Source organism: Serinus canaria, chromosome 17 (assembly GCF_022539315.1).
Source record: "Serinus canaria isolate serCan28SL12 chromosome 17, serCan2020, whole genome shotgun sequence".
NCBI lineage: Eukaryota > Metazoa > Chordata > Aves > Passeriformes > Fringillidae > Serinus > Serinus canaria.
In genome coordinates this window covers 5,027,589-5,133,975 of record NC_066330.1, presented here as the reverse complement: position 1 = coordinate 5,133,975, position 106,387 = coordinate 5,027,589, and the positions used below count along the sequence as shown (strand labels likewise).

Below are 106,387 nucleotides of genomic sequence, written 5' to 3'. Positions count from 1 at the left end.
AGCCCCAGCTCTGGAGGCAGCACCATTCCCTTCCTGCCATCATGAAGGGTTTTGGAAATAGGGAAGGATGGAGGAGGTGGCTGGGGCTTAATGGAAAGAGTCTTCAGGAGCCCCAGTGCAGCTCAGTGAAATAAAGGATAAAAGTGCCTTTTGTTGGGGAAGCAGAGACAGCAAATACTGCAGGCACCATGGAAGACACGTGGCATGGATGGGATGCAGGTGCCCATTGCCTGCTTGAAAACACAGGTGACAACTGGAGCGATGCAACGGCTGCTGGCAGCTTTGGTGAGGGGAAAACTGGTGGGTTTGGGTCATTCAGGTGCCTGTGTATGGGGACAGTCACCCCCATGCACCTCCCAAATACCCTTCCTGCCTGTGAGCAGCAAGGTGCCACCACCCTGAGCTGGTGTCCCCTCCCTGGTGACAAAGAGCCTCATTTCTTTAAAATATGAGAAACAAACTGCAAATAGCAGTGCTTTTTGTGCACAGAGATGCTCTTACTGTGTCCCCTGCTCTGCAGTTGACTAAACACACGCTCCTGGTGTCAGCACTGAGCCCCCAGCTCAAGTCACTGCTGTCCCCGGCACACTCAGGTCCTTTCACAGGGACTCAGGGGACCTGGAGGCCCAAAAACTGTCCCAGGCTGATGTTTGCCCACCCAAAGGTGGGGAGTTTATTTCTGCATATGTCTCATGGCAAGGGGATTTATCCCTGAGGCCACATCCTGGTTGTGCCATGGATTTCTGGATGGCCATGCAGCTCTGTTCTGGGGACAGCAAGACCTTGTTTGGGCCATTAGGACATTTTGGGAGAGGTAGGTGCTGGGAATGGGCCCTGCTCCCCCTGTGCCCATGCAGCATTGCCCCTCTGGCCACTGCCCTCTGACAGTTTTGGGTGGCTTCAAGCAGATTTTGTCCCTGCAGGTTTTGTGAAACTCGGATTCTGGGGAAGATGAGGGAAGGTCTCAGGTCATATTAGACAGCAGAGAATCCACACCAGCCTCCATTCCCCACTGACACAACTGTAGCCTTGTCACTGTCCCCTCAGCAATCCTCTTCCGAAGGCCTTGGGCACCCCCAGGTCCGGTTAACCCTGTCCTGCTGGGGTGGGATGATACCCCGAAAGGGGACGGTGCGCGCTGCGCTGTGGAGGGGACACGGCTGTGCCGAGCCCTCAGCGCCCCGTGCTGGCACGGCGAGCTGGGGACACCGGAGCGATGGGGTCAGTGCCCTCACTGGGCACGGGGTGAGCACCGGGACGGGAAGGGACGTGAGAGGGGCCCGTGCTGGGGGTGTCAGTCGGTACCGGGGAGTGTCGGTGCTGGGTTCTGTCGGTACCGGGTGTTCGGTGCCGGGCTCTGTCGGTACCGGGGTGTCAGTCGGTGCCGGATATTCGGTCCCGGGTGTTCGGTGCCGGGCTCTGTCGGTAGCGGATACTCGGTGCCGGGTGTCGGTGCCGGGCCACAAGCGGGTCCCGCTCCCCCTCAGGACGCTCCGAAGTTCCCGCGGCGCAACGACGGGACAACAGCGCCCCCTGGCGGCCAGGACGGGACACGGCGGGAGGCGACGGGACGGGACCGGGACAAGGACAACGGCGGGACGGGACCGGGGCAGGAGCAGGAGCCGGGACGGGGACACGCGGGCAGCCCGGCCAGGACACCCTCGCTGCTACTTGTTCTGGCGACCCCGGGTCCCGTCACCCCGGTGCCAGCCGGCCGGGCTCCCCTGGTAGCCTGCCCCTCAAAAACTGCACGGTACCCGCGGACTCCCCTGGGGCTGCCTGGCCCGCCCCAGTCCTACCCCGCCTGTTCCAGTCCGTCCCAGTCCATCCCAGTCCGTCCCACCGCTGACCAACCCCGGCCCCTCGGCCCGCAGCGCCCCCACGCGGGCAGCAGCGGGAGAGCAGGGCAGGGCCTGTCCGTGACGTCACCGTGACGTCACCGCCACGCCGCCGCCTGGTTGGCCCCCGCGGCCGCCGGTCCCGTGGGGGGGCAGCGTGCGGCCGCCGCCGGAGGTAACGGGGGGGCCCGGGGGTCGCGGCCGCGGTCGGAGGGAGCGGTGGGAGCGGCGGCACCGGGCACCGCCGGCACTGCCCGGCACGCCTGGCCACGGGCCGCGGCCGCCGGGGGGGCCGGGAGGGGCCGGCGGAGCTGTCCGGGCCGGAGCCGGGGTAGGGCTGCAGCCGGCGGTCCGCGGGGTCCGCATCGCCTCGGGACTGGAGCGCGGGGGGGCCCGGCCCCGGTGGGCGGGAGGCGAAAGGGCCGGGCCGGGCCTTGCACTGGGGACCGCCCCTTCGCACCGCATGGGGCTGCTGTAACCCCCCGGGCCCGGGAGGGGACCCCCACGGCGGCACAACCACAACCCCTCTGCCTGGGGATCCCCCGGCCGCGCACCCCCGGCCCGTTCCGCTCCCCGGCCTGCCAGCGGCCCCGGGGCTCGGGCCCCGCGCTGAGGTGACCCCTCCACGCCGTGTGACCTTCCCCCCACGGCTGCGGCGTCCATGGGGCGAGTCCTGGCCTTCACCTGCCCGCACTTCCGCCGGCCCCGGCCGCGTTTCGGGTGCTCCTGGGGCGGCAGGAAGGGTTCGGGTTTAGGTTTGGCTTAGGGGTGCTGGGTGCTCTCTGCCTCTGCTGGTAGCCTGTGACACCCTGAAAAATGAGTCACCAGGGACTCACCAAGCCAAACCCAGGCCAAGGAATAGCGTCAGTGCCCGGAGGGTGAGCCTGAGTCCTGGCCCGTGAGATCAGACAGGAGAATTGCTCGAACTGGAGCACAGACAGGAGCACTGTAGGAGCCCTCCATGTACTGGCTACACTTGAAGCCTCTGAGCTAAGGGACAGCAGCAGCTCCTGTCCCCCAGCCTCCTTGGGAGTGTGTCTGTGGGGCTGGGGTGTCTCTTATTTGTGGTTTCCTGGAGCTATGGTCACACTTACAGGACTAGAGGGGTGATTTGGCACTTAAATCCCATATTCTCTGCTCCTAGATCACAGCATAGACCAGCTCCTGGCACTACTGAGCCAAACTGGATTTCCACCAGTGACTTGTAAGTTGAGATGCCATGTCCCCCTTTCCTGTCCCTAGGCTGTTCGAGCCACCAAACCTGTCTAAGCTGCCATAGAAAAGGTTTTGTGTCTAATGGGGTATTTGCCAGCAAATTCAAGCCATGAACTCTATATATTTATTTTGTAAAGGTGTTTGAAGTCCTTGAATTTACCCTTTGGCCACCTTAAATCTAGTTTCTAATCCCCAGCGCAGTTAATCAAATCCATAGTGGTTTGAATTATGAGATGCCTGGGGGGGATTTATAGCTTGTATTGCTGATTATACCTTGACTTTATTATATTGCAAATATCTAACTTATAGTCACAGCTCAGATTTACAATCCTCAGGTAGGTGCTCAGGATAACTTTTAGCAACTCGAGGTGTAATTGGAGGTGACTGATGAGGTTGTTGCCACACATAAACATGGAATCTGTAAAATGTTAAGACAGGGAAAGGAAAGGCAGAATAGGTGAAAAGGGAGGGTCAGCCTTAAAATATAATTGTATAATTGCATGTATTGCTGAGCAAAGCTCTGCCATGCCTGTTCTGGCTGAGGCATCTGCCCAAGGAGAGGTTTTGGGCTCGTTGATCTCCAGAAAATACCAGGATTTAGATCTTTGTTCCTTCTTGCTCTCAGCTGAAGGTTTTTGTAGTTTGCAGTAGCCCTGGGGAGGGGGAAGGGGTGATAAAAGGTGTGGCAGAGCTGACTCATTCCTTGCTGGCTTGGGCTTCTCCCATCCCAGGGGAGCAGTGAGTCCCGTGTGGGCAAGTGCCCTCGGCCAGCATGACCAGCGAGGTGGTGGAGAACGAGTTTGAGTTTTACTCCAAGGCAGAGAAGTACTGGAAGGATGTGCCCGCCACGGTGGATGGCATGCTGGGGGGCTACGGCCACATCTCCAGCATCGACATCAACAGCTCCAGGAAGTTCCTGCAGAGGTTTCTGCGGGTAGGTGGCACAGTTTGTCGTGCTCCTAAAACCCCACCCTTCTCCCAGTGTGGAGCTGGGCTCTTCCCTCTGAATTTCTCCATGGGATCCTGTGTGGTTGTCCCGTTTCTCCTTGGTGGGTGCCTTGCAGTGGGACTCACCCCTCACGGTGGTCATTGCAGGATGGCCCCAACAGGACGGGCACAACCCGTGCTCTGGACTGCGGGGCTGGCATTGGCCGGATCACCAAGCGGCTGCTGCTGCCCCTCTTCAAGACAGTGGACATGGTGGATGTGACAGAGGACTTCCTCACCAAGGCCAAGAGCTACCTGGGCGAGGAGGGCAGGCGGGTGCGCAACTACTTCTGCTGTGGCCTCCAGGACTTCAGCCCTGAGCCAAACTCCTATGATGTCATCTGGATCCAGTGGGTCATTGGTGAGGGCCACTGCTTGTGGGGTCTTTCCAGCCTGTCCTGTTCCCTTGAGGAGCAGGTGTCCTATGCACTGGGGAGAGCAGCTTGAGGTCTGCATGGAGGATGAGCATCACAGCATGGGTGGGGTCCTGGGGTGGGCAGCTCATGGAGCCCTCATGGAGGGACCTTGTACCTTTTCCCCCAAGCCCTCAGAGGCCAGAGCAGAGGTGTGGGTTGGATGGAGTTGAGTAGTGAGACACAAAGTTGGACATCCCCAAGCTAAAGCTTTCCCTGCAGACTTCAGATGTCTGAAGTATTTGGTTCCAGAGGGATCCCAAATGCAATTTCTGTTTCCTCCCCTTGGTCACCCTCTGCCCTCTAACCCCAGCTCTGCCCCTCCAGGACATCTCACTGACAACCACCTCTCCGACTTCCTGAAGCGCTGCCGTGCCGGCCTGCGGCCCAACGGCATCGTGGTCATCAAGGACAACATGGCCCAGGAGGGTGTGATCATGGACGATGTGGACAGCAGCGTCTGCCGGGACCTGGACGTGGTCCATAAGATCATCCGCAGAGCTGGGCTGCACCTCCTGGCTGAGGAGCGCCAGGAGAACTTTCCTGATGAGATCTACCACGTCTACACCTTTGCCATGAGATGAGGGCAGCGGGAGAAGGTCTCTCCCGTGTCGTGACTCCCCTTCCAGGGGCCGGTGACAAGGACGGGACTTTGTCTTCCAAGTTGCTGCTGTTTGTGAAAAGAGGTGTTTGCCAAATACATTTTCCTGCTGTTGCACTTCTGCACATGAGGTCTGTTGGGTGCATGTTGGCTCCGTGCCACCTGCAGGGGCTCTGGACAGGAGCAAGAGGGTCTCCCATGCATGAGGTGATCTGTGGGCAGCTGCAGGTTGCTGACTGCAGTGCACAAGGCTCCTGCTCATGAACAGGAGCTTGGGGCACCTTTGGCATGGACTGGACTCCACTCCTTGCTTGGGTGTTTGACCCCTTGCTGCTGCTCAGCAATGAGATGGGTAAGGCAAAGGGGAGAAGCCTCAGCTGTTTCCCTCTGGTGGTGTGGGGAGGCAACACCAGGTTCTGGGGCTTTGAGGGGGCCTCACCTTTAAACCCCTGAGCAGGTCTTCTACATGGGCAGCAAAAAGGGAGATGTGTATGACCCTGAGTCCCCACATCCTCTTGCAGACAAAGCCTTGCCACCCTGGGAGTGCACTGGTGTGGTCTGAGCTGCTCCCAGACCCATCCAGCCTGTCACCTCCAGCTCCATCACTGTGACACTGTGCTCCCCCAGCACCCCACACCATCACCTGGCTTTGAACACTCCCATCTCCTCTTTGGCCACATTCCCTTCATTTACCCAAGTCTGGCCACTGACCCAAGGTGGCCAACACTGGCACAGCAGCATGCCAGGGGTGAACCCAAGTGCAGAGTTAGCTGCAGCTTGACCCTCCAGCCATTCCCCTCATTCCTGTCCTTCCCCCCACCTCTCCTAAGGAAAAACAAGCCCCTGTTGTTACTATAGAAGGCCTCGTTTAATAGTTCAGTTCCCATTCCAGACAGCAGGGCAGAATTTGATCACATTACTGGTTTTTTTTAAGCACCAGTTCATCAGGATACACAGTTCCAGTTCCAAATCCCAGTGAATCCCAGATCCACCTGATACAAACTCTTTAACCAGAACAGATTTTTCCTCTTCATCTACTGCATCTATCCCCCATGAAAAATACTACAAACCAACAAAACTGTGGGGCTCAGCTCTGTGGCCAGCCTTTGGCATGTCACGAGGAAGCAGGTGCCTAGAAAGGGGAGCCAGGCAGCCGTGGCAAGGCTGGAACATGAGCCCTCCAGGTGCTGCAATTCCTTCTGGGAAGGAGGCACTGGAGAATAAGATCCTGGGAGTGGTCACCAAGGGAAAGACCCAAGGAATGGGGAGGGAGGCACAAGGCACTCAGCTGCTGACTGCCCATTCCTCATCCTTGCACAGGGAACACACCATGATGTTAGGAAACATCCCTTTGTGTTTTGGAGCCCAGTAACTCTGAGATGTCCTTGGTGGATGTTCCTCTGTGCCAGGATGGGGTGCAGAAGCTCAGTCAGCCTCATTTCACTCCCATCCCCAGTGTCAGAAGTTCACACTGAGCAAGGAAGGCATCCACACCCACAGGATGATGCCAGATCTACTTCCACCACCAGGACCACAGGCAGGAAAGCCAGAACACCTTTTCCTTCTCCCAGCACCTTGAGGCATCTCTCAACTCCATTGGACACTTAAGGCACTGCATCACCCACCCATGGCAGGGCTGGGAGAGAGACAGGCTGCCTGTCCAGTCACAGCCCCCAAGTAATCTCCCTCCAAACCAGCCCCAGTATCCAGCTCCCCCACACCCAGGAGCTCTGCCTGCCTTCCCATGACGTGCCCCAGAGCAACGAGACCTTCACAAACACAGGTGTGATGTTGTGCCCAAGAAAACACCCCCAGAATGCCACAGAGAGGGACTCCATGGGCAGCACCTCTTGCTGCAAACTGTCTCAGAGCAGAGATATGGTGGCTGTAGGCACAGCAGGGCTGTGGAGGGAGCAGACAGAGGCACTGCCAGGCTCACAGGTCCTCGTGGCCAGCAGCAGCATGGTCAATGAGGAGGTACCTCTTCAGCCGGTCTGGGAGAGGCAGAGACTTGATTTTGTCACCCACTGGCCACGGTTTGAGGCGCTGCCGGATGAACACCCTGCAGAGGTTTTTCAGTGTCTGTGGCGAGCGCTCCAGCTGCTTCAGAGAGCAGAACAGAGTCTGGACCTTCTCCCCATGGAACCTACAGCTGCTGGTGTTGACCTCAAAATTGCTGGGCAGCTGGATGGCTTGTGAACTGGCCATCATGAGCTCCAGCAGAGTCTGACCCTTCTGGATGAGGGCTTCATCATCAAAGCGACTGAGGTGCCAGCAGAGGTGCTCAAAGGCGATGTGGAAGCCGGACCAGCACGAGGGACCATGGAGGGAGCAGTTGTAGGCAGCACCTGACTCCAGCAACAAGCGCAGCAGTGGGAAGTAGTCATTGAAGCTTTTTAAGCAGAAGTGTGTGAGGGACTCTGAGGCTGGGCACTCGCTGGGGTTGGCACCGTGGGCCAGCAGCAGCTGCGTGACACGGAAGCAGAAACTCTCGATGGCCTCGGCCTCCTCCTCAGTATAGCTGTACGCCATCTCTTCCAGCAGGTAGATGACATAGGTGAAGACAGTGTCGCCATCTTTGGTGGCAGCCCTGACATCTGCGCCTGGAGAAAGGGACAGAGAACGTAACTGACACTGCAGAGCATGAGGCCTGGTCAGCACCAGCTCCAGCATCCCTGGACTTTACTCTGACTCCATAAAGGAGTCAGGAGGGCAGTGCCTGGTGCTGCACAAAGAATCAGCCAGCCCAGAAAGGGGAGAAGGTTTTCTTTACCTCCTTCCAGCAGGAGACGGATGCTGTCAGTGTTGTGGATCTGGCCACTGTCACTGCTGGCCAGGACATGCAGCAGTGCTGTCTTCCCTGCAATGGAGCAATCAGTCAGTCACAGGACAACAGGGTGGCACCCCAAAAGGCAGGAAGGAAAACAATCCACCCCACCCACCAGACAGCCAAACGCAGGGAGTGACAACCTTTCTTCTGGCTGAGGCTTCCACTGTCCCCATGATGGTGCCCAGCTGTGGGGACAGTCACAGGCCACACATGCAGGGCTAGTGGTGGTCCCAGTGGGTATATGTGCCACGGCACAGTGAGTTTTAGAGCAAGTGGGCAGCACAGGATGACAGAGGCACAGCCCCACCCCACCTCCCCTGCACTGCACAGAGCTAGGTTCAGCCCTTTTCACACAGCCAACACACCAGGAGAAAATACCGAGTGCAGGGAGGTTCTGCCAGCTTCCTCCCAACTCCCAAACCCGATTGAGAGCGGGGAGCAGGTGCAGCAGCAAATGGCCCCAGCCGTGTGCCCTGCCCCAGCCCACCCTCAGCTGGGGGAGCTGGGTGGGGTGCACAGACCGTTCTTGTCAGCAGCGTTGACGTTGGCCCCCAGCTGCAGTAGCCGCCGCAGGCATGGCAACCGCTCAGGCTCCTCGCTGGCCAGGTCCAGGGGACTGCTCTCATGGATCTGCACAACAGGCAAAAACAGTTAAAAAACACTGGCAGGTACTGAAGACTGTGAGTGCCTGCAGGGAGTTGGTGCTGGGGTTTTATCTTGGCCACAGTAAGAGTCTCTCCAGCCTCCTCCCACATTGCTCCAAGGCAGGGGCTCAGCCAAAGGCAACCTGACCTTCTGCCACAGCAGCAGAGCACGGACAGCGGGCACAGGGATGTGCCAAGGGGAAGCAGCACAGGGTGAGGCCCGGGAGGAGGGAAGCAAGAGGGCTGTCCCTCACACCAGAGCAGCTCAGGCCTGGGGGCTCAGCCTGGCCATGGCAGGAGTGAAGCCATACCCGGTCTCTGCGGTTGATGTCGGCGCCGTGCTGCACCAGGAGCTCCAGCACGTCCGGCTGGTTGCGCAGCACTGCCATGTGCAGGGGCGTGTAGTAGGTGACTGGGTCTGAGGATAAAAACAGTCAGAGAGAACAAAACGGCCCCAGCACCTGCCAAGAGTGGAAGGGGACAGCTGGGGAGGGCCCTGGGAGCACAGCTGCTCCAATGGCTCCATCCTGCCAAAAGCCCCTGAGTCCCTGGTGTCCCTCTGTCCATCCTTGTGGCTGGGTCTCCACAAGGCACATCCACACTACTCCAGCAAGGAGCAGGAATATCTGAGCTGGTAGCATCCCCTCTTTCTGCCCCAGCTATCCCCCCCCTCCCAGGGCAGTTTCTCATCTGCTGGTTCCTCCCAGCCCAGCCCCTTTCCCACCAGCCTCACCTTCAAAGCTGAGGTCAGCACCAAATTCCAAGAGGATTTCTGCAGCTGGGACGAGCCCCAGCTCAGTGACCTTCAGCAGGGCATAGCTCACACCTTCCTGATAAAATGGGGAGTGGGTCTCTCTCTCCAGGACTCTTCTCACAGCTGAGAGCTGGCTCCTGTCATTGTCCAGGCAGGCAGGGCTTGAGACACACGAAAACCCAGCAGTTACTCAGTGAGCATAGCTCAGGTCTGCAAGGGTCAAAGTGGCACCAGGGAAGAAGGAAAATCCCTGGTCTTCTCTCTGGTCCTGTACCCAGAGTGTCTTTGACCTGCTGGCTGTGGGGTTTCACAGCACCTTCAGAGCCTCAGCTGAGCCCCAGTTCAGGCTTTGTTGCCAGGGGTCAGGCAGAAAGGGCCTTTCCTGGGGAGCCCCCATAGCTCCAGTGTTTTCCTCCACGTTCCCAAAGAACCACAGCAAAAGGAGGATCTGTAGGCTGAGCTGTTCCCCAGGACTGGGGGCTGTCCAAGCCAACGTCGTCCAACCTGCACCACCTCCCTGAGCTCCAGCCAACCCCCAAAAACACCCCGGGGTGTTCAGCCCCCTGTTGTTACCTCTCCAGGGAGCTCTGCCCTTCCGTGTCGGGCGTGGCCAGCAGCCCCAGGAGCTCATCCACCAGGGGCTGGCACTCCAGGACGATCCTGCGGAAGCCATGCAGGAAAGGCATCGTGCTCTGCCCGTGCACCCCCTCCCGGAGGCCTCCAGCACGGCACCGCTGTCCTCTCGCACGCCGGCCCCTCTCCGAGGGGCTTCTCCCTCTTTTCAAAACAAACAAGGCTTTCAGCAGGTCTGAACGCAGAAGAAAACACAGCCTCCCCTTCCTTATATAAAGGCAGCCCAGCCCAGCCCAGCCCAGCGCAGGGATCTCCTCCCACACACGGATCTGGCATCTCCAAGTTATCTCCCGCACGCAGAGCTGACGCTGCAGTTATCTGGGCACGGCCAGGGTGGGCACCAAGCCCCTGTGCCAGGAGCCCCGCAGGCTGCGGGTGCTCCCAGCGCTCCCAGTGCCCCGGGGCTCTGCCATCAGCAAAGCCCTGCCTGGCTTCTATGGGACAGGGGGCTGGAGCCACCGCAGGGACACCGAGCCCACAGATCGCTCTAAATCTCCCTGCAGCCCCGGGGAGGAAAGAGGAGCCCCCAGACCCCAGCAGGAGGAATAACGCGACCCTGCCTAAAGACCGCTCCACAAAAGATCTCTAAAACATACATCTTCCTTTCCTTATCGGTCTTTACGCAAGATAAATAGTCCAGTTAAAATAAGCTAATAATAATAATAAAAAAACCTAATTTGTTTTCCTGTTCGTTTTACAATGCTTTAAAGTCGGAATATTTTTGTTATTATCAGCACGTAGGTGTAAATAAATAAATAAATAAATAAGGGTATGCACCACTCCTGGCACGTTGAGTGGGCTGCATCCATATATTTTTAGATGCATTAAACACACCCATCACACCTTTCTCTGAGGGGATAGATCAGGCTGTAGCGGGGGAAAAAAAATCCCCAAACGAGTCCATAAACCTCGGTTCATTTTCACAAATAAACGCTCACAAATTCCAGTGCAAACCCCGCCGGCGGCCCCGAACAGCACGGGCAGGGAAGGGAGGCCCCGGCACCGCCCGCCCCTCACGGCTCAGCCCCGGCCCTGCCGCCCCTCACCTGCTCGGGAACTGCAACCGGAACCGGAACGGGAAGCGGAACCCGCCGGGGCGGGGCCTCCCCGGAGGGTGGGGTCTCGGTATGAGGGTGTGGTCAAAGGGGCGTGGCCTAAATCTGAGGGCGTGGTCTCACAGGAAGGTGCGGTCTCATTAAGCGGACTAGCGTATGGGCGTGGCTTCAGTGGGGCGTGGCCCCTATGGGGCGTGGCCTTGGCGGGCGCGGCCAGCAGGGGGCAGCACGCGGCCGCGCGCCGGAGGGGGGGTACACACACACCCCCCTCACCCCCGGGGGTGTCCCCTCTCTCACGGGTGTCACACCCCCAGTGTCCCCTGCCCGGTGTCCTGCCCCTTCCCAGGTGTCCCTCCCTGCCCCGAATGTCCCCCTCCCACCATGTGTCCCCCCCATGTGTCCCCCATCCCCGGCTGTCCCCCCGCCCGGGTGTCCCCCTTTTCCCTGGATGTCCCCCCTCCCTCTGGAGGACCCACCCAGGCCGGGCTGGCTGTGCTGGCAGCTGGCACCCAGTGGCTGCCGCCTCCCCGGGGCTCGGGGTGACTCTGGTGCCGCTGCCCGCAGCGCCCGGACCCTCCCCTGCTGAAAGAGCTACCAGGGGAAACATTAGCCCGGGATTTATTGGTACTATTATCATAATCATCATTATTTTTATTATTATTCTGGCGGAATCCGCCAGCGCGGGGAGCTCTGGAGAGCGGCAATAACTGAAGCCGCCTTGGGTTTCCTATTTACGTATTTATTTTATTCCGGTGGAGCGCTTCCAGATTCCAGCAGGCAGCCGTGGCCCCGGGGCAGAGGGGGCGAGGAGGCTGCGCCGGCTGGGCATTTTTCTGACATTCTGTCACGGTCCCTCCAGTTTCCCACCCTTCCCTTCCCCACACAAAGTGGGGTGCCAGGGTGGGGGACCCCGGTGCTTGCAGCCCCCGGACCCCGAGCCCACCTTCAGGGCAAGGCAGGGCTCTGCAGGGTGGCTGGTGGCCCTGGTGCCACCGGGACTTGGTGCTGTGCGGTGGCACCTCGATGGCCAGCTGGCCTGCACCCCCTCTGCAGCCCCCCTGGGTGGGTTTGGGGGTGTCATCCCCGTGTTTGCCTGAGCAGGGGTGGAAATAATCCCATCCAGCCCTGGGCAGGGAGCAGAGGGGGCAAGCAGCAAGGAAGAGTGAGGGACAGGGGGGATTTGTCCCTCTGCATAGAGGGTTCAGCTGGGTTCAAACCAGAGCAGCCACTCAGCAGTGGGGCTGCAGGGACCCCCCTTTGGGTGGGCTGGGCAGCTGAGACCTCATTCCAGTCCCAGATAAAGCCAGACCCTGGGCCCTCTGTGTTCCCACTGAAGCCCAAACCCTCCAATGTCCAAGAAAACCCTGGAGCCTCCACAATTCCAGTGGCTGCTCCAGACACAAACTCCATCCCTGTCTGTGTGGCACTGGTGGGGACCCTGCCGGTCCAGCCCTCCACAGTCACCGTTTTGGGGAGAAATCACTGCTCCTTTCCTGGGTCACCCCAGTGCCACCTCTGACCCCAGCCATGCTGTCGCTGAGGATGAGAGGGGACACTGGGCTGCCCCAAAGTGCCGTGCCAGCCCAAATGTGCCTTTTCAGAAGCCCAACAGAGGCTTTGCTGGTGACCCTGCTCACCCCCAGCTTGAAAGGAGGCTTTGGGGACGCAGTGTGGGACAAAACCTGGCTCCAAAGCAGCCCTGGGAGGTGACAAACCAGGAGAGCCACGGGCTGAGCCCTTCCCTTGCCACCAGCACAGTGGAAGTCCTCCCCTGCCACGAGCACAGAGCAGGACACAGAGCCCAGGGAGGGGGTCCCCAGCCCCACATTTCCTGGGAGCAGAGGTTTTGCAAGCAGGGCCATTGCTGGAGGGGTGTTTGAGAGCCTGGCTGGGAGAACAGCACCGGGCTCTGCCCCTTCCTCCCCGTGGCCTTGGCGGGGCGGGCTCGGAAGAATGCGAGTTGGCCATCCATCAGGGAGACACAGCAACAGCCAGCCGAAGAAAGAGGGGCATTTTAGGAGGAAAGCCAGGGAAATTTGATCATTAAGAAATCCTCCTGGCTGTCTGGGGGAATTTAATTAAATTGCTGGAAAGGGCTGTAAGCACATCTGGATCCAATATGTGCCGCTTTGATTTTTTTCTTTCTTTCTTTCTCTTTTTTTTTTTTTTTTTTTTTTTTTTAGTTCACTCTTTTCCCATCTCGTTGTTGAAGGAGGGGGGGAATAAAAGGGAAATAGCAGAGCCACGGAGTATTGGTTCATCTGGGACTGACTGGGATTCCTGGCAGGGAAAGAAAGAGAGGGAGAGAAAGAAAGAGCAGAAGAGAGGCAAAAAGAGAGGGAATGAGAAAGCTGGGAGAAAAATCTTCACCAAGGGGCTGGCTGGGGTGTTTTATAATGCCACCAACCACAGAGACAGGGAGCTGGGAGGCAGTGGGGGGAGTTGTGAGGGCTGCAGGGGAGAGGAGGAGGAGAGGAGCCAGCACAGGGCATGCTGTACTTTTGGGGTCTGGCAGAGATGGAGGGAGAAAGAAGAGCTGCTCAGTAAATCCAGAAATACCATTCCTGCTGGGAAGGGAAGGGCTGGGCTCAGGGGACTCCTCCAGCAACTGCCCCTGGCTGTCACCCTGTGGGTGGCACTGCCCTGGCCCCTGGGGTTGGAGGGGGTGCTCTGCTCCCCAGCCTGGGCAGGACATGGGCCTGGGCACCCCCACACCCCCAGAGCCAGTTTCTGGTCCTGGCCAGGCACTGCCAGGCCCCCACCATCCCCCACACTCCACTCTGAGCATTCTCCAGTGCAGCAGGGAGAGGTGCAGCTCCACAGCCAGAAAATCCTTCAGCTGTGGATGAGCCAGCCCAGCTTCTCTGCACCAGAACATCCCCAGGGCAAGGGTTTGGGGACGTTAGGAGGGAATACCTGGGTACCACAAGGAGCAGCACCATCCCATCCCAGGCAGTGCTCCAAGGAGGCTGCACTGCCCCAGCCCATGGTTTGGGGTGAGGAGGGGCTGGGGCTGGCAGAGCACATCCAGCTCCCTGCCATGCTGAGCACCATGGAAGCACAAGGTGTTGGCACAGCGTGAGAGAAATATCAGGAAACCCCTAGGAAAACACAAAGTGAGATTACCAAAAACTATAATATTTTAAATCTTTTTCTTTTGAGAGGAAGATGGACTGGCAAACAGAAAAACCTTTATCCCAAGGGCTGCAAACCCCTGAGGAGCCCAGCACAGCCCTGCCAGTTCACTGCCTCTGGCTCATCAGCCCAGCAGTTCTGGCCCAGCAAAGCTGGACTCAGAGCTCACACCCAGCTCAGCAAAACCCAGGTGCTGATGTCAGGTAAAGCAAACCCGCTCAGCTTTGTCCCTGCACCACCCACATTTTGCCCAAAGCCAAGAGTCACCTTGCCAGCTTCGAAGTCCATTTTAAAACACAATTTTTACCAAAATAAATAAATGAGAAGAGCTTGCACAAGCGGGTTAGGAAACACCAGGAGTGTGTGTTTCAAACAACCAGGTCTTGCTTGGGATGCCTCGTGTGGCTGGTGGTGTTAAAAAAACGATGCTGAGGGGAAAAAAAAAAAGGGCAAATCCTACAGCTAAAAAGGAAATTGCATTAATACGGATTGTTTTATTTAAAAAAAGCAAACCCTGACCTCTACTTCAAAAAAGTCATTAGACATTCTCCTTCTGAAAGGCCGACAGGGGATATTACTGAAAGGCCAGTTAATTTCTCAATGACTTACTGTTCTTGCTCTGCTCATGGAAATGTGTAAAGAGTTGGAGGGTAATTTAAGGCACCCTGCAGAAAGGTGTGTAAATCTTTGCATGTCTAAAGAAACTTTACCAGACCGTTAGGACTGGGGAAAAAAAGAAAATGCTTGCCCTCCTTTTTTTTTTTCTTTTTTTCTTCTTTTTTTTTTTTTTTTAACTTTCCTTTGGAACTCTGATCCCCTTTGATCATAAAAAAGGTCATATTTCAACCAAAAAAATATCAGCAATCACAGGGCCCGAGGAAGTGCGAACCCAAGGGGGTTTCACCGACGATTATTCCCTCCATTTAATTATTTAATGCCACGGACTGAGGGAAAGCTGTCTCCCCTGGAAAAGCCAGACAGTTCAAGAATAAGGTCTGGCCCTAAATAAGAGGAGGAAGAAGGTTATAAACGGGGATGGGGCTGCTCCTTCCCCCCCTCCTGCCATCACCCCTCCATGGGCCAAGAGCAGCCACCCCCAAAATAATCACAGCAAGATGTTCTCAGCCCTGGAGCCCAGAGTGGGGACTGGGGCACCCCAAAGATGGGGGTCCCCACTGCCCTGGGGAAAACCAGTGCCCACTGCTGAAGGGTCACTGCCAGGACTGATCCTGGAGCAGTTTTTCCTGGACAGGGGGTCATCCCCATCCTGGGGAGGGTCTGTCCCTGCAGTCATGGTGGAAAAAAGCAGGATCGAGTGAAGGAAGGGTGGCACGAGGCTGTGCTGGGTCCTCCAGAGCCTGATGGTGCCAGGGGTGATGCAGCCATCCCCTCCCTGACAGCACGGAGCAGCCAGGAGGGCTGCTGGCAATTCATTTGTGTTCTAAAACACGCACGGAGTGCAAGAGTGCAGTGGGCACAGGGGGACAGGGGACGTGTCCAGCTGGGTGCTGGCAGGGCCAAAACTCCCATCTTTGGGAGCATCTCGCGGGGAAGCGGGAGCAGAGGCAGTGTGACAGTGTGACAGCAGCCCGAGATTTACACAGCCGAGGGGACAGAACCCGACACCGGAGCTGGCTCCCAGAGCGCCCCTAGGGCCACAAATTGGTCCGACAGAACCAACAAACGGAACCCCCCACAAAAAAAAAAAAGGGGGGGGGGGAAGGGAGGTTGGGCTGGCTTGTTTGCACACTGGAGGAGCCCCCCGCAGAGCTGGAGAGAGCCAAAATCTGCCTTCAGCTGCACCCCTTCCAAGCTGGAGAGCTCTGGGAAGCCGCTTCCCCGTCAGGAAGATCAGATTTGGCAGCGCTGGCTGCCTTAAAAATCTGCACGCCTCCGACTGGAGGGGAAGGGAGCGCAAGAAAAGCTTTCGACAAATGTTAAAAGAACTCAGCCAGGGGTTTGCCTCCCTCGGCCGTGCTGGAGCAGGGATGTTTATGAGCTCAGAGCCGGCCGATCTCGCTTGGAGGTTTCGCGTGGAACCCAGCGCAGCCCTGTCCAAATGTCCCCGCAGCGGCGGGGCAGGAGAGAGGCTGGAATCAAGGGGAAAAATTGTTTAACCTCTTCGATTTCTGCTCATCGCCCCGAGCCCAGCGCTCTCCGCACACCAGCAACCAGCCCCGGGCTCTGCCCCTCTCCCTGCCTCCCTCCCACTGCCTCCTCCCTGCATATCTGTGTGCATGTATATACATACACATATAAATATATATAATTTTAAAGAGGAAAAACTCCTTTTTCCCGGTGGCTGGTTTTCATTAGGGAGGTTTCTTTCTAACCCCAAGGGAAGCAGCCTATGCGTTTTTAACTGCGGTGCAGGACGTAATTATCTCATTAAGGCGAGAGAGCCAGGCTTTTCCCAGGAGAGGTGACCTTGCTGCGGGGTTGATGGGGACCGGAGGAGGGGGGTGGGTGGAGGTGAAGGGGGGCCGTGTCCCCCGCTAACCTGCGGGTCACCTCTCCCTCCAGCCCCTCTCCCAGCCCACCCCATCCCTCCCCACGGAGCGCAGCCACTTACACTTGTTGATAGAAGCACTTAAAGCAGGGCTGGGGTGGGTGATGCGGATGGGATAAGGGGGGGAGAAAAGGAGGGGGGAAAGCGGCTCTGCCCCCCTCTCTGCCCCCCTTTCCGCGGCTTGGCTGCCGGCGGGGCTCGGTCCCTGGCAGGGGAGCAGGTCGCAGGGCCGGGGGGGGGCGAGGGGCCGCCCCGCTCGGCTCAGAGCAGGGGCGTTTGTTTGAACAGCTCCAGAGCAAAAAGCAGGGGAAGAAAGTTTGGGCTGGGAGCGTGGTTTTTTCCCCAGACGTCAGCACAAGGCGGAACAGGGGCTGGGGTGGGAGCCGGACTCAGGGCAGCCGTGATATTTTTTCCCCCCTTTATTTAAAAAAAATTATAATTATTTTAATTTTTTCTCTTTTTTTTTTTTTTTTTTTTTTGGTGGGGGGGTGGGTGGGGAAGGGGAAGGGGGCCGGGGAGCGGCCCGGCACCTCGGGCTGGGCTGCGGGCTGGGGGTGGGAGCCATGGACTCGGCGCCAGCCTTTGCCATGGACAAGCCGTTCGCCCCCGGCGCCGTGCGCGGCCCGGAGCCGCCCGAAAACGCTCAAAGCCGGAAAAACTTCAGCGTGAGCCACCTCCTCGACCTGGAGGAGGTGGCGGCCGGTATGAACGGGACTCCCGCGGCCGGTCCCCCGCCCGCCGGTGGCGGCAAGGCCATCCCGGAGCCGTCGGGAGGCAGCAGCGGCAGCGAGGCAGCGCCCCAGGACGGTGAGTCCCGCCGGGCCGGGATGGGCTCCCCACGATGGGGCAGCTTTGGGGATGGGGTGTCCCCGCCGTGTTCCCCTGCCGAGGGGAGGGTACCCCGGACAAAGGGGGTCGGTGTCCCCCCGCGGCGGGGTGGGGAGAGCTGGGGGATCGGGAGGAGGTGAGCGGCGAGGTGCCGACCCCCCGACGGCTGGGCCAGAGGGACCCCGCACCGTGAGAAAGGGACCCCGCACCCGGGACAGAGGGCACAGGGACCCCGCACCCGGGACAGGGGTCACAGGGACCCCGCACCCGGGACAGAGAGCAGAGGGACCCCGCAGGGGCATAGGGACCCCGCCCCCTGGCCAGCACCGGAGGTGTCGGGTCAGGGACCCTCCCGGGAAATCGGTCCGTGTCGGGGCTGCGCGGCCTGTGGGGTCCCCATGTCCCCCGGGGCTCCCGGTCTCGGTTTCCGGGCGCGGGGAGCGAGGCCGGCCCGGCGGGGCCGCGGGGACCGGGACACAGCGGGGACGGGTCCAGTTCCGGCGGCCGCAGCTGCGCGACTCCGGCATCAGCGGGGACAGAGCCGGGGCTGGGACAGGAGAGCGGGACCGAGCCGGGACGCGGCTTCATGGCGCTCGGTCCTGGCCGGAGGCGCGCTTTTAACGGGACGATCCCGCTCGCATCCCTCCCTCCGCTCCGCTCCGCCGCTCCCGGGCATCCCCGCTCCGGTCCTGGGCCGGGGGTGAGGAGGGTTCGCCCCATTCCTGTGGCAAAGCCGCAGTGCCGGGGCAGCCGACGGCCCCCGGAGCCCCCGGGAGCCGGGTGTCCCCTCGGGACACAGAAGTGACAGAGGGGAGTCAGAGCCCTGCCATGCCCAGTGCCCGGGCCCGGTGTCCTCCCCGAGGGGTGGCATTCCCCAAAACTGTCCTGGCTGGACTGTGCTACCCCACGTTTATTTCCTACAGCCCTGGGGTGCTGACAGCCCTGCCGAGGTGCTCAGCCCACCCGGGAATCCGTACTGCTGAAGGGGCTCAGTGCCTTCAATCCCCCCCGGTGCTCTCTCTGTCCCCTCCCGTGGCTCCTACACTGCGTGCAGGTCTGAAGCATCTTTCTCCAGCCCGCAGCTCATTCCCTGCACAACCTCCTCCCTTCATGGAGCAGCCCCACTGAGCCCCCAGCCTGCCTCTGCTCACGCTGCTGTGGGCTGGGCGCTGCTTTTTGGGGTGTATCTGGTGTTTTCAGCATTATTTTCCACCCTCCCTCCCTTTCCCTTGGGTTTTGTTTGTACTTTCAGCAGTGCTATGGGGCTGTGGGGAAGGATTCTCCTGCCTGTGGGTCTGTGGAGGGACAGTATTCCTTGTGGGATCAGCCCAGCTTTGGGAAACCCAGCCCAGTCTCACAGGGCTGTTTGCAAAGCAGCAGAGAAACAATTGCCCTGCTGGGCTCCTAATGCACCCAGAGAACCCAGTGTGGACCCAGCGTGATACAAAATCAGAGTGAGGCTGCACGATCACCACAAGCCTGTTCTTCACCCTAAAAGCCCCCACCTCTCAGGCAGGGGCCCTGGGGTTTGCTCTGCAGATCCCAGCAGTGCTGGCCCATGTGAGATATTTCCCATTAGTACCTGTTCTGGCAAGCTTGCATGGATGGAGACACCATCAGCCTCTGGGATGCTCTGACATGCTGACCAGCAGTTGAAGCATTTCTGATGTTGAAAAATACCTGTGAATTGAGAGCAGTGGGCAAGAAAAGAACAAGGAAACAGAGACAAGACCCTGTGTGCACGCAAAGCTGGACCTTTGAGACCCTTACCTGCTGCCACTGCCTTAACTGGGATGCCATTTCCTAAATTGAGATGGGGAGATCTGAAATACCAGACAAATGTCCTGCCTTTGTGAGCATCAGCCTTTTGCTCCAGATCAGCGATGACAGCAAAGGAACTTCTACTGGTAACCTTATCTCTTACTAGTATCCTGAAATAAAACAGCCTCTTGGAGCTGGCTCTCATCTTCCTCTTCACCATCGTGGGGTTTTCCTGCCAGAGGCAGGTTTGGAGCCCCACAGTTGGTGGCAGAGGGTTTGTTGTGACACAAGTGGCCACGGTACCCCTGCATCTCTCTGCAGGATGTGGCCCTGAGCTCCAGCCAGGAGCCCTCGGGGTCTCTGTGCTGCTGGGTTGGAGGAAGAGCAGTCCTGAACCCGCTGTGAAGCTGTGGGACCCCTGCACCAGACAGGGCTCACCAGGATCTGCGTTGGCAGAGTTGGCACAAGGACACTTTAGGCAGCCCCAGGCTGTGCCCAGCAGGCTGTGACCTCAACAGAACCCCCTCCCCTTGCCCAGGGAAGCTGCAGCGAGAGGTTTCTATTACTGAGGTTGGCACAGCCAGAGAGGCTCAGAGCAGAAGTTTATTCTCTGCAGAAGGGGATTCAGCCCCTCCTGACCTCACTCCCTCCCTGCTGGGGAGGGTGGCTGGAGGCAGCCCTGTGTCCAGGGCCCTTGGCACACCTCCCCTCCAGGAGCCCCTTGCAGGGCTGGCACATCCCTTCCCACTGGCACTTTGGAGGCTTTTGGGGACCAAAGCCATGCCCAGCTCCCTCTCCAGCCAGGGGTTGCTCAGCTCCTGCCTTGGCCACAGCCCCAAACTGCCCTGAGTGTGCCCAGAGCATCCTCCTGGGACGACGAATACAAATATCTGTGTAACACATTGCCCTCATGACACCCAAAAATCAGAAATCCCACAGGCCAGACAAGAGCAAGGAAAAGTCAACAGGGTGGTGAGAGCTCATTCACACCCTCATCTTCATCTTCATTCTCCCCTGGAGTGGTGCAACAGCCTCCCATGGAAAACCTTCGGCACAACTTCTGAGGTCTTGAAAGCTTGTTCACCTCCTTTCATTAGACTAACAAATAATGTGTAACGCGAAACATCTGTTAACAACAGCCCTTAATGTTCTCAAGATGATAAAGCAGGAGGGTAATTTTAGCCAGCAAGCCTTGACTGATGGCTTTTCAAACAATGAACTTACTTTTGGTGCCGCCTGGGGATGGGAGAGGGAGTCGTGCACTGGCTCCGGCACTGCTTTGGGGCTGAAAACTCAGAAAGAGTCACTTTTGTCACACAGCTGAGCTGTGGCCCCTCCAAGGGGGTTTTTTGGCATGGGGCAGCCATGCATTGACCATTTATTCGTCTACAGCCACTGGGACCTGGCAGTGGGATGGGGAGGTGGGGTGGCCCCTGGACATCCCATTTTCAGAACAGTGCCTGGAGCCCCTTCCTCATCCCCTGGGACCCTCTGACCTGTTCTGGGGCTGTGAGGGTGCTGAGCAAAGCAGTGATGCAGGAGAGGAGAGAAGAAGCAGCACCTAAAGGGGCAGAGGGCATTAAGATGTTGTTACAACTAATTGGCTTTAATTATGTAAACCAGAGCAGCTGAAAGGGGAGAGGTGAGGCAGGAAGGGACAGGGACCTGGTATCAGAGGGGAAAAGGGACTTAGTGCTGGATTTAGTGGTGGCTGATTGCCCCAGGTAGCCCCAAACACCCCCCAGTGCTTGGGTACCTTCCTTGAGGCAGAGCCATCCCAGCTGATGTCCCTGTGGTGTCCCAGTCCAGCAGGGACTGTGCTGGCCCTGGCTCACAGGACAAGGTTTGGCTGTGCTGCCTTCCCAAACACCACTTGTCCCCATCAGCCATGGGCACAGCTCGGGGACACCTTGGCCTCTGTGGCTGTGCTGGCAACAGGCAGCTCTGTAACACCAGGGCCAGGATGTGCCTTTGGGGACATCTGTGCACAGAGATGGCTCAGCCACACCTAAACCCAGTGTCATTACCTCCTGGCTGATCCCCTGTGCCTGGCTCAGTGAGACTGGGCCATGGGCACAGGGACACAGCTGAGACCCCCCTGCCCTGTAACCCCAGACCCACCAGACCTCTCTCTCCAGCACCCATCTGCTTCCCACAGCCCCAGAACTGCTGGCAGCCTCCAGGTGCTGTGCTGGGAGGCTTTCCCTGGTTTCTGGGTGCCAGACCAGGGACAGGCAGTGTGCAGGGACCCCGACACAGCCCCTGTGGAGGGGAGGAGGCTTTGGGAATTGTCTATGGATGTGGCTCAGCTCTCCGAGGAGAGGTCCCTGCTGCTCAGGGTGGCACCACCGTGCTGGCCATGGCACGTGGGATGGGGTTGGGATACACTGGAGGGGGCAGCAGGGCTGGGGTGCAGCATTTACAGCACCCATCACCCCTCACTGCTCCCCAAAACAGCCCCAGCTGGGGGGGCCTGGCTGCCCTCCCAGACTGGCAGATCTCCTGCAGGGCCCTTGCTGGGGACAGTCCCTGTTGGCAGAGCTGGGCACGGTGGCATCTGAGCAGAGGGGGAGGTGAATCCTCTCTGTCCTTGTAAGGCCAGCCCAGATGGGTGGGTGGCACCAGGACAGGAGCCCTCCTTGCTCTCAGTGACCAGACATCACCCTCCCTGTCCCCAGCACCTGCCTGGGGCACCCCCCCCTGCCTGGTGCTGGGGACAGGGAGGGTGATGTCTGTCACCCCCCCCGCCCCTCGCCTGGGGGGCTCTGAGGGCTGCAGACCTCAGGACAGGGGGCTTTTCCCCAAGTGCTCTTGGGGCTGCTGGAGCAGGATGGCCCCAGGGGAGGGCACAGTGCTTGTCCAGTGTGTGGTGCTGGCAGGTCCCCAGGGCAGCCTCCAGCAGCAATTAGTCAGTAAGCACCAATTAATCTGTGCAGGAGCCCCCCACCCTGGCCACCTCCCAGGCCTCCACATTTGTTTTTGCTCACTGTGAGGATGGATGGATGGATGGATGGATGGATGGATGGATGGATGGATGGATGGATGGATGGATGGATGGATGGATGGATGGATGGATGGATGGATGGATGGATGGATGGATGGATGGATGGATGGATGGATGGATGGATGGATGGATGGATGGATGGATGGGGAGTCTGACAGGTCCCAGCTCATGCAGGGGTTTCCAGCCACTCTCAGGGAGCCCAGCATATCCCAGTCAGGAAAAAGGGGCTGTGGAGAGGGACCCATGCTGTACACCCCAGGCTGATGCAGGGGACAGGGGACAGCCCCACCTGCAGTGTTCTGCAGTCAGGCTTCCCCTCCCTAACTGTGACACCCTCACTGTGGTTCTTGTCCTGCCCACGGTCCCCTGCCCTGGACAAGAGGAAAGTGATTCCTCAAGTCTCATCTACCCAGAAGCTGCTGTGGGGTGGCAGTGCTGCTTTCCCATGGCACAGGCAGGATAAGGGGCTGAGTGGGGTCAGCACCCTGCAGAAGCAGCCAGAGCAGCACAAACCACTGCCAGGCACAGGCAGGGCTGGGGTCACAGCTGGAAGAGACCCCAGGTCTTATGGAGCTCCTGGCCTGGGGTCCACCCTGGTACCACCTCTCTGTGCTTCACACTGAAGGGTGACACACCCTCACTGTCCCACTCCTCCCCCAGTGACATCCACTCCCCCTCTTGCTCCTCCCGCGGTGACATTGAGTCACCATCCTGCTCTTCCCTGTGCCCTGGGCTGCTGTCAGGCTCCTACTGACACCAGGGCTCTGATTTGGGGAAAATTTGCCCCGAGATGAGCTGAGCACCCCCACCTGTGCTCCAGGCTCCCCCCGCCCCAGCTCGGGGGGCTCTGGGCTGGAGAGAGGCCCCAGGAAGTTGCCCTGCCCACGCTGAGTCCTCCCCAGGGCACAGGCAAACACATACCAGCACGTTCCTGCAGCCTTGCAGGGCTCTGCAGGGTCCCCACACGTGCTCACTGCTGTGCTGGGAGAGCTGCTGCCAGAGGATAAAGGGAAAAACCCAAACTCAGGACTTGGGGAGATGGGAACCCTCTGGCTGGGGGAGCCCAAGAGCTGGAGCAGCCTTGGCTGGGCCAGGAAAATCACTTTTCTCCCTGACTTCTCATTGCTGGGATTTTTCTCTGCTCAGCACCCCCAGTGAGCTGGGTTTTGGCAGGCATTGCTGTGGGGGATGCTCCTTCTGAAACACTTTCCAGCAGGGAGAATCATGGTATGACAGTGTCCAGGGGGGCACTGGAGGGGTCCTGCGTGTTGTGGGGACACAAGGCTTTGCCCCACTCCCCTGGCAGACCTGGCAGCACCCACTGATGTGCTTTAGTCCCCAGCAGTAGCTAAGACACCCCCTGACACATCCATGCCCAGCCCAGGAGGGTGCTGGGGTGCAGGGACACCTTGCCTGTCCTCCCTGGGCTGTTGTGTCTCACTCGACCAGGAACAGCTCAGTGCAAGACGATTTCCCCTCTCTTTTGGGCTGTTATTTCAGGGAATGGGGCTGATTCACAGGAAAAATATGAAATTTCAACTCTGTGCAGCCAAGATGGGTGAATTTCAACGAATCAGCATTTTAAGAGAGCCTGGGCGTGTGTCTGTAGCTGGGAGGCTGATGAAATGATTTGGGGCTTTGAGGCTGTGTGCTAGAAACCCTCCTCCCTCCCAGGGAGTGGGGCTGATCACCCCTTCACCCAAGGCTGATTTCCTCCAGCCAGGGGGAATTCTCTCCCCAGAGCTGTCAAATCATTGAGCTGAAGGAATGAGTTTGAAGCAGGAGGTGCTTTAGGATTGGTGTCCCCACACTGACACCTCATTCCCTCCCTGCAGCATGAGCAGAAGCTGGAGGGAGTTATCATTCCAGGATGGAATCCCTGAGCCAGGGAACTGGGTCAGAGCATCCTTTAAAATGCTGGGGCAGTGGGTTATGGCTGGGCTGAGCAAGGATTTAGACCAGGCTTAATGCAGATCAGGTTGTTCCTGGCTGGAAAAAGCAGCTGGGAACAGAGTGGAAGTGTGGTGGGCAGAGGCAGCCACCCCCTGCCCGGCCTTGGTGATGCGCAGAAGGGTCAGGGAGGATGGGAACAGCAAAGTTTTGGGGAGAAAGGCCTGATTTGAGGTTTTCCAATGTCTGTTGACCAGGACTGCCCCAAAACTACCAAACTACTTGTTTTTCACTGCACAACCCTAAATTTCCGAGAATTAACACAAAAATTCCTCCCCTCGCCCTCGAGGCATTCCCGATATTTGCCTTTGCCCGAGGGACACATGACCGCGGGCGATGTTTTCCAGCCTTCCCACGGCTGACAAACGCGCTCTCCGTGCTCAGCATCCCTCAGCAGAGCCTCGCTGCCCCGGCAGAGCCAGCCCCGGCCCCGGGACCTGCTGGGGCAGCCCCGCACCCCCGGGCAGCCCCGTCCGGCAGCCCCCGGTCCTCACGCGAGGAAATACAGGCTAAATGCGATGCTGATGTGGCAGGAATTGGGGGGAATTGCTCCAGCTTGTGAGGGAGTGAAGCCATCTCGGGGACATTGGGGGTCCCCTCTGCCCCCTCGTCCCCAGCAACCGCAGGGTGCGCGGTGCGGGTGCGAGCGGCAGCTCGGAGGGTGTTAATTGAGCAGGAGGGATAATGAGGCTGCGGTGCTGCTCTTTCCTGCGGGTCTGGGGGGAAAACAGCCCCTGGGAGGCTGGGCAGGGCTGGGGGGACAGTTCAGGTCCCGGGGGATGCCGGGCGGGCTGGGAGCCTTCAGAGAGCGGCAGCGCCAGCCGCCGGCCCCCTCCCCTTCCCTCCTCATCCCCCTTTGAGTGCATATAATAAAGCAGCTTTTCAGCTGCGGCTGCAGTGATAGATCAGGAAGAATTGTATGAGTCTATTAAAGTCTGTGTGTCTCTGAATGGAGACTGTGGCTAAGCCAGGCGCCAGGCTCGCGCATTGAACCAGATGTGGAGAGGCGCCATCCTTTCCAGCCACTGAATCCGAGAGGCTGCAGGCTTCACACGCAAGGAAACTGGAGTGCACATGGCAGGGGAGCCGGGGGAGCGGCGGGGAGCACATGGCAGCGGGCCCTGGGGAGGGGGCACAGCCCACAGCTCCCCGCAGGCTCCGCAGCCCGGCCGGGGCAGCGCTGGCACCGGAACCGGGGGGTTCGGACGCCTGAGCCAGCCCGGGCTGGGCAGGGCATCCAGGGGGAGCTGTGAGAGCCTGGGGCTGCTCAGGGCATTGCAGTGTGTGTTTGGAGGGGCTGCTCTGCACCCCAAAATGGGCAGGGGGTCGGCATTGTGCCAGGTCATGCAGGGCTTGGCTGGGGTGGGATGGAGATTGTGCTGCCCCCCAAACTGTGCAGGGCAATGCCAGGTGTGTGTGCTGGGGTTACACAGCACCCCAAACTGTGCAGGGCAATGCCAGGTGTGTGTGCTGGGGTTACACAGCACCCCAAACTGTTCAGGCTGTTGCAGAGGGAGGTATGTGGCCCTGAGCCATTCAGGGGAATCACACTGTACTCCGGTGGTCCTGCAGGTGTTGTCACGTGGGGGGAGTTGTGTTGCACCCTAGGATGCACACGGGACACTGCCAGGGCTGTCAGGGGTGACTTGGGGGTGGCAGTAGCTGTGATGGGGCAGGGGAGCACTTAGGGGACCCCAGGCACAGCACTGGGGTGCAAAGGGCCTTGTCCTGCAGCAGCACAGCTGAGGGGGGCACAGGATGGTCATGGGCAGCTGACCTGTCCCCAAAGCCACTGTGCTCCATAGAAAAGACTAAAATGGAAGGACAGAGGGAGGGCAGGAAAGACAGACAGATGCCATCCTGCTGGGAACAGCTGTGGCTGGCAGCTCATGGGGCTGGTGAACCCATGGATCCCTTGTCCCCAGCAAAGGTGTGAAGCAGAGTCTGTGCAGGGGACACAGGTGACATGGGGATGGTGACAATACAGGGCTGGGCTGGGCTTGGGCTGGGGCAGCTGCCACGCTCCTTCCTCACCAGTTTCACTTTCTCATCTGGGCTGGCCACATGGCTGTAATTTGGGGGTTGTAAATACCTCAGGGGAATTTTTAAATTTAAAAAAAAAAAACTGTTTTCATTTAAATTAAAAGACACTCAAGCATTTCTATTAGTATTAGAGGTTTATAAAACTTAAAACAAATGTTGAAACTAAACTACCAGGCAACGTCCACTTCTGGAAGCCCTCTGCTTGTTTGACAGGACCCAGTTACCCCTTGGGCAGTGAGTTTTAATTCTGTATGAGAGTGTCAGGGTGCCCAGTGTGGCAGGAGGGTCTCCTTGGGGACCGGGAGGGGATGAAGGCTTGGAGGGATGAGGGTGAGGTCTCAGTTCTGCTGACCTTTGTAGGAGCAGGAGCCTGATGTTCCTGTGTCCATCCTGTCACCCCCATGGGTGATCCTGTCCCCACTGTCCCCACTGTCCCCACTGCCCCTGCCATCCCTGCTGTGAAGGTTCTGCTGTAACCTGGAAACAGTTAACCAGGCTGGGTTAAAAAAAAAAAAAAATAAGATACGAGCCACTTATTAAAATGAATGTTTTACAATAAATTTGGCGAGAGGCCACCGACCTCAAATGCAAACCAGACCGGAGGACAGCGGTGCTGCTGCTGGCAGAGGCTCTGGGACGCCTGTGTGTGCAGGGACCCCTGGAGCAGGGCTGGGATGGGCTTCCAGGGCTGGGATGGGCTGCCAGGTCTGGGATGGGCTCCCAGGGGTGCTCACACCCGTCCCACACCCCGGACAGACACTCTGGGGTCCACAGCTGGTGGCTGTGGAATGGGCTCTCAGCAGGTGCTGCTGCTCACTGATCCAATGGGTGCTCAGGGATTTGCTGGGTGTGAAAAACACCCTTTTGGCCTCAAAAAAGAAAAGGGACTTGGGGCAGTGGCAGTGGGCAGCAGGAAGGGACAGCATGGGAATTCTCATCATTCCCCCTCATCCTTGCCTGCCTTCTTCCCCCCCTTGGCAGTGACCCTGATGCAATGGGGTCTCTGCTTTAACCTTGTGGGGCTGGTGTTGGGTTTCAGTGCCAGATGCCACTGGGGCTGGCTTGCTTGGGCTTTTGCCTATTAAATTTCAAAAAAACACCTTTTTGGGGGGGCTGGGGAGGAGAGGAAGGCTGGGATCACCATGCCAGGGGTCCCTGGCTGGGAGCCAGCCCTCCACACAACGTTTCTGCTATGCAGCCCCGGCTGATTTAGTTTTATTTTTCAAACACTGAGCAAAAGTCCCCTGGAGCTCTCAACACCATGATGGCCTGAGGCACTCCCCCTCCCCTTCCAGCCCCCAGGAAAACTCACTTTGCAGTTAAATCCAGGATTTTGGTAGTTCTTTGTGAGGTGGGTGCTATCCTGGGCCAATGCTTGCACAAGTCTCATTAGTGTTAATTAATTACACATCTGTGCCCTGTTGGGAAACCAGGTAACCTGTTACATCACATGTGGGCAATATTGGCACCTCTGTGGCTGTGTCCTGGAGGCAACAAATGGTGCCCGGAAGGTCTGCAGGATGGGAAGGGAAGCAGCATCTGCTGTGCTCAGCCCTGATGGAGGGCAGCAGGGTCCAGCCTCTGTCCCACCATCCATCCCACTCTCCAGTGCCTGTGGGGAGCCACCGTGGCTGTTCCCTCTGCCCAGACCCCTCGCTGTGGAGCCTGGGGCTGACCCAAATCCCAGTATTTTGGCCACAGGGTCAGGGCTGGCTGTTTCCTTGAGCCACAGATTCACACATCTGTGAGCCACCACCGCTGTTCTAACGAGCTGGCAAAGAGGGGAGGCTGCATCCCCGAGGGGCAGCGTCCCCAGGAGCACCCCAGGGTGCTGCAGTGGTGTGAGGTGCAAGAGAGCCCAAGCACTGCTCTCATCCCAGCCCAGGAAGGGCTCCTGGCAGGGAGATGAAAGCAAGTGAATGTCTCCTTGCCGGGAAGGCTCCTGGCTGGTGCTGCCTGGGGGAGAGCCAGCGCCTTTTGTTGGTCCCTGGGCCTCCACCGTGGGGTTGGCAAATTCACAGGAGAACAAAATGAGAATTCCTGCTCCCCCGTTGGTCGGTGCTGCTCGGAACTTGGCTTGGATCAGTCAAACCCACCACGCTGTCTTTTCCTGAGGCACTTGGCTTTGCTGGGAGGGCTTTGGCTCCTGCTACCCCCAGCCCTGCAGCCACAAACATCCTCCTGAGGAACCCTTTGGTCTGACACAGCCTCTCAGAGCATCCCTGCATGAAGCCAGGAGCACCCATCCCAACATCTGTCCTGCCTCCCCCTCTCCCTCTCTGGCATTTGCTGGTACCCCCAGACCGGCACCACTGTGAATGAGGTTTTGGAGGCTCTGTGTGATCCCAGCCCCAGTTAAGAAAAGGGGGACCCCAGAGGAGCTGTGAACCCCTCTGAGTTGCACGTTCCCCTGCCAGGAGCAGGGAAGATGCCAGACCCTGCCAGATCCTGACCTCTCAAAGCCACTGTACCCAGCAAATCCGTGCAGACCGTGGGCTTTCCAGGAGCCTTTCCTCCACACCATGCCATTCCTCGAGGGGCAATTTGGGTACTCGTTGTGGAGCAGCAGCCCAGCTTTGCCCCAGCTCAGCTCCTCCGCAGCTCCCTCCCCTTGGAGCACTGACACAATGGAGGCAGTGGTGGCTCTGGAGCCGGGACAGCCCATTGTGTCGGGCTCCTGTGAACCCACGGGATGCTCCTGGCAGCTCCCGAAAGCCCTGAGCCAGGCTGGGTCACCCCACGCTGGCACAGCCCTGGGAGGGAACATTTCTCTTGCAGAGCGCCGAGCCCAGGGGATGCGCGGGCGCTCCGGTCCGGGCTGGCTGCCCTGGGCCGGTGCCACCGCCGGGGCACAGCCAGGCAGTCTGAGCCCTGCGGCCCCACAATGGCCCCACGACGGCCCCACAATGGCCCCACAATGGCCCCACAATGGCCCCACTCCAGCTCCCGGGGTGCAGGAGCCGGGCGGCTGGGGAAGCACAGCCAGAGGCTCGGCCGGTGCCGCGCTGGGCGCCGGCGCTGTCGCAGCTCCCGGGGCTGTCTCTGGAGCTGTCAGGGGGTGCTGGGGGTGCCAGGCTCTGCGGTCTGCATTGGGGCTGGGGCCAGGAGTGAGCCTGGCAGCAGGATGTGTCCCTGCCACCTTCCCCAAAGGTCTGTCACAGGCAGTTCCCATTCCAGGTACAAGGTGGGTGATGGCACCGACTCTCCCAGATCCCTGGGAGAGTGGACAGGAATTTCTTGTGCTGCTCAGCCTACTTCTCTTACTCCCACCAGGGCTTTGTGGCCAAAGATGTTCCCCAGCCCCTTCCTGAGGCTTGACAGCATCCCACCAACCCTGCCTCCTCCTTCAGGGAATGTGGCTGCAATTAATTCATTAAATGCTTCCGCTGACGCAGGAGCTGGCTGTGCCAAAACGCCGTTCCTGGGGCCTGGCCTCAGCTGGGTGAGCCCCTGCTGGGCTGTGCAGGAGCCTCTGGCATGGTGGGAAGTGCTGGGAATGTTCAGGGGCTCCTGAGCACTCAGGCTTTGCCTGCAGCCCTGTAGATTTCAGCAGCTTTCAACTTCCAGGGCACCCTCTCTAAATCACAGCACAAGACTTGGCTGGTTGGTTCCTCACCTGACGTCTCTAGCATCTGCTTCCCTTCTTCATTCTTTTCATAATCTTCCTCCTTCCCCACGGTGACTTCCTGATCTTCCCCCTCTTGTGCACCTGGATTTTGCAGCACTGCTGCCCTGGCTCCAGAGCCAACTGGAGAGCCAGCTCCGAATCCACTCACAGCTCTCAGCAGTGAATTTGGTGGCTCACTCTGGCCTGGATCCATCCCTAAGGGAAGCAGTGTCTCATGACACTCATGGGGATCTTCCTGTTCATAATCTTTCTTTTCCCAGTACCCATCTAAGCATCATGTTCCCAATGCATTTGCTGCACTAATAATGAGCTGAAAAAAGGATTCAGTGCCACCACTGGGTGACCAGCATGGGCAGGGACATCCCCACTGGGATGCAGGGATGCTGCTGGCTCAGCCAGGACCATCCTGGATTGTTCTGGCTTTTAGCTGGACTTGCTGTGATGGGTGCTCAGACACCACACACCATTCAGGGGTGCAAGGGGAAAACCTTCTGGGTTCTGGGGGTGCAGGCTGTCTATAGAGCATCCCTGGGGCTGCAGCACTGCTGGGCAGGATCTTCCCAAAAATTGTGTGTCTGTGTGGCTGGGGGCAGCAAGCTGTGGTGCTGGGTGGTTTCTGGCTGGTGCAGAGGCAGCTCTATAACCATAAAACAGGCTGCTGCTGCCTGTCAGTGAGCACAGGCTAAGGCCCCCCCGGGACAGCCTTGGCCTCTTTCTTGGTGCAGGCTTTTGCTGCTCCTTTTTAACAGAGACACTTTTCCCCCAGCAAAACTGGCAGCCTGTAAAAACGTGTCAGCGTTTCAGTTTTTTCACAATTAATGAGGTGAAACATCCTCGGAAACATTTCGCTGTAATGTTTCTCCAGTAGCTGGGACTTGCCCCTCTCTTAAATTTTTCATGTACGCCACTTGAGCCGAGAAAGTTTCCTTCGGACTCAGCACATTTGGACCCCCCCAGCTTCAACCTCCCCCCAGAGCCTTCAGCATTCCCGGGCTCTTTGCGAGGCTGGGCTGGGCTGGAGTGGGACAGGGAGGGGCAGTGGGTGAGGATGAGGAGGTGGGAGCCTTCTCCCAGCAGTGGGAGCCTGGGGAGGGGCTGACAGCCCTTGTTCCCCCGGGATACCCTGTCCCCCATATCCCTGGCTGTTCCCAGGATGGGTTTGGACCTCACAGCATCACGCCAAGTAAAGCTGGGGCTGGCATCCTGAGGGCAGGGCTTGGTGGCCCCAAAATCATCTCCCCTGGTACTGGGGTGAAGCAGTGCAGAAAATGGGAGTTTCACCGATGTGATTTTGCCCCCAGGCTGGTGCTGTGCTGCTCCTGTGCACCCAGGCTGGGCTCGTGGGTGGGTGCAGGAAAGGCACCGTACCTGGGTGACCCAGCACATGTGGAGGGGCAGGTTCCTGGCTGCTTCTCAGCCCCACAGGCTCTCCAGGGTGATTTGGGGAGATTAAAGACCTGTTGTGGTGTAGGCATCTCCCACCATCCCTACTGCAACAAACCCTGTGCTTCCTGTGCCCATGAGCAGGGACAAGTGCCCAGCTTCCCTTTGGCCTCTGGAGCATCCCTCCTGCTATATCACCTCCCTGCAAAGTCCTGGTAAAACCCCCCTGGGCTCCCAGGCTGCTCCCAACTGCATCCCAAGGTAGGGGAGTGTTGGAAGTGGCTGCTGGAAAGAGGGGCCCCCTGCACTTGGCAGCCCGTGCACCCCCAAATCCCACCTTGGCTTCAGGTGTCTCAGCTGAAGGCTGTGGAACAGGACGGAGCTGGAGAGGGCACACACCATGGAGGGGCAATTCCCAAACCCCAGAGCTCTGCTCCAGCTCTCTGCAGTCCGAGGGGAAACGCTCCCTCCCCATGGCATGATTTAGAGGAGAAGTTAAACAATTGCACATGAAGCTCTGGCAGACGTCATGGCCGGAGCTCTCCTCGCTCCCCCGAGTGCGTGAAGGGATGGAGGGAGTGCACATGTTTACCGAGAGAGACCATGGGAGAAACGAAAGACATTGTTTTTCCAAAGGATTTCTTGGCTGTAAAAGACCTCCACCACCCTGCGGCTTCCCTGATGAAGGCCCAGCGTTAATTTGTTAAATCCACATCAAGTGCCCAGAGAACCCGTTGTTTATTTTTGCTAATTCAGCCGGCCGAGATCAAATTGGGGTTTTATTTGTTAAGGATAAACCTTAATTAATAAAAGCTATTTATTTGGCTAGAGCCGGCCGCAGCCTGAGGGTCAGATATGCCACGATCATTATTTCAAGTAAAACAAACCCAAAATGTCTCTCAACAGTTTGAAAAACGTAGAAACTTAGAGGGCTGAATTTATTTGTCTTAGGAAGAATTTACAGCTAATTCCCTCCAGGCTATTTCAACCCTTAAATTATACCCAAGAAGAAAAAAGGAGGAAAAAAATGTCATTCCAGGCGTAGTAGGGAAGTAAATGGTACAGCAGATTTGATCATTTTGGGGGGGGGGAGTGTGAAAAATTTAAAGCTTAAAGGGTCTTTGGCAAACTGCTCGCAAATAAATGGAACGTGTGAAATAATTTAATGACAGAAAACGTTTCAGGGCCGTGGGGGCTGCGGTGCAGTGGAAAATAAAACACGTTGGAGGAGATGTAGCCTGGGCTTACTTGCATGAGAAGGTTGAACTTGCTGCCTTCTGACCTGAAAAATGGGGGTGTTTGCACCCCAAAGCCAAGTGGTAGGGTTGGAGTCAGGAAAACTTGTCCCAGGATGTGGTGGTACTGGCAGGGAGTGGGGTTTGCAGCATCCCCTGGGGAAGAGACAGGCTGGCAGCTGGCTGAAGTGACCATCTGGGGTAGCAGGGGTGGTGCTGGGCAAACACCACTCTCTGGAGGAGTATTTTGCAAATAAAACCCCCAAGCTGGGTGTCCAAAGGGGAGACTGAGCATGGCTGGCAGTACAGCCGATCATCCCTGAAAGACATCCCAGGGGAGGATCCCTGCCTGTGTTTCCAGGGTCAGGCAGGTGAGCTGCTGGGATTGTGGGAGCTGGTTGATCTGGATCACAGCTGCTCTGGGGCCATTTACTGTGCACTAATGGAGCTCTTGGTCAAACCCAAAGCCTTGGTGGAAATCCAGTGAAAATTACCTCTTTGCAGTGCTCAACAGCAGCTGTGGGAGGTTGGGGGCCCTGCCAGTGTAAGGGCAAGCCCAGCACCAAGGCTGAGACTGCTCAGTCCTTCCTGTGGAAAACTAATGGAAGCACAGAGGGAAAAGGCAAGAGTGGGAGAACGGGCTTGGTTGGTGCCCAGCTGAACCAGCAGAGCTCTGACCTGGGGGTGGTGCTGCCTTTGCTCCCAGGTTTTCCCTGTGGCACAGTCCAGGCTTGCCAGCATTGGTGTTCCCACAGGGAGAAGGGTTTTGGGGTGGCTCCCAGCACCCCAAAACCCTGGCATGGCATCTGTAGGACACAGAGCTGTCCCCAGGCTCTCTGCAGCTCTCAGGCAGCACTGCCTGGGGCAGGACAGCCCAAAGAGGAGGCTGGAGGTTACCCAGGCCACATCCAGCACCCCAAAACTCATCCACATCATGGGTGAAAAGTCTCCTGTCTCTCCTGGGGCAATTTGAGGCTTTTTTGTGATGCACATTGGGCCCATCCTGCTCTGTGCAAAGCCCCTGTGCCTCCCTCTCCCCATCCTCCCCCGCATGTCATCTTTCGTTACTCAGTAACGTTATCCCCCCTGTTTTCCCCCTTTCCCTGCATTTCTTTTCCTTTCAGCGGAAATTGTAATCAGTGGAAGATAAATACAGGGAAGGTGGCTGGGGGGAAGGCTCAGGAGCCCCTCTGACCTCAGGACTGGCCAACCAAACTGGTCCCTTCAGCCCAAATGAACCCCCAAATTATACCTGACAAAGGCAAGGGTTTGGCTGTCTCCATAGCCTCCCCAAGCACTGCTTTGGGATGGAACAATGATGGTGGGAAGCTGTTTTAACTTTGTGCAATTACAAACTCTTATTCCTAGGAGCCCATCGGGCTGGGGAACTGGTTTCCAATTCCTCCATCAAGGTGTCAGCAGGTCTGGTTAAATCCAAGTCCCACTGAATGCAGTGAGAGGACAGGGTGTCTTCAGGGGATCCAACTCATCCCCCTTCCCATTCCTTCTCTGATGCCACAGAGAACTGAGCCATGCTCATTTTTGGGAAGCTGATTTGGGGTTATTAAAGCATCTCTGACAGAGGAGATCCAGCCTAACTGTACACTGTAAACCTGTTGGACACTCACCACCACAATTAGAGTGCCATTTGTCTGGTCCCACAAGCCTGCAATGCCTGAGCTAATGAGAAAAGATGTTGAGGCATTACCAAGACTCATCCCTAGGCAGAGAAGAGGATCCAGGCAGGCACTCCATGTGTGGAGCTGCCATGGAGAGATGGGCTGGAAAAGGTGTGGAAGGTCCCTCCATTAAAGGCAGAGATAGGGGCTGAACCAAATGCCCCAAAACCAGCATGGCCCAGGGTTTGCAGTTCTCCAAAACCCAGGAACAGCTGGTGCTCGGACACATCCTGATCCACCTCCAGCCCTAAACCTTGATCCCAGCATGACTGCCAGCCCCATATGGGAAGCACTCAGCACCACTTGTCTCCTGCAGCTGTTTAGCTCTTCTTTCTGTGGGTTTGGGGAGATAAAGGCCAGCCAGAAATATGGCCAGATCCTACAGAACTGGATTGAGAGTTCATTTTAAAAAACTTTCCTCCTCCTCCTTTCTTTCAGCCAAATTAAAGTGGGCAAGGGAGATCAACACTATGGAAAAGTCCTATAGCCAGGTTTAAATTGAGGGTGAAGCCAAAGGGGGGTTATAAATTTTATTAATACATTTCCCAGGGTTCTGTTGAAATAATTGCCAGTTTGGTGAGGGGCAGTGGGTGCCCTTGTGACCAGACCTTTTGAACCAAGCCCTGATCTACCATTTCCCCAGAAGCCCTGTGGCATGGTCATAAACCCACAAGGAAACCTCTCACCCTGTTACATCCTGTAGCTCTTTCCCAGCCTGATGGTTCCCATTTCAGTCCCAAGCTCCCAGAAAACTCAGGGACAACCATGGCTGGACTTTATGTATTTTAATCCAGCAGCTCGTTAGCTCGCTGGAGGAAAACAGGACCAAAAAAGGAGTTTAACTAAAAGGGGCAACTGGAAAGCAGAAGACTGGCAGAACATTTGAAGCTGCAGGAGGAAGTGCTGGAGGGAATTCTGAGAATTTTATTTGTGAGCCTTTAGACACAATTGGTGGTGAAGGGCAGCCCATGGTTCCCTGGCTGAGGAAAGGGTCTCAAACCCACACATCTTTCAGGCACTGTCCATTGTGTCTTCACCCAACCAAGAAGATAATTTCCAAAATACAAGATCACAGATTGTTGATGGTCAACCAGGGCCAAGTTGCACCTACAGCACAATTAAAGACCCAGAGAAATGCCAGTGGCTGCAGAGAGGCCCTGGGAGAATGGTGTAGTTGGGAACACAGGGGTCCGAGGGACTTGATGAAAAACTTGCTGTTGGACATTTCATGGCTTGAATTATTCAGAGTTAAGGTGCAAGAAGGTTTTTCTGGCCTTAAAGATCTTGGAAGTTTCCTCATGCTCAACAGCTTGATGGTGTCTTGAAACAGCAGAGTTAATATCCCTTCCAGTAGATTTTGTTTGTTGCTCAAGCATTATCTGAAAATGCTGGACTTACTAAATAGGTATCACAATCAATATTGTTAGCAAGTATTTAATTTGTGTGCATACTCAGGGAGTGGTGAGTTCTGCCACCCTGGCCTCTGCAGTGATACAGAGCAGAAAGCCCCAACATACCCCTGCCATGAATCAGAATGTCATAAAATTATTAACATTTCAAATAATTCCAGAATGCTTTCCCACCAGTAGGTACAGATTGGATCCAGATGCTTTATGAACAGAAAGAACCATTAACCAGCACCTCCACAAGGGAGAACGACCGCGAGTCGTGCTCCCCACGAAGCCTTTGCAGGAGCTGACTGGGTGTCTCGGAAAAAGGCTTCACAAAATTGCCCAAACCTTATGATATTAGTGACAAAGAGGAGATTAATCTCAGCCTGGCTGACAGCCCAAGATCAATACTGAGAAACCAGACTACACCCTCAGCTTCATGTTTCCATGAGCCAGCAAAGCCAGAAATAAACACTGCGGAGGCTGAGCCCTGCGAGACGCGGTGCCGCTCGCTCTGAGCTCCGAGGAGCGGGGTTGGAGGAGCAGATGCTTGGCTGCTGTCCTGTGTCACCTTGGGGACATGCCACAGCTGAGGCCTCAGGGGGTGCTGGAGGTGGGAGCTGAGACCCCAATCTCTGGGGTGTTTTGGTGCTGGATTTTCATCACCATTTGTGAAAGCTTGACTTGAAATCTTAGCAAGAGCTGAGCTCCAGTTTGGATCAAGTGCAGCCCCAGAATACACTGAGACAGATATTCAAAATCAGGCCAGCATGGTTTAGCCAGACTGAAACCATCACAGGCCTTGGTAAATTTTGGGGTTAACCCTAAGCTCCAGCAGGTCCCAAAATAGGTTTTGATACTCATGGATATCACAGGGTTGCACATATCCCCACAGAGTCCCAGGTGCCTGGAGGGAGCATGGCTGGCACAGAGCAGGACACTGCAGACCCCCAGGAGGGCTTGGGCTTGGCTGGGTCATGGGATCACACACGGGTCTGGCTCTCATGTGGCTTCTGTGCCTTCCCCACAGGAGAGAGCCTGAGCCCAAGCTGCGGGGCAGCCAAGAGGAAGAAGAAGCAGAGGAGGAACCGCACCACCTTCAACAGCAGCCAGCTGCAGGCTCTGGAGAGGGTCTTTGAGAGGACGCACTACCCCGACGCCTTCGTGCGGGAGGAGCTGGCCAGAAGGGTCAACCTCAGCGAGGCCAGAGTCCAGGTGAGCACAGGTTTGTGTGGGAGACAACACCTCTGCCTTGCCCCAGGCAGGAGCAGGGACTGTCCCCTCCCTTGTTTCATCCTGCACATCACCATGACCCATAGGACAGGTGGTTGGGACATCCCTGTTCACACTGGGTCCCCTCTGACCACCTTTCCCCCCCACCTTTCCACCTTTCCACCTTTCCACCTTTCTCCCCCACCTTCCCCCATCACAGGTGTGGTTTCAGAACCGGAGGGCCAAGTTCCGGCGTAACGAGAGGGCGATGCTGGCCAACAGATCAGCATCACTGCTCAAATCCTACAGCCAGGAAGCAGCCATTGAGCAGCCCATGGCACCACGACCCACTGCACTGACCCCTGAGTATCTCTCGTGGACCAGCACCTCCCCGTACAGGTAGGTGGAGGCTCTGGAGGAGCTGGGGAGGAGGTGGCCAGGGGTAGGGCTGCGTAGAGGCTGCTCCACTGCCCCAGGAATGCAGCCCTGTGCCACTGCTGGGGATTTGGGGAGTTTTATGTGGCCGAAAGGAGCTCATCTGACTTGGCATTGGAATAATTTAAACTCTGTCTGAGCATCCACTGCCCAACACTGAGCAGGCTTCCCTGACTCCTTGTATTTTGGGGCTAGACCAGGCACCCTGGTCCTCGCAAGGGATTTGCTTGGCCTGTGGCTGACCCTTCCCACATCTCGGCACAGGAGGTGGCACGGGTCCCTTCTGGTTCCCAGCTGTTCGTGTTCAGCCATCACATCCAAAAGCACAAAGCAGGGCCTCCTGGTGCATAGTTTGAGGGGTTCCCACATCCATCCAAGCCCATAAAAATGCTGAAGCCTTGGCTGTTCTTGTGAGAGATCTCCAACAGGGAGCAGCCAGCCTGGCCTGGGAAGCCAGCAGGACCACAGAGGGCATGGGGTCTTCTCCATGGGCCATTCCTCATTCCTCCCTGCTCCCTCCCCAGCACTGTGCCCTCCTACAGCTCCAGCGGGACCGCAACGCCCACCCAAGGGGTGAACATGGCCAACAGCATCGCCAGCCTGCGCCTCAAGGCCAAAGAGTTCAGCCTCCATCAGAACCAGGTGCCGACCGTGAACTGAGCAGGGCAAAGCCCATCCCGTGGCCTCCTCCAGGATACAGCGTGGAGCTCCTGTGCCAGGTCCAGGACAAATCCGCCGCCTGCCCAGCATACATGCCACTCATCCAATGTCTCAGCATCTTCTCTCCTCTTCCCTTGCCTTCTGAAGGTAGAGTCAGTCCCAGGCCGAAGTGGCACATAATTATAGCCACATATGGAGCGAACTTGGTTAGAAACTTGCTTTTCCACACACCCTTATAATAACGGCTATATATACACACATACCCCCCACACGCTCTTTGAGGACAAACAGACTTGCCAAGGGAACAAGAATTTGCTTCCAAACATGGAAGGATCTTGGACTATTGGATTTGACCAATTTGGGTATCTTGCCCAGAGAGCCAAAGAGTTCTTGGGTCTTCTCCTCCCGCAGGGACACTGTGGGAGGATCACTGGCCCCCCTTTCCGCCAGGCTGTGACTTGCGGCGCTCAACTGTGTGTGCCAAAGCTGATCCATGTGTTCATTTCTTTGTGTGACCCCAGCCACAGTGTGGGGTTTGGGACTTCCCAAAGTTTGGAACTTTGGGAAGCTGATGGCTCACCCATGCCATGGCCAGTCTCAGCCAGCCCTCTGCACTGTGCTTCCTGCATTTAGGAGCTGCCCATGCTGATGGCACCAGGCTTTGTCCCTTCCCAGAGGGGCAAGCAGAGCTGCAGCACCTCAACAGACCCTCCTGGAGCCTGAGAGCTCTCCCGTGAGCTGGGGATGCATCGCCAATCCCCAAGCAGGCACCACTGCCCTGTCTCGGTGGATCTGCCAGCGATTCTGCAGAGCCCCAGGTCATTGAACAGTCCCAGGGAATGAGAAAATTGGAAAAAGCTGTTGGGTTTCAGCTGAGTAGGCGGCTCCCAGCGCTTCGTGCCAACGAAGGCTTCGCCTTCCGGAGGCACAGCCTCCCCGTCGGCAGCTCCGCAGATGTGCTCGGGGCTCTGGGGCCTGCAGCTCCATGGGGGGAGGCTTTTTTGGTTTTGCAGAAAGGAAATGGTTTCCCCCTCATTCCACCCTGCTGTGCAGCCTAATGAGGTTCCAAGGTGGGACGTGCAGGGGATGGACATGGGGTGGGCAGCCTGGCCCTAAGCCATGGGGCTGAGCTGTGGAGAGACGCAGCCTCCACCTTCCCCTGCCAGTTCCACAGCTGGGGTGGTGGAGGTGTGGTGTCCTTGTGGAAAAGCCCACTGGAAACCAGATCACTCTTTCCACCCACTGGAAAGAGCCACCAGCCAAGCATGGGGACACCACCAGCTCAGAGGGGTGGCCTGGGCAGAGAAGACACAGCCCTACTTCCCTAGAAGGGGTTGGTTTGGGGGCTGCAGCAACAGATCTGAGGACAAGTAGAGCAGTTGCTGAGGTGCCTCCTCCAGGTAAACATCCTCTGGTTGGTGACACCGAGGCTGAAAGTGCCACAGCTACAAAGTGCCCACCTGAGTCCCTAGAGCTCCCAGGAGCATCCTCTCCCACTCCCACTGGGGCTATCACTGCAGCTGCATGTGGGACCCAGGGCCATCAGCTGCACCCCAGGCAATGCCAGCACGGGGGGACTCACCCAGCACCCAGAGCTGGAGACCTGATAGGAGAACCATCTCCTCTGCCTGGGGGTGAACCAGCCCCTCCATCCTGTCTCCAGCCCCTGCCTTCTCTGCTCTACAGTTGGGAACAGCTATGTTCTCCTCCTCAAGCTTGGCAGGCAGGGAGAGGGCACAGCCTGACTGACCCTGCCCACCTCCTCCAGAGTCACCCTAAATACCCACCCTCTGCCCCCATCCGTATTTCCAGGGCTGGTATCCCTCCTATCTGTCATGCCAGCTCCCCACACTGCACAGAGACCTGCCAAGCCAGGGGGAAGAGGGATCCACTGTGGATCAAATCATCCATGCTGAGAAACACCACTGGGGCAGGAGGAGGGGGCCAGGGGGGTCCTATTCCCATGGAAAGCACAGGGCTCTTTTTTCAGTTATACAAGATGAAACCACAGGGATATAAATGTCGCTGCCTCTTTGAGAACATTAATGAAAATAAACCCATTTAATAGTTTGCAGATGCTGTTTCTGTAAACCTAAAAAAAGCAGGGAATAAATATTTCTTCACTAAATATCTATATGTATATATATATTTGAAAACATTTGCTCCTAATCTTAGGGCCCCTCCTTTGCTGTGCTTTTGGCAGCTTATCACAGCTTGTCAGTCAATGCTGAACTCACCAAGAAGAGATACAAATTGCACCCATGGAGGGGTAGCAGGACCGAGGGATTATTGTAATCTAAGCTCTCTCTCGCTCTTTCTATTTGTACATTTCAATGACTTGTAACAAGATCCATGGTGGATTTGGTTTTTTTCTTCTGCATGTCAGTGTTTTGGAAATTTTTGTAAGGTTTTTGTAAAAACAACTCTTGTGAAATAATGGAGGAATAAATATTTTACTGAGTAGAGACGTGTCAGTGCATGTGATAGGGACCTGAGTCTCCCATCACCAGCCTCTGTGGTTTCCCCACCTGGCCTGGACAAGCAGCCTGGGCAGAAATTGAATTAAGAGGCAGTAAGGAGGGTCAAATTCTGCACAGAAATTGAGCTGAAAGAAACCAAAAGGTAGAAATAAACCATCAGATTGTAGGGCACTTTCCAGGGAGCAAAGGCCCACAGGCACAGAGCAGGCACCGAGCACCCAAAACAAGAGGAATCAATGGTCAGGCAAAGGTGATACCAAATAGTTGAGGCAGCCAAAGTTAAACAGGGCTCCAGAAGCCCACAGCGCTGAGCTATCAAGCAGCAGATTTAATACAAGGTGGAGAAGTGTAAAGATACACCCAGGGGAAACTGCCCAGCACATGCTCAGACTGAAAGGCAGCGAGTCAAGTGGCAGGAATTTCTAGGAAAGGATCAGAGAGCAAGGCAGAAAGTGTCCTCTGCACAAATAAAGCCTGAAATCCATTGCCCCCAGATATTGTGGAGATCAATGCTATGGTGCATTCAGAGGGGGTGAGAAAGTTAATGGTGGGTGGGTGTGTGTTGGTGCAACGTGGCAGGGACTCAACAGCCTGTGAAGAAATCCGCTGCCCTGCCGAATGCCAGGAGCTGGGAGGAGAAGGGACACCTGGATTCCCCGTGTTTATTTTACTTGCCTTCACCTGCTGAATTGCAGCAGCCTCCTGTCAGGCCAGCTCACATGGAGACACTTACAGGATGTCTCTGTCACCTCCTTTTCCCAGCAGGCCATCCTCAATCCGCCCCCCCAGCCAGGGGACCACAACCCTGTCTCATGCACCCAGAGAGGCTCAGCTCCATGAGAACCACAGGATCAGGTCCCTCCCTGCAGCAACCTTTGTCCCTCCCATCACCAGTGGCTGTTGGGACACATGGATCCAAGGCTGAGGAAGGAAGGATCCCTAAACAATGCATTCCAACTTTCCCTAGAGGGGAACAAAGCTCATCCCACATCATCCCTGCAGCACCCAGCAGGAGCAAGTCCCCATACTGGACAGGCCCACCATGGTCCCATATTTGACCATCCCTGCCAAATGCTCTGCTGCTGCTTTGTAACCACTTATTTATTCATTCATTAAGTGGCTTGTAGATCATTAAAGCCAATTGTCCAACCTCCTGCACAAAGAATATCACCCAAGCAGCATCCTCATGTCCTCAGCACGTGGCCAGTGCAGAGCACCCCTTTGGAAAGCATCCAGCCCTGAGTCAAGAGACCCTTGGAAGTGATGAACTTACAGATCCCAGGGCAGATTCCTCCAGTGACTCATCACTGTTGACTGCTGGAAATATGTCACTTATTTCCTGCCTGAACTGTCCCAACTTCAGTTCATCTGCCACTAGAGCAGAAGGTCTCAACCCATGGTCAGTCAGCTCCCAGGAGCTGATGGGCATCTGAGGGGCCTCAGACCAGAAGACAGACAAGTGTGGAGAGCTGCAGCTCAGCTGGTAGGGTCTGCACTCCACAGGGGAGGGAGATACTGGGGGAAGGCTGTCAGTGAAGAGGAGCTCAAAGGTGTTGTGCAACCTCTCCCCTCCTAGGACAGGGGTGATTTTTCCTCCCTGGAAGGGCACATCCATCACCAGTACTAAATTCAGCAGGAGAGCTGCTCTCCATCCATGCACTACAACTTTGGGAGTGGGGGAAGGTTGCAAAGACATTTGCAAATGGTTTCCTTCCTCAAAGCAGCTGGTTTTCAGCCAGGTGAATTCAAAAGGGTGGGTCTCAGGTGATGGGAGGATCTCTCTGGACTGCCTTTCCTTGTTTCAGACCCCACAGCCTGACACTTGTGCATGACTTGCTGACTGATGAAAAGTTGAAGTTTGCCCCTAGAATATTTTAATGAGAACAATTTTGTGTTGTCATCAGCATTGACTGCAACAGCAGCAAGACAAAACAGAGCTCACATTTTCCAGCTCACGGGGACACCCGCCTGGTTATCCCCATCCAGAATGAATTACAGACATCTCGTGGTTACAGTATCCTCCTTTCCCTTCATCCTTGTGCTGCTGAGCCTTTCTCCCTCTGGTGGCAACGGGAAGGCCTGAAGACCCTCTGAGTCCTGCTGGCACCATCCACAAACTGCAGGAACACATGTTCCTATGACAGCAACGTGTCACCTCCCAGCAGCAGAGCCCCTCCTGACCTTTAGAGTAGTGCTTCTGTCCTGGGGGCTGTGATGCTCCCCCCAAACTCTACATTCCATATGGAAGGAGCATCTCCTCCCTGCAGCAGATATTTTGCTCGCTACTTCTTCTTCCCATCCCCACAGGGAAGCAACCTAAGGCAGCAGAGAAGCTGGAGGGTAGCTGTGCACAGAGGTGTAATGCTTTATAATTACCTGGGAAGGAGGGAGGAAGCAAAGGTTCCTTTGATAGCTGGTGTCACAAAGCCCAAGAACATTTATCACGTGTAAGGAAGAGCTATTGCATGAAGATGCACAACGTTGTATCCATACACTACAACTTCAGAAGCAGGGGAAGTTTGCAGGGACATTTACAAACTGTTTCCTCCCTCAAACCACTGTTTTCAACCAGGTGACTCCCAAAGAGCAAGTCTGCGGTGATGGGAGGATCCCCCTGGACACAGGCATCGCATCTGCTTGCTTTGGAGAGGCTGATGGGCACTGGAGCAGATACCAGCCTCCTCCCCCTCAACCCGCTCCCCAGGGAACGGCACCTTCCCTCCCTCCCAAACACCTCCATGCGCACCCCCAGCTCTCTGCCCAGCAGACGGGAGGGCGGAGGATCCGCGGGTGTGGTGCCCGGGCAGGGTCCCCGTGTCCCCCCGCACTGTCCCGCAGCCACACGAGGGTGCTGCAGCCCAGCGCAACGCACCCCGCCGCATCCCGGGCCGAGCCCCGCAGCGCTGCTCCGCACCCGACCGCATCCCGAGCCCGGCAGCGCTTCTCCGCACCCGGCCGCATCCCGAACCCCGCAGCGCTGCTCCGCTCCCGGCCGCATCCCGAGCCCCGCAGCGCTGCTCCGCACCCGGCCGCATCCCGAGCCCCGCAGCGCTGCTCCGCTCCCGGCCGCATCCCGAACCCCGCAGCGCTGCTCCGCACCCCGCCGAATCCCGAGCCCCGCAGCGCTGCTCCGCACCCGGCCGCATCCCGAACCCCGCAGCGCTGCTCCGCACCCCGCCGCATTCCGAATCCCGCAGCGCCGCTTCGCTCCGCACCCCGCCGCATCTCAAGCCCCGCATCGTTGCTCCGCACCCCGCCGCATCCCGAGCCCCATGTCTCAAGCAGGGGATGTCACACAGCTCAGCCCCACAGTTCTATTAGAAAAAACCCTGGTGGAAAAAGTTTTCCCGGTGCCAACTTCATCCTCGTGTGCCAGAGAACAGCGCTTCCCTGCTGCTCTCTTCTCCATGAGACTCCTGGATGCTCATGCCCGTAGAGCTGGCTCCTCTCATTCTCTCTACAAGTCACGGGAATCTCAGATCCTCAAGAGGGATAAGGGGATTTGTGTATTAAAATCCCACCTGCTAGAGGGAATGGGCATGTTGGGAGGGCAGCAAAGGAAGAGTGATCTGTGTTAAAGGTAAGCTGTCCAAGAAAGAATCTCGGTCCAGATCCCACCAGGGTACGGCGTGGGTGACGAGAGATCCGGGGAGTGGCGCAGGCAGGTAAGGAAGAGGTGTGTCCTGTGCTCAGAGGTGGGACGGATCCTCGGGCTTGAAGCACCTGAAAGAGTGTGGGAGGGAAAGCGCTTGTGCCGGGTCTCCACTTGCTTTTCTCCCAGCTCCAGACACCGTGAGGGAAGACACGTACTGTGTTGTGAATCACATTCACACATTTAACCACGGAAGGGGCGGAATGCACCTTAAAGATCACCTGAATTCACCTTAAAGATCACCTGCTCCCAACCCCCCTGCCGTAGGCAGGGACAGCTTGAATTAGACCAAAGTTGCTCAAGGTCTCATCCAACCTGGCTTTGGATTCTGCCAGGGCTGGGGCATCCACAGCCTCCATGGGTGGCCTGTACCAGTGTCCCACCACCTTCACAGTAAAAAAATTCTTTCTAATGTCTAACTGAACCTTCTCCTCTTTCAATTTGTACCCATTTAAGCACCAGATTGTTGTTCTGCAGTCCCAGGTGCGTTTCACAGCGCTCCTGATTCCTGTTTGAGCCAGGTGTGAAAAATAAGTTGTTGGACATATAAAGCACACACCAATCCCCAGAGACTGGTGGGTGCAACCACTGTCCTTGCTCACCTGGAGCAGCAGGAGACACTGGGCACACTTTTTGCCTACATTGATGCCAGAACAGGAATTTGGGAGCTTTGGGCTTTAGATATTAATGGGGAAAAGGCAGGAATGCCTCCCAATTAATACCTAAAGCCCAAATGCTTTAGATATTAATTGGGAGCTGCTCCCATGCAGCAACCACGGGCATTGTCCAGGGGAGAGCTGGTGGCTCTGATCACCTGGAGAGCCCTGATGGGACTGGTGCTGCCCAAGCAACCAAGCCCAGCTTGGTTTTGCTTTCCCCAAAAACTTCCACAACACTTCAAAATAAGTGCAAGGCTTGGGCCTCTCTTAAATTTGCTTTGCAGGCTTTTTATGTTTGTTTTTTTGAGCCAGGAGAGTTCACATTCCCAAGCTTTTCCCTGCAGCCAGTAAGCAGAGTTTATTTTTTTTTAATAAAAAAGGAGAAAGCAGAGCTTTGCATGTAACCTCAGCTTCCCTGAGCAGGGCATCAGCCTTAGGCACTGGACAGCAGCCGAGAAGAGGCTGAAGCAGCTGGCAGATCTGAGGTTGGAAGAGGGCTCTGGAACCTCTCTTCTTCCTTCCTATGCCAAAATCTCCATCCCAGCCACATCTCCAACATCAGCAACATGTACTGGAGAGAGTCCATTTCATAAAACCACTGCATTTCTCATTTGAAAACAAACAGGGTAAGAAAACAACCAAGTGGAGCCATTTTATGAAACTAACACAGACACTGACAGGGCAGCACCTCCCAACCATCAACAACTTAAGAAAATATGGGAATACCAGGAAAATGAAGCATTTGTTTCCCAGCAGCCTAGTGCAAAAAAACGGGGGCTACTTATCTTGGAAAACACAAGCAGCTCCTTTATGAGTCCTAAGAACAGAAAGAAGAGCAACTACCTCTTACCTGAGTTTCTCCAGTCCTTCAGGACTTTTGGGTGAACACCAAGCTTGCTACTCATGAAAGGAAAAGTGAGCAGAGCTGCTTATAATGCCCAGCTCAGCTGGATCTAAAGGATCAGCACAAATAATGCACACTTGGAAAAGAGGTGCCTCTGCAGGGCAGGTGAATGCAGAGGAAAGGGATGTCTCTTTAGAAGTCCCAGGACACTCCAGGCTCTACAGTGGGGTTTAACATCCTGTTGAGGATCCATCCTGCTGGGGCTGAACCCAGCTGCTGCACAGCTGCATCTGCTGCTCCCCAAGGAAGGATGTATCAGAGCACAACGATTTGTTTTTATTGGGAATATTTGCTTCCTGCCACCAGGATGCATGTGCAGCAGCAGTGAAACATACAGGAGTGCAAGACTTTGTGCACCATGTGAGGCAGAAAAGTTTTGTTAAGAGGGGTCTATGTTTCCCAGACATCTGTGGGAAGGAGAAGTGGCCAAGAGTGAAGTGCTGAACCTGCAATCTTGCCCACCTTCCTCGCAGTGGGAGAGCAAAGAATTCCACTCCAACCTTCACCACACAGCTCAGCCTAAGGCTACAACTGCTCTGGGATGGAGTTACTGGTACAGAAACTTCTACCTGAGCTGAGCAAAGGCTGAGCATCAGTCTGAGCAGGTGTGTCCTGCTCAGTGCTCAGTGGGGGCTCAGCAAGAGATCTCTGAGGAGAGCAGAGTCAAAGGGGCAGCCCTAGTGCACAGGACAGGTGGAAGGGGAATTTATTTTCTACTCATTCTGGCTTGCCCCTGTGATGTTTTGCAAATTCTGTGTTGCCCTCAGAGGAGGGAGGAGGCACTGAAGAGCAGAGGTTTCCTCCTGCCTTCTCCTCCAGAGGGATGCTCCATTGCTGCTGCTGCTGGGAGCAGCCCCTGGCACCTGGGGACAGCTGTGTGGCAGAGGAGCTCCTGGGCCCTTGTCACCATGCAGTACCCTGGTCCCAACACGACACTTTTGGGTGACCCTGCAGAGTAGCAATGCTCCCTTCAAAGCCCCTCTGCTCATTTCCAGAGCTTTCTGCAAACACCAGCTGCTCCAGGCCGTGAATGGCCTGGAAGCAGTGAACAGCGGGAAACAGCTGAAAGAAAACTCCCTTAAGGCAATCAGGGCGCATTTCCCAAATAGCAATGAGGCAACAGAAAGGCTACAAACAGGGGGAAGAAACTCAGTCTGATGCCCTGGGGGCATTTTCAGATATTAGTGGCATGTGGACTAGACTGCCCTTTGGGAGAAAACTCTGTCTTCAAACCCCCTGTTTTGTGCCAGCATTTCAGAAATTCCAGAAGTCCCACAACTTTGTGTCCAGCAAATGTGTTCAGGCTGTGTGTCCAGAGTGAAGGATTCCTGCTGGCTTCTCCAGGCACATCACTCTGCATCTTGCTGTGGTGAGGCTGAGATGAAAAAGCCTCAGCTGCTGCTGGCTGGGAGCTGCCAGGAGCTCCAGGTCCTGCCTGCAGTGGGGCTCCTGGCAGGGAGCTGTGTGCTGTGGTGTGGGACGAGGTGGCACAGGGAGCACTGAACGCTCCAATGGCTTCACAACATCACCCCTGAGATTTGGAGTTCCCTGACAGCCTGTCTGGAAGGCACCTGCCTCCTGTCCTCCTTGGTGGAGAGGGAACCTAAGGGATTAAATCCTAAGGGATTCACATTCCCAGAGATGCACATGGCTGGGCAGGAGAAGGGTGGCTGCTTTATAACCTCTGCAACCAACCACATCTGCTGACTAAGAGACTTTGTGTGACTCTCATGATTTTCCCTGCCTGATTCATGGGATATTCATGACCAGAAGAAAAAGGTCACAGTCAGAGTTCCAAACACAGAAAACCTTTCCTTCAATGACCCCTTCCTCAGGGGTAGTCCATGTGCTTCCACCTCTCATCCTCAGCAGGAGAGAGAGAAACCTGCCTCCACATGCCCATCCTGCATGTCCCTGCTCTCTGGATTCCGATGGCAGTGGAATTTCATCAAGGCTGCACTGAACATCCTCAGGGTGAAGGTGACCTCCCTGCTGACATCTCTCTCTCTCTCTCACACACACACACACACACACACACACACACACACACACTCTCTCTCTCTCTCTCTCTCACTCTCTCCCAGTCTCAGGGGGCCCAGCAGAGTCAGGATGAGGGGGTTTGGGTGGTGGGTCTCTCTGGCTGTTACCAGTACGGGGTGGTGGCCAGCAGGATCTGCAGGGCCATGGAGAAGCAGGGCAGCTGGGCCAGGCTGTAGGCCACGGAGCGGGTGGGTGCCCTGAGCTGCAGCAGGTAGGCAATGGTGTGCACGATCCGCCCCACGCAGAAGATGAGGAAGTGGATCCTGGCCACTGTGGGACTGGGATCCAGCAGGGAGTAGATGGCTCCGAGGAAGAGGAAGGGAAAGATGTTCTCCATGTCATTGCGGTGGGCCCTGAAAAGCGAGATAAGGTTATTCCTTCCCACCACAATTCCCTGTTTTCTCTCATTCCTTCTCCCCATCCCTAGGTGCTGCTGGGCCTCCTCCCCATTGGATGGGGCAGACACAGCCCCCAAAAGTGTCAGTTCTCCCCTACACACAGAGGCAGGAGAATTTCACACCCTGTGTCTCTCCCTTGGGACACTGAGCTCCTGAAACTTTTTCTCCGTGACTGGGATGCCTTTGGCACAGCAGATGACAGCTCCAGGGTTGGAGCTTTCAAATAAACAGAGCAAAACACAGACCCTGTGAAGCTGCAAAAAGCTCAAAACTGGTGTGGTGCCAGCACGGCATGGTCCCAGATATGGCCATGCTACACAACAAAACGCAGCTCCAGACCACAGCTTCTCCACTGGAGAAACTCACAGGGTGAGAGGGGCTGTGGTTTCCCCTCTCTCCATAAATGCATCCAAAGGGAACTGGGGAGGAGTGGCCCAAGGGACTGGAGGGGATGCTGTGTCCATGTGACACATCAGCACTGATGGAGCCAAGCCCTGTGCACCAGCTGAACATGCACCTGCCTGGGTGTCACAGCATCACTGCCACCACCCCCAGCACTAATGAAACAGGATCTGGTCAGGCCATGAGGCACCATCCTCTGAACAAGGACTTGGGGGTTCAGCAGGGCTGGAAGGACAAATGGAAGAAGAAAGAGAAGAAATGAGAGAGCTGTGAGGCAGCCAGGGCCTCTTTCAGAGGCATGGGGTAATGTCCTGCCCTGCTCTGTCCCTGCCCTGCACAGACCCCTGGCTCTGCTCCCCTCCAGGTACAGTCTGAGATGAGAAGCTGACATTGCCCTTGCTCTGGGGAAACACCTTGGATTGAATGTGTCTTCTCCAGGGCTGCAAACACATCAGCAAGGATGGGCTCTGAGAGCTTCAGCTGCCCAAGTCAGATCCCAGGCTGCCCCAGGTTTTTGCTGCAGCTGCAGTTATTTATTTTTATGGAAGTTTGTTTATCCTGAATAATCAAAAGAAGATTATGATTATTATTTCTGCTATTATTTTATTTTTGCTAGGAAGGAAACGGCTCATTTTCCATCCTCCTCCTCCCTCTGGCAGCCCAGCATTTAGGTGGCACTGGAGGTTTTCTAAAGCAAATGCTGGAGGCAGGGGGACATGAACAGTGAGGTCCCCATGCAGAGCCCAGGGCTCAAGGACAGCAGGGCACAACTCCAGTCCCTTTCCTGCACATCATCAGCAATCCAGCCCAGCACTCGGGGCACCTCCTTTGACAAGGGGGACAGCAAATCAAGCCCAGGGCTGAATAACCCGATGTTTTACCTCTGAGAAACTGGGATTCTCAAAGAAGAGCGGTAACATTCATTGTTTGCCCAATCAGAGAGACAAAAGTTATTGTAATCCTGTTCAGCCTTTTCCCAAATCCCCAAAAAGGGGCAGCTGCCTACAGCACTGGGACCAGTCACTCTGTTGCCTGTCCAGGTTGTGCAGGGATCTGGGGTCCTGTCAGAGCAGGACACAAAGAACCTTTGAGTGTCGGCATGGGATGAAACATTGGGAATCTGTGGGACTTTGAGTACCTAGAAAAGAGCTAGTCAGAGTTGGATGTTGAATGCAAACCCAGATCCTACTCTTGCCCTTGCTCCAGTGCACACCATGCTAAAGATTAAACAGCTCTTGTGAGCAGGGTCCCAAAGCAGAGCTCGAGGCAATCTGACCATCTAGAATATTGCTTGATTAGGAGCCCTTTAACTTCCCAGTTCTTGTTTGCCAGCAGCTGGTGCAGAGGGAGAGGTGGCACCAGGAATTGTGGCACCAGAGAGAATGGTGGCACCAGAGGGAAAGTTGGCCCCGCTCACCTGCGGCATCGCTCCACATCAGGGTCCTCGCGGCAGAACTGCAGCCCCCCATTGCGCAGGGCATCCTCTGGGTTTGCAAATGCCTGGAAGAGACAGTCAGAGACAGTCCCCAACTGCTTACAGCCTTCAGGAACCTCACAGGTAGAAGCTTTGCCCCTAATCTTGAAGTCCTGTTGGGATTTTACCTGCCCAAATTTGATCCCGCTCTTCAAAAAAACAAGGGTCACTGCACTTCCATGCTTACTGTTGTGCACCTCCCCAGGAGTTTTCCTTGTCCTCCAAAAAACCCAGTGCTGCCTGTGAGCAGGTCCCAAATGAGGGTTTCAAGGGAGCTCCTACCTCACTCCTGTCCTCTTCTTCCCATGAAACCCATTTAGAGGAGAGTTTCCAGCCAGCAAGATCACTGCTGGCGGAGAGCTTGCAGACACAATGCAGCCTCCAAAAGATAACTAGGACTGACAGGTTAGAGAATATTTCCTAGCTGTTTTTTTGGCAGTGGCACTGTGTGGCTTTCCCACAGGGAAATGGGATCCTACACTAATAAACTTAAAAATGAAAATTATTTGTGTGAGCTCCCCACCTATGCTCAGAAGCTGTTCCTCAGGGACCTGGCTACATCTGACAGCTTCTTTTTGCAGCCTGGAAAGGGCCCTGATGCTTGCTTTAATTATGTTACAAGCCCAAACTGTCCCAGGGCTGGAGCATCATTTAGAATCACAAGGGGAGAAGACAATTCATCAGTTACAATGATGCCACAGGGCAGGGTGTTTGTCTTCTATCTGAGAAATTTCTAGAAATTTCTATCTAGAAATGCCACCCTCCCTCTCCACTGCCGTAGTCAAGACTCCTCAAATACTTTAAAACAGATTTTACAGAAAGCTGGGTTTTATCAGGAGTTGGGGTGCAGGAAGTAAAAGTCCAGTTGACCCCAACTCCTGACAGCAGCTGGTTCTCCCTGTATTTTCCTCCCTGACCAAGAATTGTCTCCTCCAGCTATTGTTTTATTGCTCTTGCTGCTCTCCTGGAGCATTACCATAGCCAGTCAGCCTCCAAAAACTCAAAATCTTTCTGATACATGGCAAGAAAAAAGACCATTGCAATGATTTCTTCTTAAACTTTGTTTTTTCCTTCTCCTTTTTTTTCCCAGACCCTGCAAATTAACTGTAAACAGACTCTTTCTAGAAGCATCTCACCTGCTTGGCATTTTAGATCTGATTATTATTTAGATTAGGTTTCCAAAATCATAAACATCAAGCTACAGATGGTAGAAACAAACAGAAAGGGTCAAAGAGATGTTTGCAGCAGCTATGAAACAAGTTTTGCTTTCAACTGAAGTCAAAGAAAACTCAGCTTGCTTCAGGAAAATTTTACTGAACTTATAGGAATAAAAGAAGAAAGCAAAATCACAGAAACCCAAGCAAAGAGCCAGAAAGGGAGGGGAAGGAAACGAAACTGGATCTTACCTTCTTTCTGAGTCTCACTTGCCCCGTAATGATGGCAACCGCATACATTTTTAAAATGAGAATTGTGCTATAGAACGTGAATGACAGGAACACTTCATTTTCCATCATTTTGGGAGAACACGTTACTCCCCAAAGCCAGGGGAGATCTCGGGCTGCGAGAGAGCCCCGCAGGAGAGAGGCGGGAACAGCTGCGTTTAAACACAACACAAATCCTCATTTTCCAGCGAAAGCCCCCAGCCCCTGTGCCCCCCGCCAGGCTGCAGGGACAGAGAGCAAACCCCAGGCAGCACATGGAGCAGGATTCCTCGGCTGCTCGCACCCTGCCACGAGCAGCTCCCTGCGGATGAGCTGCCGGAGCCAGGAGACAGCGCCCGGAGACAGCCAGGAGGGGGCCGGGCACAGAGCTGCGAGCTCTGCGAACCAGCCCCAGCTCGACCTTTCCGAACCAGCGCAGCTCCCCCGCCCCAGCTCCCCGCGGTGCCCCGAGGGACCGAGCCGCCAGAGCATCCCCGGCCCGGCCGGGCGCTGCTCACCCCGGAGCGAAGCTCTGCAGCCGTGGAAGGAGGAGTTAGGAACCAGGTCAGCGCCTGCCCCAGCCGCCTGCAGCCCTGCACTGGAGCCCACTCCTCCGGGCCGCGCTTCCCGTCCCGCCCAGCGCTGGCTGAGTGCTCACTCCCATGGCAGAGGCAGCCAAGTCTTTCCCACAGATCCACCTGAGAGGGATGGACGGCGGACAGAGGTGTCCCTTGGCCCAGCAGCGCCCACCAGCCAGGAGCCTGGGCTGCCCAGCACCCCGGCTGGGAGGAGAGCCCCGGGAATGACCAGCCTGGAACCCAGCCAGGCACACCCTGGTCTGCAAAGCCCTGAAACTGCACGAAGTGAAGAGCTGCCTGCCCAACCCAAAGGCAGTTCGTTCTGAGAGGATGAACCAAGGCAGCCAGATGGAGTTTTGTCCTTGGTTTTGAAAGTGCCATGTGTATTTGGAGCTGGCTTTTCCTCAGCCATCAACCATTGTGGAATAAAGAGTGGGACTGGAGCCTCTGCAGGCAGCTGGGCTGCTGTTTAATGCAAACTTAACTCCTTCTCCCCCAGTGCTTGCAGCAGCAAACCTCAGGGAGCCAGAGGTGTGGGGGCTGACAGCTCTCCAAGTTTATTAGAGTGGAAGGGCTGGATTTGGTATTAATTTCCTTACAACAGGAAAAAAAAACCAAACAAACCAGGAAAACAGAAAATTCTCTGCATTTGCCTCTGAATGTTCCTCATGGCCATTCTTCCCTGGTGCTGCAAACCCAAAGACACTCCACTGCTCCATGCAATGCTCTGGCTCAGCCTCACGACATCTGAGTGTGTACATGGAAGCACAAAGCAGGGAAGAAAAGGCAAAGCTGGATGTACAATGAGACCTGCAGTGCAAGCATAAAAACTGGATGTAGCTCCTGTGATTTGTGTTGCCATGGCTTTGGGGGGGATGTGGAGTGGAGGCCATGTGGTCTAGTTTTTCTACCCGATACCCAGAAAAGTTTTGACAAACCAAAACCTCCTACCAATAAATATTCTGTACAAGAAACCCACAAATAAGAGAAGATTTGATCACTATTGGCAGCACTTTGCACTATAGTGGTTAATAAAATGTAAAAGCTGGCCAGTTTAATATCTAGCTGACAGACAAGAATTTTACTTGAAATTCCAGGAACAGTTTGACAGATTTGTCCTCTCCCACCCCACAAGTAAGTCTTGTGTCCTTAGATATGCTGAGTGTTAACCTGGGAAATTAGGATTGTGATTGCCATTGTATTGTCAGGGCTCTATAAAGCCATTCTGCAGTTCAGGCATTTGTCATGGGCAATCCAAAAGAACCATATATGTGACATTCAATAAATTGTGCTATTCCTGAAGCCAGCTGGCTCTTCTGAATGTGTCCAGACCTATAGTTCACAGACTATTGGTGCACCTGGCTCAGGACCTTAGAGTTATGTTTTTTCAGCAGTGCAGGAAGCCTTTGAAAACCCCAAGCACCTGGTTTTAAGGGGGAGGTACTTGCAGTTGGTCACCACCACCCTGGCATTGGGGAGGCTGCAGGACAAGTCCTGGCACAGCCCAGTGGAGCTCTGCTGCCTCTGTCAGGCTGCTTCCCTGGGGTGGGACTGGGGACACCAGGACATGCAGCAGCCATGTGGATTCAGGCTCTGTGCTAAGAGCTGGGGTGTTCACCAGTGAACTACATCCAAACCCACCCACGCACCCCTGGAGCTCAGAAGGGTACTGTAAACATCATAATGCCAAGTGTAAGTAGGCAGTGGCAAAGCCACATCCCAAACATTGCTCCCTCCCATCCCTCTTCTCCACAGCTGATAGGGATCAACCCACAGCAGAGAAGACCTCAAGACCTCAGTGCCCAAGGATTTGGGTTATGCAGGGCCAGACCAGCCCCACAGCATGGATGAGACATTCTCCAGCAGCCCGTTCTCCCAGGAGCCTGGGAGAGGGCAGACAGCCAGACCCTTCACCAACACATCACACCCTCCATCCAGCAGCTCCAGTTTTTACCAGCTGATTATCCAGTCCACGGGGTCTTCAGCAGTGGGACCTTTTTCCTTCATGCACCTCCTTCCCCTCCCAAGGCAGCCAACACCTCGCTGAGCAGCAGGAATATGCACCTGCAGACAAGCCAGGACTCCTCCTGCCAGCCAGCCAGACTTCTCCTCCTTGGCATGGTTCAAACACTGGCAGGGAGCCCTGGACAATTTGCATCAGCAACTGGCACAAATTTACATTGAACAGAGAGATCAGGAAGCACACCTTGTTTAGGGATAAGCCCTTAGGGCAAACTCAGGTGTGGATGTGTTAATTTTACAAAAGTTTTTTTTCTGTGTGTTTATGGATTTCAAACCCCTTTCAGTGTAACGCAGAGTGGAACTCCAGAGGGGAGGGCTATGGATGGGGATGAAGAGCAGAAGATGACTGCAGAGGCAGGTGTAATGCTCCTGGGATCCCAGCTCCTTTTCAGTTTACCAGGTTCAGGGCTCTCATGCTGGCTAGAACACATCCACACTTGCACCTTCCTGGCTTTTGAGACCCAAGGCAAGGCAGCTGCCGGAAGCGTGTTCAACCATCCCATTAATCCATGCGGAAGCAGGCTGTTAATATTAATGGCTTGATCCTCCTCCACAGATCACATCCTGCCAGGACAGAGCCCTTGGCTCAAGAAGGCCAGGTCCTAACAGCAGTATGTCTTTAAACAACAAGTCATGCCTTAAAACCTTGAGTGTGAGAGGTCTCAACCCAGGACAAGATCTACCTAAACCCAACACTGCTAGCCAAAAACACTTCACTTTTTAGAAATTTTTAATAAAAATCCATGTGAGGTTTTGAAAGATTGGGTTGTCAGGTTAGACTGACCCCAGGAGCTGTAGGAAAAAAATGCAACATTTTGCTAGAGGAGAAACTGAACTGTAGGAAGCAGAAGGGATGAAAAATTAATGGGAAATGCTCGAGAAAAGTACTTAAAAATAGAAGCCTGTAAAAGTGCTTCTGCTTTGGCAAGATTATGGAATAAAAATACCCTCAATTCCCACACAGGTTATTTGACCACTAGAGTATTGTGACTACATTTTTCCACTCTTGCTCCTCTGGGGAATTTCCCGGTGGCACAGCCTGGGCTCCACCCTGATCCCAGAGAGCAGTCCTGGGCTCCACCCTGATCCCAGAGGGCAGCCGGTACTTTGAGCAATTACAGCCCCAAAATTTTCTCTAACGAGCAATTACATCCCACAGCTAGGGCTAAGCAAAGAGCCTGAGGGGACTGCTCCAGGCTGGAGAAGATGGGCAGGTGGGTGGCACTTCTCCAGCATGCTTCCACATGCTGGTGGAGAAGGTGCAGAGCCCAGCTGGGATTTTGTTTGCCCTGGGCACACAGCTCAGCCCAGGAGCTGAGCTACATTCCCAGTTTGCTCCAATCCTACCCTGGACACTGGCACCAGCCCTCCTGCCCTGCCATTTCTTCCTGCTGCTCCCAGCACAAAGCCTTGGAGCCTGCACACTCCAGTGATCACCTGCACCCATCCTGGGAAACCCAGCTGCCAAGGGAGGCTGTGCTGTGCTGGCTCATCAAACACAACGACTTTTCAAGTAAAGGCATGAGTGCTTTAGCTGTTTATTAGCGAGAAGGGTGCTCCACCTGCCTTCCCTCCTCAGTCTGCACGAAAGCTCCCACCACCATGACGCACCTTCCGTGGATCTGTGAAATCCTCTTGCTTCACCTGCAGCTCCCTATCCCCAGACTCCTGGGCTCCTCATGCTTGTTTCAGCAAGCAGGACACAGAAGATACTGCAAAGTCAGTAAGCAGTGGAACCACCAGCACCTCTGGCCCCCAGCATTAGCATCTGTTGTGGTTTGACTCTGGCCAAACTCCAGGCACCCATGAAAGTCACTCGCTCGCCCTCCCCTGCCACAGCTGGGCAGAGGAGAGAGAAAATTAACAAAGGGTTCATGAGTTGAAATAAAGACTGGGGGAAAAACTCCAAAGGCAAAATAGGTTCAGCTTAGAGGTACAAAGTGAATTTATTCCTAACAAAATCAGAGGAGGATAATAAGAAGTGAAATGAGCCCTTAAAAAGACCTTTTCTTCTGCCAACCACTCCCTTCTTTCCACTGACAGTGCAGGGAGACAGGGCATGGGAGTTCTGGTCATTTCATCACTGAGATTTTCTTCTGCTGCTCAAGGAAAGAAGTTGTTCCCCTGTGAGACTGTGGGGTCTCTCCCACGGAAGTCAGTTCTCCGTGAACTTCTCCAGTGTGGGTCCAATCTCATGAGCAGCAGTCCTTCCCAAACTGCTGCAATGTGAGTCCCTCCCTGGGCACACAGTTCTCCCAAAACTGCTGCAGTGTAAGTCACTTTTCCACAGGGTGCAGTCCTCCAAGGACAGGCTGCCCCAACCTGGAAGCAGGGCCCCCTCTCTCCATTGGATCTCCCACTGGGTCACAGCCTCCTCCAGGCACCCACCCGCTGCGGCATGGGCACCTCTGCCATGGGCTGTGGGTGGATCTCTGCATTCTCTGTGGATCCCCAGGGGCTGCAGGGGCACAGCTGCTTCACCACGGTGATCACCATGGCCTGCAGAGGAATCTCGGCTCTGGCACCTGGAGCACCTCCTCCCCCTCCTTCTCCACCGACCTTGGTGTCTCCATGTTGTTTCCCTCACATGTTCTCACCTCCTCCTCTTCTCTGGTTAGGAAAAACTGTGTTTTTCAAAACTTCGCTTTGCTTTGATTTTCTTCTCAAAGATGTTATCACAGAGGTGTTACCATCTGTCGTGGTTTGAGAGGAAATGAAGTTTTTTGTGATGGCGTGGTCAAGCCAATCGGTGTTCAGATTTTAATATTGGCACCTGGTTTGTCCACTGAGGGCATGGATACGCTTCTGAGAACACAGGGGGTTAAAAGCTGTGAACGCCCATGTGAACTTCCTTTTGAATTCCGGTTTGGGGTTTGGAAGAGAACAGACCTTCCCTGCCCAACTCCGAGCTGGGCGGGGGGGAGGGGAGCCATGTGGCTGGAGAGAGAGGTAGGCCAGGCCTGGGCCCAAGGGTGGAGGAGAACATTGCAAGGGCTTCGGGCAGCCATCCCCCATTCCCTCCCTAGAGAGAGGGAGAGAGCCAGAGCCCGTGCCTGTGATAGCGCGGCCGGCGTGAAGGAGAAGGGGGGTGCCCAGCAGGGCAGCCAGTGTGGGAGTTCATGAAGCAAACCGGCAGAGCCTGGGACTTTTAACCCTTCTGGGGAGGATGGAAACCTTGCAAATGCTGATTCCCCCTGAAGTTGATAGGCCTCAGGCATGAGGAATGTAAGATCACTCTCCCAAATTGTCCTTCACACTCAGAAGAGCAGATGCCTGCAGCAGGAGAAAGCCATCAAGAGAGGCCCAGGGGAGGGGCAGGCCTGTGGTGGCTCTGAGTCTCAGGCAGAGCAGAGGAATCTGCTGTTCCTCAGCCAGTCCCAGGACCAAGTCAGAGGCAGTAGCATGTCCTCCTGCCTTTTCTTCCAGCTCCATCCACCATCCTTTCCTGCCTGCTCATGGGCTGCTGCCCTGCTCCCAGCCGCTCCTGCCCCAAACTGTCACTCCCAGCCTGGCTGCAGAGGAGTCACTGTCCCCTCTGCTGCTGTGACACTAGAGATGCTAGAAGAGAGGCCATCAGGCTGTGGGTGTGTGCAAGCAGATAATTTTCTCATGTTCTGAGCCTCACATGGATTCATGCCTGGGCTTTCTCTTAGGAAAGAATTCCTTGGCTATGGTGCTCTGTGCCTTCGCGGATGAAACCCTGCTGGGAGAGGGGCTGAGGGAAGTTATTTCTCCTCTCTCCTGCTCTCTCCCTCTGTCCCAGCTGGTTTAGGTGCTGGCTTCAGGCAGAGCTGCCCCTGCCACTGCAGAGACCAGGTAAAAGTGGGAAATGGGGTCAGGGCTTGGGGTGTGGGGAAGCTGTGTCTCCCTCCCACTCAGCCACACCTCAGCATCTCGTGATGTGTTTTGCTTCCCAAGAACCAGATCCCGTCAGCTGTAAACAACAAGCAGAGAACACTTGTGTTACTGCCCAAAAAGAGGGAGTTTCCCTGCCAGACTGGGAGAGTAGAGGAACAAATTACTGCCAAAAATGTCAGAATTTGGGAACATTTTGTAGACTTGGAGCATTTGCAAAACTACAACGTAGATGCAGATTCTCTGGTGGGGTGCTCTGAAACAAGAGCAAAGGTAAAGGAAGCTGCATGGCCCAGCCTCCCCATGCTGTGTTATAGACAGATGGGAATCAGGGCATGGGAATCTCAGCATTAAGAGCCCTGGCTCACTAACAGGGCTGGGAGAGGAAGCAACTGTGGTCCCTGATTCCAGCCTTATTTCCAGACCTGACATTCAACAGCAATGAGCAGCTTCAAAGTGGAAAGTAGAAAACAAACCTTTTATTTCCTGGGCTGTTAACCCTGCCTTGTAACCCAGGAAGAACAGGTTGCTGAGCTTGTTAATTTTAAAGTCTTTTAAGCCCTGTTTTCACCAGATAGGCATTTTCAAGTTCTCACAGGACAAGAGGGAATGGAAAGGTCAGCATATCATTGCCTGTCCCTGACCCAAGCTGAGTGGCTACACCATCCTGGTGAAACCAGCTCCAAGGAGAGCCTTCGTTCATGGCTTTGCCATAGAGCTTCACCCACCACAAAGCTTTTCAAAACACAGAGCTTATTTTCAAACCCCTGAGTTCTCTGTGCTCCTTTCATCACCCCCAAATTAAACAGCAGCATTTCCTCCCACCCTCCTGTGTAGGTCATGTTGTCTAGATCTCTTTAGTACACATGTCAATCTTGTAAGTGGCACTTTGCAATGTTCTGGGGGACAACTGAGCTCCCGAGAGCAGATCAGGACCTCCTTCCCACAAGACCTGACTCAGGCAGAAGTCAGAGCTGCTCAGTAATTTGAGGTTTTATGAGTCAAGTCATTGTGTCATTGGTCCAGACACATCCTAAAACTTTCCCTTTTTCCTGCAGTGAGTCATGAACAACATATCTTTTGGGCTTCCTTTTAGGCCAAGAGGTGGTATTTCACCTGGTAAAACCAGGTGGTCTGGTTTCAATTCTGATGTTGTTAATAAACATCCTCCCTACAATCAGCCTGGAAAGCAGGGAGCAATTTAGCTGTGTTATTGCAGCCCCCTTGCTGGAAGGTTTTTATTGTGCTGTTGTCTCAGCTGGCCTCTTGCTCACAGCAGTGGCAGCACTGACACAACATGGGTGTCAGGCTGGGTGACCCTGACTTTATCCAGAGCAGAATTTGGGTTGAATGATGCAAAGTAGTAGAAAAACCTCCCCACTCTACTCTGCAGGCAGGGATGCTTAGACTAACCATCCTAAATTTTCTTTGCCTGAATGATCCATTGGCAGGACTCTGAGAGCCTACCCAGGTCCCATGTGCTGATTGCTCTCTTGATTTACAGCCCACATCCTCATGTCTACGATGTTCCCAGAAATCTGTCCCACCCTGTGTTTATGCAACCCTGGAGCCCTCCATGGGGGAATATGTGCTTTTTGCAATGTTTTACAAAACATCAGAATGCTTCTCTCTAGCACAGCACACTTCTGTTAATAGCACCACTGACTCAGGCAAGAAGGAACAAGAAGTTCCCCCATCAGCAGGAGAGAAGATGGATCCCATCTGTGGGAAGGCTGTAGGGACAGGAGGCTATGGGATGCTACATTAGTGGGGCTGGAGCTGTCCCACAAGGAGAGGTGGACATCAGGAAGGGGCAAGGAGCTGTGCTGCACCATTATTGCAGTGGGGAAAGTTGTGTGAATGTTCAGTGGTGGAAGGAGCTGCTGCTCTTCACCACGAGTGAGGCCCTTCCAGGGCTGTTTCAGCTCTGGGACTGTGGTTTCAGGGTAGGACATGCCCCTGAGGGAGACAGCAGTGGATTGAGGCTCTCTGGTCCCGTTCACCCTGATTCATTCAATCTTCAGAAGTCAGAGATTAACTTAAGCTCTGAATCACAAGGTTTAATTCTCTTTCTTGTAAATTTGTTGTCATACATGAAGGTAATGTTTGATAATTACATGTGTCAAGTCACCATCCAAACTGATAAAATTAAATTACTTCTTGAGACAAAGAAGTTCCATAATGAGACACAATTTAAATTAAGATGATGATGATAATAAAAAAATATATATTTTTATGGGATCTCGTTTCCCTCTTGTTCACGTCACGGAAAGCCACACAGGGGAATTAAGAACAGCAGTTCTTGTTCAACTTTGCCCAGCATTCTCCTCCTTTGAAACATGTCTTTGAAAGCACCTCTTACTCAGCTTTACTTCAGTCCCATTAGCTTTCATCTCTCTTCAAAGGAGATTTCTCCATGCTTTTGATTATCCCAGTCATACTTTCATATTTCCCTCTATGCTGGAGCAAGCAGATGACCAGCACATGACTGCTAACTCCTTTACCCCCTGCACTTCTGTTACCCCGTTCAGAGGGGTCCCATGATGAGGGAAGAGATGAGAAAGTTGACTCCATGTATCAGAAGGCTTGATTTATTATTATATGATAGATAATATATAAAAACTATACTAAAAGAATAGAGAGAAGGATTTCACTACTGAGCTATGCTAAGAATAGAAAAGGAATGTGTCCTCCCAGACCGAGACCAGCCGGACAGGTGTTCTGTGATAGGCTCTTAATTGCAAACAGTCTGACGGGACCAATCACAGACATCCCCTGTTGCATTCCACAGCAGCAGATAAGAATTGTTTACAGTTTATTCCTGAGGCCTCTCAGCTCTCAGGAGAGAAAAAATCCTAAGTAAAGGATTTTTCATAAAACATGTTGGCGACACACTTCAAACGTCCTTCAACCTCCTAAAAACTCATTTTTCTTTTAAATGCCACAAGTCCTCACTGAGGGGTCTAGGATGACTCCACACCAAGTTATTTAGTACTCTAGAGGGGCTACTTCCAAACTGTAGGAATTCCAGCAATGTTGTATAGAAGACAGCCCTGGGACACTTCAGAGCTATCAAGCATTAGATCTGGCTGCTCATCCCTGTTCCTTGGGGCCTCTCTGTATCCTGCAGCCAATCTCCTCTTTTTCTGTGCTCTTAGTGTGGATGTAACATTGTTCTTTGCAGAGCACATCATTCTCCTCTTTTCAACTCATTCCAGCTCCCTGTTGGCCACAGGGTTCCCAGATCTCAACCACACATTTTAACAATAGCTGGAAACTGGAGTCCTGCAGGGAACATTTTATCTCAGCAGAGTACATTTTCTTCCTGTTAGATAAAATATCTCCTGGAAAAAGAACCTAAGAGTTTCAGATTCAACTTTTATTTAACATTGAGGAATCTGTATGGAGATGATACTTTACAGGTCATTCAGAGCAAGATTTGAGGCATAAATTACAGGTCCTCAGGCTTTCTTGCAATGACATTCTGAGTCCAAACCACAGAGAAGGACATACCTGGTGGAATTTCCAGGAAACCTCACTAGTCTCCACAGAAATCACCAAATCCCTTCTTGCTCAGGAGACCTTGCTCCATAACCTCCCCAGCATTTCAAGGGGCCCAGCCCCAGCCTCTCTGAACAAATGGAGAGGCTATTACAGCAACAGTCACTTTCTCCTGATGAACCTACTTGGTCTTCAGTGTCAACTGCTAATTGAGCTGATTAAAACCAGGCAGAAGTCTTTACTTGGGCGTGAGCTGAAGACAGAGGAGGGAAACCAGAGGTGCCAGTCAGAGCAGTTGCCTTGCAAGACTGATTTTAGTGACCTGTGTTTATGGCTCTTCACAGGAGATGGGTGTAAGAGCGGGGTGTTACCTTTGCTAAAAAAACCCCAAACCAAACACAGCCTCTGATTCTGGTCCAACCAGAATCGGGTCCAACCCAAAACCTTTTAAATCCTCTTTCACCTAATGGTTCAAAACCATTGGATGGGGCTGTCTGCTTAACAACACCATCACTTTTGTGCTTTGGATGAGATACAAGCCACTCAGAGCCCGTGACTGCAGTAAGGGCACACTCATGCCCTGCTCTTCCTGAGGAATCCTCCCACAGCATATGAACTTAATGTTTTCTTATTTCATGCAGCTGAAGTTTCATCTCTTTCATGCCATTTTTATCCCTAAATTATTTACAACAGAATTCTATTTAAGATAGAATATGGGCTAAAGTTTTCCTATTATTTCTTGTTCTTTCAGTGAGAACTATTGCTACACAGGCAGACAGGCTCACACGAGACCCACTCTGCTCCAAGCCAGCCTGGAGAACAAAACCAGAAATTCCTGGAGTCAAGCCAAACAGGAACAGTCTCCAATTTCAAATTCTGGACTCAATTTTAAAAACCAAAGGCAGGATCAAGGCAGGTGAAGTTTAACTCTCACAGTGTCCCCATCCTACCAGTGAGCACCTACAGCACAAAGTTTAATTCTCTTTCTTGTGGATATGTTGTCATAAATAATGGGAATGTTCTGTATCTACATGCCAAGTTCACTGTGCACACCATTCAAACTAAACCACATCCTTGGACAATAAGTTCCAAAATGAAACAAAATCTGAATTGAGATGATGATGATGGTGATAATGATGATTATCACCATCATCATCATCATCTTTTTATGGGCTCTCCTTCCCCTCTTGTTCATGTCATGGGGAGACAAGCAGAGCATTAGGAACAGATGATGTGGCTAAGCCAATGCTGCTGGAGCTGGGTGAGAGCACCTTGACTTGACCCCAAATGCAGTTCCCAGATCTAATCACTAAACCACAGAGGATGTCTAGGACAGGAATGTTTACTTTACAAGTCAAAACAGAGTCTAACTGCCAGCATCGATAGCCCCTCCACTGGGTCTATCTCTACCATTTCATACATTATTCATCTGGACCTTGCACGAAATCAGAGCCCAGAGGCCAGAAGGGGTGAAAAGGCAAGGCTGCTAAATGTTAAAGCACCTCCACACCCTGCTTTGCTTTCCTGAGTTCCTGCCCTGAGGGTGCCTCTCTCAGCTGCCAGCCCAGGTGGATTTGCATGGTCCAGTGGAGACTGCTGCTTATCTGCACCTGGCTTTGGGTGGTGCCTTTATCGTGGAATCATAGAACCATTCAGGTTGGAAAAACCTCTAGGATCATCAAATCCAATCCTTAACCTTAGTGTTCACCACTAAACCACTTCCAGAAGTGCCACATCCACATGACTTTTCCAGGGAGGGTGAACCAGGCCCTGAGCTGCTGGGTCCTCTTGCACTGCAACAGCAGAGACCCAAAGCAACCCATAAAACACCACCTAATCCTCAGTGTCTCACAGTTCTGGTTGTTAACAGTAGATAACTAGTAGTTTAACTCTTAAGAGCAATTTTCTCCAAGCTATTCTTTAACTATTTTATTCCTAGCCCCAAAATACAAGACTGGAGGGTGTCTAGGACATAAAAGTCCATTTGAGAAGTGGACACTTGTTAAGATCACTCAAGTACAGATTTTAAAACTCTTCTCTTCAAAGCCTGTGGCAGTCCTGGGAACTCCTGTTCATATGAACATAAACCTCTGGCTCTATCCAAAGCCAAATGGCTGCCTCCCTCCTCTGGAACACACAGTGGCCTATGTGGGGAACAGAGCTATTTTGGCTGTCAGGCACTTTAATAATTCCTTGTGCTTGTTCTGAGAAAAACCATCTCCATCCATCACTGCTTGATGGAGTCTATGTGTGAAAGATCAAGCAGCTTCCAGCACCAGGACTCATTCCATAAAGAGCAGAGAAGTGTCCTGCCAGCATTGTCACCTTGCGCTTATCTGTAAAACATTCAACTTCCAGCAAGTTCCCACGGCAGACAAGAAACGTGAGACGGCAGCTTCCCTCACCCACAATCAAGCACAGCTTAAACACATTCCCTCCCCTGCCTCTCACTCCCATCCCTACCAGGTAACATGACCTGTGTAGCTCCACCTGCTGCAAACCACTCAGGGTCAGATTAAAAATCCCATTTTTCTCCCTCTGCAGAGCTGTCAGCATTCATCACGGCAGAGGGCACCGGCAGCACTGCCAAGCCCTGCTCGCTCCCAGCTGCTCTGGGGAGGAGCTGTGCTGGTGCAGAGCAGGGACAGCTCTGGCCTGAAGCACCTCAGCATCCCAGCTCTGGCTGTTCACTTTGCTGGGACAGCACAGTGACACTCTGCTCTCTGACTGCAGCCTGGGCTCAGGAAAAAGGGCTTTGAGATTGGGCATCCAGATGGGAAACACTTTTCTGTTGTTGTAGGAAAGAACCTCTCAATGGAATTTTTCAGAGAAAACAACCAGGACAAAATCCAGCCTTCCTGGTACCTCAGAATTTCACAACAGTTCAGACACGATCAAATGAATTATTTCCCAAGAGCAGATTTACTGAACAAGTATATAATGTTCTGTTTCACTCAGATGCCAAATTCATCCACATGTTTCCCTGTTGGAGTGTCCCTCTTCACACAGCACACAGCACCGCAAACTGACTTAAGGGACTCTGTGATTTTGTACCCCAGATAAGGATTTTGAAGCCTGTCCAAGTTGAATCACAGGTCAAGCTCTTGAGTAAATATTTCAGTGACAAAACAGAATTGTTAAACCCTTTGCTATGAACTACCGTGTTGAAAAAAAAACTTTCATCATCTGCAAACCCCAGTTTTCCTACCTGCAAGAGAAGGATGACAGGCTCTTGACTCCCTGGGTGTTTCTAGGATTAGACAATGTCTGCTCAACGTTAATGTAGATGTTGGTATTTTGTGTTATTGCTCCTGTCACATTACAGAAAGGTCAGAGAACATATTCCATGACTCAGAGCCTTTCCACAGCATTAGTGTAGCCCTCAGAGCTTAGCCAGGCTCTGTATTTGGATAAAGCCCACCACAATCCTACTCTTTAAAGATCCCAATGTACGTCAGAGTGGCAGCCCTTTCCTGTCACTGCCTCATCTCTGTGTTTAGGATAAGCAGCACTTGGAAGATGATACTGAAATTAAAGCAGAGAAAGAAAACAAAGCAAAACCACACGTACAGGGTGTAGGGGGGTGTGTGGTGTGGTAGAAAAAGGGTAAAAATAAACAAAAATCCTCTCAGAAAAACTCAGGCTTTTAGAGAGCATCTAGCCAGAGTCATAAGGCAGGGAGAGATTATGTAAAAATGAATGTAGGGAAAAATTAGTCTCCTAGCTCTCCTTCTCCACTTAGAAACCTTCCACAGGAACCTCTTGCCAGCCCAGCAATTCATGTAAAACCGCACATTTCCAAAGCTCTTTCACAAATAAAGCATTTGGAAACATTGAGGACCTTATACATCCTCCAACAAAAATACAGACTTTTTCTGGGAAAAGCATTGATTCATAGATCTTGAAATTCTTACCTGGAAAACTCTTGCACTCCATGAACTGAAGATGGGGCTGCAGCCCTGATTCCTGGCACCCTGTCCCCTGGCTGGAGACATTTTCCTTGGCTCACCAGCCAGCTGGGAGGTCTACTGCCTTGTGATGCTGCTCTGAGAGCCCTGATAACCAGCCAGATCCCAGATTCTCTGAGCTCTCTGCCACAGAGCTCAAAGTAAGCCAGCCTAAAGTCCTGAAAATGCTGACTTTAAACCAATCAAATTGCAGGTGGCAGGAAATTCCAACACACCGGAAGCGGGGTCAGGCCAGGCAAAAATCTCATCTGAGGCTTTTCTCTCTCCTCACCCTCGGCCTTGAGTATTCCATCTCTGCATCCCTTATCTCTTGTTTTGCAACACAGATGCCCCATATCTCCATTGCCTCCTCTACCACAACAGCTTTAGCACCCCACTTTACCCACTGCAAACACCCTGTATCTTCCAGCTCATACCACTGATCCCCAAATTCCTACCATTCTGCTTCCAGTACTCTCTGCAACATCCTTCCCTTTTCCACACCCTCTCCTTTTCACCTCACCACTTTCACTGCTGATCAACATCCTAAATCACAGACACCCCAAGCCTATTGCACATTGAACACCTACCTAAAGTTCTTCTCTGCTGCAGATTTTCAGCACTTTCAGCTTGTGGCAGCTGGTTTAAGATGACCCACTGGTGGCCAACCACCTCACCACTGTGCTGGTCAGGAGGGCAACATCAAGGCACGACAGGATGCCAGTTCTGTGCCTAGGGCACAGGAGGGTGTTGAGGAACAATGTGTTCAACACACCAGGCACAAAACATTGCACTGTGGACTTTGTGGTGCAGGGTCTGTGCTCCACTTGGAGCTTCCAGACTGTTGTTCAAGGAAATTGCCATCAATGTCAGCCTCACCACCCCTATTAGACATCTCATCCATGTCCAGGCCCAGCTTGAACCCATTTAACTTGTAACGGATAATGAGATAACAGCATGACATGCAGCAGCTGAAGATTATTTAAACACCCATCTGGTACCTGTTATGCAGCATACGTCCTATGGTTGTATAGGAAATATATGCCACCTCCCTCCCACATGGAAAGGAGATCTATAGATGTATCTCATGCTACCCCTTCTTTTTGCAGATGAGGTAATTCTCCTTCTCTGTGCTGCTTCTAGCATATCACTTTGCATTTCCCATCTGTGTCTTAGGAGATGCAGTCCCTTCCAAGCTGTTGAGCCCTTGTGAAAACACATGAAAGCACCATGAAAAATTTGCTCAGGACATCTCACCCCCTTCATACATCAGTCAGAAAAGACTCTGCTGTGAAACTGATTCACCCTTTGCAAGACAACATGGCACTACCCTTTATCCCAGAGGGATTCAGGGGTGACAGTCCATGTCTATGTTTGTTGGACCACACTGATTCTACAGGGGAATGGTGAAATACCTGCTGAAGCCTGAGCGGTGAGCAAGGCAACTGGCTCACACTGTAACAAAATAAATAAAAGGCAACCAGTCCACTGTAATCAGATGGGCAGATGAGAATCTGCAGATCCCAGCTGAACAGCCTGATTTCTTTATCCAAACCCTCCACCTTCCTTTGTAGGATGACTTCGGCTGTTTTGCTGGAATGGCTCTCATAGCTCTGGCTCTCTGTGATCCCTCAGCAGCCGCAGGCTGGGTTACTGTGTATCCCAAGAAATCACGTTTTGCAACACAAGCTGTCAGCTCTGCAGATGGGCGTCCACACTTCTCTGTTTTTCTCAAACATGACTCAGTTCTCCGCAGAAACTGCTCTCGCCTGGACCAAAGCCTGTGTCTGACGCCCCATCTAGCGTTCAGCACGGACAGATGCAGAGGAAAGAGGTGACTGGAGAACTCTCAGCATTTTCAGCAGAATTAAGCCACTTTTATAAAACTTATTTGTCTCGAAGAGAGCCCAGGCGCCATGGAATCCTGCATATCCCACTTCCAGCTCCTGCCTCTGGACTCTCTGGGTGTCCAAGTGGAGATAGCAGCTGGAAAGCCCTGGAAACCCAGCTCCTTCTTTGCTTGGCAGCACACCCCGGGGCTTGGAGGGCAGCTGGGCAAACCCAGGAATGAAACCCCGTTTCAGCCTTGGAATGGGGAACGGAGGGGGTGAGCTGTGCCCCCCTCCAGGGTCGATCGCAGCCGGCAGCCTGGATTCTCCAGCAGGGAACATCGGCATTCCCCGGCTGCTCGGCAGTCGGCAGCACTGGGCGCCCTGGTCAAGACAGTCATCAAATCCTGAACAGGTATTTTGAATACTAAATAACGCTGCTCAATGTTTTTCCAATGAGATTTTAAAAATCAATTGGGAATTGCTGAAAAGTGCGTTTCACAATTTTTTTTTTTTCATGGAAAAAAAGTGCTGAGAAAAGAAACCCTTTTCCGCCTTTCTGTTTGTTTGTTTTTGGGTTTGGGTTTTTTGTTTTTTTTTTTGGTGGTGGTGGGGTGATAGTAAAGTTGTCAGGACAAAGACAAACAAACAAACAAACAAACAAAAACCTGCTCTGAGGACTTGGTTTTACACAGCAGTTTTCTGACACGTTCAATGCTGTGAATTGCAGAGCCCTAAGCACTGCTACGGAAATCCTCGGGCTGTGTAATGTGAGCACAACCACTCGCAATTAAGCCCAAAACAAGCATCTCTGTGTACTCCGTTAATCACCAGCCCAATTAGCACCTGGGTTAAGATGCTGAGAGGTTCCAGTCCTCCTCCCATCAGAGCTGGGATTGTTCTAGTGAAACCCTCACTGCGCCTATGCAGTGCTCTGCTCACAACACTTTCATTTCTCCTGGAGCAGCGTGATAAGTCTGTTAACTCATTAACACCTCCAGCTTACAGGAGACTTGGCTTCCAGCCCCTTCAGCAGCCCCAGGCTCCACGCTCCAGGAAGTTTTTCTGCAGTTTCTGTTTTGGTTTCTTTTCCTGCTGAGCCAGGCTGGCTGGCAGCTCCCACCATGAAGCTCCTGAAGGCTGCTGTGATCTTTGTTCTTGTGCCCACCCTGACGCCGGCTTTTGACCCTCTCAGCGCTTCGGTCGTTGCGGGAAGCGCTCTCATGGCTTGGCACCTCTTGTCCTCCGACTCCTGGCTCAAGTGCCGCTTCCAGGAGTGCTGCAAAAGGAATAGCACTGTGAACTTCAAAGGTGAGGCAGTGGGGAGGGCACGGCAGCCAAGCTGGTGTTCCTTCGCAGGGTGCTGAGAGCTTCCTTTGGTGGGCTTGTGGAAGGTAAGGGTCACCACCCACAGCAGCTCTACGAGGCAGAGACCCGAATATATCTCTGTAGTCTACAGGGCAGACTAACCTAATATTCCTTATCTCACAAGACGCTGTGTGTCTTGCTTCTATCTGAGCAGTACTGGAGCATTGTCCTTGCTGATTTCTTGGTTTGTATTGGCAGAAATGGGCTCTGCTGGTGTATGGCACCATCAGGGTGGCAGATGCCACTGACAGACCTCATCAATGGGTGTAAATATCTAAATATCCACGGAGGTGGATCAGGCTCTTCCCGGGGGTGCCAATGACACCAATGGACAAGCAGGGAACACAGCTTGGGAAAATACTGAAACTTTACATTTTGGTAAACTAACTCCGATATGCCTCAATGAACAAAGCCTGAGAGAGAAACATGTATTGTTCAGGGTGAACACCTGGAGTGCAGAAATTATGGACCACAAGGACATTTTGTCGGAGACAGGCAAAGACTCATTGTAAAGTCCCTACAAGAGGAAAAAGATAGTAAAAAGACTAAAATTGTGGACTAATTAACATAAGAAGCAAGAAATCAATAAGCAATGGAGGGCAGAGTAGCAACTAATGGAAGAAAATGATGTAATTTAGAACTGATGAGTAATAATTCTGTTGCTTGTTAAAAAGGCATAAATGAGTAAAAAACTTTTGTGTCTGTGTGGAGGCTGCAATTTGGCCGTCCTGGCCAGACTAAAGTAACGCTTCCTCGCTAGTAAAGAGCCGGTATCGGAGGTTTAATTTCCCTGCGGAGCTGGCAGCAGGTGAGGCGCTGTGTCCCCGGGATCTCTGCCCGGCACAAAGATGGCAGCGGTCCCTCACGGGGCGGGGACGCGCGGGCGCGCAGGCGCGGTGGGCGCGGCGCGCGCGCTCGGGGCCGTCATGGCGCGCTCGGTGCCGCTGCTGTGGGTGCTGCTGCCGGGGCTGGCGGCGCTGGAGCCGCTCAGCGTGGGCCTGGCCATCGGCGTGGCCTCGGCGCTCACCGGCTACCTGTCGCACCCCAGGTTCTACTGCAGCTACGTGGAGTGCTGCCCCCGCGCCGGGCAGCGCCTCAACGCCACCGGTACGGCGGGGGCGGGGGGCGGCCGGGCTGCCCCCGAGCTCGGCCGGTCACTGGGCAGCGCGGCCCGGGGCGTGCGCGGTGACCGGCGGTGCTGAGCTGTCCCTCTCCCCGCAGCGCTGAAGGCGCAGCTGGACAATAGGCTCTTCGGGCAGCACCTGGCCAAGGACGTGGTGCTGAAGGCGGTGCTGGGCTTCAGCAACAACCCCAGCCCCAAGAAGCCGCTGATGCTGTCGCTGCACGGCTGGGCCGGCACCGGCAAGAACTTCCTCAGTCAGATCCTGGCGGAGCAGGTCCACCCCGCCGGCCTGCGCAGCAAGTTCGTGCATCTCTTCCTGGCCACCCTGCACTTCCCCCACCACGACCAGGTCAAGCTGTACAAGGTGAGGAGGGGCCGGAGGTGGCCCGGTTACCCGCAGTGGGTGCACCCTGCGGGGGGTGTCCTGCACAACTCTCGCAGGTTCCCTCTGGGATGAGCTCAGCTGGTCGGAGCATGATGCTGATCATGATGATGCTGATCATGCCAAGGTCGTGAGTTCGATCCCTGTACGGGCCATTCACTTAAAAGTTGGACTCGGTGATCCTTGTGGGTCCCTTCTAACTCAGAATATTCTGGTTCATGTTCCTGACAGCATGAGGTGTGCAGCTGAGAATTCCAAAGTTGATGCTTAGGAGGGATAGAAGGGGAAGTTCATGTATAAAGTAAAAGGCACCAAAAAGCCGAGAAATCAAACCCGAGATAGTTTCCATTTCCTAGCGCTATCCTCTCACTGATGCCATCTACTGATTCCCGTGCTCGCTGCAGGAGAGTTTGTCGTTCCAGCTGCATTATCCTGGCTGTCCGGGATGGAAGGCACCTTCTCCACATCCCCCGCGGGGCCGTGTTTTGCATTTCTGACTGAAACAGTGTTGATAATGTTGAGAACACAGTGGTGTTTTGGCTGTTACAGTAGTGCTTGCACAGCTTCAAAGCTTGCTAGTTTTTCCCACTCATCTCGAGCTGACTGGGGTGGGCAAGAGATGGGGAGGGGGCAAAGCCTAGACAGCTGACCCCCACTGGGCAAAAGGATATTCCATAACACATGCTGTCATGCTCAGCCATAGAAAGGGGGTTGAAGAAGGAAAAAATGGGGGAGCATTGGTTTCCAAGTTGGTTGTTGCTCTAGCTCTGGCTGGACGTTGGTCTGCATGTGTTGGGTGATACCATTGTTTTGGTTCTTTTCCTCTTTCATTCACCTGCCAGTGGGTGTGGGATACTGAAATTTGATAGTCAGAATCTGTAATATACAAGAATCTTGCAGTACATCTAGTAAAGGCCTTGTTTTTCAGTGGCTTTCAACCTCTTGTTCCAGGAACAGCTGCAGAACTGGATTCGAGGCAATGTCAGTGCCTGTCCCTCCTCTGTCTTCATTTTTGATGAGATGGACAAAATGCATCCAGGTGTCATTGATGCCATCAAACCCTTCTTAGACTATTATGAGGAGGTTGATGGGGTGTCTTACAGGAAAGCCATCTTCATCTTCCTCAGGTCTGTGGCACCAGTTTCTGTAACTTTAAAATACTGAATGTTTATTTATTATTATAATGATGCTTCTTGGGCACCTCATTCAAAGGAGAGTAAAAAAATGCTCTGGAGGGAAGATTTCTCTGGTAAAGACAGTGGGGAGCAGTCTGAACTTGTGCCTTTGGCTGTAGTGGAGCAGGTCTGATGCTGTGCGTGGCCACTGCAGCATGATGAGCTCATGAAGCTGGCCCAGAGCACAGGACATAAGAGAGTTCACATTTTGGGATGGGTGTACCAAGTACTGGACCTTGCTGGCACGGAGTTAAATATCTTCAGAGCAGCTGGTCTGGTGCTCTTTGGGATTTGTGGCTCTGAGAATGTTGATAGCACACCAATCTTTTGCCTGGTTCTGAATGATGTTTGCAAAGCTTCAAGGCTGGAGTGGGCAGGAGGATGGGAGGGCACAGCTGGGACAGCTGACCTGAAGTGCCCAGGAGGATATTGAATACTGTGGCATGCCATACCAAGCAATAAAAACAAAGGTGGAGAAAAAAATGGAGTTTCATCTTTAATGTGATGGTTCTTCAGCATTTGCCTGGGTGTTTGTCTGTCTGTGGGGCAGGTGAGTTATTTCCTCCTTGGGGTTTTTTTCCCTCTTCTTTTTTTCCTTCTATTAAACTACCTTTATCTTGACCCACAAGTCTTCAGACTTCTGTTCTTCCTATTTTCTCATTCCATCCCACTGAGGTAGGAGGGACTAAGCAAGTGGCTATGTAGGTGCTTGGCTGCTGGCTGGGGGCAACCCACCACACACTGATGGCTGAAGAACTGGAGACTTTCCCTAAATTTTGGCTTACAGGATTCTTTTTGATGATTTGTTTGATATCAAGGAGATTAGCAATATACTTAACAGGCTGCAAAAGAAGTTCTGGTTCACTCATGTCTGTTTTTCACCACTGTACATTTTTCTTTTATGATCAGCAATGCAGGTGGTGATTTAATTAACAAAGCAGCTCTTGACTTCTGGGCAAGTGGAAAGCGCAGGGAAGATATTCAGCTGAAAGACCTGGAGCCCTTGCTCTCTGTAGGAGTCTTCAACAACAAGAATAGTAAGTCACTTTTCCCCCAAAAATGGGAAATTCATTCCTCAGTGGCTGAGACAAACTACTCTATGAATCCAGTCTGGCTTGTGGATCCTGTCATATGCAGGATCAAGTTTAGAAAAACTTCTACTTACGATTTTTTTTCCCTCCAATTTATCCAGGTGGGCTGTGGCACAGCAGTATCATTGACAGGAACCTGATTGATTACTTTGTCCCTTTCCTGCCCCTGGAGCAAAGGCACGTGAAGATGTGTGTCAGGGCTGAAATGGCAGCCCGTGGCTATGCTGTGGATGAGAAGATTGTTCAGGAGGTGGCAAATGAGATGACCTACTTCCCCAAGGAGCAGAGGATCTACTCTGACAAAGGCTGCAAGACTGTACAGGCCAAGCTGGATATTCATGAAGACTTTGTGATGAGAGATACGAACACCAGAGGTTGATTTCCACTTTGAGTCTCCACAGCACTTTCAGAGCTTTTGGAAATCTGTGTATTTGCACTTACACTTTTTTACTGTTGCAGGGAGTATGGTGAAAATACCAGAGTGAGCTGTATGGGCTTTGTAGCTTGTGTGTTTAGTTGTTTTTTGGTTTTTTTTTTTTTTTTTTTTTTGTTTGTTTTTTTTTTTTTTTTAACTTAACATAGAATTGGGACTTAGAGATCATCTAGTGACATCCTGCCATGGGCAGGGACACCTTCCATGAATCAGGTCACTCATAGTCCCATCCAGCCTGTTCATCTCTGAACTGGCTGGTATCCCAGTGTTGCCCCCTTTAGTTTTCTTTTAGTCTATAGAGAATTTTTAGTGTGACACACAGCACTGGATACAGCCTCTCCTGCTTTATTCTTCCAATGCTGGGATTATGAAGTATTTAATTCCTCTTTCCACATAAACTAGATTGGAACAAAGGAACACAGAGGAATTTTTCCAGATAGTTTGTACTCCGTTCCATGTACACAGTCTTGTTCACATTCCCAGTGAAATGGAGGGATGTGTGCTGTGTTCTGAACTGTGATCATGTCTGCAAGGGTGAACTCCTTGGTGCATTGCAGTAAGAAGATGATATGGTAGAAATCTTCCTGTGTCTCAGCTGGGCACATCCTACATCTCCTCGTACAGTAATATGAGAAGTCATTATGAGTTCCTAGAAATCTATTACTAAATAATGGAGAGAGGGCAGGGGAAGAGGAAGTAAGAGCTTGCCCTGTGTTTCTTTGGGGAAAAATAAATTGTTAAAGTATTCTCTTAGTAAATTTGTGACTCCAGGTCTTCCTAAACTGAGGGACCCATCTGATAGATCTGTCACAACATACTAGGCCAGTCTTTTGTACTTAAGCAGAAAAATCAATCATGAGAATTCAACTGTTGCAGTTTGTCAGATTAATCTCTGTGGGCTCCTGGGCCTGAAGCCTGTGAGGTCTGTAGTAGTCCCTCCCTGCTGCTCCTACTGGTCAAGGTGTGGATAATGGTGCTCTCACCTTGCTTGGAAGACACTTGAATGGAGAAAGTATTTTTAATAGTGTATTTTTATGCTGAAATGTAAGCAACAGCAACAAGCCTATACCTCACTAGTTAGGTATGTTTTATAAAAGAATGCCTGTGTGAAAGGGTGAGTGATGAGTTAAGAAGCTCGGAAAGATCAATTTAACCTTCACCCAGTGGGGGGACTGGGTTTTAAACGCTGTTGCAAGCTTTAACTCTTAGTCTCCCATCGAATGTTGTAATGCAAGACAGAAGTGCCTTTCACTTTGTTGGTTGTACTGTGGTTTTAAATTGCTACAAGGGAGGGGGCTGTTTTTATGCTGCATCATTATTCCCTCACTTGTATTTAAACTTCCTTTAAGAGGTATTGCTAATTATAGGTCTCATTACAATCATGTTAATTCAAATTACAATAGAGAGTTTAGCGCTCATGTTAAGTTCTAAATTAAAAGTGTTGATTGCCTTTTACAGCCCCACTGGAGTTTGTCAAACGTTGGCAAACTGTTCACAGTGATGCAATCTCCAGAGCCAAACACTAGCAAGCCATTAACCTTGGGACATTGGACTGTCACTTTTCAGTGTGATGTTTTCCCTACTGACTGATTTATTCGTAGTTGTATATGCTGCATCCAGTTTCACTTACTCCAAAAAGAAAATATTTGTGCTATTTCAAAACACTAAATACTACTGTACTGCAGTTGGAATAAATCCTAAGTTACTACTTTTCTCTTGGTTAATCATTTTCAGATATAGGAAGGTACTAGAAAGCTGCACTGCATGTTTCTCTTACACTTCCTTTCTAAGTGAGAGCAGGTGTTGGCAGCAGCTCACACCTCACTGAAGGGGCAGTTGTGACCCACGTGTTGTGCTCTGAGGATGCACCAGGCAATGTCAGGGAGCTGCCTGGGAAGCACAGGCTCTGCTGTTCACTTGGACTCCCCCACTCCTGGGACAGCTCAGCTGCTTGTCCTCCCTGGGCACACCAGGCTCTGGGGCCAGGCTGCCTCTGGCTGGCAGGACAGCAGCACTTCCTATTTCAGTGGATTTAAACCACGGCCTCTGATTTTACCAGCAGCGTGAGATCTCAGAATACTCCCTGCAGCAAACTGAACTAAAGCAGCAGCTGCTTGTCCTGGACACTGGCAAGAACAGAATTCACTCTTGGCACTGCTCAGCTCCTTTTACCTGGCCAATGGACTGTTCCTCTGGGCAGGAGACCTCTCCCCCATGCCACTTTAAGTGTGTGATCCAGCCTTAAATGGCCTATTCTATAATGGCTAAAGTTACCCAGTCATAGCAAGAAAGAGTGAGGACCTTTGCTCTGAAACCATGCAGGGAAGGAATAACAGGATCAGAAGGATCAGATCTGGGAGTGATTTCAGGCACAGCTATGTCTTTTCCCCAGATGCAGCTGCTCCTGGCCAGAACAGGAGAGAGATTAAACAGAGGCAGTCTCACCCTTTCCACATCATTCCTCCTCTCCAGAGGAGGAATGGCTTCCATCTACCCTGGGCCATTCAGGGCTGTGAGAAATACTGGCTAGCAATGCATATCAAATACTTGTATTGATGCTGCCCTGGTACACAAGGCACACAAAGCAGAACTAAGATAGTTCTGGAAGAGCCACAACACAGCTTGATTGTACTGATTCTCTTGGTACCAGACCACAGTACAAGTTTATCATCATTACATCTGCTTTTTCCCATTAGCCAGTTATTTACTATAATCAGGAAGTCAAAGAAACAGATAAATACCTGAGTTCAAAGCACTCATTTGCTAACAAATAGTAGGATTAATAATTTGTATATCACACACCTTCAGAGCAAGGACAGTTGGAGCCTCACTGGCCCCTTTTTTTCCCCCTTGCAGAGAAAACTCCAAGATGCTGTCACTGAAAATGTGGGTGGCTTCAAACAGCCTGCAGTGTTCAGGCAGTGGTACCACAGTGGGAGGAGGAGGTGAGCAACAGGGTTTTAACTGGTCTTTACAAGACAAGTTCATCCTTATTGAGCACACATGCATCTAGGAAGTCTGCTTCTACAAAAACCACATGGCTAGAATTAGTATAACAGTCCAGAAGTGCAGTTTCCATTCCAGGATTGATTTGTTTCACCAGATAGCACAGTCACATCTCCTATCTCTGCCCTTTGCACTGCAGAAGCAGAACCTGGACTCAAGCACAGCTGGAACAGCCAGGAATGCAGTGTGCTCTTCCTCAACATGGAATAAATTTGTGCAAAATTAGTATCAAATCACTGAATGCAAAGAACACCAGAAGGTAGCTAAGAAATACATTTCTGATGAGAAAAGTTTATTTTGAACAGTAACTGGAATGTAAAAAGCCTCTGCAGTGCTCACATTCAGAAACAAGTCTGACACCCTTCACAGTAACTTCAGTGGACACATTTTATGGGTTATTATTTTTTCAAATGCCTTTAGATCTGCCTCCATCCCTACCTCAAAGGCACACAGTATGGTGAGAAGATGAAAAAGAGAAATCCCTGCCAGCTGACCCCTGAATTCAACGTGTAAGTGAAAAAGAGAAACACCTTTTCAATTTCCATGGTGTAAAATTTAATCTGTACACATTTCCCGTGATGTTGCAGCTTTTCCATGAAGCTGACTCAGCACTCCCAGAGCACAGTTCTCCCTCCTGAGATCACTCCTGGGAGAGCCTGCTGTAGGCAACATAAAGACTAACCTAAAACAGGAACTAAGTACACCACTGTGGCATTTATGGATTTTAACTCATAACCTTGTGATATTAACTCTGCTCTCTGAACTCTAGTCACAACAAAGAGTTTTATATTCTTGGTTTGACATATAGGAGACTAAATTAGACACCAGTTTTTAAAGAGACAATGGCACTGTATACACAGATTTTTAAATTCCAGATTCCCCCTTACCTTTACTGGGCCCAAGCTGTTGAAGGCAAAAAGACACATGTTCTATTTTTAATGCATATTCCCACACAGGACCAATGAAGGCTTTCAGAGACACAGGAACTTTGATTAAAATTCTCAATATTGTCTAGAGATCATCCACATCAGAGCAAAATCAAATTAAAATTAGATTATAGTCTCAGTCCTTCTATACCTGTCAAGAATCTGCCAAAGGGTTCCAATGATCACCACATGATTCAAGAAGAGTCTTGAGCCCTGCCAGATCCAGGAATTCCCAAAGTAGTTCCTTCTTACCTTCACAGCACAAAGCTGAAGCACTCAGGAGCTGTGATGGTGACAAAAATGCAGAGGCACTGCTGCTTATTTACACACCAGTTAAAAAAGTGTTCCTTTCTTTAAAAAGTACTTAAAAATGAAATGTCTCAGGTCCCCCACTTTGTGATTAAGTTAAATTTGCTTCTTTGCAGGTTGTAGCAATAAAGCATTAGAAGTCATAATAATAATCCAGCTTTGCATCCACAGTTTTACATCCTTTATCTGAATAGATTCTCTCCTCTCTGGGGAAGTAGGTCATCTCCTCAGCTATCCTGCTCACAATGTCTTCATCCACAGCATAGCCACGAGACTCAATCTCAACCCTGACACACATTTTCACATGTTTGTATTCCAGAGGCAGGAAAGGAATGAAGTAGTCAATGAGGTTTCTGTCAATCAAGGTGCTGTGCCAAAATCCACCTGCAATGGGAAAGAGGTTTGTTAGCATTTCTCTAGTTAAACACTACCACGGGTTGAACGGGAGCAAGGGGCAGATCACAGCTACGAATTCTCCTAGGATTTTAGGGCACTATAATGCACAAGTCAATATAAGCCCCCTCTCATGTTACTTTGGACAGACACATAAATGTGGTCCTTTAGGCTGAATGAATGAATTTAGGCTGTGCTTGAGCCTTGCTCTCCAGGTGCTGGTCTCATATCTTTCCCTCTCTCACCTAGAGCGAGACAGATTTTCTCTCTCTTATCAGCTTTCCCAGACCAGATTTCTTACTCTTCTTTTTGGAGCTTGTATCTCAATTTTTTAAGAAGTACAGTGAGTTTGCTTCCAAGAGCATAATTATGTTAATACCTCTTTTCACCACAAGTTCTGTGTGAGGAAACCTGTGAAGCGCTTCCCCCAAAATGTGCAGCAAACAGGCTGGTAGCCAAGGTGCACATTGAGCTCCTGAATCTTCACCCATCCTGGGAGCCAACTGCAGACCCCAAACCTGCATTTTTGCTTCTCACAAACCAAAAACTGGAGGCCACATCAAGAAGAAACCATAGCTTGTAAAAATGCAGCTAAATGCAGCCCATCCCTTTTGTGTAACTTTCACCACCTCAAAAGCAATCCCAACTTTACTCACTATTTTTGTTGTTGAAGACAGACACAGAGAGTGCATTTTGGATATCTGTGAGCTGGATGTCTTCCCTTGTCCTCCCATTCCTCCAGAAATCTAGTGCCACCTCTGTTATCTTTTCAGCTCCTGCATTGCTAAGTAAAGAGAAAACAGAGACTGCGGCTGGGGGTAGTTTTAAAAGTTGAAGTTATCAAGTAAATGCATGGAGTGGACAGAACAGCAACCCTGAGAAGGCACTGTTTACCTGAGGAAGATGAAGATGGCTTGTCTGTAGGACACCCCATCCAGCAGCTCATAGTAGTCCAGGAAGGGCTTGATGGAGTCAATGAGCCCTGCGTGCATTTTATCCATTTCATCAAATATGAAGAGTGAGCGGGGACAGACACTCACATTTCCCCGAATCCACGACTGCAGCTGGTCCTGAGTGCCATAAAAGTGAAAGATGCTGAAAGAGTTGTGTTGAAAAGACAGAAAAAAAAATAGCACTTTCTGTTTATGGAACCTTGTCCTGAAGGAGTTGTCATTTTAATGGTGTCATTTTAATAGCATTGGCTTCTTGACTAAAACAAGCTGTAAATACCTCAACAAAATCTCATGCTGGTTCTGAAAAATTTTAAGACACCAAGAGTCAGGATGGGAGAAACAGAAATTCTCCTAGATATTCATATGAAAAGCAAAAATGAAAGTGCACAGTAGGACAAAAAATGGGTCCCACCAAGGAACAGCCACACAAAGCCAAGCTCTGACAAATCAGATGACTTTTGGCAGCACTTTGGTCTAAACAACCTTAATATAAGCAATATTAAATTTGCTACCCAGCAGAAGCAGTGAGAAATTGCACCTGCCATCACTGGCAGAAGGAGAAACAAAATTTAACTCTGTTTTAATCAATCAGAAGTTAAATGAAGACAATTACAAGTCCTTCTTACAACACTGTTGTCCAGAAAGGCTAGTGCTTTATTGCATTGAAAGAGTCTCTCACTTAAGCATTGCATTTTCACCTTGAGTATTACATTCAAGATCAATAATGCATTAACTAGGGGGAAAAGGGTTGATGTGCTGGTAGATGAATGAGAAATAACTGTTCTGACTATTTTCAGTGATTCATCACTTTTTAATTTATTCTACTCAGTCCCTGAACTGCAGGTGTATTGGGGATAAGCAGCAATACTTTCTGCTACTGCCTTCTCCTTCTACTTCTCCTAGAATGAAAATGAAACCATATCACTCTTCCCTAAAGAGAGGCTCAAAACACATGCAAAAAACTTTGCACGGGAAAACCAATCCTGATGGATGCTAGTACAGTTCTGTACAGATCACAGAACTGGCACAGTACACATGTTACTATATAAAATAACAGCTAGGTCTGATGTACTGATCATGCCATGACATTTATAACTCATTACAGCACAGCTCATTCTTACCTTGTAGAGATTGATGCTGTGAGCGTGAGGAAAGTGTAAAGTTGCCACGAACTGATGGACATATTTACTCTGCAGACCTCTTTTATAAATGCTTTCGGCGACGATCTTACTGACAAAGTTTTTGCCTGTTCCAGTCCACCCGTGCAAGGAAAGCGCGAGAGGCTTTTTGGCATTGGTATTGTTCAAGAAACCCCTCACGGCTTTTACAACCACTTTGCTCACCAAGTGCTGCCCGAACAGCTTCTTGTCCAAATTCTGCTGCAGAGCTGCATGGAGAGACCACACTGTCAGCGGCGGGGAGCGGGCCGGGCGCGGGCTCACCCCGCCCGCGGTGGCGGCCGCCAGCCCCGGGCAGGGGCCAAAGGGCCCGGCTGGAGCGGCGGCCCACGGGAAGGCCCCGCGGGCTCTGCCCGGCTCCCGAAGCCGCCGCTGCCCCGGCGCCCTCCCGCCACCTCCCCTCAGCCCATCCCGGTCCCGCACCGGCGGCGGCGCGCGGGTCGTGCCGCTGCAGGCAGCACTCCCTGAAGTAGCAGTAGAGCCGCGGGTAGGAGATGAAGCCGGTGAGGGCTGAGGCAGCGGCGCCCGCGATGGCGAGTCCCACGCTGATGGGCTCCACGGCACCGGCCGGCGTGAGGAGCGGCAGCAGCACCAACGCCAGGGCCGCCCGCAGCGCGCCCCGCCGCAGCTTCATGGCCCGCCCGGCCCAGCCGCCCGGGAGCCGCTTCCGCCCCTCGGTGCCGCTTCCGCCGCCGCCATGGCGGGTGCGGGGAGAGGCGGGGCCGAGGCTGCGGGGTGGCCGCCATGTTGGGGCGGGAACGGGCGCGGCCAGCGCTGAGGGGCTGAGGTGCCGCCGCCATGTTGGGGCGGGCACCCGCTTCGGGAGCGGAAGGCAGCGTGGCGCTGTGCAGTTATTACATATTACATTCTGTGCCCGGGTGTTAGAATAGAGGGATCAAAGAATCGTCATGGTTAGAAGAGACCTTTACCACCATCATGTCCAACTGTCCATCCAGCACTGCCACTGTTACCCCTAAATCACTAAAACCCACACCATCCAGTGCCACATTCTGACGCCCCCAGGAATGGAGCTCCACCACCTCCCCGCGTAGACTATTCCAAAGCCTGACCACCCAAACAGTGAAAAATTTTGTTTCTAATATCGAATCCAAATCAAATCTCCCCTATCTCAGCTTAAGGCTACATGCTCAAGGGATCTTCTGCTGACCTGCACAAGCTCAGGGGCAAACTCGCCCCTGGCCTGGCATGGAAATTCTTCCGCTTTTCTGGGAAAAAGTGAAATCTGAGGCTGTCCCTTTGCGCCCTGGAGTTGTCACTTTTGAGCAATGGGACAATCTGGCCGTCAGCACCACCAAAACCCACAAACCAGGAAAAACCCATCAGCATGAATTCCAGAAGAAAAATGTTACAATAACTTAAAAACCACTTTTACTATTTTCAAGTTACAAATCTTCACTACAAGTACCCACACTGCACTTCTGGGGAAGACATGTGGACAAGAAGCTCCCAAGAGCTTTACATTTACAAAGCAAACAACATTGCTGCTTTTAAAGGTTCTCTTTGTTTTAGTATTAAGATGGTGAAAAGAAAAATCTATAAAAGCCACTTTGTTTTCTCACTAAAAATTGCCAACCATGAAAACTCAATTTCCATTAAAAAACTTCATTTATAAGAACATATTTATATACAAAAAGTTACACCAACCAAAGAGTTCACAATCACCTGCACTGATTCACTACAAGATCACACAGGAAGAGCTTCGTAGGTAACATCAGCATCTGAAGGTACTGACTCTTCCCAACATCCATCGCAGGTCACTGACACAAAATCCTTAATTGGTGGAAAACAGGAACAACTCCAGAGGCTTCAGTCCACATTCATCAGTATCTCCTGTTCATCTTCTTGAACTTCTCATAGTGATAATCATCCGTGGCTTTTTCATTGAGGGGACGTTTGCGATTTGGAGGAGATCCTTCAAAAGAAAGAGAAGACAATTTAATATCCCTGTCCTTTCACAGGAGACATTTCCTGAACTCTGCCACCCCCCTGAGACAGTCCCTCACTATGTGAGGTTTTTGCCTTACACCCTTTGCTATTCCACCAAACCTTTGTCAGGTAGCTTTGGCAACACTTCAGTTGTGACCTTCACCACTCCACCCCTGAGCTGGAGGATGGAGGATGGATGTCTGTCTCTACAGACATCATCCAGAGTTTCAGGTGTGATCTAGAGGTGCAACAGCTCTTGGACCTGGATTGCTCCACTCCCACTGCCTCAGGGCACTCAGAGAAGAGGAAAGCAGAGCCAGATTGTTCTCTGTACAAGACCCCTGAAGAGTTTCAGTGCCTCCCTCCAACCATTCCGGTGTGGAACTCACGCTCAGGCTCTGGCCTCTCTGTGTCCCCCACTCTCAGCGGGCGCGGCTTTGGCTCCTCCTTGTTCCTCCGCACTGGTGCATTCAGCTCCTCGTGATAAACTGCAAGAAAGGAAACATCAGGTAAGGATATTATCTGGAGCACTCTTATCCTCATGGATACATTTCTATGGCCTTTGTTGCAAGTCATCTTTACCAGAAAGAACAGAAACTCAGACCTAGCCTTTTTGGAATTGGTTTCTATGGTTAACTAGGGAAGATGGGGCAGAGCAAATTTCAAAAGCACTATTTCAAGTGGCCCAAACACTCTTCACTTCCATCAGAACACACCAACCGGATTCCCATCACCCTTGTAAGCATGGAAGGACACAGCAAAAGGCTGCCTTCCCTCTAGATGTCTGCAGCATCAGAGCATCACAAAGAAATTAATTCCCATCTCCTGTCCCATAAGGTCAGGAGGTGTTTGCTTGGACACCTGTCTGCCCTGGCAGCCTGCAAACTGGAGTCTCTCCATCACACACCATCATTTCCAACAAACAGGCACAGCTTAAAGAAAACATCTTGAAATTTATGAGGCAGTGTAAGCTTTCTGGAAGTTCAGAAAGCCCAGCCATGAGAAATTAATCCATCTCCTTGCTGATGGGCAGAAGGAAAAAAACTTGGCCAGACAGGGTCTATCTGAGCATCTCAGGAAAAGCAATCCTGACACACTGATACATGGATACACAATTTCTCTGTCCCAACTGGGTCAGGAGGGACACTCAAGACTTACATCTGTTGTGCTGGACATAATTAACAGCCATGTTGGTGGGAACAAAGGAAGTTTCACTGTCTTTCTTTTTGTTCTGCTGCTCTGCCAGCAGCTTGGCCTTGGCCTCTTCAGTTGAGATGATGTTTTTTATTTTTGCACTAGAAGAAAAAAAAACAACTCATAGTTAGAAAGGGTAGCAAGCCCAGAAGTGCTATGTGCATGGAATTGGAGGACAGTAATAGCACTGCTGTGGCACCTCGTGCAGTTTTTGAGAGAGGAGGCAGTGCCATAGAAACAGACACTGCTTCAAAGGCAAAATGGAAGCTCCTAGCTTGGTGTATCACTTCAGTATCACTTCAGTGCAGGACACAAAGGGGTCTTGCAGAAAGCTGCTGGGGTCAGGTCACAGAAGAGCCTTTTCCCAGAAGTCACAGGATGGAGCTGCACCGAGCCCTGGGGCTGTGCAGGACAAATCCAGAACAAGGCTCAATCCCACCCCACCCCACCCTGGGGATGTGCAATCCAGGCATAGTGCTGCTCTGCCAGCCAACAGCTGCTCATCCTGGCAGCCCTGGGCAGCAGCCACAGATCTGTGACACACATACTCAATCCCCAGGTCCACTTCAGGAATGCCACTCAGCATCTGGTTGGACAACATCTCCTCAGTCTTCTTGGCAGAGGAGACACGGATGTTCTCTGGCAGCTCGTACAGGGAGTCCTCAGCATTCTTAAGCTTCACCTTCTGCTCCTCATTCTCCACAATTCCCTTTCTCTTCTTCAGCTCAGTCTCAATGTACTTCATCCTAAACAGCAGCACACAAGGGACAGGGCATTTAATTCTGTTCCTGTACTCTGTTCCAGCACTGCTGGAGCACAGCTGTATCCCTGTTATGACAGCTGGGAGAGAGGAAAGAATTATCTCCCCAAAAGCACTCAGCTAATATTAGCAGCAATAATTAATTGTCCAAGAAATAATCAGATCCTCCAAGGCCTTTAACAGCCGGCAGAGAAGGCTCCCACAGGGATTTAGTGCCAAGCTGGCTGGTTGGCACCTCCTAGCTTTGCCCATGGAAAAGCCTTCTCAACTCCAGGAGGCCAGAAGTGAAAGGGAAGGGAAACTTTCAGTGATAACTGGGAATATGTCCTGGAACTACTCAGAACCCACAACATAAAAAAATAAATGGTGAAGGGCCACCCAGCCTGATTCAACACCAGAGACACAACACAGCACAACTCACATGTCAGCATCTTCATCCCGCCTGTTGGTTTCTGCTGAGAAGGAAGTTCCCAAGTTCAGATCTTCCTCTTCATTAATCCTAAGTGGAAACCACAATGTTTACAGGTTTTGGTGGGTTTTTTGTTGGCTGTTTGTTTTTTTTGGGAGAGGGGTGTGTGGTGGGTTTTTTTAAAGTAATTTAACAAGTTAGAGCAAAAGCAGCTATTCAGACTGCATAATATGAAACTCTTCAAAGTGACACAACCTCTGGTTAATTAATTACCAGTTGTCATTAAATACAACTCCAGAGAGAGATTTTCAGAGCTCACATGCACTTACCTGTCCTTGCCTCTTTCTTTCAGCTTCTTCATGTCTACCATTCCACCAGATTTTATCTTAAATGGGTCATCCTGTAAAACAAGAAATAATAAAAACCCCTGAAACTTCCCTCTAGTTTAATGCTAGTCTTCAAAATCTGGATAAAACCACAGGAAACATTTAGGAATTGAGCTGTGACACCAGTCCTGCCCCAGGCTGGATTGACACAGTCAGTGTTCTCATACCATCACATCTGAGCCCCGAGGTCATGGAGCTGTCCAGCACTTACCACAAGTGTGGCTTCTTCTTGCAGCTTCTCCCCCACCAGCAGAGCTACAGCACTGGTCAGGCAGATAAAAAAAGGAGACAAAATTCAGCAGGAAGAAACACAATACTGCATTGCTTTATCCCTCTCTAAGTCTCCCTGTCTTTTCCATCCTTAGGCTTTAACATAGAAACTCCTCTGTCAGAAACATAATTTTGGCAGTGTCTGCCTGGAAGGAGGCAGATGACAAGACAGAAACTGGCTGTCACATCACACCCCTGCACAAAACTCAATTTCCCCTCCCCAGTGCCACATGCCTTACCTCACCCCATTGGGCCGCTTCCTGAGGCTCTGAACTTCTTTGGCTTCCTCAAGTTTCAACCTAAAGAAAAAAACATTTGACTTAGTACTTGACGCTTTGGTTTTATTAGTTCACTTTATTTTCCGCAGTTAACGCAGAATTTTCTATTTGATTTTATCCTAAACCTCTGCATATCAGCATCCACTTTATGGGTTTCAAGTTAAATAGATATTTTCTATTTATTTAAGCAATCCCATGCATATGAGCAATCAGAAAAAGAGCTAAAAACAAGACTCTTGGTGGATTTGTTCCTTTCTGATGCTTTCCCTCAACTGAGGAAGGCAGCACCAAACACTGAAAGGCCTGAAGAAGAAGCCAATCTGGGAAGGACGAGCCAAAATACATCCAGGCATGAGTGACTGAAGAAAGTTGATGGCGAATTGAAATCTCAAGAGTTTCTCCCTAAACTGAGAGGAATCCGTAACTGCTGGGATCACGTAAGGCTGTGACGCACGCTGTGACGTCACGCCACAACACAGCGGTTCAACACGGCAATATGACGTGACGTCACCGCCCACAGCACAGCCGTACGTGACGATATGACACGACACGATGTTGTGACACGCGGACACCGCACTGCTGAGCCAAAACAGGCACGGGTCCCGTCCCGCCCCTCGACCGCCGCAGGGCCGGGCGCGCTTGGGGTTCCCGCTGGGGCCGGCCCGGCCCGGTTCCCCGCCGGCGCCCGACCCACCTGACCTCCTCGGCGAGCTGCTCGTCCTCCTCCTCCTCGTCCTCCTCCTCCCTGCGCCGGCGGAAGGATTTCTGGCCCGGCATCGCTCCGGCTGCCGCGCCGCGCCGCGCCACGGCCGCCGCGTCCCTCCCGCTGCTGCGGCGCGCCCCGATGACGCCACAACCCCGCGACGAGGCCGGGCGACACCGCCCCTGTGCCCGCACCTCGGCCGGGCAAGAGCCGCGGTGCCGGGGAGCGGGGCCGGGAGCGCTCCGTGCCCTCCCGGACGGGGCTGGGAGCCCTCGTACCACCCCCCTCAGCCCGAGCCACGCACTGTCTTTTCTGGGAAGACCTCGAGTAAGTCACGAGGCTCGTTCCATATCTCGCAATCCCGGCAGCGCAGCCTCCGCCGGTGGCCGGTGCCTGTCAGGGACGCCGTGAAGAGAAGGCGCCGTGGGGAGCGGGGGTCCCACACCCGGGTTTACAGCCCAGCCCTTGGAACGGGACGCGGCTCCTTCAGCCGAGCCGCTCTGTTGGGTCCCCGGCCGAACGAGCCGGGGTTCGCCCCTCTAGCACCGGCTTGGGGGCTGAGCCCCGTCTGCTCGGGGAGCCCTCGGGCCCGACCCCGGGACCCCGCGGGGTCAGCGCCGCCACCGCCTCCTCCGCTCCGTCCCTCCCCGCCCCGCCCCACCGGGCCCGGCCCCGCTCCTCCCCCGGCCTGCTCGGCACCCGCCGCTCCTCCGCCGCTTCCCCGCTCTGCTCGGGCCCCGCGGCCCTTCCCGGCGGCCCAGCCTGGGGCGGGGGCGGCGACGCCCCGGGCATCCCGCAGGTGAGCGAGGGCGGCGGGGCCGCGGCCGCGGGGCTGTGCGGAGGGAGGGCGGCCGGGCCGCGCCGGGGATGATGCAGCAGCCGCGGCCGCGGGGGCTCCGGCCCGGATCCTGCGGTGCCCCGGCCTTGGGGCGGCCCTGCACCCCCAGAGGCTGCTGCCGACCCCGGGAGCGGGACCTTGCGGCTTTAGGCTGTTTCTGTTCAGCCTCGCTCGTGTCCGGTAGCGTCTGTCAGGAGGGGACTTGTGTCTTGGGGGTCTGCTATGTTTGAGGAGTGACATAGCGGAGAAGGGGGGATTTCCCGCAGGTGTTTTTTGCCTGAGAGCTCAGTCTCTAGGTGAGTCGTTGTGTTGTGACCTCCCACAATAAATCAGTGTTCAGACCTGCTCTCCTTTGCGTGTTGCACAGAAACCTCCTGGTTTTCCCATACCTGATGCAGCTGCGAGCCCGCAGCACCTGCTTTCTGCTTCTGCCTTGTCACTAGGGCAGTTCGGTAAATATTTCTTTCTTCAGTATCTTAAGTATAAAATATCTCGGAGCACAACTGCAGATACTTCTTTCTCTTGGTAGGTTATGCAAGACCAGATCTGGTAGTTGCTTTGTAGCTGAACAGTGCAAAGATTTCTTTTATTTGTGCAGTTGCTCCGAAGAATGTCAGCCTGCATGGATCTGAAACTCGACAGCTGGCTCTAGCTTTGGTACAAAACCACACAGTTGTTTTAAGAAAAAAAAAAAAAAACAAGCAACAAAAACCTAGAAATGTGTTCCTGTGGAAGGCAGAGAGGCTGGGTTTGGCAGCAGCTGAAGCGACTGAAAGTAGGTTGCAGTTACGGAGGAGCTGTTCTGACATGTTCGTGTACTGTCCTCCCTCAGTGGTGCTTGAGAAAGGCTGAAGGACTTGTTTTAGGATAACTTCTTTTCCCATCATACACAGTACATTTTGACAAGCACAGTTCAGCTCTCTGGCAGCTTTTATGAAATTCCTGGGTTCCTGAGCAGAGTTTGAGCTGTGTGTGGCAGCTATAGCTCTTAGGGCAGAGTTGTGGGAAGACAGAAGTTGAATATTGCCTTCTGAACAGTCACAAACCTTATTCTGGTGTGTGTGGTCAGGGCTGAGAGGCAAAAATGAAGCTTTCCCTGCATTGTTTAGAAAGGGAAGTGCTGTGTGGGAAGATCAGCACTCCAGTGCTGGAGAGTCTAAAGGCATGGTGTTGATTTTGGGGAGAGGGGTGGTCTCACAGATACACTGAAACCATCCACATCCAGATGACTCTACTTAACAAAGTGTGCTTCAAAACCAGTTCCCAGTTAGCTTAAGCTGGTGAAGGTATGAGGTCTGGAATTCATTTTAAAACAATATTTTGTTCATTAGATTTTCTGGGGAACATCTGGGAGAGAGATAAGAAATAAGGATGCTGAAATAGCAAATGTAGCATTGATACTTTTTTTTTTTTTTTTTTAACTGGACCAGCTGATGCATTTGGGGAAAGGGGTCTGTTTTGGTGAAGGAACTCAGAGCCTGAAATGTCCCAGTTTTATTCAAAGCTGCTGTGCTCTTGTCATTTGTATTTTAAATCAATATGTGTTACATGGTGCTATGTTACTTCTCTGTGAAACTGCATGAAATTGCTCTGTTGTTTGTTAAGCTTTTCTTCACAAGTTATTGAGATCCAGGTCAGCACCCCTTGTGGTGTTTTCTACCATACACATATGATTTCTTCTCCCTTTGCTCCTCCCATCAGTTTACTGAGTTCTAAAGAGTGCTGGGAAGACAGTGTAAAATTAGCCTTGAGGTTTATCTTCTGCCTAGACAAGGTGCTAGGCAAGCTTTTCCACTCCCAAGATAAGTGTTACTGATACAGCCTACTCATTTATAATCTTTCTTTTCTTTTCTCCCTCCTGTCAGTGATTCAGACCAGATAACACTGGGAATTGTTTCAAATGTCCTCAAAATGTTAAAAAAAACAGAGTGTAGCAGCCATGCGGCTGCTGGAATCATTAACATTGAGTTCATCAGATTTTTCCACTTCTTTATTGCAATGATGTGGGCTCTTCACATCTGCTTCATTTCCAGCCAACTGTAATATTTTGGATCCTTGTCTGTGCTATTAATATCACTTATCTTCTTTTCTCCTTTTTTAGCAGCCATGAGCAAGGTTATTTAAGCTATGCTTAAGAAATACAAACTCTTTTCATTTTTTTTAATAGCTCCATGTTACTGAGACATATTTGAAGTCTTTTATTTATCCATGGACCACGATAAAAGTGTTTATTGTGTTCATAAGCTATGAAATCATCTGTTCTTGTGGTGCTTGGAAGTATGAGCTGGGTGGAACAGTGTTTTGTTATATTTTGTACAGACTTTGAGTTATGTGGCTCATACTGTTAAAAATCTGCCCATGAAATGGTAAATTCCTCAGAGACTGGAGCCTGCTTATCGGTGTTACAGTTCATTTAAGTCTATTTCCCTCTTGCCCAGCTTCATTTGGAACTAATCATATTTTTAATGTTTGCTGAAGAAGTGTAACAAGGAAATGTTAGATTCAGATCAGCACAGTTGGGTGCATGAAGCTCACAGACACCACAGGCTAAGTACTGGTCATGGGCTGCAGCACCTTTCACTTTTCATCAGGGTTTCATGCAAATGAGCTAATTAGATTTGTATCTTTGCTGCTGAAGCTGTGCCTGTGTGCTGAGCACCTCCCAGCATTTCTGAAGGCACATTCCATGCTATGGATTATTAGCTTTATTTGTTTCTCTCTCCTCCCCATGGCTTTGCTCCTTCCCTACAATACCACAACACAGCCACTCAGCAGTGGGGCCAGACTGTGCCAGATTTGTTTCAATCTCTGAACCTTAAAGATAGATGTGGAGCTCTAATATGCAAAACATGCCCAGGTATCTCCTTACAATCTGACTTGCAGTGAAAGAAGCCATCCTTTTTTGTCCTAGGAAACCCTCCTCACATGAGTGTTGGTGAAAATGGGGGATACAAGGGACATCTGTCCCCACCTGGATTCCATAGGAGAGGTGACCAGGGATGATCTGCTGCTCAAATCCAAGGTACAGGGTTGTGGCTCTCTGTTCTTTCCCTTTTAGCTGTTGTGCATGGATTTGCATGTTTGCTTTCTGAAGAAAACACTGCCTATCTCCAGAGAGAAACTCTCTTTTCCCCACTGATGTACCCACATGTCCCATAAAATTACCCTTTGTGACCTCACAAACTTCTCATGGTCATTTTATCCTGCTTGAATGTGTCACTTAGCTAAAATGGTGCAATTGTGTTATCTGATTGGAAGTGTGGTGAAAGGGATGAAATGCTATAAGCTGAAGGCTGGGCTGTTTTATAGAGCTTTCTCACTCTTTAAGGACTTGGTTTCTTCAATATCAAACAACAAGCCTCCTTTTATCATCAATATGCAGGGAACTTGCCAGTCTTGTGGAGCTGTGGGACCAAACCTCTGGGCTTGTCTTCAGGTAAAAATAGCTTGTTTGTGTGCATGATGTAGTGGGGCTTCACTCAAAGAGCATTTATACTGAAAAAAGAGTGGGGAGAAAAGAAGAGGTTCACAGCAGAACTATACACTGTTTTTTGATGGATTCCAAGGAGGAAACTCTCCAGTAACACTGAAAGGGTAACACTGTCACAGTCTGACAAGATGTAACAGTTCAGTCCTTGTAGGGGATTGTGCTTGCCATTCCCAGCAGGAGATAATAAATTCCCCAGTGCTGGTTGTTGGCTGGGTGTTGCCTCTGCTGGTACCTATGGAAGGGCTGCAGGGTGAAACCTTGGATGTGAGGAGGGAGGGAATCCATGGGACACTGAGGCAGGCTGGAACTGTTTATTTTTACACTGGAATGCCTGGGCTTGGGGCTGCTCAGATGAGATCCCTGTTGGAGCAATGGCCTTGGAACTGAGACTTTTCCTGCGTGCAAACCTGGTTCCAGGTTTTCTTTCTTCAATCACTTCTAAATTTCTGTATATTCTAAATTTCTGTCTTCTTTTGGGCCCAGAATAAAAAACAGGCTAGAAAACTGGGAAAATAATTCTGAAGTTGCTGCTGCTGGGACTGGAGTTACAGACTGTTTTCTGAAGAGTCTAACTTGATGTGCCCATTGTGCTTTGGCTCTTTCCCCTCTCTAGATTGGTTGTCCTTATGTTGGTTGTGGGGAGTCCTTTGCTGACCACAGCACACTTCATGCACAGGTGAGCTTTTCTCTGTTCCCCACATTTAAACAGAATTGGATTTTCCCTGTTCCATGTCCTGGTAGTCCTGTGCTCCAGCTCAGGCCAGCTGCCAGAGGAGATCTGTTGTTTCATTTTGGATTTCCAGGCCAAGAAGCACAACCTGACAGTGAACCTGACCACGTTCCGTGTGTGGTGCTATGCCTGTGAGAAGGAGGTGTTCCTGGAGCAGCGCCTGGCAGCTCAGCCCCCCTCACCCCCCAGCAAGTTCCCTGAGCCGGTGGGTTTGTGGCACACAGGGCAGGGCTGGGAGCCTGGCCAGGTTTTAAAACGTTTGCCTGGTGTAAAATTAGCCATGTGATTCCTGCCATGGTGCAGTGTGTGCTGTGATGGGGATAACTTCACTGACAGTGGCTGCCAGTAGCCAGGGGACCACTAGCCCTGACTTACAGGGTGTCCCAGTAAAAAGACAAATGACTTAGGGGTGGAAATTAGATGAGCTTTGCAGTCCCTTCCAACCCAAATAATTTATGATGCTATGATTCTATGACTTGAATATCCATTCTGACTTTATTTTTAACCTTTCCAATTGGGTATCTGCATGAGAGAAGAACCTTTCTGTCACATTTTCATTTCCAATGCATGGCCCGTGGAAATTTCAGCTGTCAGACCAGAAATACAATGTACTTGTAACACTGCTGCTCATTCCTGATGTTTCTTATCACATGTACTGGAAGCAGTAATGGCACTATTTCCACTCCCTGCTACCTCAGAGAGAAGGGTAGACAGTACAACCTGTTCTTCCTTCTACTTTTCTTGAAGGCTGACTTGATTTATATGTAAGATAATATCTCTCACATCTCATTTTTCAAAGCAGTCCTGTGACTGATACTTATTTCTCTGCCTTTAATCTAGGATTCTCCTTTGCCTGCTCACCCTCTGAAAGCTGTTCCCATTGCAGTGGCTGATGAAGGCGAATCTGAATCAGAGGACGATGATTTGAAACCAAGAGGTAACTTTGCATTGAGTTGATGAAAGGGCTGGCAGGGCAGCTCTGCAGTCTGTAGGACCTGCACTGAGAGAGTTCTTGGCAGCAGAATGGGGAGACTGCCTAGAAAGGGCTGGATTCCCTCTCCTTGGGGAGGAGGAATATAGAAAGCAGCACATCTTGAAAGTGATTCATCCCTCTCTTGTTTGTGCTTTAGGCCTTACTGGAATGAAAAATCTTGGGAACTCCTGCTACATGAATGCAGCACTTCAGGCTCTCTCAAACTGGTAGGACTTAGGGCTTTCAGTGTTGTCTTAACTGACTTCACTAAATACCAAAAGTGTCACCTCTGATCTGAAACCTTCATGAGTCTTGCAAAGAGAGATTAGCCAGGCTGGGGACAGAAAAAAATAGTAGTTTTTTAGGGCAACAGAAGTGTTACAGTAGGAGTTGAGGGACCAGCCAGCTTGTGGCTATGTACAAGACTCATGTTTAGATGAATGCTTGAAGTAAAACTTCATCATTTCTGTTGCAACAGCAATTATTTATCCCAGAGAAAGCCATGTCATGTCTCTTTATTCTCCCCACTGACATCATTCTAATAACCTATATCCTAAAATATTCTCTAGCCATCCTGCTGAAACTCAATTCCAGGATCTTTTCTGTACTGAGAGCAGGTTCAGATCAGCCTTTTTCATTTGATCCAAGTGTGCATCTGGAATCACTTCTTCCCTTGGTTTAAAATCAGTACCTTAAGCATGCTTTTGATAAGGCCTGCATGAAGTTTTGATAAATGAATAGAAGCAGAGGAAAAATTTCTGTGGGCTGAATTCTTCTGTTTTTCTTTCTCTTGTAGCCCACCTCTGACACAGTTTTTCCTGGAATGTGGTGGACTGGTCCGTACGGATAAGAAACCTGCCCTGTGCAAAAGTTACCAGAAGTTGGTGTCTGAGGTTTGGCACAAGAAACGGTGCGTGGTGACACCTGACCTAACCTGGCCAGGTTTCAGAGGTGTGCTACTTCTGAGATCTGGCATCAGCAGAGAGGAAATCTGATCCTCAGGGACAAGTGCATTGTCTGAGGCAGTGATTTAACCCCCTGTGTGGTTGGGGATGTGAGGATTCCCTGGGATCCAGGAGATCCCATCTCCTGCTGCTGGTGATGAAATGGGCACATTGATGTCAGTGAAAATAATTCATTCTCAATATTAAAATTTTTAAAAGGAAAAGTTTTTTAAAATATAGTTCCACTGTTGGCACTGAAGAAAAATGATGGAGTAAGGGAATACTTGGGGCTATCTCCAAGTATTTTACATGGACTTCAGTGGCCAGCAGTTAATTGCACTGCTCTTGATTAGCAGAGGAATTGATGATTTGGATGAAAAAAGTGATTTTTACTGAGAAGAGTGGAAAATGCAGGTGACATTTTGGTTTGCTATAGATTCAAATTCTGGACCAGTTCAAAGGACAGTGCAAAATTATGTAGCTTTGTTTAAATCTGAAGATGTCTGCTCTGTGAAATAAATTAAACCCCATCAAAACAGGAATTTAAATGGCATTGCATGTTTGCCTCAAGTTCATTATTAACAAGGAATAAGTAAGATATGGAGCAAGGTGAACTGTGTCTTTGTAGAGGAGGAGGCTGTAGGCTTTGAAGCAATATTATGTCATTTTAGCATTGATTGAATTTATCTCTTTTACTGGGTGATCAGCCTGCCCAGATTTTGAGACAAACATGGTGCTGGAAAATCACACAAAGTAACTGATTGCTAAACTCTGCTCTGGAAAGAATCACTTCCCACACTCAAAGTGTGACAGAGCTGTAAGTGAAATGTGTTTTGGGGAAGGGTCTCTCTGGAAAGACAGACTGAAATGACTGCAAGGTGTTTTCTTTGTCTTGGTGTGCTTGTCACCCAGCTCATGCAGAAATCTCTACTCAGGCTTTGCAGGTGCATAATTATCTTCTGGCCTCTTTAATTACACACCACACCCTCTGTTATGGCCTGTTAGACAAACTGGCTCCAAGCCCAATAAGCAAACTGACTTTTTCTTTTTTCTTTTTCCATGTCTAAACAGCCCGAGTTATGTTGTTCCAAGCAGTCTATCCCATGGAATCAAGCTTGTCAACCCCATGTTCCGAGGCTATGCACAGCAGGTGGGGCCTGAAAAAACCCATGCCATTATTCCAAAGACAGAGGGAATTTCATTCTTGCAGTGGTGGTGCTCGTGTTTAGAAGGAAGAGCTTAAGCTTGGGGGTCATGGCCTCTCTGTGTTAATATCAGTGATCTGATAGAGCACTTGGGTGGGATTTGGGAGAGCTGGATTCTTTTTCAGGCTTGTCTCTGGCTTGTTGGAACCAAATCAATTCGTTTCCTTGTGTCAGCTTGCTCACCTCTGAAATGATGGTGGTCAAATCCTGTATAAATAGCTTTGAGATCTACTGATATCTGCTCTCTGGGAGTTTGGTATTATTTATTCATGTCAGAGCTGAGGAACCTGGATAAATCCACACTAAAAATTCAAATATATGAATGTTCTATATTATTTTTCTGGGGAATTACAGCAAAACTAAGTCTTATTTAGAGGTAGTATCCTTTTTTTCTTTTGAAGTCTTTATCAGTGGAGCTCTTCTGTTTGTTCTTTATGACAAAATGTAAACAACGAACTATGATTAGAAAATTTACTAGAGAAGTGACAGTGCATCAAAACTGTGATAGTGACAAGAAATCAAAACAAAGAATAAAAATAATGATTAATGAAAGAACTTCTATATTTGTCTTTGATGTGAAATACGTTGGATTGGAAAACTCTGATCTGAAGAGATAAATTTGAAAGGTAGGCAGGGCAGGCTAAAAGCCAAACTTCATAAAACAACTGAAAGGTCGTAATTAACTTTCTGCAGTTGTCAAAATACCAGCTTGCTTTCCAGCAGCTCCTTTGAAGCCAATGTATCAGCTCTTTTACCATCTATTATGAATGTAGGAGCTTGCAGCTAGACTGTATAGCTTTGAGTTTCTGGTTCCTCTCCCTGTTTATTAAAGATTTTAATCTGCCCTCTCTAAGAGGTGGCTTGTCATGAGCAGAAGTCAGTGTTCCTAAGATGTGTTTGTGGGAAAGAGGCTGTTCTCCAGGGCCTGCTGTTTTCATCAGTTTTCTCCTTGCTTTTTCCCTATTATCTGTGGCAAACCCTGATAAATGCTCTCCTGGTTTGCCTTCTACAGCTGCTCTCTGTCTTTTCAGTCTTTCAGCTGAAGATATTCAGATAAAAAATTGGGCCCTTAATTATGCAGGAGTTAAAGCATTTCTGTAACAGACAGGCCCTTTGGTGCATGGCCCTGCTTCAGCTGGGTCTGTGTGCTGCAGAGCAGGCTCACCTTTGTGGTACTCTTGGAGTCAGCTGTGAATTGAGCATCTCCTCTTTTGCCCCTCTCATTTGCCCTGTTTCTGGCTGGATACTGACATGGAATCTTGGTTTTCAGGACACACAGGAGTTCCTGCGCTGCCTGATGGATCAGCTCCATGAGGAGCTGAAGGAACCCGTTGTTGCAGAGACGAGGGACTTGGACACCAGTGACCAGGAGGACAAGCGGGAGGGCGACCGGAGCCCTTCAGAGGACGAGTTCCTCTCCTGTGACTCCAGCAGTGACAGGGGTGAAGGAGAGAGCCAGAGTCGGACCTCAGGGAGCATGGGCAGCAGCTCCCTGGCAGAGACAGAGCTGCTGATCCAGGATGAAGCAGGGAGAGGGATCTCAGAGAAAGAGAGGATGAAGGACAGGAAGTTCTCGTGTGGCCATCGGCGCAGCAACTCAGAGCAGGTGGATGAGGATGCAGATGTTGATACTACGATGATGCCAGTGGATGGCAGAGCCTCACCTGAGATGCTGCCAGCTCCCTGTCCTGCCAGCCCATGTAGGACACCAGGTATACCCTTCTTTCAATTGGGATATTTCCAGGAAGATGTGTTACCATCCTCCACAGGCACTGTGGTGTAGTGCAGTGGCAAACACATAGTGTGATTCTTCCTTCTTTGTGTTTCAAAAGATTTTGCATCCAAGGTTTTCCTCAGTCCCTGCCTTTCTGGACAATTGCTTCTGTAAGGAAGTGTATTTGGTGAGCCAGAGAGGTGCTTAGCTAGGCTGTGAGCTGAGTAAAGGCACAGCAGTGAGAGCTGCTTCTGCCAAGCCTGCACGTATTGATGCTTTTTAAGAGAAAAGGTTTGATATGTGTACATCTCTTTATTTGATATGCTGGCCTGGGGAAATACTAACTGTGGAAAAGGCATGGCAGAATTTGCTATATTGGCTGTATTTGCTAATGTTGGACTATGGACTTTAGGGAGAGAAAAGGGAAAGGCAGTTTGAGCATTTCTGTGTCTCAGGGAAAAGAAAAGAGCAGCAGTGTGGAGTCACCTCAAGCTGAACATATCCGATCTTTCAACGCTTCTTTATGTAAGAGTCTTACTCTGCCAGCTGGCACTGAAGGCAGCAGTGCTGTCTGTGTGGTTTAGGGCTACAGGAGCAAACTGCAAAATCTAATTAGTCATAAGTGTGAAAAAACGGCAGGTTGTTTTCTGGGGTTTTTTAGTGTGTAATTATTAGCTGTTAGGTACAGCTCCGTATGCATTCTCTCCAGTGACTGAGGGAGCTGTGTCTGCCAGCCTGTGCAAGCAGGACAGTTAATGGACACTGAACTGTGCCTTTGAGAAAGATTCTGTGCTGGAACACAGAGCTAGGCTGACACAGATTGCAGTGGAGTTGTCTTTCATAGCTGGGGTTTTCAGCAGTGCCCTTTTCCCTCCCCATTCTCCCAAACAGAGCCTGACAATGATGCCTATGTGCGCTGCTCCTCGCGCCCCTGCAGTCCAGTCCATCATGAAATGCACTCCAAGCTGTCCAGCAGCCCTCCCCGCTCCAGTCCTGCCAGGCTTGGACCTTCCTACATACTCAAGAAAGGTAGTGCAAAGAGGGATTGCTGGGAGGCAAAGGGGGGGGGGGGGGCACGTAGAGGAGGGGAGAGAAGGAATCCATCATGAATTCTTGATTAACAGATGTAAGAAGTGCTGGTTCCCCTGGACATCAGCGTGTTCTAAAACAGTTTTTGGCAAAGACTACAGTAAACCTGTAGATAAAGTCAAGCTCTGGGCACAGTGATGTTCTAGTGTGTTCTTATACTGCAGCCTGAAATGATCCATGTATGCATCTGTGTGCTGTGTTTGTCATTAATAAAATTGCTTGCAAGTCCCAGGCACAGGCTCTGTCCCTTTAGGGGAGTGTGGAAATACATAAACATTTGTCTGCCAGACTTGAAGTTCATGGCATGTGGGCCAGCCTGTTAGATGCTGTTACTGACAGAGCTTCCTGCCTCTTGGACATCTTGGGCTCGCAGGAATGGAATTAGGGCTGCAGATGTCCCTGCAGTGCTGGGAGCACTGTCAGGCTGCAGAACGGAGCCTGGCCTGTGTTGTTATCAAACTGGTCCCTTCATCCCAGAGCAAATTGCAAATCAAAATCCCTCAGTGCTGCACAGTCTGCAAACACAATGGCTTGTGCTTGTACCACTGTCCCTCCAGCTGCTGCATGAGGACATTCTTTCTTCAGCCCCTTGGCTGAGGTCAGCACAGCTGCAGATGTTCTGGCTGCATGAAAACCACTCTGTCTGCCTGCACGTGTGTGTGGGGACGGGATTTGTTGTTAAACAAAACCTTGCATTTGGCCAGTCCCTGCTGTGGAGAGTCCTCTCCAGTGCAAGACACTTGGGGAACACGTGGTAAATGTCAGAGGGGGAAAAAAGGGACAAAGTACAAAGGCAGAGGGGGAGAGGAAGTGAAATGCAAAGCTTGGAGCAAAGTGTCACAAGACCTTGGAAAACCAGGGACTGTCTGTGGCAGGGCTGGGCTTCTAAACATGTAAAAGGCTGGAAACAGGAGTTCCAGTACAACAATTTCTCCCTCCTGAGGGCCAACTGGTGTTGGTTCAGTTGGTTTCCTCTCCCACAGAGCAGCAGAATCCTCCGTGTCTCTTCACAACTTGCCTCACCATATCCCTGGGATAGGGTCTGAACATCAGGACAATGCTTGTCCTGTGTTCTTGTGTGGTTGTGTGCCTCTGTGGAGACTGCAGACTGAGAGGGTCATTCCTTGTTCTCCAGCCCAGATGCAGGCTTCTGGGAAAAAGAAGAAAGAGCTCCGGTACCGCAGTGTGATTTCCGACATCTTTGACGGCTCCATCCTCAGCCTGGTGCAGTGCCTCACCTGTGACAGAGTGAGTGTCCTGGGCCTCCCAGTCACCAGCACGGGCTTTGTGCTTGTAGATCTCATCCTAGGGAGTGGTGCTGCTCTTTGCAAATCCTGTGGGATGCAGCTAGTGTGGCCATAGGTGATGGCAGGGGAGGTGTGAGAATGGGCCATGCCAAAGAGATGTGTTTCTGTGTTTGCTGATCTGTGTTACTGAGTTGACCTAGCAGTATCACATTCACATCAGGAAACTGAGTCCAGTGCTACAAAGCCCATGACAGAAGTCAGTGCTGACAGCAGGGAAGAATAATTAGCCACAGGGAGTTGCTCCTGCTGCCAGCTCAGGTTTCTAGCCTAGGCTAAATCCAAACAGTGATAAAAGGTGATGAAGGTCAGGTGCCAGCTCCATTACACACAAGGGAAACCCTGACCTGTTCCTCTTGGATATTTCCAGGTTTCTACAACCGTGGAGACGTTCCAGGACCTGTCACTCCCAATCCCAGGGAAAGAGGACTTGGCCAAGCTGCACTCTGCCATCTACCAAAATGTGCCAGCCAAGACAGGAGCATGTGGGGACAACTATGCCTCACAGGGCTGGATTGCTTTCATCATGGAGTACATCCGGAGGTGTGTTCCCTTTGCAGGCCCTCTGTTCTCTGGGATTTGCCCTGCAGGGCTGGAAGGCAGCTGTCCCTAACCAGTGTTAACATTGGCATGTCAGCTGGAACCTTTCCTTAGAGGACAGTGTGTGAACCTCACAGGGCTTTGAGCCTTTTCATGGGGACCAGTTGTTACTGCTCCTCTAGATCTGTCACACACCTGAGAGCTCTTGTGCAGCTGATCACCCCTCACTGCTGCCTCAGACTCGCCCTCCAGAGCAAATTAATTCCTGGTGTAGTTTTCCAAATCATTTCCAGTTTGAGTAGGAGCATCAGCTGAGAGCAGCTGTGCTTTCCCTGCTCCTTTGGGATGTGGGATGAGCTTAGGACCTACAGCTAGAAGGAAATTTATCATCCACTTGGGGTTTTGTGTGCCAAAGCATTCAGCTATTTTATTTATAACTCTTAATCTCTTCTCCTCTGCAGATTTGTGGTGTCCTGTATCCCTAGCTGGTTTTGGGGTCCCGTGGTGACACTGGAGGATTGCCTTGCTGCCTTTTTTGCAGCAGATGAGTTGAAAGGTGAGTTTTTTTGGTGGGGTCTGACAGCATGGAGAAGCATTATATAATAATTTCAAAGGCAGATTAAATCTCCTAAAAATCCTGCCTTGGTGTGTCATTAGAGACTGGCAGTGCCAAAAGTTGGCAGCTCAGCATCTCTGAGCAGGAGGGAACTTTTCTACCTGCTCAGGGCTGGGAAATCTGGGTGGGTGTCCTTAGTGAGGAGCAGACAGAGCTGTGGGTTGGTTGACTGCTCTGGCTCCTCAGTTTCTTCACTTTCTCACCCTTCCTGCTAATTGGCTGCATCCCTTTCTTGCCTACACTTACTGAGAGGAGTTGTTTTGATCTTTTCTCATCCCTGGCCTGCCCAAAAGGCTCTTAATCTGCTTTCTCTGCCCTGTCTGGAAAGGTAGCTGTGTCAGCCTTGTATGCTCTGAGCAGCTGCATAATGGCTCTCTTCTCTCTCTACAGGGGACAACATGTACAGCTGTGAACGGTGCAAGAAGTAAGTTGGCATTATCTGTTTTGTGTTGCATGTCTGGAGTTTTATTTCTGGAATTTCACTTCTCTGTACTGCTGTCAGATATTTTGCTGTGTCCTATGCCTGGACAATTCTGCTGGAATTCAGGATTTGTCCTGGATTCCAAAGTGAGCAAGACCCAGCTATGCCTTTGCTGTAGAGAGTCCTCACAGCTGGTTTCTTTTCTTCCCTCAGGCTGCGGAATGGAGTAAAGTACTGCAAAGTCCTCCGGCTCCCAGAGGTGGGTAAAATGTTTCCTAATTCTCTTCTAGCAGCCACGGAGGAGATCAGGAGGCCAGAGATAGAATAAAACCAGCAGGTCTTTTGGTGGCAAAAATATCTAATCTGTATTTAGATCAGAAGAGACTTTCTCAGTCTAAGCTGATGAGCCAGCAGGATTCATGAGAAACAGGCAAAGAACTCCTGCAAAGATCAGACACACAGAGATGTGGTGTGCTCCCAGAGCTCACATGGCAAAACTGCCCTTTGGTGTCCTCTGTCCTTGGTCTTTTAGATCCTTTGCATCCACCTGAAACGGTTCCGGCACGAGGTGATGTATTCCTTCAAGATCAACAGCCACGTCTCCTTCCCCTTGGAGGGGCTGGACCTGAGACCCTTCCTGGCCAAGGAGTGTGTGTCCCAGATCACCACCTACGACCTCCTGTCTGTCATCTGTCACCATGGCACGGCTGGCAGTAAGTCCCTGTCTGGAGGGGAGGAGTGTGAGTGAGGCAGGAGGGTGGTCAGGAGTAGCCAGCACCTCCTGAGACCCCTCCATTCTCAGCCTGAGCAGCCTCTGCCCTTTGGAAAGAGAACTGAGCAGCTTCTGACATATCCCCTGCAGATCTTTCAGCCTCCCCATAGGCTTGGCTCAAACCTTTTCCCACTGTTCAGTCTTGCTGAGAGGCTCTTCCAAGAAAGGCAAATCAGGGTGACAGTGCCAGGCTCTGCTGCTCCAGCAAAGCTTGCCTGAACAGGAATTATCCTTTTTTTTTTTCGTCTCTCTCTCTGTTCTGTGCCAGCAGCTAATCCTGTTTGTGCTGCTGACATTATCCCAGGCCTGCCTTCTGTCTGCACTGCAGATCCCAGCAGTGCTGTGCTTTCTGTTCCAGGTGGCCACTACATTGCCTACTGCCAGAACGTGATCAATGGCCAGTGGTACGAGTTCGATGACCAGTACGTCACCGAGGTGCACGAGACCGTGGTGCAGAATGCAGAAGCCTATGTGCTGTTCTACAGGTGAGCTGTGCCCTCAGCTCCTTCCTGGGGACAGAACACCTGGAAATGCATTTCCCACACCGAGTTCTCCTTCCCCTGCTCCAGGAAAAGCAGTGAGGAGGCTGTGAGAGAGCGGCAGAAGGTCGTGTCCCTGGCCAGCATGAAGGAGCACAGTTTGCTCCAGTTCTACATCTCTCGAGAGTGGCTCAATAAATTCAACACCTTTGCTGAGCCTGGGCCTATCACCAACCACACCTTTCTGTGCTCCCATGGAGGTAAGGCTGCTGGACCTGGGAGCAGCACCTCTGATGCTTCCTGGGGCATTGACAAATGCAGAGAAAAGCTGCAGCTGCCATCCTGATCTGGGGAAGCTGCAGTGGGATCCTCTTTGGCAGAAACTCCAGCCTGCTCAGGGAGAGACGAGACAATTACCCATTGTGCTGCTGGTTGGAGGCCTGGGGGGATGTTTAGTGCTGGGAAACAACAGTTTTCAGTTCTCTGTGTTTAAAAACAAACCTGTAGAAAGCAGATAGGGCAGGGTTTATCTGTGTTACCCTGTCAGCAGGGCTGGCCCTCGGGGTTTGTTTAGGGAAAGGAGCTGATAGCACATCTGACTCTGCTGCTGTTTCATCAGCCATGCTGGGGAGCACTCAGTGTTTGTAAATCTCTCTCCTAAATTGGAAATGAAGCACTTGATTAGAAATTAGGGCCATGGATTGAGAAACCTCCTCAGTTAATGAACTTATGACTGCCTTGCATTAGCAAAGAATGCAGATTCTGGAATCAGAGTTCTCAGAGTAGAAAATCTGCCTTCTTATCTGTGTCTGTTGTACACACAATAATGAGATCCCTGATTAACTCTTCCTCTTGCCTTTCCTCCACAGGGATCCCTCCTAATAAATACCATTACATTGATGACCTGGTTGTGATTCTGCCCCAAAACGTGTGGGAATATCTTTACAACAGGTGAATATGGCTATTCCATTCTTTCTCCCAGTATTTGTAGAGTGTCCTGATCTAAGCCAGGATGAGCTGTATCAGTGTCTGTCCCAAAAAGACAGCAAGAGATAAACCAGAAGAGCAAAATTGTGGCTGAGTAAAGGCAGCTCTGTGCCCTCAGCTGCAGGAACCAGTGTCTGGAGTAGTATAAAAATCCCTGTCTGCAGGATGCAGGGCTGGGAAGAGTTTCCACTCTGCTGTAGTTCTCCATTGTTCTGCCTCTCCCTGTGCCCAGGTTTGGGGGTGGCCCTGCTGTGAACCATCTGTATGTGTGCTCCATTTGCCAAGTGGAGATCGAAGCCCTGGCCAAGCGCAGGAGGATCGAAATCGACACCTTCATCAAGGTTGGCATGGGAAGCACCTGGAGCAAGGCAAAGGGCAGGACTGGGAATGCAGACCTGGAGAACTGCCTGTTTTCCAGAATGTGATCTGCAGCACAGCCAGGAGATTGGCCTGGGGGTTCCCCAGTGCAGAGGGGCAGCTGGGGTATGGCAGTGCTGTGCAGACAGAAAGTGTGAAACCATCTTTGTCTTGTGCCTGCTCTGTGAGCAGAACAGGGTGTAAGGAAGGAATTTCATGGGGTTCCTCTGGAGAATGGCAAGGCTGCCTTAATGTTAGTGGAGGGCCCCCCCAAGATCTCAGGAGTGACTAAGTCCTTCCTGTTTCTCTGTTGCTGCTGTCCCAGCTGAACAAGGCTTTCCAGGCAGAGGAGTCTCCGAGTGTCATCTACTGTATCAGCATGCAGTGGTTCCGGGAGTGGGAGGCCTTTGTCAAGGGCAAGGATAATGGTAAGGATCAGGCACTGGGGGTCTGTCAGGGGGGAGGGAAATGAGTTCATGTGCTGGGACTTGGCTGAGCACTGCCCCTGGATGGGGTGACAAAGCTGGGCAGGGTTCAGGCACCAGCCACTGGGGCTGCCTGCAGGTCCCCAGGCCAGGACAAAAATGATCAAGAGAAGTTAGGAATCTGGAGGCAGCAAGGATTTTGACATGTTTGTTCTCCTACAGAGCCCCCTGGACCAATTGACAACACCAAGATTGCCCTCACGAAACCAGGTGGCCACGTGCAAGTCAAGCAGGGTAAGGCTGGTGCTTACTGCCTGAGGTGCTCCTAAAAGGTAAAAGAGACTGTTCCACTGGATCTGGTTGTGCATAATGAAGTCACAGAGCAAGATGGTGCTGCAGAGGGTGACAATTCTCTGCCCAGCCCCTGCCTTGAGTGAGCCATTTCTCCAGTGGCAGCTCCTGCATGACCAGATTGCTGCTGTGACTGGTTCTGCAGACCCCCAGCTCCTGCCTTGCTGCTCCCCAGGCCCCTTCCACCACTCCCCTTTGTGCTGGAGCTTTGATCTTGTGTTGCTTTTGATGTGGTCTTCTCCCAGCAGCTGTTGTGGTCCAGCTCCCAAAGTTAAAACAGCCTCAGGTTGTGCCTGGCAAGGTTTAGATTGGATATTGGGGAAAAATTTCTTTATGGGAAGAGCTGTCAGGGTTTGGAAGAGGCTGCCCAGGGCAGTGGTGGAGTCGCCACCCCTGGAGGGTTGTAACAGATGTGTAGATGTGGTACTTGTGGACATGGATTAATGGAGAACACACTGGTGCTTCCAGCAGGAGGTGGCACTGCAGGGGCTTTGTGGAGGGACCACCGGTTTCTCCTCCTCCTGGGATGGGCCTTTGGGGGGAGCTGTTTGGAGGGGAAATCCTGGCCTTGTGGTGCCCTGACCTTTCCCTTGTACTGCCTCCGGTGACTGCTGTTTCCCTTCCAGGTGCTGACTACGGGCAGATCTCCGAGGAGACCTGGGTTTATTTAAGCACCCTGTACGGAGGGGGCCCCGAGATTGCCATCAGACAGAACGTGGCCCAGGTGCAGGAACTGGAAAACCTCCACGGGGAGCAGAAGATTGAAGCAGAGACACGAGCAGTGTGATCTGTGCAGAGGGGGCAGGGCAGGGACGGCACAGGTACCTCTGTGAGGGACGGGAGGCTGGGAATCCTGCGGGGTCCAAATCCTCCCTTGTCTGGGACTCAAGGTGTGTGCAGCTCCCCCACCACTCCCGGGGCAGGCAGGCTTCCTCCTCCTCCTCCTCTCATGTGGCCCTGAGCACGGGGTGGTGCTGGGAGAGACTGGCACAGAGCTGCACCTCCCCTCTGGCTGAAGCCGTGGTCAGAGGCTGCAGCCACAGTCACAGGGTTGTCCTGACCTGAGCCCTCTCCCTTCCCTTTGCTTACACCAAACCAGCACTCCCAGCTTGGCCCCAGTGCACTGAGCTCTGCTCCTTTGCAGGTTTTGCTTTTGGCACTTCTCTTTTTAATTCAAACATGTAAAGATAATGAGACATTATGTTTCCAGCAGGCAGTGTTACAAGCAGAGAAACCTGGTTTTAAGTCTAAGTAAAGCCACGGGGTCTCCTGTGGTTTTGTGCTGGTGGTCTGCCACAACTTCCTAGTTTTGCTCTTTATTGAATTCTTACAAATTCAGTTAGAAGCTATTCCCTTCTCCTTTCACTCCCAAACCCACACCTTCATGGTCTGCACAATTTTATTTTCTCCTTGTGTCTGATCTCCTGTGTTCAGCACAGTTTTGGATAACAAGGCTGGAAGGCTCCTCCTTCCCAAAGCCTTCCTCAGACTGACCCTGCCATGAGCCTGTGTCTGTCTCCCCTCAGCTGGTGAGGGGGTGAAGCTGAGGAGGGGCCCTTTGTTCACACAGAGCCCCTCCAGAGGGGGCACCTGGGGCTGAGCAGGGCCCAGGCTGGTGAAGCAGCTTTGTAGGAAGGAGCTCTTTGTGCAAACAAGCCCCACCTGTGTGCTGAGGTCATTCCAGATGCCCTTTGTGTGTACAGTGGCTCATTGAATCAATTTGCTCCCAGATCTGCTGCCACCAATTCAGCAGAGACAGGAATGAGGGCAAAAAAGGCCAAACTCCACTTTTCTCAGCAGGGCTGTTCTTAACATGCTTTTTGTTCATCTTGCAGCAAGGCAGGAGTTGAATCTTTGCAAGCCTTTGAGTGCAGTTCAATGGAGGCAGAGCTGAGCTTGAGGAGCCAAACTCTGTTCATGGTGTGAGTGATGCCACAGCCCCAAGTCTGACCTGAGTGGTGCCAGACACTGCAGGGAGCTGGGACCTCCTCAGGAAAAACGGGAGGGAAAGGCTGCTCCTTGACTTAGACATAGAAGGGGGTAGGACAGAATTTAAGAAGAAAAATGTGGCCTTCATGGGTTTTTTTCTTTTTTTTTTTATTTTGTTTTAGTAAAGTATTTGTTGCATAAAGCAACTTCTTTAAAAATTGTCTATAATTGATTCAGCATGTTCATTTTACAGTTCTGTTCATGGGATGCTTGTTTAGACCCAGCCAGACCCTAGGGGAGGTCAGAGAATGAGCCACTGTTGAGATTCTCATTGTTCCAAGCTGTCTTTACTCCCCAGTGCAGCAGCCCTGGGATGTGCTGCAGAGCCTGCAGGGTTGCATGTCTGTGTTGTCTGTGTTCCAGAGGATACTGTACAGACTGTAATGACACTCCTGTGCTTCAGTGTTAGACCTTGTGCTGAAAGTGGTACAATAAATACATGTGCATTCAACAAGGCCTGCCTTGCCTGGTGAGAGGGGCTGACAGCTCCAGGGAGCAGGGTGGGGAACAAGAAAAAAAAAAAAAAAAAAGAAAATTAAATGTAAAATAAAATCCAAACTTCCTGCTGACCAGAGGCTGTGTGGGGACAGATCCTTGTGGGCAGCAGCAAGAGGAGTCTGAGGCCACCGTTCATTAACCCCACTGTACCTGAGAGTGCCTCAGAAAGCCTGGAGCTCTGGATGCTCTCTGCTCATTGACATTATTATTATCCTGGAACTTGCAAGGGAAGGAGTTGAAGTCTCATTGAGCTGTTCCAGAATTCTGCAAGAGTTTCCTGTCACTGTTGCATGGCCAAATATCCCTGCAGGTCCATTCCCCTCCCTTGGTAACACAGTCAGCAGCCTGTTCCCAGGGAACACCAGGCTCTGGGACTGGGAATTGACAGAGTTTCTAAAGCAGCCCCAGGGGCTGGAGCAGCAGGAATTCCCTGCCCAAGTGAGTGATGCAGCCTCAGCTGGAGCCTGAAATGTTTGAAGAAGCAGAACTGGAGCTGGGTGATAAGAACATGCAGTTTGTTCTTGAGCAGCTTGGAGTCAGCTGTCCAGACTTGGATCTTACAAAGAAATCTCTCACCTGGCAACTGAACAGCTCCAAACCTTCCCAGAGACACCAAGAACTGCCCTCAGGGACAGCTCAGGGTCCACAAACAGCTCCAGGGCTGCTCTGGCAAAGCCCTGACTCTGCTCTGGGTTACCTTGCCTGGTCAGGCACTTGAGGGTTAATTCTCATCCTGATTTCACCTGAGATCCAACTGCAGCCTTGCTTTCCTCCAGCTCCACAGGAGGCAGCCCTGGCACTTCTGAGCATGCCTCAGACAGCTCTGGGAGCCAGTGCCAGTGCTGATCTCTTATCAGTTCTCTTTGCAAATCATTTCCCCCTTTTTTATCAGGTCCCTTTGCTAATTGCAAAAAAGAGGAGCAGAAAGAGCTGTTCATGCAGTGGGGACTGATGGAGCAAACCTCAGTGTTGGATTTTCTGCTCCCTGCCCTCAGCTCAGTTCCTGTGTTCCTGTGTCTGGGAGCAGAGCCATTGCTCTGCTGTAACTGTGACACAAACTCTCCATCCAAAAACCTGATTTCATTTTCTTCTCCCTTTTTGTCAGCTCTACACTCCCAGCTCTCCCCCACCCCTTCAGTTGTGCCTTTTCTATTTTAAGTCAGCAGTGCTGATTCTGTGAAAGATAAATCCAAAGTCAGAGCCAGAGGAACACCCCCTCCTATTCATTATTGCCCAAAACCAAAGACCAGCAGCCTGTCACAAACAGCCCTGATCTGTCCTGAACTGACAGGGATGTTAATTAGTGCTGGCAAAGAACAACTGAAATCCTGCTGCAGAAATGTAGCAGCTTGACTGTATTAAACAAAAATAATCTTTAGATTATTTGTCAGATGAA

The 106,387-nt window shown here is 52.1% G+C and overlaps 8 protein-coding genes across 21 annotated transcripts; 4 read left to right on the top strand and 4 right to left on the bottom strand.

Moving 5' to 3' along the window:
- Nucleotides 1-1,853: 1,853 nt before the first annotated feature.
- On the top strand, nucleotides 1,854-5,179 carry NTMT1 (N-terminal Xaa-Pro-Lys N-methyltransferase 1). Of its 2 annotated transcripts, none has more exons than XM_030233472.2 (5): nucleotides 1,854-2,013; nucleotides 2,983-3,042; nucleotides 3,785-3,987; nucleotides 4,149-4,401; nucleotides 4,781-5,179. In XM_030233472.2, the coding sequence occupies exons 3-5, from the start codon at nucleotides 3,826-3,828 to the stop codon at nucleotides 5,035-5,037; spliced, it is 672 nt and encodes a 223-aa protein (XP_030089332.1). In that variant the 5' UTR covers nucleotides 1,854-2,013; nucleotides 2,983-3,042; nucleotides 3,785-3,825; the 3' UTR covers nucleotides 5,038-5,179. The 2 variants fall into 2 exon arrangements, with proteins under 2 accessions (XP_030089332.1, XP_030089333.1); XM_030233473.2 differs by lacking the exon at nucleotides 1,854-2,013 and adding an exon at nucleotides 2,105-2,169.
- Nucleotides 5,180-5,900: 721 nt separating this feature from the next.
- On the bottom strand, nucleotides 5,901-11,038 carry ASB6 (ankyrin repeat and SOCS box containing 6). Of its 2 annotated transcripts, none has more exons than XM_018917728.3 (7): nucleotides 10,962-11,038; nucleotides 9,856-10,059; nucleotides 9,262-9,443; nucleotides 8,840-8,946; nucleotides 8,406-8,514; nucleotides 7,828-7,914; nucleotides 5,901-7,657 (listed from the first exon to the last, which is right to left on the bottom strand). In XM_018917728.3, the coding sequence occupies exons 2-7, from the start codon at nucleotides 9,966-9,968 to the stop codon at nucleotides 6,990-6,992; spliced, it is 1,266 nt and encodes a 421-aa protein (XP_018773273.2). In that variant the 5' UTR covers nucleotides 9,969-10,059; nucleotides 10,962-11,038; the 3' UTR covers nucleotides 5,901-6,989. The 2 variants fall into 2 exon arrangements, with proteins under 2 accessions (XP_018773273.2, XP_030089206.2); XM_030233346.2 differs by lacking the exon at nucleotides 10,962-11,038 and adding an exon at nucleotides 10,750-10,936.
- A 6,092-nt stretch (nucleotides 11,039-17,130) lies between these two features.
- Nucleotides 17,131-37,833, top strand: PRRX2 (paired related homeobox 2). 2 transcript variants are annotated; one of them, XM_050980947.1, is made up of 4 exons: nucleotides 17,131-17,421; nucleotides 36,547-36,731; nucleotides 36,949-37,127; nucleotides 37,706-37,833. In XM_050980947.1, exons 1-4 carry the CDS (start codon nucleotides 17,178-17,180, stop codon nucleotides 37,821-37,823), a joined length of 726 nt encoding a protein of 241 aa, XP_050836904.1. In that variant the 5' UTR covers nucleotides 17,131-17,177; the 3' UTR covers nucleotides 37,824-37,833. The 2 variants fall into 2 exon arrangements, with proteins under 2 accessions (XP_050836904.1, XP_050836903.1); XM_050980946.1 differs by having other exon boundaries at nucleotides 37,688-37,833.
- Nucleotides 37,834-42,154: 4,321 nt separating this feature from the next.
- PTGES (prostaglandin E synthase) lies at nucleotides 42,155-67,384 on the bottom strand. 5 transcript variants are annotated; one of them, XM_050980949.1, is made up of 5 exons: nucleotides 53,786-53,959; nucleotides 51,239-51,426; nucleotides 49,776-49,858; nucleotides 47,666-47,911; nucleotides 42,155-44,026 (listed from the first exon to the last, which is right to left on the bottom strand). In XM_050980949.1, the coding sequence occupies exons 2-5, from the start codon at nucleotides 51,344-51,346 to the stop codon at nucleotides 43,993-43,995; spliced, it is 471 nt and encodes a 156-aa protein (XP_050836906.1). In that variant the 5' UTR covers nucleotides 51,347-51,426; nucleotides 53,786-53,959; the 3' UTR covers nucleotides 42,155-43,992. The 5 variants fall into 5 exon arrangements, with proteins under 5 accessions (XP_050836906.1, XP_050836909.1, XP_018773270.1 ...); XM_050980952.1 differs by lacking the exon at nucleotides 53,786-53,959 and adding an exon at nucleotides 51,772-52,070 and having other exon boundaries at nucleotides 51,239-51,305; XM_018917725.3 differs by lacking the exon at nucleotides 53,786-53,959 and adding an exon at nucleotides 51,772-52,061.
- Nucleotides 67,385-67,852: 468 nt separating this feature from the next.
- On the top strand, nucleotides 67,853-74,269 carry LOC103819005 (torsin-1B). 3 transcript variants are annotated; one of them, XM_050980945.1, is made up of 6 exons: nucleotides 68,003-68,165; nucleotides 69,324-69,460; nucleotides 69,575-69,840; nucleotides 70,810-70,985; nucleotides 71,943-72,070; nucleotides 72,226-74,269. In XM_050980945.1, exons 1-6 carry the CDS (start codon nucleotides 68,110-68,112, stop codon nucleotides 72,501-72,503), a joined length of 1,041 nt encoding a protein of 346 aa, XP_050836902.1. In that variant the 5' UTR covers nucleotides 68,003-68,109; the 3' UTR covers nucleotides 72,504-74,269. The 3 variants fall into 3 exon arrangements, with proteins under 3 accessions (XP_030088427.1, XP_050836902.1, XP_030088428.2); XM_030232567.2 differs by lacking the exon at nucleotides 69,324-69,460 and having other exon boundaries at nucleotides 67,853-68,296; XM_030232568.2 differs by lacking the exon at nucleotides 68,003-68,165 and having other exon boundaries at nucleotides 68,303-69,460.
- Nucleotides 74,270-75,834: 1,565 nt separating this feature from the next.
- Nucleotides 75,835-80,551, bottom strand: LOC103819003 (torsin-1A). 2 transcript variants are annotated; one of them, XM_009093429.4, is made up of 5 exons: nucleotides 79,746-80,358; nucleotides 79,266-79,531; nucleotides 78,086-78,261; nucleotides 77,848-77,975; nucleotides 75,835-77,182 (listed from the first exon to the last, which is right to left on the bottom strand). In XM_009093429.4, exons 1-5 carry the CDS (start codon nucleotides 79,954-79,956, stop codon nucleotides 76,932-76,934), a joined length of 1,032 nt encoding a protein of 343 aa, XP_009091677.2. In that variant the 5' UTR covers nucleotides 79,957-80,358; the 3' UTR covers nucleotides 75,835-76,931. The 2 variants fall into 2 exon arrangements, 1 of the variants encoding a protein (XP_009091677.2); XR_007778969.1 differs by lacking the exon at nucleotides 75,835-77,182 and having other exon boundaries at nucleotides 78,086-78,286; nucleotides 79,746-80,551.
- Nucleotides 80,552-80,688: 137 nt separating this feature from the next.
- C17H9orf78 (chromosome 17 C9orf78 homolog) lies at nucleotides 80,689-85,405 on the bottom strand. The gene is made up of 9 exons (XM_030232570.2): nucleotides 85,261-85,405; nucleotides 84,528-84,587; nucleotides 84,230-84,281; nucleotides 83,962-84,032; nucleotides 83,645-83,722; nucleotides 83,012-83,209; nucleotides 82,428-82,564; nucleotides 81,659-81,757; nucleotides 80,689-81,255 (listed from the first exon to the last, which is right to left on the bottom strand). The coding sequence occupies exons 1-9, from the start codon at nucleotides 85,341-85,343 to the stop codon at nucleotides 81,164-81,166; spliced, it is 870 nt and encodes a 289-aa protein (XP_030088430.1). The 5' UTR covers nucleotides 85,344-85,405; the 3' UTR covers nucleotides 80,689-81,163.
- Nucleotides 85,406-85,451: 46 nt separating this feature from the next.
- On the top strand, nucleotides 85,452-104,949 carry USP20 (ubiquitin specific peptidase 20). Of its 4 annotated transcripts, XM_050980942.1 has the most exons (25): nucleotides 85,927-86,068; nucleotides 89,019-89,129; nucleotides 89,490-89,543; nucleotides 90,211-90,273; nucleotides 90,401-90,532; nucleotides 91,168-91,264; nucleotides 91,458-91,527; nucleotides 92,097-92,210; nucleotides 93,316-93,394; nucleotides 94,720-95,161; nucleotides 96,055-96,192; nucleotides 97,388-97,500; nucleotides 97,927-98,099; nucleotides 98,558-98,652; nucleotides 99,103-99,136; nucleotides 99,347-99,392; nucleotides 99,666-99,846; nucleotides 100,264-100,390; nucleotides 100,475-100,644; nucleotides 101,254-101,335; nucleotides 101,604-101,712; nucleotides 102,054-102,156; nucleotides 102,376-102,447; nucleotides 103,131-103,325; nucleotides 104,340-104,949. In XM_050980942.1, the coding sequence occupies exons 2-24, from the start codon at nucleotides 89,049-89,051 to the stop codon at nucleotides 103,289-103,291; spliced, it is 2,736 nt and encodes a 911-aa protein (XP_050836899.1). In that variant the 5' UTR covers nucleotides 85,927-86,068; nucleotides 89,019-89,048; the 3' UTR covers nucleotides 103,292-103,325; nucleotides 104,340-104,949. The 4 variants fall into 4 exon arrangements, with proteins under 4 accessions (XP_009091678.3, XP_050836899.1, XP_050836898.1 ...); XM_009093430.4 differs by lacking the exon at nucleotides 85,927-86,068 and adding an exon at nucleotides 85,452-85,596 and having other exon boundaries at nucleotides 103,131-104,949; XM_050980941.1 differs by having other exon boundaries at nucleotides 103,131-104,949.
- The last annotated feature ends 1,438 nt before the right edge of the window (nucleotides 104,950-106,387 follow it).

Excerpts from the sequence above, each read along its gene's own strand:
- LOC103819003 (XM_009093429.4), bottom strand. The coding sequence starts at position 79,956 with ATGAAGCTGCGGCGGGGCGCGCTGCGGGCGGCCCTGGCGTTGGTGCTG. Across the intron at positions 79,532-79,745 it reads CGACCCGCGCGCCGCCGCCG|CTCTGCAGCAGAATTTGGAC; the intron begins GTGCGGGACCGG and ends CTCTCCATGCAG. Across the intron at positions 77,183-77,847 it reads TGTCTTCAACAACAAAAATA|GTGGATTTTGGCACAGCACC; the intron begins GTGAGTAAAGTT and ends TTCCCATTGCAG.
- ASB6 (XM_018917728.3), bottom strand. The coding sequence starts at position 9,968 with ATGCCTTTCCTGCATGGCTTCCGCAGGATCGTCCTGGAGTGCCAGCCC. Across the intron at positions 7,915-8,405 it reads CAACGCTGCTGACAAGAACG|GGAAGACAGCACTGCTGCAT; the intron begins GTCTGTGCACCC and ends GCTCCATTGCAG. Across the intron at positions 7,658-7,827 it reads CCGTCTCCTGCTGGAAGGAG|GCGCAGATGTCAGGGCTGCC; the intron begins GTAAAGAAAACC and ends CCCTTTCTCCAG.
- LOC103819005 (XM_030232568.2), top strand. The coding sequence starts at position 69,202 with ATGGCAGCGGTCCCTCACGGGGCGGGGACGCGCGGGCGCGCAGGCGCG. Across the intron at positions 70,986-71,942 it reads GCCATCTTCATCTTCCTCAG|CAATGCAGGTGGTGATTTAA; the intron begins GTCTGTGGCACC and ends TTTTATGATCAG. Across the intron at positions 72,071-72,225 it reads AGTCTTCAACAACAAGAATA|GTGGGCTGTGGCACAGCAGT; the intron begins GTAAGTCACTTT and ends CAATTTATCCAG.
- USP20 (XM_009093430.4), top strand. The coding sequence starts at position 89,049 with ATGGGGGATACAAGGGACATCTGTCCCCACCTGGATTCCATAGGAGAG. Across the intron at positions 90,274-90,400 it reads ACAGCACACTTCATGCACAG|GCCAAGAAGCACAACCTGAC; the intron begins GTGAGCTTTTCT and ends TTGGATTTCCAG. Across the intron at positions 91,265-91,457 it reads CGATGATTTGAAACCAAGAG|GCCTTACTGGAATGAAAAAT; the intron begins GTAACTTTGCAT and ends TTTGTGCTTTAG.
- C17H9orf78 (XM_030232570.2), bottom strand. The coding sequence starts at position 85,343 with ATGCCGGGCCAGAAATCCTTCCGCCGGCGCAGGGAGGAGGAGGACGAG. Across the intron at positions 82,565-83,011 it reads GAAGTGGACCTGGGGATTGA|TGCAAAAATAAAAAACATCA; the intron begins GTATGTGTGTCA and ends TTTTTCTTCTAG. Across the intron at positions 81,758-82,427 it reads TTATGTCCAGCACAACAGAT|TTTATCACGAGGAGCTGAAT; the intron begins GTAAGTCTTGAG and ends CCTTTCTTGCAG.
- PTGES (XM_050980949.1), bottom strand. The coding sequence starts at position 51,346 with ATGATGGAAAATGAAGTGTTCCTGTCATTCACGTTCTATAGCACAATT. Across the intron at positions 49,859-51,238 it reads AAGTGAGACTCAGAAAGAAG|GCATTTGCAAACCCAGAGGA; the intron begins GTAAGATCCAGT and ends TGTCTCTTCCAG. Across the intron at positions 44,027-47,665 it reads CTGGCCACCACCCCGTACTG|GTGCTTCAAGCCCGAGGATC; the intron begins GTAACAGCCAGA and ends ACACTCTTTCAG.
- PRRX2 (XM_050980946.1), top strand. The coding sequence starts at position 17,178 with ATGGACTCGGCGCCAGCCTTTGCCATGGACAAGCCGTTCGCCCCCGGC. Across the intron at positions 17,422-36,546 it reads CGAGGCAGCGCCCCAGGACG|GAGAGAGCCTGAGCCCAAGC; the intron begins GTGAGTCCCGCC and ends CCTTCCCCACAG. Across the intron at positions 37,128-37,687 it reads ACCAGCACCTCCCCGTACAG|CACTGTGCCCTCCTACAGCT; the intron begins GTAGGTGGAGGC and ends CTCCCTCCCCAG.
- NTMT1 (XM_030233472.2), top strand. The coding sequence starts at position 3,826 with ATGACCAGCGAGGTGGTGGAGAACGAGTTTGAGTTTTACTCCAAGGCA. Across the intron at positions 3,988-4,148 it reads TCCTGCAGAGGTTTCTGCGG|GATGGCCCCAACAGGACGGG; the intron begins GTAGGTGGCACA and ends TGGTCATTGCAG. Across the intron at positions 4,402-4,780 it reads CTGGATCCAGTGGGTCATTG|GACATCTCACTGACAACCAC; the intron begins GTGAGGGCCACT and ends CTGCCCCTCCAG.